We start from the raw sequence: 144,179 nt of genomic DNA on the forward strand, positions 1-144,179 counted from the left end.
TTAAGGGGAAAGCCTTTAGGCAAAAATACAACTAGAAGAAGTTTTTCAGAAATTTTCAAGTGGTATGTTGTGGTTCTTGATTAGATTTCTTTAGTGGTCAGGCTGAAGAAAATTGGCCCTTTGTTCTTAAGCTCTGAGTTTAGAATATAGGAAATTACTTGTCTTTCTAACAGGCTGTAACTGTAGGCTTTGAAACTGTAGTTAACTTGATAAGTTCTTGGCTTGCTGACTTTGCTTTATCCTCTTAACAGAATAAATGATCTCATGTAATAACAAACCTGACAGATCTTCATAATTGATCACTATTCCTCACAGATGAAGGGCACAGGATGCAAACAGAATGAAGCGGTGTAAGTATTGTGCAATGCAAGTATTGATTCTTTTAATAGCAGTACTGCTTTTCTCTGTAAGTGCCCACCTCAGCAATAAGAAATTATGGGGAAAAATAGAAGTGGGAAGTAAAATTAGACTTAAATGAAAAAAATATGTAACCGATAACTCAGTGAGAGCCTGCCAGGTAGTCTCTCATTGCCCAAGGGTTCAGCTTTACATAAAGCCCTTAACTGTATCAATAGATTCCTTTTGGAGTGTAAGTGGGGGAGGAGTAATAAATCAATGCTGCTTGTACTAGACGCGAGTTAGTAGTGTTCAAACCCCCTTTATACAATTAGAATGATTTACAGGTGAGTGATTGGCATAGGCAAAGAGGTGCTGTGGGTAATGGGTAGAGTGGTGTAGGGAGGGCTGCTCACACCTCTTACAGCAAAATTATAATCTAGCAAATTGTGCTTTCAAAGCCTGATGTCCTTGATAAACAAGGAATGGCAAGACTTATTAAAGTGTAGTCCAATCATTGTTATACCCTGATACTGGAAGAGATAGGTGTCAGGTTCTATTACTGCCGAGGTTTTCACAGCATCCAAATGATCTATTTTGAGGTGTGTGAGAAGGCACATTGGCACATAATATGTGCACACCTATTCCCAAACCTGCAAAACCACTGCAGGAACCCTTTAACCTGTTCTTTCATCTTCTCTTATACATCACCGTTGTCTCACAATCTGCTCCCACTGAGCATGCTGCAGTTGTCTAACGAATTTCACGTTCAGATGGTTGACTCACATTACACTCCACAGGGTCATATAAATGTTCTGAAACTGACAGTTGTGATTACAAGTTAGTTGGGTAAGAAGAGGACCCCTGGGCACAAATCTCTGATGTACCTGAAAATTTTTTTGGCAGCAGTGACTAAATCTATCCCAAGCCTACAAGGTCAATTTGCAGCTCAGTTGCCATCCATATTTATCTGCCTCACACATTGAAATTTTACTATGACAGTGATAGGATCTGTACAAAATACCTCAGGTAGATTGTTTCCATGGATAGTCTGTAATCCTCATTCTCTTGAAACAATCTTCCAGGATATGTCTTTCTCCTGATGATGCTATCTTATGTTAAGTTTAAAAACAAAAACCACAAACCAAAATATGTTCTTACAGTAATAGAATTCACCTTGATTTCAAGTCTCAAGGGCCTGTAACTTGGTGAGCCTTGATCATAGCGCGCATGTCTGGCACTGTTCTGATAAACAATAAAAAGGGAAGGGGTTGGCTGCTAGAAGGGACAAAGAATACAGCATAAGAACATAAAGTAACTTTAATTTCTTATGTTAATTGTGACATCTGATATTATGGAGGCACTTACAAATAGGAAAAAAATACAGAAGACAAGGAAAATACTGTTTCCATATGCAGCCTCTTTTCTCCTAAGCGCTTGCAGTATCTTTTGATTTGTCAGTCACAGTTCCTGCTGAGAACCAATATATTTAATCACAGTAATAGTATGACAAAACACCAGATAACAACAGTTACGAACAGAATCATTCCTATATGTATCGTGTGAATTTTAGAGGCAGTAGCAATTTCAGAAGCAAGTGGTGGTGGGGGAAATCAGACTGTGAAACTAGTTTTAAAGTACGTAGGATGAGGTGATATTTGAGAAGTTTTCAGCTGAGTCTCTTGAGAGAACCGCTTCTCTTCCTCCATGATCAAGGCAGTGCATGGCTTTGTGTGATATAGGGACATGCCTGAAATGGAAGAAGGTTTTAACTAGGATTTTGTAATCCACTAAATGAAATGGCTGATTGTTTTCAACTCTCAACACAATCCATTTCTGAACTGCTAAATATTGAAAAAAATAAGACAGTCATTGCTTTGAAGTAGCTGTTTGATATTGAGACAATGCAGCTGATATTTTTGTCCGATTTTTCTTTTTCCAAGAACAAAAGCATGTAAAAGCAAGGAAGGTTTCTCAGTGGCTTGGAGAAACTGGTGGTTTTTTGTGGTAGAATGTAAAATGAGCACTGAAAGAGAGGGAAAATAACTTTCTCTAGCTCTGTTTTATATGTGTTCCTTAAGTTTTGAAATATCTATGTAGCATAAGGGTTCAAGAACTTCAGCACTCAAACACTGTCACTGCAACTAGCTGCACCAAGGGCCTAATATAATGCATGTTGAAGTCAACAAGAGTCTTTCCATCAGCTGGAATGGATGTTGGATCAGGTTCAACAGAACACAGAAATGCAAACTCTGCAGCTCTTGCTCTCAGAGCAGCTCTCCACTATGTCAGCTGAATTAACTCTCTGTTAGCTGAGCTGGTATTGTCATCCGTGATATTGAACACAAGCAGTTCTGCAAAATAAGCCATATGCTAGAAGGTAGTGATAGGCACTAGATGCAGGTAAGTACATTAACTTCAGGAGCACCATCTCTGTGCTGTGTATGTGCTATGATGTGCATTATGCAAAGTTTCTGCTTAGCAGGATTAGTCTTTTTATTATTTTTAATTTTCATATTTACTCAAAAGACTGTATTTTATAGTTACTCATCAAAGAGTGTTCCTTAAGATAGGGAGCTAACATGCAGGGAGATGGACACGCACAGGTTTTTCCTGAACCTATACACTGATCTCCCTTGTGACCCAAGGCAAAGTTGCTATAGCTTTCTCTGTCATTATTCAATTGCTAAAATAGCAATAACACTTAACTTGGGGCCACAAAATGCTGCCAGTGTTCTATTGTGAATGTGCCCTCCTGACGTTCACAACCTGGAATCCTAGTCCTGCAAAATTTTGCTTTTTATTTACAGCCCTCTAAATACATTTCTAGAACTAGATAATACAGCCTTTGTCAGAGGCACAAGCAATAAAATATTACTATATAGCTGGTATCTCTGAAGCTGGAATACAACCCAATCAAACTGACATGACTGATAAAATTCAGTGCTGCAACTCTTGTGAATTCTTTGCAGCCCTCCGAAATGCTTGACTACGGAGTAGTCCCGAAATCAGTATGATTTTTGCCATAAAAACAGACTACATCAATGCCAGGGATTGGCACGTCGTTGCATTGATTTAGTGCTCCATGCCAATCCCATTCTCATCGGGAATTGGTCACCAGAGACGACTCAAAGTGTTTTACTGCTTTTAAGTAAGAAATCTAAATTAGTGGAAGCTTCTAGTGGAGATGTATGTTTTCTTTTGCTATCAGAAATCCCTCTGTCCTTTGCATCAGTAAAACCGATTGACTCTAAATTTGCTAATGCAAAATGGTTTTCTTGTACTCTCTGAGTCTAAAATGGGGATGGAAAGTGATAGTTACAGCAGGTGCAGTATGATGTAGATTGTGAGTCAGAACTCTGAAAGTCCAGCATGTTGCGGTGTTTCAGGTTTTTTTGAAGTAATCTAGGACTACATTATAAATGTACTTCAGCCCTAAGTATGCTTTATCACTTACTTCTTGAAGAACTAACTTTATATTAGGTAGCAAAGTATTTCCTGATATCACTGCACAATTGATGACAGGAGAAAATATGAATGATATGTATCTCTGAAGTAGCTGTGGTGATATGGTGCGTGGCATCACAGACGCCAATCCTCCTGTATAAAATCCATTGAAGAATTTCACTGATTCGCATAGTTTATTGAGCCTGGAAACTTGTTCAGTAACTACCTAGCTTTTAACCACTTGGGTTTTTTGTCCTCCCTTCTGCCCCACAGGAGCAACATAAATTTAAATGAAAGATGGTGTACAATGTTTTGAAATAACATGCTATATGTTAACTTCTAAGTGTCAAATATCATTAGACCTGATGGCAAGGATGAAAAAGACTGTATTCCATGCCATGCAAAAATGCACTGTTTGTAACACAAGCTTGCAGCAGAACTCCCGCCCCAGCACGTTTCCTACTGCTTCTCCATATTGCTGCAGGTGATATTAGGGAGGTAGACAAAAAGAAACAGATTTTACTTTTTCAAAGCTCCATCTTTCCTTCTTTCATCTCTTCTCTGCTTATCTCTTGCTGTTGTTCAGACCCCCCTCTAGGAGGAAGATTAAAGAACAATATGGAAAAACAAAGGAAATACAATAATGTTTTATTTTAAAGAAACCTTTCTCAAGAGTCTCTGTTCTCAAATGTTTACCTTCAGATTTTAATTTTGTTGTTTGTTTTTTTGTGTTTAAACACATTCCACTCTGTCGCAAACACTCCTTGTACCATTTCCAGTGTCAGGAAGGGATATGTGGGACTTGAACTGATTGTATAAAGGTACAGTAACAAGGAGAAGCAGATGGAAGATAAAATGTTGGGTGAGATTTTCTGTCTGTCTAGCCATCCGTTCATTTATTGTTCATTTCCATCTGTCTTTGCCTGGCTTCAAGATTGCATTGTGTATTTCTCTAAGTGCTTTTAAGTGCCAGAGATCTAACCGAGTGCCGCACTCAGGCTACATTCAAGAAGAAATAGTATTTAGTTATACTGAATTGGGTTTGTGTTCAGTGGTTTTTATAGGATTTTTTTTTTTAAATATAGTTGTTCATGGGTCTGCAGAAGGCTTTTATGACAGGTTTATTGTGTATCCCATCTTAGCCAACGATACGTTAACTACAGTGTAGGACACGAGCTTCAGGGTTTTTTTTTCTTCAGTGTTCATATCTTTATTTGTCTTGCAAGTTTTTTATCCTTATTCTTACTTTTTAGCTGGCTTGCCTCTTGATACTTTTTTATTATTTTCTTTAAGATTTATTCAGCAAAATACTTTTACGTTTTGTTAGCATCGGAAAGGATTCAGTAAGGTAGGTGGGATTGTATACAGGTTGTAAGGTGATTTTCCTGAATTCTACGCAGGTCAGATCCTAATGGTGAGTGTTACGTTAGAAAGGACATAAACTTCTTGCTTCTGTCTCCCCAGCTGGAGCATGGAGGTGCTAATGCTACTCTCTCAATTGCAAATGGCTGGTTGAAGAGGGTAGTTAAACAGTATTAACTGTTGACTGGTTTATACACCATGCTGATAGTTGTAAAGTGCTGCAGCCTCAGAAAGACTCACAAAACCTGGCGTTTTTTAAGTTCGCTTGACATTTTGTTCAGATAAACACAAGTATTTTACATGTAACCTGAAAATCCGTGTATGTGTATATATCAGAATGCAAAGTCTGTTTCTGAGATTACCAGCAGCTTTAGGTTAGAGGAGTGAAATGGACAGTGGGATTGAGTATACCCTCAGCAAGTTTGCAGATGACACCAAGCTGAGTGGTGCGGTTGACATGCCTGACGGATGGGATGCCATCCAGAGGGACCTGGACAAGCTCGAGAAGTGGGTCAGTGTGAACCTCATGAGGTTCAACAAAGCCAAGTGCGGGTCCGGCGCCTGGGTTGGGGCAGCCCCCAGTATCAATACAGGCTGGGGGATGAAGGGATTGAGAGCAGCCATGCTGAGAAGGACTTGCAGGTACTGGTGGCTGAAAAGCTGGACGTGAACTGACAATGTGCGCTCACAGCCCAGAAAGCCAACTGTATCCTGGGCTGCATCAAAAGCAGCGTGGCCAGCAGGTCAAGGGAGGTGATTCTGTCCCTCTACTCTGCTCTCATGAGACCCCACCTGGAGTACTGCATCCAGCCGTGGGGTCCTCAGTGCAGGAAAGACCTGGACCTGTTGGAGCAGGTCCAGAGGAGGGCCACAAAAATGATCCGAGGGCTGGAGCACCTCTCCTGTGAGGACAGGCTGAGAGAGTTGGGGTTGTTCAGCCTGGAGAAGAGAAGGCTCTGGGGAGACCTTATTGCGGCATTTCAGTATTTAATGGGGGCCTGCTAGAAAGATGGGGACAAACTTTTGTGCAGGGCCTGGTGCAAAAGGACAAGGGGTGATGGCTTTAAACTAAAAGAGGGTAAATTTAGACCAGATATAAGGAAGAAATCTTTTACAATTTCTTGGGTGGTGAAACACTGGCCCAGGTTTCCCAGAGAGGTGGTAGATGCCCCATCCCTGGAAACATTCCAGGTCAGACTGGATGGGGCTCTGAGCAACCTGATCTAGTTGAAGATGTCCCTGCCCATTGCAGGGGAGGTTGGACTAGATGTCCTTTAAAAAAGTCCCTTCCAACCCAAATTATTCTATGAAATGACCCAAACCAAACCTGCTAAAATGTCGTAGAAACCTGCTTAGAATAATGACGGAAACGTCCAGTGAACTGAGTGATGTGATGGTAACAATTCCTGGATATGGAAAACAAGATATGGCTACTGTAAAGTGAGACTGCCAGAGGTGCTGATGTTAGGGGCTTTTAGGGAGAGGCTGTGGGAAATGACCCAGGTCAGTTCTGTAACTGAGAGGGGATGAATGTTTTGAAGAAAAGATCGGGAGATGGAGGAAAGGGTACTTATGCTCAGGTCATCAGAGCAAGATGGTAATTTAAAAGACTTAAAATGCAAATTTTCATGACATCTTTCAACACCTAGATGTGGTTACTGCTTTGTTCTCAGTGTGGTTCTTTTTTAACTGTTCATTCAGTTGTTTGTCCTTTCTCTGATTTCTTGTCCTGCAATAACAGTTGTGTGAATTGGCTGAAAAACTTCTCAAAGTTACATTGGGTTTTAACATATTCTCAGCCTTAGGGGGAAAAAAAAAAAAATCCTTTTTCCTCTCTGTTTCCAGGATCCCTGTCCTATCTCCTCTTAAGGATAGATGCACTCATTTCCTCTGTTAGCTCTATTTGGGAGGCACTTGAACGTTGCTAGGCATTGAATATCAATGCAGAATCAGCTCAGTTATGATACGCCACACAACCCTGTCAGTAATTGCTACAATGTTGTGGAAAAAAAAAATCCATATGCAAGTTTTATCTCAAGTTTGTGTCAAGACAAACATCTTACTGTCTCAAGACAAACATCTATTTCTTCGTGAAGCTTAAATACATTACTAGTTTTTTCATTATCATTTTTCACTCGAGAATACTTTATGCAGTAGACTTCAATGAAAGACATTTGGGTAAGAATTATAGCATTAAGAAATGTAGGATTAGAAACTTTCTTCATAGAAAAAATCAGGGTTTTTCTCTCTAAGCAATTATTTTATTGGAGTACAACTGGAAGTTCCCCAAAACTTCATGCCTGAAATTCTGAAAAGAGTAATTCCATCTTGATCATTCCCATATGTTTTGTAAATAGAAATAGCTGTCTGTACTCAATTTTCTTAAACAACATATATTAAAATATTTGTTATATATTTATAGTGGACACAGATACAACATGTATCTTCATGTCTTGTAAATAAATGCTTTTCTGTTCGCTGGCCAATTTCATGCTATAAGCCTTCCTGAGATACCATCCTGTTGAAATCTTAGGTGACATAGTTTTTTTTCCTGCCTTTTTATAACACTTCAGTCGTGTGGGACCTGAATGTGTTATAATTCATAATACATTCCTCAATCTGATTTATTTTGTTATTTTATTTTTAAAGTTGCATGGTCACTGCAGTGCTGCTACGATGTTCAGGGTGAAAAGAGTTTTTCTTCCAAGCTGTTTTGCAAACTTGGCAACACCAAGTTGCAAGTTGGTGTTGGCATGTGCTGTTCTCCAAGTATTCTCATGGGAATTCCCTGGTGTGAGGAGTCTCCAGTCTGTGTAAAAATACCACAGCCAGCTCCTTTGCCATATTGCCTTAGAGAACTTGAGGAAAATTATGTCTAATGTCTGCTGAACTCTGGCCATCTGGTATGGGAGATGCCATGTTGAAAGCCACCCATTATAGAGTAGACTACTTGCTCTGGCTTCCCTGGCTATTAAGACATTGTAGTTGGGTTACTGGTTTTCCCAACACAGTCAATCACATCTGCAGAAAATGTTTTCATATAATACTTCCATCAAGCTATGCAATAGCCAACTTCATCACCTTTTTCCTTGGCACCTCTACGTGCAGATCCACAGATAAGTGCACTATCTAGGGTGTTCTTATGAGATCCTTTAGGGTAGGACTAATTCCTTAATGACTACCACAAGTTATTCCAATAGCTCATTGCCAGGTAGTGAGACACTGCTCACATTTCCTGTTGCCTTTTTCAAAGAGTATATTTCTGTTCTGAGAAATGCACTAGATTTTCCTTAAAGTGTTTATGAAAGAGGAAGAGATAGCCATTACACTGTCATGTAGGCTGCTTTTCCAACCCCACAGTTACCTGGCAATAAATAATTGTATAGGAGTAAGTTGAAGTTGTGAAATTGAGTTGTGATATCTCAACAGATGGTCATAAGCAGCCTAAATACGAGGTGAGTGCATCATGTGTTTGACGTGACTCTGAGAAGAAGATTTATACAGTTATGTTCTACCATGAAAGGAAATACCTAAATACCTTTGCTAATCTAGATCTGTACTACATTAACTTTAAAAGATATACAATATCTCCATTGCAATCTAAGGTAGATTATTAGTTCTTCTGAGCAAGGAGGCATGTAAAAAATGACAAAAGGGAATAGGCTGCTGTTGAATTTACCAGAATAAGTTGATGAATTGTATGTGAAAAGGGAGGTTGGAAGTATAAATATGTTCTACATCCTTTCCATGACAGGCTATGGAATATTTATTATAAATGGAGACATAAAGCAGGAATAATCTTCCCCATGACCTCACTGTGACAAACTGGCTTTCTAATTCTTGCAGAGTGCTGATTATTACTTGGCTAACACTCTGAACTAAAGATGAAGCATGTGCTACGTTGCAGGAATTCTTAGAAACAGGCTGAGCTATTTTCAGAAGGGCAATTTTAAGGACACATTCATGTTTTTACTTGTAGGAGTATTTTTTCTTAAAGCATATGAGTAGATCCACACGTGCAAAACCTTCAGGCAAACAATATGAATGCAATTGCTCATTGATGCATTGTGTTTAGTGCCTGGCTCAATGAAGTAGGCTTGTGAAGCAGGGTTAGAGAGCTTGGTTGCGTGCTGTGAAGGGCACTCTCATTAAACACCTTTTTGGAGGTGTATATTAAAGGAACAGGTGTAATATTAATAAACTTGCTTCAATTTTTATCAACTCGGAGAGGATGCTGCTAGCAAAGGTAGCTCAGAAATAGGTATAGCATGAGAGAGTTAAGAGGTTCCTTGTTGAGTTTTGTCACTTGCTGGAAACATTTGAACTATCTGTACAGACTTTCCTCATGGAAGTAAGTGAGGATCCTTCTTGTAGCAGTGCAGCTGGTTTGCCTTGTACTTCCATACAGTGCTTTCAGAAGGCTAGAGGGAAGAGCTACAGTGAAACCACAGAAAGAAATAGAAAGTCATTAAATTTAAGAATTTTGCTATTCTTCGTGCCACGTTTCCCCTTGTGTACCATCTTGATGATTTTACCATGATCTGAATTAAGCCCAAAGTACTTGCGGTCTGTACTTTGAAGGTGGCAATGCCCTTAAGCAGAGACCCCCCCAGATCTGTCTGACCATAGTTAGGCTGTCTCCTCTCCAGACCTGTAACTGTAGCTGTAGGGAGCCAACCCTTCTAGTGTGCTCTGAGCAAGTAACAAAAACTTTGTACTGCGTAGGTTTAACCTGGACACAGCTTAATCTAGCAAGCAGCTCAAGCCAATCAGATCTACCTGAACAGTTGTCTTGTTCCATACCTTTCCCATGTTGCATGATGTGCTCTTCCAGATCTTGCATCGACCTTTGATCAATTCTCTTATGCTTCCATAGCAATGAGCCATGGCGGGGGGACCTCTGCAAGCTCACTGTTCTCATGTTTTCAGAGCCTGTTAGTGGTAGCTTCCTTGCAGTTTTGTTCCACAGCCCTCGTGATTTGTAGATACAGGAACAAGGGGAAAAAAGGTAAAAAGCTTTCAGGTCTTACTGATACTGAACAGCCAGAATAACACACTTGTGGGGATGGTTGTGATAGTATTTCTTCTAATAATGTCCAAAATGTGTATAAAGGAAGGATTTATCATTCATTTTGTAATAATCTAAACACCTGTAACTCGCTTTCAAAGTTTTCCCATATGACATAAGAGTTTCTCTACAAGTTATTCTGCCATCTCAGCATGCAGTCTGCTTCTATGGTACAACACTTCTGTTCTGAAATTAAGACCACTAGGGGAGATCAGTGGAGGGAATTGTCTCACATGAAGAGTGTAAAACATCAAATAGAATGAGCAAACACCTCTTTTAAGTTCTAGATGAGCTGTGGGAAGTTTTTGCTTCTATGAAGTTTCACAGGCTGCCTGAATTTAAATCTCCTAAATCTGCGAAAACAGAGAGGGTGTTCTTTTTTTTTCTTTCAGATCCAAAATATGAGACTTTCTCCAAAACTAGATAGGCTCAGCACTGGGCGACACTGACAAGAGAGAAAAGCTATCTCCAAGCTCAGTAGCGTGTTTCCATTGGCTCTGTCATCTGAGCCCTGTGGTATTACCAATGCAAGCGTACTCTTAATCCGTGTAATGTTATTGAACCAGTAGGTATCTCTTAGTTCCTCAGAAGGGTCAACATTTCTTCTGTTTTACAAAAAGTGTGACAACTTTGAGTCTCTGAGGTTTTCACTAAAATGGAACAAATCAATTTATGGAAGCAGATCATCCAGCAAATGTAGGGTTTTTTCTTGTATTCTTGATATGACTTTGAAACTTTGCTACCTGCAAAGTATCTCAGGCAAGTCATGTCTGCAAAACATCTTTTGCAAGCACACGCTACATTCGTTTGGTCGATTTTAACTCAGTTGAATTTGTCAAAAAACTCGAGCAAATTTTAATAGTTAAATTTGCATTCTTGTGTATCTCACGTTCACAGGGTAACACACACTTTTACATGAAATACACTGGTGATGTAAACATATGCCTTTCTAGTACTGTGGGTTATGCTGACATATTCTGTGTCAGCATGCCAGATTTGAAAAAAGCATAGTAAAATAATATCCTGTAGATGTTTAATTTCATGTGCTTGAGAGTGTTGTGCTGGGAGTATTATGTTGATGTACAGTGTTCCTCTGGTAAAATGGCTTTACTCTGACATCAGAGGTGAATCTCTAGTAGTTCCATACTTCCAGTTCTGACCAGCTTCAGCTGTAATTTCATGTTCTTGCCTGCCTTCAAAACTTAAAAAGAAAACCTTTGGTTAGTAAATCAGGGATAGAAACAACAAAGTAATCACAAATCTGTTTTATGAAAGGTCTGCACAGTTTTACAAGGAATGTTTCTGTAGTTAAAGATCTGGGAAGCAATAAAAATCCACCAGACTGTCCTCTGCAAGAGAATTCATGGTTCTAATTTTGCCAGTCTACTTAGAGTATTTTCCAGAGGCTTTGGGGGATACCAGATTTCCATTTACGGAGTAATTCACCAGGGAGAATGATAGCATTTCTTTCTAAATTAGAAGACCCTGGAGAGATATTTTTGCCCTGAATCATTAAAGGTTAAGCCCATGATCACAAAGATATTCAGTCGAGTCCTGCCCTTATTTTCAAACCACAGAAAGATGGATGCAGCTTAATGTTCTTTGTATGAGAAGTATTTTTCCAGGGGCCACAGAAAGTTGGTCTGCTTTCAGTTCCTTGGATCCTTGACTTTTCATTTAATACAGCAGAGCAACAGTATTGAACAAATTGCTGAATGAACAGAAGTCCTAGAACAAAATTTTAGGCTACATCTGAACCTATCTGTGGGTTCAGAAGTTGTTCACATTATTGTTTTTACAAGCTTAAATTCTGCAATGCGTTATGCTATCAATCAGTACCTCATGGGGTGATTCTGATTATGAAGTTGTGTCAGAAAAAAAGGTCATGGAAAAAAAAAACCTGAATCAGGCTTCACAAGAGAGATGTTTCTCCATAGCAGATGTCTATGAACATGCAATACTCATCCACTTTGAAGAACAGAGGTCAAATACTTTCAGAAAGGGACCTCTAGATACATGATGGGAACGCCCAGTCAAACTGCTGTAGGGGAACTCAGGCATTCTGAATGACTCTTTTCGGGAGTGTCACTGAAGAGATTTTAACCACATAAGGGAGAAATCAGTGCGTTACAGGTATTACCTAAAAGAAAAACATCTAGGATAACTTTTACATGTTTAACATAAAGGAAATATATTTAATACATTCTCAAGTGTTAAGAAACAATCCTGCTGCATAGTCTATGATAGGGATGAATTTAATTGCGCTTCAGGTGAGCTGCATAAAAGCAAGAATTATACTTGTGGGTAGGAAGCTCAATATAGACATGGCTTCACAGCTAAAGAAACTGCTTCAGGTTAGAGTCCTTTTAACTATAATTGCTAGTATAACACCTTAATACAACAGCACTAAGCAGCTTTCTTTGGTCAAATTAAGTATGATTCTTAATCTAACTTTGTTGCTTCAACCTTTAACAATTAAAGAAAAAGGCTTCTAAATTTTGCTAATAAGACCTGTGCAGATATCAGTACTAAACTGCAGAAGCGCACAGAGGAATCGTGAGACTGTCCCTTTGAAGAGCTTGTGTGTGTAACTAAAAGATAACCGGAAGCAGATTGCTTGATAAAATTCCTGGATATGTTGCAGTACTAGAAGTAAGATAAAAACCAACCAAACAGGAAACCCAGCACGGAGGAATAGAACTCCTAACAGCAGAGCTGGAAACCTCAGCAGCTGCAGAAGTGTCCGGCAGAAGTTCAGACCAAAATGTCACATGCAGCACCTGCGAGTGCTGAATTCCCGCAGCAGGGGAGCGCTGGGAACCAGGGGCTGTTTGGGGAACACTTGTAGGTGACCCCAAGTGGAGGAGAAGTATGACACTGCAGTGGAGATCTTGCAGAAGGTCCGTGTTCCATGTTGTTAAGTCTTTCCACAGCTGGAATTTAATCTTGGAAGTTATAATTTGTTGAACTCCCTGATTTGGCATTTACAAACAAACAAACAAAAAACATTCAAAAGTCATTGCAAGATCTGGAATGAGCCCTTGAGCTGACAGATAAAACATTGTAGTAAACAAAAGTCATTCAGGGCCAGGATGAGGCTTATGACACTTAATTCTGGATATGTTTGAACCCATAATGCACACAAAAATAAAATCAAACCAAAAGCTGACACTTAAAAATACTCAGGACCAGGAAAGGAGAAATAGACAAGAACGAGCTGCAGGACTTTAACTATGACAACAGATATCTATTATACTGAAGTGGAGTAAGTAATTCTAGTATGTGTAAATATCTACTTAGAGCAAACTGGATATTGAGATCATTCCAATTCTCATGGTAGTACAAATTTTAGTACTTACTATTAGTAATTATGGCTGGGAAAGGGGGAGGTGGAAGACTGTGCTTTAGAGATGCCCCACTTCTTTAATGCCAAAGCCTTAAATATCTGAGTTAGAACTGGGATACTGAAAAGTGCTTATCTCGCATGTCTCGGCACGGTCACAGAACACCACAGCATCGTGGCACAAATTCCCCTGTGGGTACAAAAGAGATGGAACACAGATTTGTGGAGGGAGATGGCAGAAGTGTGAATTTTTGGGATGTCTTCTGGTGGTGGTCGTACCCACCCTCCCTCTGGTGATACCCTTCAGGGTCTGGTGAGCTGCCATCAGGATTTAACCCCTCTTGCCCTGTAAGGAAGGCAGTGCGACCAGAGTTTGTATTCCAGTTGCTGGGCTGATAGCAGATCTGCTTGTGTCTGTGGAAGGATCAAGAGGCTGTAATCTTACCTGGAATAAATAAATACTGTTTTTCCTCCTCCACAGATTTTGTGTGGAACCTTTGTGCCTATGTCCAGCTTCTATGCAGAAGCACGCCATATGTGCAGGCTAGCTCTTCCTGAGGTATAAAAAAATAAGAAATCAGCAAATGGCACCAGCCCCACATGTCTGGGGAGCTTCAGAACTGGAGCTCTGAGGGCTGGATGACAGTAAATTCTTAAGGAACAGGAAGAAATTGGGACAGAAGAGCAGCAACCAGTGTGAAAGGGAAAGGAAAGGCCTAGAGCACAGCGTGCGATCTCAGTGTGACTGAGTGTTCTGCAGTGAGCTGAGCCATGTGAGGCCAGCAAGAGTTTGAGTGAGACCTAATTAAAATCATCTGGCCCTCATGAGGGAGATTTCTTTTTCCTTGCAATTATTTTTTGTGTGTCGAGGATATTTAATTAGGCATGTAGAGCTGATGTTCCTGAGAGGAATTCAAAGCGCACTCATAGCTATTTTTAGTATATTATTGTATTGTTGGACTTGGGGATTACAAACGCTGCAAGTCTATAAGAACAAAGAAACTGTATGTCCAAGGCTGCAGCAATGGTCCAGGACTGATGTGATCTGCAGCTATGGCAGTTCTCAGTATCTGATTTTTGGGAGGCAGTAAATATCTAAGTAGAAATTCTACAGCATCCCAGAGTATCATCAGCAGAGTTTAATTGTTTATTCTTCGACCTACTCACCCCCCTGCAGCTATTCTGTGGCATATTAATATTAGATGAAACTTTGGAGAACCACGGTTTTGATAAGGTTTTCCACTACTGTCTTAATTTTTTATTTCAGCTGAACTTTTTTTTCATTTTCTTTTCAATAATCACAGTTATAAAAAGAGTCCATCTGGGAGCTTTCTTCTTGCAAGTGGTCTTCATAGCAAAAAGTAATTTAGGAAGCAGTGGTTAATAGGTAACTGCTGGACTGATGAGGTGCCAACTCCGGCTGCTTCATTATAATTCCACACATTTTGCATCTTTCTAACATGAGGATAAAGTTGCGTGTTGTGGCTCTGTGAACATCCAGAGTGCTAGCACAGAGATGAGACCGTAAGTGTGTAACATTGTCAGAGGTCTCCCTGGAATAACTTTGCAAAGGCAAACTCAGAAATCATACCTGAATGTTTTTCTGTGAACCCTTATGGTCGAGGGCTTTTTTTTTTTTTTTTCTTTCATAGAGCTAGAATTTAGCACACTCAACTAGTAAATGCAAGCGCTATTCCTGATGTGAACTGGGTTCATACGTTCTCTTTTCTCACTCAAAAGACTTCGTATTGTTTTCACAACCACATTCAAATGCAGGTTAGCAGAAATGATAGAATACTCACGGGTGAAGCAGGCTCTCTGTGCGAATTCCCAGGGGCAGTTCTAAGGATCTCCCCCTCTAGGCTTTGCCCCTTTTGTTGTATTGCATGGTACGAGGCTTTTCAGTCAACAGTAATGCTTTGATTTAGAAATGGATATGTAAGAAAAAGGTGAGGTGAATATATACACACACACATATTTGTTCCTAAACAAAATTTTGAAATTCACTTAACCCGTAGACATCTTTTTTTAATACTTGAACTCTCACCCAAACATTAATTTCTAGAATCGTAAAGTGATGAGGAATCTTGTCTCAGAACTGGTAAGTAATTCTGGAGCCCTTGCGCTCTGCTACTGCATTTCCTAGGAGGTGAAAAATGTATGGAAGGCATTGCTGACTTTAACTCTGGTTTAGCACTGTATTTGTAGTGTAACTCCAGTCTCGGTGAGGGTTCACTGAATTTTCTTCCAGTTCTTGATTCCTCACTAAACTCACTAGGTGGCTGTCTAAGAACACTCATATTCTTTAACTTGCTGAAACACAGCTCTTTTGCTGCTGTGCCGTTCTCTGATCTCGCACTGGAGAGCACCCTCTCATCAGCCACAGCAGGTCCCAGCTCCAGGGTCTGAGCGGAAAGAACCCAGCCCCACGTACTGGACACCACATCCCTTGGATTAAACCACTTTTATTCTCCAAGACAGAATTAAGTATTTACATCAACTTAGTCCAAGCCTTGCAACACCAGTTTTTTGAATACTATACGGTATAGGAGTTAGGTAAAAATGGGGAATAAGGTAGCCTGTGCCTAACTAAGGCTGGCTTGTTCTTGCTGTAAACCAGAGGAGTGAGGCAAAGCAGCTTCCAGAATCTGTAAGTTGTGGTTTGCATGTGAGGGGATAGACTGAGAAAAAAAAATATGTGCTGTTCACTTAACATCCTTCTTGTTGTTAAAGTCCTTATTACCAGATGTGGCTTGAGTTTGGCTTGTATGCACTGGTTTTGTGTGGTTATGAGTCCTTTAACTTAAGGGAAATAATTTCTGATTGAGATGAAAATTGGACCCCAAGGCTCAGGCTGGGCTGAACTTTGGGCATGTGTCTCAGTTTTCCAATGCTTTTCATTGGAAACCCTGACTTACGAAGGAAAGTATGCATGGATCTATCTCCAGTCCATGTGTCATCCTATTGTCTTCAGTACTGCAGAATATAGAGCGGGGAATAAGACCACACAGGAATGCATCTCTCTAGAGCACCTCTGAATCTTACATGGCTTGTGTTCCTCCGTACTACCCCAGCAAGATGAGGGAGGGAATAGGCAGTATCTTGTCTCCTTGCCTTAATGCAATTGCAGCAAAGCTGAATCGGCACATGGCTGGGAATGATCTAAATTGCTTAGGCATGGAGAAACAAGGGGGAGGATGGGAGAATAGTAGGAATATAAATGTTATCTGTACTTAATCAGCTTTTCCCCATCACTGTGTTTTCAACAGGATACTTATATTCCATAAAACAATAATTTTTCTTTTTGTTTAGCCTTGTTGAAAAACCTAGATTTACCTGACACTTTAAACAATTTGCAGTTGGAAACACTGAAACAAGATACTTAGTCTGAGGGCTGGGTCAACTCCATATCTTCCAGAAAATCTCAGACTGTGAAATAGTTTGTTTCCTGTCATCAGGACACAAAATGCTGATGTACAACTCTCCAGTGCCTTCTGGGAGTTGTAACTCGCCTGTTCTCTGCCCAGCTCTGGTATTTTTTGGCACCTTGCAGCTACATGATACCTTTTCCACGTGAAGATAAATGCATAGTTTTATGCCTTCATTTGCCATAAATCTTAATTTGCATATTGCAAGTTTAGCTGAAATAATAACAAATTGCCAAAGTGTTTTTGCCTGGCCGTCAGGCGAGTATGAAAGCTAGCATTCTTGGCTCAGAATCCGTGGGATTAATATGAAACGCTAAAACATGATACTGGAGCTGATCAAACCGTGCAGCCTACACCTGAGGGGAATTTTTCTCCTGGAATTCATAAAAACGTCCTTATTTTCTCTTGATTAGATGTGACTGTTAAGGTTTAAATAGAAAGCAGCAACTTTTACGTGGACAGCAGTGGGAGCTTTAGTGTTCCAAAGCCATAACTTTTAATCAGCATAGTTCCCTGTCAGAGTGGATTACCCCAAGACACTTCACAACCCACTCTGCTCCCCACCCCCTGATAGCTTCAGGGGGGAGCTTTGGAACAGGAGGAGAGAAGCAGTGAAAAAGGGGATGCAATTGTCCGAGAGAGACAGAGCTATGTGCCAAAATGTCTGAAGGTTCCAGGACTGTATGATTCTCACATTATTGGTACTTTATTTTTTAATCGACTGCTGTTTTTAAAAAGGCAAATCCACTGTTTGCCTTCCTCCTCTATATAGTTACTAGGCCACAGTAACACAATTTGGAGACTGAGGTGTAAACTCTCCTTTCAAAGAGTCCTTTGGTAGTTGAAGGATGCTGGCTGGGGTCCATCCAGTAGGCAGTGAGGTTCAGAAGGTTAATGAGAAGCTCAGGGAAGAGCATTTACAAAAACCAGCACCAAGAATAACTCAGTTCTTGAAGTACTTTGATCCTGGGCAAAGTGTGATTGTGTAATCGAGGAAGCTGGGGAACTACTTTCCTCTGGCTGTTTCCTGAATAAGAAGACATAACGTATACGAAGTAGTTTGGGGTTTTTTCCACTTTAATTAAGTTCCTTATGTAAAAAAAGAGCTAATTTAACAGCCCGAAAGAACTATACTGTATATATTGTATATACGTGGATAAGAGTTTGGGTGGCAGATGCTAAAATTGGCCTTGTTAGAGGAATCACTACTCTGACCTAAAAGAAAAATAAGACCTTTAAGCTCCCTTTAAGTCGTGATCTCTCAGCAGATCAGTGCTGTTATTGGTACCAGTCAACACGAGGGCCCCATTGCGCTTGCTTTCATGCAGAGGTGTGAGTTGTGCCTGCCCTAATTAAAATTAACCATTTAACCAAGCTAATCAAAGAGGAAACAGTGGATATAGTGAGCTAGAGAGAGGTGGTTAAAGGGTTGAAAGTGACTTGTTTTATCAAATCTAGTCTCTGACCACAACAGACTGCTATGTCAGAGGTGTAGAGTCCAGAATGAACCAAAAGACTATCTGCTTTTCTGTTCCCCTTCTCCCGAGCAAGTACAAGAAGTTGCAAAAACATTATCTATCATCTTACAGCAGACTTGATACTAAAGGTCAAAGACTCAAAACCTGGTAATTCACAGGAAGATTGTAAAAGAGGTTAAAATATGTGCAATATTACTAGGAATGTATCTGAAAATGTCCAGATGATCGTAACTGGGTGAGGAAAAACTACTCCTTCTTGACCACAGATTTAGCACTGGCTGTAAAAAAGGAGGGAGCAAATCACTCAACCAAGAGCATCAGCAAATCCCGTACAGTATCTTGTCTCTGCTTTTTGTCAGTCAGAAGACAGATTCCCTTCTATTTTGTGTTTCCAAGTTACACATTAAGATGAAAACCCCATTCTTGGTCCCTGCTCAAGACCAGTAGAGACACTGAAGAGTGGGTCAAATTCAATGCAATGCAATTACCGTGCAGCAAGCACAAGTCAGTCTGGCCTCCCTTCAACTTTGCAGTTGTTGATCACAACAGGTCAAAGCTCAGAAGCCCTGTAATCCCAAATTTTAATTTATAGCTCTGGCATCAGCCTCAGCAGGTCTGTGAACTTCTGTCTTCTCAGCTCCTTAGCCCAGATGAAGTTTTTTCACCAGTGCTCCCAACCGACCTGCAACACTGCACTGCAGCAGGGGGCATGGAGGCTTCAGCTCTACCTTACAAACAGCAGTATGACTGGTGAAAGTGAGCAGGATTCTCAAAAATGTGTAAGCTCTAGGGTAGAATCATTGTGCTACAGAATAAATAAAATGGTTGATGAGTGTGCCAGGTGTTAAATGTGTGAGTTAAGTGTTTTGTATCAGCTACCTGAGAGTTGCACTGCTACGCTCTTGAATCAACTAATGTAACATAAGTCTAGTCTAGCTAGAGATTAGTAGACTGACACTTGAGCAAGCGGTACACTTATAACGAGTTTATGATTTCATGACAAGTTCCATTCCAATTGAGGAACAAAAAAAACCAGTCAGCATTAGATGTTAACTGGCCACAAGACACAATGCCAGTTCGAGTTCGGAACATCTAATATGGTAGGTGTATATCACAGTAGCCCATATACCATCCGACGGTCTCACTCAATAGCTGAGTGCTTTTCCAATTAGATGTTCCACTTTGTTTATGTACAATTTTGGTTTTGCAACTAGTATGTTGGAAGTGGACACCAAAAACCTCAAAATTAAATTGTGGTAAATGATAGAGTTTGAAGAAGCATATACTATATTTAATGGAGAGAGCTGTGTTTATACCCTGTTATTGTCTGCGCTGGTTGACTCTTCCCCACACACCAGCAAAGACAAGAATGAGAAAGTCATGGTAGTTCTGGGCAACTTGGCATTTGCAGTGTAGTTTTACAAAGTCTGAGCTGATGACCTTTCTGATGACGGGCAATATCTCTGGCTAGAAGTGAACTGTTCTGATCCAGTTGAAATATCTGTCAATGGAGGGTGCTGAACAGTAAAGTAAATTCTTTGGAAGTTAACATTCCTTTAATGGACTTGGAAGTAGACTATCTTTTTGTGGAGGGTGAAATTACGATTTGTGTATTGAAACTTCTTGTTCAGCTCCTGAGGATAAATAGTGACATATCATGAATACAATGAATCTATGAGCACTTTCTGCAGGATTTACTTATATCATTTGGGGAAAAAAAAATCAGTGGGGTGATCTGTTTGGATATTAAAAATATACGTAGAAAGCTTGTACTGTCTTTTTCAATCAGAATTTATATATTTCAGCTATCAATCAAAAGCCCCCAAAAATGAAAGCCACAAAATATTTTGTTTAGTAGCTTATAAAAATCATTTTTTAGTGGTGCATTTTGAGGAAGTCGAGACCTCAATTACTTTTGACTTGCTCAGCAGTTACACTGAATATACAATGTGGAAACGTGAGTTCTAGTGCCCTGGGGAACATGTTGCCTCAGAATGGCAGTTCCTGTGAGACGAGTCATAACTGCATCCAGGGAAAACCTTAATGGCATTTTCTCTCATCTTTGCTTATGGAAGGAAAACGCAGCCACTTCTGTGTTCAGGTGTCCCCTCTGCTTACGCTCTGCAGTGAACCCTGGGTATCATCATGCCTGAGGTGAGGAATCGGGATGGCTGCAATACATTACCGTGCTAAAAGCACTATGACAGAGTGTCCAGAAAGGGCATTATAGATGGGATTAACTATTTTGTACAAGAAAAACTCTTGAATTCTGCAGATACCCTGAATCTCTTCAACTATAATCTAAATAGAGCTAGGAGAGGGCCCTTATTTCCAGGAGTGTTGGCAGGGGATTCCTGCTTTGGGGAGAATTCCTTCGGTTTCTCCTATTAGAGAGACCTAATTCAGATATTACAGTGATATGAGAAGGTGAAGATCTCAAAGAGGGAGTTCTTGTGTATGCTTTTCTCTGAAATGTTTGCTTCCTGTAGGTAAGAACTTCACGAGTAAACATTTCAATTATAAACCTTTTCATATTCTTTTTGAATTAACTTCTGTGTCAGCTCTCCTATGTTATTATGAAAGTATTAGTGAACATTAGCACAACAGAACATGATAAATTGGCAGCCCGAGTCACGTAAGGGATACTAAAGGTCCATCTTAAGTTGGAGTAGGTACCCAACAATTAAGGCTGAAATGTATGGTGACAACAGCTTGATTTAGCGCTTAGAAAGTAAGCCTGGAAGTCAGGGCTTACCTGAAGGTTCCTGCCTCCATTGGAGGAATCCAAAAATAAAAATGGATTCTGTTAATGACTGAACACTTCTTATTTTCGAACAGAAAGTACATAAAATATTTAGTGGTTTGAAGTATAGGTCCCATGATAGATGCTTTTCTTCAGGGAGCATGAGGAAAAGTGGTTTTGATGTTACTACGTTGCATTGTGAATTGAGAAATTCAGGTTTTGTCTCTAGTTCAGCCCAGATGGGACATTCAGGCTGTTTCTGCCCCAGTATCTCATGGAAAATGAGTACACTAGTTCCCTTAGCCCTGCCTGGTGTATGTTGGCTCTCAGAAGGCAAGCTCTTTAGGACGGAGTGTGCTTCTGGTTACCTCTGCCCAGGGCAGAGGCACTGCCTTGCCATGGGCAATGCAATTCCCATGCTGTAAATAGCAACCCACATCTCTACCGTTTGCAGCGCAAGTCTGAGAATCAATACGGCCCTGGCTACTGGTCTGTCACTGCCGCCTCTTGTGGGAAGCAACTGTTACTTGTAGGCTGCCAGGTGAAGAACTTCAGAGTGTGACATACATTGAAGGACACATTCCGGTCCAGCCCGGATTTGTTCGATGAAGAATATCTATGATAGTGGTGCACGGCGTGTAGGAAGCAGACAGGAAGGGCAGCTTTGATTTGCCTGATGTTCATACAATATTGGCTGGGGAGGAATTGAAGGTGTTTTCTAGCAGCTGCATCTCCTTATTTCACAACTTTTTTTGATGGAAAGACTTCCTGCCTTGCCAAAAACTCACATCTCTGTAGTCCCTGGTAGCTGCCAGGCTAGCAGTTTGATTCCGATGTATTGCTTTCCTCTCGTGATAGTCACTGTCTTGGTTAGGACTCAGCATTGAACTCACCTCATTCTTGCCTCGTTTCACTGTATCCCAGCTCCCCGACTGCCTTTCCCCTACTGTCCTCTCAGACCTCAGCAATGCTCAGCGTTTGCTTTCGAAACAGAGTAGAGATAAAGTTCCTCAATATTGCTCTTTCAGATCTTATCTGCATGGAGCTGCCTTTGAAGTGTTGTGCAGTGTCCAGGCAGCCACTGAACCGCAAGTAACACTTTTTCTCCTCATCACAATGAGCTCACTGTTAACATGGTCTTTTCCTGTTGTTTTTCACTGTACGCTCAGGACTGTGAGCCTTTCATGACGTGTATACAGTGCTGTACACAATGGGATCCCACTGACTCAGTAGGGCTGGACTTCTGTTACAATAGAAATAATAATGTTAATTTATTTTATTGATGCTTTTGAATAGGATTTGCTGAAAAATAAAGGAAATACGGGATGTGGATCACGTTACCATAAAACCACATGCAGTGAAACGTTCATCTGTCTCCAACATTTCATGTCTTCTGGGCATCCGAGATAGTTGTTTGATTTACACAATCAAGCCATTCATTAAATATCTGTTTGAGTTTTAGGCAGATGCATCCTTTACCTGAGTGATGAAATCTGACTACAGGAAACGGAGCTATTCCTTTGTGAAAAGACCCCATTCTGCTTTATAAAGTGAGCCTTGCAGCAATATACTTCTAGAAAACTGCCAAGCTTTGTATACCAAATATCGTTGTAAGGGCTCAGCCATAAAACAGTTGTGGACTTGGGGTTGATCCAACCACACAATAGCACATCTTTATGCAATATTTCCTCTTTCAACATCCATCTCCAACACTGTAATTCACTGACAACCGTCAGTTCATTTTAATTCCAAAATTCTAGCCCAGAACACAAAGCAGTTTAGAGTCTGAATTCTTGTGTGGGCATATTAATTATCTAAGTCACTAGTCCCAGTCATGTTCAAAAGAGTGCTTGCTGGGAATCCTTCAGGAGCAGCCTGATCTATTGCTTATTATTGCCTACTAGATTATACTGCAAGTCAGAAGCATGCTCAGTATTTCCTGTCACCAATACTCTATGTAGCATGCTGTTGTCAGAGAACCGAGTGATGGTGAACGAAGGGAAAAGCGGCAAATATATGTTAGAGAATACATATATGAAATGATCCAGTAAATCAATGTAGTCCCTACTAGGGATTGACTTGGAGACTTCTTAGCTGAGTCATTTGTAGAAAAACAAAGTATCCCCAGGCCGATGGGAGAGGCTGTAAAACCTAATGCTGTGTTGAATGAGGCTTCTTATCTTGCAAACCACCTTGCAGCTAAATACATGCAGGGAAGAATCACGCTGGTTTCCACTGTCTTTAGGGAGAGAAGTGATAGGTCAGTTTTTGTCATATACATGGCGGGGGGGAACTGTATTTTTGTGTGGTTTACCTTTTGTGTTGTTACGAAAGTAAACTCATGAAGTTATGTCCATTTTGCCTTTTTGTGCCTGAAATGGGCACAATCCAAGCCAGCTGCTTCAGTGGTAGGGTAGTCATTCAAATGAGAAACATCTTCTGCTCTTAAAGGCAACTACGATGTATTCACTCTGTTGAATAACCAGTACATTCCTCACTTGCCAGTATAATGGAACCTTCAAAAGTAGAGAAGTTTCACATGACCTTAGCACATATGCCTGACTTTGAGTGCCTGAAAGGAATGACCTCCATCCCATTCATCATAATGGCTTGTTAACACTCAAATCCACTGTTTTGAGGGTTCCCCGCCAATATTAACCCATGCAAGGCCTGAATGGTGGGGCACGGTTAGCAGAGGTCACACTTAGCTACGGTGCCGAAATTTCCACTGCCCCGAAGAACGGGCCTTTCTTGTGGGCAGCTTTTGTGACTGCCCCTCCACAGAGCTGGTGCAGGCTCGGAGCCACAGACATCCGCCAGTTATGTAGCAGAAGAAAACGGGATAAAATTTCCCTTAAAGATACTACGGGACAATCAGCAGAAATGCAAGTGAATGCATACACGGCTTATATTACTTGATATTTACTTAATAACCTCCATATTTTATTCATGAATTTTACAATCCCAAATATAATGAAACAGTTAGAGTACTTTATTACAAAGCTTATAAAATAATTAAATATTACACTTATATTTTTTGCTTTTTTTACACCATAATTCATACTTTGTGACCCTACCATTTTCTTTCCTCAGTTGTCACTTAAGGAAGTGAGCAAAGAAATATAAAGGAAAAGCTATGCATTAATAAATTAATTATTTTACATCAAATAATAAAAAGGACACAATTATAAAAACAAAACAAAAAAAACCCTTGTAGTTTTCCTAGAAAAACAGTTATAATTACACGATGTCCAATATCAAGACAGAGCGGTGTAGGTTGAGATATGTTTCTAATCATCGTTTCTTAAAGTATCATAGAATACATGTTTTTAATTTAAATTGTTGCAGAAGGAACTGCTAATTTTAAGTGACCACTGTCTGGCATTAGTGCTGAGCTGGCTAATCTTACGCTGAAACGATACTTTAAAAAAACAGTAAAACTGAACTACATTCATCAAACGAAGTTGTGGGATTGGGTGGAATTAGATAAATATGTCCCTCGCAGGCACTCCCCAGAAAATAACAGTAGAACACAGCTCTGTCTCAGAATGGGTTTGGCAAATAGGTTGGGTATTTTTTCAATGCAGAAACTTCTTAAATTGTACCATTTGATATATAGTGTCACCAAACATCTCGATACTGAGCGATTACAACTATAATGATTAAATTTCTTTTGTTTGCTGGTGGATTCTGAACTAAATAAAAGTATTAGGAGAATGTATAAAAATAGAATTGACTTTTATTTGGTTAGAGTAAATCATCCACTCATCTTTTTTCTCTTTTTTTCATATAACCTGTGTGAATAAATAACTATTTAGAGACATTTAGCATTAATTAATGGACTGTAATATTCTTGTTATTTTCTGTGGTTAACGGCTGCATCAAAATTTGCGGAGAGATTTGAGATTAAAAGGAAGACATTCTTCAGTATCTTGGCATTCAAACAAGCTAGCTTCTGAAAAAAAACTACTTTAAAATATCAAGTTTAAAGTTACATATCTAATGAGCTTAGAAAGTTGAAAACATAACCATTGAGCTCAATAAGTCTGAGTTCCTTGAGTTAGTTGAAATATGAAATTCTATTTTACTTGTAACACAGCAATATTAAAAGTCCAAATATTCTAACGCTGAATATTTCTAGGAATACATTTCAAGTTACTAGTTAACCATCTCTGAGTTTCTACACAAAGCAGAAAATGAATTCTTCAACACAATAAAAACATTAGCATGATGCAAAACTTGCTTTTCCAGCAGCAAGTCTAATAGAGAAGCACCATATATCTTTGTAGTGCACTAGTTACTTCTTGGGGCCACAGGCGTGATGCTGCGCTCTCCGGACAACGGCCATTTCAGTGTCCTTCTGTGAAAGTGGCAGTAAACAGCTGCCTTACCCTGGGACCATAGTATCATAAAAAAATATGGAAGGAAACGCTTTTGGTAGTGGGATCTGTCGTGCTGCCACACCAGAACCTTCCTCCTTGAGCTCCCAGTCTCTTTTGCTTTGCATTCTGGTAACTTAGCCAGAAAAGGCTTCCGTGCCTTAATTTCTTCCTCATAACATCTGACAGTGCAAAATTACACTTTTAAAGAAAGAAGAACTGCCCCTCGAGTCTCAGTGTTCAAGTGATCCATAGTACCCTGTACTTTAGTGAGGTCAGCAAATAAAGAAAAAAAAAAGAAAGAAACATTCCTTTTTCAATATATATCCAACAATTACTGTACCTCAGACATTCCCCTAAAAAAATGTCTCTTCTATCAGTGGTTTATGTGGCACCGTGTCTTGCCTCAAAGCAAAGTTAATTCCAACATAAATTGAAGAAGAGAATCCTGTCACTGAAGGGTTCAGATAACGTGCTGCTATCAGTTCTTCTTCGTGCATGATTTACAACATTGCTTGCCATAAAATTTGTGGTTACAGACACCATGCTGGGGAACCAGATGACACCAGGTAAAGAAATCCACACAAGAAGGATCATCTGAAGGAGAGAAATCCAAGCAATATGGTAAGACTGTGTTTTAGCAAGTCAACAAGTCAGGCAATAGTTCCGCACACTTGAGTGCATTTGGTAATATTAAAAACACAATGGGTGACTCAATTCAAAGAAGAGGAACCATGAATTAGCTTTCATCTCAAAAATACTAGTTTCTTTTTGATTTGTTAAGAAATGTTTAATTTGTTAATTTGATAGAGGTAGAGATAATATAATAGGAGGGTCAGAGGCTAAAGGAATTAAAAAATTCAGAGCACACTTTGAAGTTCAGAAAAACAGGAGGAAGTAGAGGATAAAAAAAATCATCTGTGTTTTCATCCCTGATTACAAATGTTCTAAAGCCAGGTACTGGTGGAAATGAGCCTGCCCCACACCTGATGCCGATTGCTTGTTGCCGTCAGCATCACGTGGAGTTTACCTGCAGCTCAGAGTAGCATCAGCTCTGAGCGTATGGGCCGGAACACAGAAACAGCATGGGACGCTGGGTGCAGGGACCTACTCTACACACGTGTGCCCGGAGTGCTCTGCTGTGTGATTGCGGTCCAGCACTTTCCAGAGAGACTTCTCTCCGTCTGACTGTGCAGGGAGCCTAAGAAATCTCTCTTCTTAAACACTCTAGTTAGGTGGCATGAATCAGGCTTTTAGGACTTTGCCTGTGGCATTTTGGTGAAATCTTAATTAACTGCAATGGGAAAAGAGACAGGCTGACAATGTTTAGTTCTGGAATGCCCAGCTGTTAATTACAAATAAACCATATTTTTCAATTAAGATTTTATTTCACTAAAATCGATGTACAGATCATTTATACACACAGCCCAGCCGCTTTAAAAACATTTCATAGTGCGCCTTTCTCCAGTTTTGTAGTGAATACTTTGTGTTTCTTTAAAGGAGCAGAGTGATGATTCGTATGGATGATTTATAAACAAATTTGCCATGTCTGAGAGAGCAGTAAGACATTTAAATGAGGTTTAGCAAAATTTATAGCTAAACTGAAATCTCCTGCGAGCATGGGAAAAGATTCCATTCGACTCTCAGAACTACTGTTTACATGGTCAATAAAAGGAATTTACAAGGAGACGGTGAAGAAAAATCTAGCCATCGTTGTCTGTGTTCTCAGATCGGCTCAGCTGAGTCACAGAAGAGAAATGCTCCTTCACACAGCACACACAGCTTCTTCGTACACGGTGGGGCAGGACTCAGCTCCATCTCGCTATAGGAACTTCTTTTGATTAGTCACCACTTGGCTTTTTTGGATTCCCTTTTGTATGATGGCAAAGGTGATTTTGTATACCTTTATCACCCTCTAATTTATTTGAATGAATAAGAAAATAATTTAATAATAATTTTTTTTTTAAAGATGCCATTTTATTCCTGTTTTTAAAAACATAAGCCTGTCTGTAAATGCTAATGTTATGTAGAGAAAATACTGTCCTTGAACAAACACTTGTGCAGGAACTGGGAAGCTCAGTACTGAACTCCAGCCTTCCCACTCCACAGCATGGCCTTTCTGGTCTTAGTGGCGTGGCAGCAGGGACACAGCTGGCACTTCAGCACCAGCTTTCACGTCACTTCACCTGCTGGCCACCGCGTCACTTCACCTGCTGGCCACCACGCAGAACTTGCCGCTGGGAGGACCCAAAGCAGACAACAGATGACAGGCACACGCAGCACAAAGTGAGGAAAGCTGTTCTGATTAAGTCAGGAAGAAGCCTTCCTGCCAGGAAAGGGTAAATTTTCAAAAATTATGAATTACTGTTTAGAAAATTTATAAGCACCAAGGAGGCAACGTTTATGAATCTTTATGCCCCTTTTGAAGATCGGAGTGCAGTGCTAACATTGCAGAGGTATGGTTGAAAACTGCTCTTGGGACCTAATCCAAAGACCATTGGAATGAACACAAAGAGTCCCACAAACTTCAGTGGATGTGGATCAGGCTGTCAGTTCCTTGTTTCTATTTACTCATTTCTGTGTTGTTTAAATTTTCATTCATTTTAAGCAGTTTACTAGGAGTTACGGTGACCGTAACTGCATCTAACAGAGGGATCGAAATGACCCAGTTTGTCTAGGGAAGTGTGTAAACTCTCCCTGAAACATTAATTTCTTGACTGTGATCACTGAGCTGGAGCTGCATGGCTGATAATAGAGACTGATTTGCTTCAATGTGATTCCAGCACAGCTGGTTCCCTCTCTTTTTGCTGCTTTAGACAGAAAGTTAGAGAGCAGTGAAGAGATAATTGATCTCTAGAGCCTGACGACCCAGTTATAATACAGGGGAAAGGGCTCCTGCAGATGTGAGAGAGAGAGAAACAGGCCAAGGCCAAAATTAGTACCAGACTGTACTCCAGACATGACATATAGCAGAGGAAGGCAGGGGTGAAAGAGAAGTGCTTGCTATATCGTGACAGAAAAGGATGTAATACAGAAACTCCAAAGTACAGCAGAATTTTTTAGGAAGGTTAATTTGATGTCTTAAGGACATTTACTTTTGAAAACAGCAGAACTATTTACTTATCCCTTTTAGGACCATTTCATCTATATATCCTTGTTTGGATTCAAGTCCCTTGATGTATCAGTTTGATACCCGGCATGTCCAGAGCTGATGAGTAGAATGGCCTGAAGACAGCAGTGGGTTTTACGGGGTTTCAGTGGTAGAGCTGAGGGGGGGCTTGGCTAATGTCAGTTCACAAGATGCAGGGCCAGAGCTTGACCTTTGCTCCCAGCTCCATTACCACCTCTCTCTTGCAATTCGGCCTAGGTTTTATAGAGATTACTTTCAGCTCCCAGTTTTAAAATGGTAACAAGACAGTTAATGTACGGTATTTTGAAAGTTAATGTTTAAAGGGCTTTAGCATACCTACATAACTAGTGTTAAATGAGACAAACCTGGACCTCCGTGAGCTTTTTTTCCTGCAGTTAAGGAGTCACAAACTGTAACCAGCTTGTAAGCAAATATATGGGATGGGGCTAATGCACCACTCTCTTTCTGTGGTGGTTCTGAGAGAATTCTCCTTCCTTCATTCAGAGTGACACAAAACCTCTTGCTCCTTCTGCTCCTCTAGGACCGCAAAACACACTGAAGAGGTAGAGAGGGATACAGCAGACATACAAGTGGGGACAGAACTTATTTCATGTTCCCTGACTGCACTGATCAGAAGCAGTAAGAAGAGAAGTACGTTCTAGACAAAGCATTTTTGGACTCTCAGGATATGGGTGCAATTTGAAGCTTGAGTGGACTTCAAAAGACCAAAAATAAATGGCAGATTCTTATTCCTTAGTTCAAAAGTTGCTATTTTTAATCATAAAACAGTACCAGCGTAGGACGCTCGTATGTTACTCAACAAGATAGTATAAAGATGCAGCTCAGAACCAAATGGCATAACTTTTTGATGTACTTAACATATTCCTGTTTTTAAAATCTGTCAGTTATACTCTGAAGTCCACTTTAAGGGGGGTTCACTTTGAGAAGAGAGATGCTGTGTATCAGAGAGTAACCGTAAAGCTGGAAAGCCTGGGAAAATATCATTCATGAGGCAACATGCCAAATACTAATCTTCAGTGGGCGTAACTGGAAAGGTGATTTTCGCTGGCTAGAGAGTTCTAAGCAGCCAAGGCTGCTACAGCATATAGAGCTGAGTTTTACCTCTTTTCACAGGGACTGGGCAGAAGTTCGTGTTGCAAGCCCTCAGGACGGCTGGTTTCTGATGGGGCAAGCACCCAGAAGCTGGTCTTCCTTGGCGCAGGCACTGTACGCTCCGGGTTTGCACTCCCCCTCCACATGTTACTGTACACTGTGGAGAAGAAAAAAAGTAAAAGCTGTCTTTCATTATAGAGCCTCTCTGGGAGCCCATGAAAGCCAAAGGGGTGACTTTCAAGGGCTTTGGATGAGACTTTCAAAGAGAGAGAGGTCAGGATCGGATGTGTTGCTGTTCAGCAGTCCCCATCAGGACCAACTTCTCAAAGACATGTGCATCTGTTCTCCCTCCCGAACATTTGGTTACTTAAGGACTCAGCTGAAAATTTGGTTCCTTACTTAGGCATTGAGACAGAAACTGAACATTTCAGAAAACCTGTTCCTGATTGTCTGCAGTGATTTCTTTTGAACTCTGAGCCTGTGGGCCCAATCCTGCTGTCTGAACAGAGATAAAACTCCCGCTGGAACCATAATTATGGCAGTAACTTGGGAAAAACAGTATGCGTTTGCAAGAAGATCTATGAAGTATTTTAAAATGAATAAGCCTTTTACTTGTATGTGTTTCATGAAAAGTTGTCTTTAAGATAAATGTGATCATTTTCGTCTGATTACAATTGTCAGGCATACATTGTTTCATGTAAATGTTATTAAATGAGTGTGTGTCTCATTGATATGTGACTCATAAAGTAGATAAGTTCCAGAAATACAGAAGCTTGTTTGCAAGAATGTAGAAACAAATACAGACTGATCCCGCAATTAATCATAGTATTTAGGGAATTCCAGGCAATCCGTGCAGATGCTCAAATACATTGTGCATATAGATATGTAATAGTTCAACCACAGTGCAGTTTGAAGAAAGCGTTGGAAAATGAGCGTGGAATGTAGTGCCTCTCGAGCATGAATAACATTTTTAGGTGACATTCTTCAGTTTCAGGACAAAGAAATGGGCTGCACCAAAGTACATGATGGATGTGAACCAGCTGCATCATGTTGCAGTGGCTGAGTGGTGCGACCTTCTTTAGGGAATGGCTATGTGCAGGAGACACCTGTGGACTGTTAGCACTGGTGGTATCTCCTCCATTCCAACGGACATTTGACTACAGCACAATGTAAGACTGGAGCTAGCTTTAATCTAGTAGCTTGGACTCACATTGCCATAGTCACAGTGGCGCGGTCTTCAGCATTTTATGCCCGCCAGGTGTTTGTGCCACATCCATTCTGTGACACAGGATACCGCGGCTTTTCTAGGTTTGGTGCTCTCTGAGCCCAGCATGGCAACCTCACTTTCTCTGTCCAGGAGGCTGCAGTCCCACTGCAGTTGGTTTGTTCTTTAATGCTGTGAAGTGAAAATCACTAGGGGCTGCTACTTGAGCTACTGTGTAGAGAAACTTGCTCCTTTTGTAAACTCCGTAAAAGCCAAGACATGAAATAGCGCTGGGGAAAGAGTGCTCGCCAGGAGAGGGGGAGGGAGGTGAGAAGGCGTCCCATTCCTACCTGCTGCCAGGGTGAGGAATACCAGCCAGACACCATGTTATACAACGTTTGCGATGGACAGGCTCCCTTGTTACAGGCCTCTTCCAGGTTGGTGTTTGGTTTCTTGATGTTTCTACATCTTCTCTGAGGAAAGGTGATCAATTTCCCATGGAGGCTTTTCTCACCGCATTTCAGTTCTCGCTTTTGTACACCCGGGCCACAGGAGGCTGAGCACTGCAAAGGCAAAGTACACCTTTTAAATCTATAGAAACTCATTCAGATAAAGAATGCGCTGTGTGCAAGAGACCCTGAATTACGCGGAACTACAAAAGCATTGCATAACTAAACCCACAAAGACCACGTTCCATAACGTGTAAACAGAAATACGAATTCAAGTCAGTGAAGGTCCTGAAAAACAAAGACATCAGGGTACATCTAACTACATCTGGATGTAAAGAACTGTGTTTTTGTAGTGGCTTGCATACAACACCTGATTTTCAAATGACAACTCAGCTTTCTTTCCCCCACAGGGTTTGCGTGTGTCCCTGAGTCAGCGTTTCCAAGAGCAGCGAAGGAAGGCAGGGAGCCACATAACTGCACCACTTTACCTCACTCCAGGAAGAAATCACCCACTGGAGTCGGTCATTTTTGGGGCAGCGTCCGAGCACGCAGGTCTGCTGGGATTCAGGTTTATGGTCTCTGCTGCACATACTTTCAGGCAAGATTTTAACCTTGGGAGAACCGGTGCTTTTGCAGTGGACATCCCGTTTCTTAACACCTCTCCCGCAAGTCTTGGAGCACTGTGATGGAAAGAAATGCTCATTTGAACTAGAGGAAATGAAAATTGGCATTATTTGTGTTTTACAGGAGAGCACAGAAACCATGGCTAATGTGCTGTGTAGCTGCCATTATAATGTAAGTAAACTTGAAATTCTATTGGTAATTAAGTAACAGTAACATCTGTATGTCACTTCTAAAACATTGTTCTAAGTGCTTTCTTAGTGTAAACTATGAACTCTTACAGCCCCCATGTAGAACAGATAAGTAATATCTCTCTTCCGTAGATGAGGTAAGTTGGAGTTGTGAGCAAAATGCTTTTTTTCCTGGACAGCATAGCTGAAAGCTGGTCCTAACCTCCCATCGCAGAATCTCCCACGGCAAGATGTTCTCAGCTATTTGTTATTTTGTCCTCACCTTGGCCTAGAGGGATGAGATAGAGGCAGAGAAAACTACCCAGGGAATCTATACATAACCAGATGAATCTCACTACAGGAGTCTGATGCAGACAATGGTTTGAAGATATTTTAATTGCCAAGATTACAACTGAAGCTTACGACAGGTCACCAGCGAATAAACAGGCATTTCTGAACCGTGGTTCGGTTGAAAAGACATCTATAGTTTTCATTGCCTTAGCATACAGCAAAATGCAGGAATGAGCCATTTCTGATGAAATGAAGAAATAACTGGCCCTGAAATAATCCTGCCAGCTTTCTAGCTTGGTGCATCCTCTTCTAATTGTTCTTCTTTTTGCTAATAATTAAAGGGCGCATTCCAAGGCAGAATCCTGGACTATCACTATCTGTATTAAATCAAACAAATGTTTTCAAAAGATTTCACGAAGGCAGAGTTGTACTGAGGATGCAACAGAAATATCTGCATGCTGAAATGTGTGGTTTTAATCTTTCCCCCGAACAAACAAGAAACTCCTTTCATTTAAAATTACTCAGATTTGTGTAGAGAGGCTGGGTATTTTCCATTTTTTTTCCTCTTAACTCCCTTGAGCCTGTGATATAACATCTTTCAGCTGAATCTTAAAATCTTCACTAACTTCTTCAGTAGGCCTGTTCTCTACATTTCAGCAGGACTCTGAACTTAATTTTCATAGGCTTATTTGAAAATCCCAACTTGAATTGTACACCTTCTAAAGAGTTGGAAAATGGATTTTTTTTTATTTTTTTTTTTTTAGTTTAGAGGAAGGAAATTTTGAAAGTGTGAAGACCTTGTTCTTCCTTTTCTTCCTTTTTAAGTATCTAATCATCGTACCTGGTTTTTATAGTCTCCTGACACACTAAGGTTTCCTTCACATACACTGGAAGAAAAAGTTTCTTTTTGAGTGTTAAAACTCTGTTACGATGGACTATTGAGTAGTTACTCGTCTGTCAAAGTACATTACAGGGCACTCCCCTGGAGAGCCAGTCTGTGCTTCTCAGCAGGGAATGCTTAGGTCAAGATGTTTCTGAGCACGTAAAGAGTGACAATACCAAGAAGTGTACACAGAAGTAATAGATTTTTCAGTAAATTTAAATCCACCTTGAATCTCATTAAATGAAGATGGAAAAATAAAAATAACATCGCTCCTCTTGATATAAGTGCACTGTCAGCTCGCTCTTAAATCCCAGATTTCCCCATACTTCATTTATCCTTAGACTGACAGTTCATACCAGCATCGATAGCAGTGAAAGAAAGAGCAGAGATGTGTTCTGTGTAAGCACGGCTGTGTTTTTTAGCTGGGGCTGGTTTAACGTCAGGCAGTTTGCAGGTTTGTGAAGCAGGGTGTGTACACACAGGAATCTGCCCAGGGCCCTCATGCCCCTCAGGCAATTAACTGCAGCAGTACTCTATTTGCAGTAGAATAGTTACTCTAACAAAGGCAAAAGAACAACAGTGATTAGCGAACGTGTAAATCACAAATTTATCAACCCACAATTCACATATGTGCATGCATTAATATGCAACTCTAACCCCAAATGTTTCTTCAATCCTTGACTGCCTGTCATCTCTGAGAAAAGTTAATATTGGTGGGAAGTAATCTCAGAGGGGGGTTAATGGCTTTGAAGAATTCATAGAGCCTTAAGTTATGAAACCAGAAAAAATACAAATCCATCTATTTGAATGTACCAAAAAGGACACCACGTGTCCCCTTCCAGCAAGCCCTCCTGGCCAAGCACTTAGGACAGCTAGTTAAAATATGTACATGGTTTACATATTATCTTCATGAACAGAGCCACTTGCAAAATACTGATCTTCACAAAGTTTGCACCGTTCTTCTTTTTGAGCAGAGTTTTTGGCAATATTTTCATTACGCCAGCAGACAAAAATGTAAGTTTTTCTCCAGATTACCTGAGACCATAGGCCAGGGCTCCATTCGGGTGGGCAGTCCTGACCATTGCACAGCTGCATCTGCGTCGGGGTGCTGACAGGACACAGGGAATGGGCCACTACCTCCTCTCTTTGGAAAGCCCTCTTCTGGACACACTGAATGAGACGACTTTGTTGCCCTCCTCCACAAGATTTGCTGCATGCGCTCCATTCACCTGTTGACCAGCTTAAAGGTGAAAATGTATGTTAAAAACACAGGAGTCCAATTAGCTTTATAAAACCAATACATATGAGCCATCTATCGAAAGTGCATTATTCAGGGATTCTGCTTGGCCTGCTCTCCCGATGTACTGATATCTGTTCAAGCAATCAAAAAGCTTTAGTTACATATCTGTCTTCAAAGCATGGAACGTTTTGCTAGGGATGAAATCTAAGTCACACAACTAGAAAAACTAGTATTACTTATTTACCGTTCTCATCTACCAGAACCAACTTGCCTATGAATCCAACCTGCAATCTGGAATTCCACAGGGACTGAGAGAGACGCTGCCATCGAGCCTGGTCAAGTATCTAAAAGATACAAGGGTCTGGCTAACAAATCACCATTCCTTTTTAACCACACCCACGCTTTTAATTGAAAAAATCTCTCTCAAACAGGAAAAGAAAAATCTTTTCTAAAGAAATGGGAGGATGGTCACTTTTGTCTCTCCAGCTGCTGAAGAGACCTCCAAACAGCTAAGAGACCTGAGGCCAAAGGAAGAAGATAGCTAGATGGAGAGCGTTCTGTAAATTGATAAGATTCAATTATTGGAAAGTTCTGCCCTTTGTTGGTACATTTTTTCCTTTTACATCTCTCTCAGAGACAGGGTGGAAGAGGAAGATTCACCTAAGCTGATAGGAGGGAAAAGCCGGCATGGTGGGGGAAGAATGGGGCCGGTTGAGCTGAGCGTGCACCTCCCAGTGCACTTGTGCGTAGATCCGCTCACACGGGACGACAAGTGCTGGCATGGTGCTGTCCAGTGGGATTTATGTCAAACCTTCCTGGCCTCTGCTCACAAAAAAGAACTTGCTTGCTAAAATCAGCAGTCCTGTCATTAGTGTCTGGAGGATTTACATGTCCTCAGACTAATAAATTTGGCAGACAGATGAGGTAGAATATAAATAAAACAGGAAATTTAACCAGCAAAAGCTGTTGGGCAAATCTATACCGTCACAGGCACGCTTCAGTTACACATCATGTCACCAAAGTTACATAAAGTCTGAAGAATTATTGCCAATTGCTTAGGATAAATTTAGGTCGGAAATGTCAATAGCTGCTCAGTATTTCTATTGCTGAAGCCCTGAGCGGGTCCCCAGCCTTTGTGAAACACTTTGCAAACGTACAATCAAGTGTCTTTGTCCTCGAAGGCTTACAACGTAAGACCATAAATAACAACTAGATAGGAAAACAGAAGTGAAGAAACAAAGGACATTATGAATGACTGAAGTGATCGGTCTAGTTGAGAACTCTTATTGAAAGACCCCGCACTGAATTTAAACAAAAGATTTTATAATAGCAGTTTTAAAATTTTTTAATAATTTATGCTGCAGAAAAGGTTTTTGTCTCAAATCCAACTGCATGGTCTATCCAGCTTCCATGGTTTCTCACAGCCTCAGCCCTGTGACCACTGGAATAGCAGCTTACATACAGTTTTAATGACAAGAAGGCTTTTTTTATTTCTTTTCTTACTGTGTGAAAGAAGAACAGCATCCCATTTGCCTGTCTGTTCACATCGGCCTGAAAACAAAGCTAATTTTAAGTTGTAAAAAATATATTAAAAGGCTATTTTGGAAAAATTCCTTTGGGAATAGAAGAAATCCCAACTCTCAATCTAGCATCTTCAGTAACTGCCAAAAGTAGTGGGAAATATAAAAAGCACTAATTTCAGGACAAAGAAATATTAATGTGAAAAGTCAGTACTTATGTAATTCCAGAACACGTCAGAAGTTTCCTTTTTGTCTGATTTATAAATATTTGGACTATTGCAATACAAACTTCTGGGAAAAAAAAGTTACCGTTTTAATCCCTTTTACAACTTCTAATTAGTTTGCCTTGATGTTTCTGACATCGGTGTTTGGTAGAACAACCAAAAGTGTTCATTTTAAGAGTTTATTCACCATAACTGCCCAGAAAGTTCCTCTCTTCACAGAGGAGAGGGCAATAAACCTACTTTAATGTCATCTAGTAAACTGCCATTTTCCAAGATTATCTGGGCTGTGATCCAAGAGTATCTTTCATTAGCTCAAATAACTAAATAATTATGACCAGATTTGGCAGCTCTGAAATCCACCAACAGTGTGCAGTACTGATGCCTTTCTGTGTTCTTACTGTTGGGACAGTAGTTTGTTCCTACTCAGACTAATAAGTCTTTGTTCTTATGCAGTAATTATTCCTCACTGACCTTTATAAGTCTGGAGCCTCTTTTATGTCACAAAACTGCCACGCTTGTATCTCATCTATTATTCACCTCCTCCCCTTGCCTATTGTGCCGACTATATTTGTGCTTGCTTTATTTGCTGGCTATTAAGCATTCTTTGTTTCCTCCATGGAATTTATTAATATTACATTTTTTGATGTTGGCAGTCTCGGTTTTATGGGAAATACTACATGCCGTGACTTTCTGGGCAGATTGCTCAGCAGAGATATTCTGGCATAGTTTCACTCGGCTGAATGGCAATCTGTTAATTTAAGACATGGTCCTACATGTAGATCCTCCATACATTAATATATCCTAAGGATTTTAAAAATGATTAATTCTTGAGTTGAATTGTTTTTCCCTAAAGGTGGCTTGGGGCTTTTATGGTTTTTCTTTTTGTACTCTTTTTAGGGTTCAAATCATTAATTGTGTTTTAAAATAGTAAATCTAAGAATATCAGAGCGATTTCAGCATGAAAGCATTGCACTGCATGTCAAAATAGATATTCAGCATTTTCAGCAATAGTTACATCAGTGGATGTTCAAAATTCGTCAGGATCTCTGGTTAATAGAAATGGAAATCTTGTGTGCGGTCAATAGAATTGAATATGATTTCGGTGAAGCTTTATAGCACAACAGTGCCACATCCAAACGAAGGTAAGCATAAACAGCTTAAAAAGACTCCTGGGAACATCACAGACAATACATGTCAGTGTACATGATACTGAGTTCATTGGATAAAAATAGTTCTGGCAGAAGATAAGTCGCAAATGAAAAGATTGTGTTTGGCTACAAAGATTACTTAAAATTGGTATTGAGAAAATCATGTGGCTAAACGCAATCTGAAGAAACTGCTGAAGCAAGAACATGGGGCTCTCCTGTCACATGTTACCATTATTTAAACCTTATCTCTATCGTTTTGTGGTCATAGTCTATAATTTGCTATTTGGATTTTGTGTACTCTGCTGTAATCTTTAAATTTTGCAGGAAATTCCAAACTATTACTGGACTATTTTTTAGTATGTTCAACATATTGCGAAGTATGGATTTTTAAGTAAAAACAAAGCCACTGCAGAACATATACATCTTTTTGCTTTGCCCCATCATCTTCTTCTGGACTGGCGGAGATGGGGAATGCTCACTATTAAATTCCATTAACTGTGTTATTTTATGAAGTATGGGAGTGGGCTTAGCCAGTTGCTTTTACCACCCATGGCTTTTATCACCGCAGAGTAAAACCAGCAGGTGACACCGGGTCTAGAGCTTTCCTGCATTTCTTCTGCCTTCTGCTGCCTGTGCACTTCAATGTATCTTCAACTGTCTTTATTTCCAACAGAAACACTCTTAATTTTTTAACATATTGCTTCAGAAAATCTGGAAGTCAAATGTCTTGTCCAACATACTACAGCTTTTCTGATCTTTGGTATAAAAGTAATGCGAAGGTTGCAAACTCAGGAATCCAAAAGTGAAAAAAACAGCAAAAGAAAGATGGCCAGTGTGTCCTTAAATCTACCCATTTATATTCTGAGCCACATAATACTGTGTTTAATTATACAAGCACACAACTTTTTTTTTTCCAAAGGGCCCCTACCACAGCTACCATAAATCAGTGTAACTCCCTTGTTTTTAAAGGAGTTCTGTTGATTTAGACCAGCTGGATTCTAAATGCTTATCTATATGTCAGTGTCTTCCTTTGCATCTCACCTTTCTTATGTCTTTCAGAAAACAAGATTGTTCACATAGGCGATGTCTTCATATTTATTTTTGTGGGTACCAGTAGCATTGCTGACAATTTATTTGGTTTAGAGAGTCCTATTTTCGGTATCATAGTACTCTGTGGGACGTTTTGTCCAAAAATCACTAATTACACTTCACAAGATTCTTTTAACCTAATCTAATATGTGGAATCTGAGTCACGGGGCCAAGCTTCCACACGGGGAGTAGCACTTTACTCAGGAAATAGTCTTATTGATTCAAGGTGAGTAAAGGTGGCAGAACAGGCCTCTAAGTAACTCAGATTTACTCAGTGTCACATAGCTAACCCCGGTATGGTGACAGAGCTGCGAGCAATCCTCGGGAGGTCTTCCTTAGCAACATTAGAAATACCGCCTCTATTATTATCATTGGGCAGAAGCCTACACAACTAGCATTTTTAAACAATTACTGTTTTATGTTACAGAATAAAAGTGGGTTCATCTAGCAGGCTATACAGTTCTGTCGGAGAGGACTTCTTTCTTGGCAAACTCGGTCATTAGGCATAGCAAAGAGGTACAAAAATAAAGAGAACTTACTACGCTGGGCAGGGATTAGTATTGCATAGTTTTGTTTCAGTTAAAGGCTTCATCCTTGGGCCACAAAAGGAGGAATTAACTCGTGCACGATGATCTTCTAAACAAATTGCTTTTGCTGTAATGTGTCCTATGGAAGTATTAGAAAAAAAATACAGTAAAATAAACGTTCACTCAAAATACAAGAGAAAAAGTAGTAGGGAGGAATATTAACTAAACAAGTCCAAGCTCATTCTTGGTACAATTCCACTGACTTGAACTAAATAAAATAGGGTTTAATTTGGCAATATGTTTTTAACATTAATTTCCTTCTCTGTAACACAGGTCCTATTGAAGTCAGATGAAACATTTTAGTCATAAACAGCATATTTGCAGAATCCTCCCCCAGCAAAAATTAGGAATTCTTCAAATCCTCATTCCCTGCAGAAAGCAGCAGTGCTTGCTTAGAGCTCTCCTCACACGCTTGCAAACTGCAACTAAATATTTTGCAACTTTTTACAGTCCATCTTTACAGACTTTGGAATTCTGCAGGTTCCGGAACCTAAACTCTATCTAGCGTCAGCATCAGGACAGATTACCAAGAAGACTAAAGATGCCTTACGAGATGAGGTGATTTTATAGATTTATCTTTTAATCGAGATATATCGTTCCCCTCACACACGGTTCATTGGGCACAGCAAGTCAGATTTGGAAGCACGGTTGTTTCCATTGTCTTTATGTCCATTTGTTTAATGCAACCTTCATTTGTTTTAAAGGGAAGCAAGAAAAATACAGTTGTTATATTTTCTGTCTGCAGGGCTCCCAGTGGGTCTTTCTTCCAGAAACACTCGGTTGCAAGGCTGTGAAGTCTGACAACACAGTAGCAAGATATTCCTGAATTTCACCTGGATTTTTTTGCCAATACAGGAGCATAACATGGCATTTCCTTGGTCACCTAGGCCTATTCTTTGGTATTAGAGACAACTGTTCTACATAGTCTTATTTATATGACCCAGTTCCAAATGAAAGGCCACTAAAATTTTAATTCCCAATTCTTTTTCCAGGACTTCCCACATGGCAGTTTTCTGCTTTGATTACAGCCCAGACTTACTTTCACTGACAGAATGTCCAGGATTAGAAAAACAAATAGCTGGTCCGCACAAAGGAAATACCTAGAGGAATATGGTAATAAGGAATCCTTAACTTATATAGAATTTCCGACTCCGACCTGGCAGAAATCAAATATTTGTAACTAAACAGTGAAGAAGATCAGGGTGCAACTGTCAGTAAAGGTCTTGATAATATTTTGGTCTTCGGTTACTCTCTGCAGGTAAGATAAATTGTACTCGTTATTAGGTATCTTTCTTAATTCCCACATTACTTCAACAGCAAGGTACTGTACGCACACGGATTGACCTGAAGAAAAAAGCCTGAGTCACCGTAAGTGACACGAATTGAGACTGGCATGAATTTTTTTTACTATAAAGGAAGTATGAAGGTACTTCATCTATGTTATAAGTTGTCAGATAAAAAAATAAGGACCAGGTGTTCAGTATGACCCCCTGAATGTATTGATACACATTTGCAAAATTAATGGCAGCTGAAATGTTTTATATGCTTTGAAAAAATGAAAAGGAGGAGGACTGGCAATTAGAAAGTTACCTACCACCACCACAAGTAGCTGAGCACTCTGACTGCACCGTCACCCAGGAGTAGCTGTGTTTTTTGACAGATGTCTTGTTTTCATTGTTGGTTTTGGAAAATGTATATTCCCAAGCAATCCCAGGATTTTTGCCTTGTAACAGGATCTATGGAGGGGTATTTGGGGTTTGTTTTAAAAAAAAAGGCAGGGGGAGAGGGGTAAAAAAAAAAAAGGAAAAAAGGATTCTGTCATTCTGAAGGAAGGTGAACTAAACATGATATACATATAATGTATTTATACACACCAGGTTTGTGAAAGAATTTTCAGGAGACCTAATTTTTCGATAAACTAAAAATCGTCAAAGTAATTCCTAAACAGCAAAGCATTTGCTTGGACTAACACCTGCAGGGCATATAATAGGAGAGTGCAGAAATACACGGTTCAGCATAACGCTCCTTTAAATCAGAAGGCATTTGGCTGGCTTGGTGAAGCAGAAATGGCTTCAAGTAGATGGGAAATACCGGCCACAGACTTTGGATAGTGCAGCATTCGTCACTGCTCCTGCCCCAGTTCCCAGTGCTCTGCTCCTGCCACTGGCCCTTTACAAGTGGGTCCCTGCATTCCCTGGCGGCTCACTGGCAGGTGCCTGGGCAGTGCAGGGGATGGATTTAGGATTTGGGAGAAATTTCCTCTCTTTTAGTGAGCAAAGCGCAGGCTAGCTGATCCTTCCACAGTGCCTTCTATGAATGAAGAAGCCTTTGCCCATTAAGCAAGCAGGACTCAAATGCTTTACTGGAAGCCGCTTGAGCAAAGCAGTAGTACAGCTGTGTGGGGACTGGGAACAGAGGTGGTTAGACATGGCTTCCTCCATTCTTGACGCTGAGGGTATAAAATAGGTGGGGTTTTTTTCTTGTAAAAAGCTTTTTCTATGTGGACTGGCGATAAATTTTGTTTGGAAGACTCTCGGCTGGTATTTTTCTCACAATGGTTGAAGCTGATAAAGCTTCTAGTCCAGAAAAGGACACATCCCTGAGTGTCTACAAGGGGAAGAAGGATTGGAAAAATCTTTTATTCATGATTTTAGCGTAATGTGTTAGAAAATTTACAAAACGTGTGATTACTGACTATAATAACAATCTTTGCCATTTAACTTGGGGAGCCTAGCTCTCGGGGGATGTACTATTTTAGTGGTGAATTACATTGCAGTTTTCATGTAGGCAACTTCCTAAAATTCGCTGTACTCATTTCAAGTCTGAAGTATAATCAATGCAAGATGCATGAACATCTGACACATACCTAAATTTGGGGAGAAGTTTCTATTTAACAGCATTTATTTTAGAAACTATTTTTGGCAGCAAAGTGCATTTATATTTGAACTTAATAGAAAAAGTGCAAGAGTTTACAGTTACAGAGCTCTACTAAGTTTTAATTCTTCACCAATATGGATCTGGTCATGGTAATATAAAGAGCAGGTGCAGTTAACCTCAGTTCCTAAATATGCTTTTTGATAAGGACTAGCATTTCAAGTACAATTTCAGGCTATGTTAATGACTACCATTCAGAATATTAATAAAATGTCAGTTAAGTTCACGTGATGTCTATCCTGAGTGCTTAAGCAATCCATGTAGGTAGAACTGATCTCTGTATAGATTTGTTTCATGAAATAGCAACAAACGTGCATTTATGTCATTTAAGACCTAGGAATATAATAACATTTTGAAATGTATCCAAGGGTTTTAAAGTAAAGTATTCTGAAAATGTACCTATTGAAAAACAGAAATTACCCATGACAGTGAAAATTCAGACAAAATTTACGTGACCTGCAGCTCAATAATGTTGAACACATGAAGGAGCTGGACTGCATAATGTTTACTTTTCTAGAAGAAAGAAAAACGGATGCTATATTTTCCATTCTCAGTAGACAAAGATTTTATTTCAGTCAGTGAACCTTAATAATGATCCAAACTGAGAATATAGCAATTAGGACTGTAAAAGGCAAAATACTTCCAGAAGAATTGGAGAGTATGTGCCTTCTCATCAGAAGATTCATATTAGAAGATTCTCCAAGCACAGGTCAATTAAAGTATTTCATGTGAAAGTTTTCATCTCGCCCATCCACACTTAATTCATGAGCACCTTAGAACACCTGTGAGATTATGGAAGAAATAGGTCTGAAAGTGATTACTGACCTCTCTATTTTCACTGAATATTCTTGATAGAAATACTGTTACTATATCTGTTTTAGGGGTAAGTCATGTATGTATATATGTATCACCACAATTTTACAAGAACAGGTTTGAAATCAAATACTCCGAAATTAGGAAACATTGGACTTGAGACTGCTGTGCAGCTTCATGCTGCCCTGCACACGTACACTCTGAGTCCCTGGATCTCAAACTGTCTTTCCAGAAAGCCTCTGCGCGCTCAGTGCTCACAGCACAAGCTGCTCACTGATGAGCGTGTTACGAAGTTCCCACATGATACTTTATGCTCATTCTCCAAGGTGTAGTTCTGTGCCCTCTTTGCTGTGCTCCATTCAAACCCTTACCAGTGTAACTTTTTTCAGGACCTTTCTTTTTTTCCTTGGCTATTCGTCACTATCTGATGTAAAAGTTTTATAAGATTTAACAGCCCCTTCAGATGAAGGAAAATATCTCTTCTACATAAATTTTTATTTTTAGAAAGCTGTCCGACTGCTGATAGCAAAAAGTCCAACTCTGTTAAAACAGCTGTTCCACAGTCGCTTTGGATCTTGAACCTGAAGTCCATGAGCATTAGTTTTTAGATAAAAACAGGTTGCAATAATATGTGTTCACTCTGCGGCCCTTCTCTTAAGTACAAATTGAGACAAATACCTAATGTGTAGAGTTTCAGAACATGTGCTTCAGAAAAAAATAGGGTGTGTTAACCCTAATAAGAATTGAGCCCTGGAAAACCGTTTAACTAAAACAATTCCTTTCCTGGTTCTTCTTACAGACCAGACCTCAGAATGCTTTGATTTGCTTTTACTCATTGGAAGGTCCTACGAGTCCAAGGTATTAGCACAGATCTCAGCATCTTAGGCAGCCAGAAACAATTTCAGAGCAGCTTTGTTGTCTTCTTCTGTTAGAAAAGATCCGGCTAACGTATGAACAGTCAAAACTCAGATTTCCTCTTCTGCGGTCCTATGAGGATGCACTTTCTCCCATTTCAGTGGGTGCTCTGTGTTCCTTCAAGTGCAGAGGCTGAAATTCTATTTGGCTTTTTAGTAAAAGTCACGTGTCAACAGAGGAGGAGGTTTTGTCTATACCTCAAGACCTTGTGTAAGGGTTAGCCCTTGTCTCATTTGAGTTTGACAACTGTCATAAAACTGTGCTATGTCGATGGCCAAAAAAACCAGTAAAGCTTAAAACTTTTCTAATAAAACTACCCTGAAGTATTAGACTGAACACGTGTCTTCTGAAAGTGCTCTTCACTTTGTGATAGCAGAGGCAAGAAACAGAATGAATGCACAAAAGAGGGAGGATAAGAAGATAAAAGTGGCAACGAGTTTTACTCCTGTTAGAGCAATATTCTCCTGGTGCTTCAAGAGAGTGAAGGGAATGAGAGGAAATGATCTCGGACGAGTTCGAACAAGACCTATTAGTATCTATCACTTCAGAGAACAACCCCACAATGATATAAGAAACTCGCACCCTGCAGCTGAGTGAGTGCCTGGGGGGTAAATCCTGCGCACCAGCCACACGGGACCATACACATATTAAGACCTTGGGCTACACCCCCTTCTTGGGCGTTGGAAAGCAAACGCAATTCTAACAGGCAGAAGAAGTGAACTTCCTCTCCGTGCCCTGGCTGGCAGCCAGAGCTACAGCCCTTCCAGCCAGCAGGCCACCAGAGGGAATGCTTACAAAGCAAGCGCTGCATCAGGGGCTCTTTCCTCCTGTATCATCCCAGCTACATAGGAAAAGGGCAAAATCAAACTCTGGAAAAGCATTGGAGACAAAATATTGCAGTGCACAAACCCATGTACTTTAACGTCCCTGGCAATATCAGATGAAAAATAGTATACAATGTATAATGTTCAACCAAGTTTTCATTAGGAATGCAATGCTATTGCAAAGTTGCAATTTTGCCAAAGTAATGAGCATATAAAAAATTTTCTATCGTATTTTCAAACGTTCATTATAAAGCCCTTCCTTAACAACCCAATAACTGAAGTCTGCATATACGGCCAAGTTATCAGACCTACAAATTTGGAAAGACCTCCAGTGCTAGTCTACTTAACTGGATGCATTCCAGCATCTTTTCAGCCAACTGGCATTTGCTCCCAAATTTACAGCTGGCAAAAAACCTCCTTAAACATTTCCAGTTCCTCAATAGAACTGTTTAATGTCTACCTTTAACACACCAACCACCTGACTTCAGACACAACACTCAGCAGCTCTGACCGCAGGGCGCAGAGTTATAAAATTTACAGCTTCTTGAATTCGAAAACCACAGACTCTGTGGCTGGAATCTGCCAGATCTATTCTGAAGAAAAAGAACTGTGGCTTTTGCTGAGGGCACAAAATGTTAAAACAATGGCTAAATTGAATTCTCCTGAGTAAAGAACCTTTTCCTTTTGCTGCTAATTTTTATTTCAAAGCTAAACCAATACATTTTCTAAACTAGCTGTGCATCTGCTCCTTTGTTAGAGATTTTTTTTTTTCCCCCATGGCTATCCTATGTTTCCAATACAATACTCCATTTTGCAGGTCAAATTCTTAAAGAGTCCATCAACATAGCTTTGTTAGGACTGACTCTGTGCTTTTCATGTGTTTTTTTATTGTAAAACATGTATGTGAAGTTACTTGCAACACACTGATTTAAAAGAGATTAATTTACACAAGATAAACTCCTCTCTCTTCCATAATAGCCCATCCCATGTATAGGAAAACATATTAATGCCTGGCATGTAACAAGCTGAAAAAATGACTCATTAGCTCTGGAAGGACTAACAGACATCTACGAATCACTTACAGAGGGAAGCTGAGCTTAGACAAAAAGGCAGGTAAAGGAAAAGCTACTCTTTACCCATCTGTGCTTCAGGTATTTTCATCGTTACTCATTCTGCATGCGCATAGTTTACAGAATGGGCATGAGCCCAAACTTTGAACCCCAGCATCCATGGTAGCTTTGATCCGAGTCTTCAGATTACATCTGCATTTCCTGGGTCACTCCCACGTTTGTAAGTCTTTAATAATTTCTTCAGGTGCATGTAACAGAGTTAAGCTCTCTGCAATGGGCCATCAATTACACCAGTAAGGGCAGTGGGGAAGTCTGTCTGTGTGGTAGCCTGACTGTGTTATGCCTGCAAGACCTGCAGTTTTCATCCACTCTGAATCTACCTGCTGTTTAATAAATATTGTAACGTTCAACATCCTAAGCCAGATTCTGATGTCTCTGTTCAATCAAGATTAATTCCATTGACTTCTATCAATTTATTCTGGTTTCAGTAGGATAAATCTAAGCATGCGGCATAAGACGCTGGCGGAAAGCTGTTTAAAACAAGTTTTACAACAGGACCGTTGTCTTGAATGGGCAGTTATTGGATGGGATCCTTGACAGGGGCTAACACCAGGAGCTTCAAAGGAAAGTGAGAGAACACCTGTTTGGAAAGCACCAGCACAGGAAGAATTATCCATTGCTTACTTAAGCCAAACCTTAAAACAAAAGGGGTTTTATCTCGTCAATACTTCTAAAGTCACTTTAAACACAATCTTAACTAAAAGCTTATGACAAACTATTGTTTTTCAAGAAAGTCCACTAAGGTCATTAGAAAGAAAAAAAAAAGGTATCCTTGAAAGGTCCTGTATGATCTCATTTCTACTTCAGCTGTTTCAAATTTATCTTCTGTTGTTATTGTGTCTCCATTTTTTTAGTGTTCACATGCTAAATGTACAACCTTCAGGGATACTGTCCAGCTAATCTCTCCTCACTAAAGGAGAACCCTTTTGTGCCTTGTATTGAATCCACATCTGTATCTCATAAGCACATCTTAGCTCTCTTTAGCTTACTTTCTCTTTAGGGGAAATCAGTACAAATTTATCATCTAGTAGCTAATAATAAATGTAATGCTTTATAACTGCAACTTGGCTTTCTCCCAGTGGCAGCTAGATCATCAGTAAAGTCATTCCACCTGGCCTCCTTTCTCTTTTTTTCCCTATTGATAAAGAGGAAGTGATTTACTGGTTTTAATTAGACGTATTCCTGCCTCGAAGCTCCATTCACCTTCTCTTCCTGTGAATGCCTGCCTCTTTGCAAAGCATCCTTTCCATCTGTGACTTATTGCTGTCAAAATAAGCTCTTTTTTCACAAAGATTTCACAATTTCTTGATTCAATATTTCACCAAGTTTGAGGTAAACTTCAGTGAGGACACTGATCCTATCTTGTCCTGAAAAACTTCACCGTGCTTTCGCAAATCGGCTTTGTGTTCTCAAATGAGTCAATTCTTATCCGTTTATTGATAGAACGGAAAACCAAATTATTAAACTCTCATGTTTTTACGTTAGTTTATCAATCCCTGGTCATGAAATGTTTTTCATGCTCACATAACAGTTCAGTTTCTTTTGGGGCGACTGAATATTTCAACAAATGGGCATCACGAGTGAACATTCTATGAGTTCTGTGTGGCTGGAGCCCTGTGACGGCAATGTGCCCTGTGCTCTGCCAGCCCCTTCTGGAAAGCGTTTTCAGCAGTTACTGGCACCCACTGGCGGCCCTTGTTTCCAAAGCTAGATAAATGAATGATGAATTTACTGTTTGTTTCTCCTCAAGTTAAATATTTTTCAGTTAATGGAAGAACACTGACAAGGTGTTTAAATTGAAAGTGCTGACCTTAGATTACCTATGACCAACTGACAGATAAATGAGCTGAATATATTCAACTACATTTTAAAAAAAGCAGCATGTTTTCATTTAAGATGAGACAATTATGCTACAGAAACCATATTTTAAAAACCTGGTATTAATTTCTGATCCTAGATTATCATTTAACTATCATATTTCTACCACTTTGACCTTTGTCTGTTATTTCATCTCGCCTGAGTCTGACCACTTTGGGAACTGCCTGCTGAATCCCTGAATATTTTGCATTTCAGCTTTTATTGGTTTCTACAAACCCACAATCACCAAAGTATCAATAACACTAACTGCAACTTCAGAAGGATACAGATACACAAATTCTGAAGGGCACTGGTTTATCTCCTTTGCCGTCCCTCCATCTGTGAAATTAATTCTTGAACAATCCAGAAAGGGTTCTGATGGATTCTAAAATCTCATCATGCATTTACACTTCCAGTAGTTGTGCTCAGGAAATCCTAGGCCTACACATTTAATTCCACATTCTTCTCCCAATCTCCTCCTCCTCCTCCAAAAATATTTGGCTACTATAGTTTGTATTTTTTCTCCCACAACATTGTTAAATTACAGATTCGCTGCCCTTTGTCTTCTTTGGGATGACTCGTTCCCATAATTACATACATATAATATATATAAATATATGTGTGTGTTTATTTTTTTGTGAAATTCCAGGGTAAATAAGAAAAGCACTTCATCGGTCTTTTTGTTGCCTCTTATGCATTTTTGAATAGTCTTTAGGACTGCAAAGTCTGATTAAATGACACATGCTCAGCTGAACTATCGAAAAAACCTGATAGAAACACAGATGCCTAGGAACATCCTGTACAGGAAGATATAAATGCAAAACATTTTGTAGAACCACAAGGCTGAACTTGTGATAAGCAAGACAACAGGGAATTTTAAGATTTTTTTTCTTATTTGGGTTTCATCCTTCTCTCTTAATACATGCTTCAGATGTCTCTTTCAAGAAAATATTTTGGAGGAGTGCATTTCAAAGGAAGTGATTGCCTTGAGCACAGACTTGCCAGACCTGTCTGGACCTGGAGCGCGCTGGTCCCATCCTCTCCGGTGAGCGTTGCTCAGAGGACGTGCACAACGCCGACTTTCTGGATGTGTGCAGGCTGATTTGCGTTCAGAAACCCAGTCAAAAACCTGGACCCTTTGAATCACCACAGAAATGTCTAGCAAAACTATGACTGCAAAATTACACAGGCACAAGATGTCTTAATCTGTCTTTCAGATCATAGTGGAATGGCAATAAATATGCCTACAAAACCCTATATTTTCTGCCCACCTGAATAATAAAAGTTCCTGTATTTATGCACACAATTTATTCAGTTTCTCAATACCTGCAGTGTGCATTTTTACAAGGGCTTGCAGTGAATTCTTCTGGAATAAAAAAAACCCACCTAATTTAGAAAATAAGTTTTAAATTTCTTTTGAATACAACCTAATTAAAAAATGAAGAAAAAAATTTCTAAGCATTACAGGAAGAAGTTGAGGTCCAAACCCTGAAAAGTCTTAATTTTACTGAAAATCAACTCAATCGGATAAAAAAATTTCTAGCAGGACCTTTTTTTTTTTTTATGCTTCTTTGAAAATTGCAGATGAACTAGAAATAAAAACAAAGCTACAATGTAGTATGCTTAAACATTCCTTTTTTCAGCCTTCTGTCAGTTTCTGGTATTTATAGTTGAAGTAGGATTTGTTTCATTATTACTGCTCTAAACAGATCTTCAGTAGTATGTGTATATTCTCATAAAAGCATATTTCTTTAGTTTACATTGGCATTTTTGCTGCTTAGAGTTATTGGTGAATTATAAATAATGCAGATCTCTGAACAGACAAAATTCTGCATTTTTTTCAGAATTCAGCTTGTTGAATGTTGCTTAAATCATTGAAAAGGAACAAAATCTTAGTTACAGCTCATAGATAGATGTAATTGGGGACTACGTAACTGTAACATTTTCAGTTGTTAGAATCCCTTGTTACCAACGGCAGTGGTGTAGGTATTTCAATAAAAATACAAGGGAAGTTTAAATAAGCTCTCATAGGAGCAATAGCCTCCAGTTAAATGTTAAATCTTAATAAAACTGTTTAGCATAATTTGATAGGATGAAAATAGAAGTGCTATTTAGCATTAAATTTTTTTTCTTTAATCTTTATTCTGCAGAGTATGCGCACGATATGCAGCCAAATAAGTCATCTTGCAGGCAATTTATTATTCATACTTTAGCTCTATAATAATACAGTTCAATCTACTTTGTATTAGGACAAATAAGATTCCTGAGAGTTCAGCTTAACATTTCATGGTATTTATAAGTGTGCTGGTTTCTTTGGTGTAAGGCTATTTTGGAGATGATCTGCAGACAGGGAAGCACGTCTGTAACTTGTAGACCAAACCTTTCCTTGGACTAAAGCACCCCTGTTTATGGACATACCCAAAATGAAAATTCTTCAACTGAGAAAAAATGTTTTAAAAAGGCATTGCAAATTGTGGTAGCAATTTGTGAACATACATGCCCTTAGCCTATGTCAGACTGTCCCATCTAAAACGTGTTCATCCTAAAGTACTTTGTCACGTGGTCATGGTCCATGAACTTCAGTGGATCTTAAAGATACGTGTAAGTACCTTAGTCAGTCAGTACGAATAGCAGTAAGGCTCCTCAGTACTCCAAATAAAAACTTTACTGAACAGTTGTGAAAGTTTAAATAATCCTTGAAGAATGTATTTCACGTCACAGTCTACACTTAACTGTGTTTCTTAGTGTAACAAAGCAAAGCTGTGTCAGGGAGACAGGATGCCGCATTCTCAGCTCACTGCTCCGTGCTACACAACGGGCAAAGAACCGCAGGTTGCTGCCTCGGGAGCGGGTACAGCACTCGCTCTCGTGCTCCCCAAGCGCACGTTTAAGAGAGAGCTGACTGGAGAACTGCTGGGAGGAGTGTGGAGGAACTGAATCCCTTCTGGGGAGGGCTCCTTCCTTCTCACAGGGAAGGATTCATCAACACAGGCATCACAGATGAGTTACAAAGCCAAGGATTTGCTAGAGCTTTCTAACAGAGCAGGCAAAGTAATGTAGCTAACAGGGAGTAAAGACTTTGGCGATTCATCCAGAAATTGACCCTTAGATGTTCTTATGCATTTTAAAAGAAAATCTAGTAAAGTAACCTAATGCAGAAAGAGGTTTTGCTTAGAACTGGACATATTAGTGGCCAAGTTCAAAATTGCAACACTGTAACAAACCATATAGGTACCATATTTACTTTCTATGAAATACTGTTTCGACACCAGATATCTGGCAGACAGAGTAGGTGATACGAATTTGATCGGGAGATAAACATGTATAAACTTCATTATTTTAGATGCTATCACCAATAAAAGTGAATCAACAGAAATTACACAGGAGCCTATGTATGGTGCTTGTGTCCCAAGGTAGATGTAAAAATGGGTACATGTGCCTGCACTTTGAGAAGCATTATTTGAAAGTGTTACCATTAAGCCTTGCCACAATGTTAGATTTAATTTTTACATCACTGAATTTTATTGTATACCATTTATGGGGTGTGTTTATTATCTCTATTACCATTGTGCAGCAACTGAGAAATGACGCTATGGGGTGTGTTTTATGCACCTTCCTCTGTACTGAATTTGTGACAGTTTACTAAACTTCAGACCTTGATAAACTGGTGAAAGGCCTTTCAGTCTAGCATGACCACACAATTAAGTCTGAATACTATCGTGACTCAACGCTATTCTTTAATCTCGCTGAGAGCTACAGTGCAGAGCTAAAGCTGTCGTTACTAATTCTGTAATAGACATCAAGGGAAGAATAAACAGAAGAAAGCTTACTTCAAAGACCAGCGTCTCATTAGTCGGTCCTGCTGCATATAGACTCTCGGGATGGTTAAAAGAGCGTTGATAATCAAAAACTGTTCCAGCAAAAGAGAACTTTCCTGGCCAGTCAATTGTCCAGTCTCCTGTTAGGTAATACTTTTTGCTGAGGTTGCGCACTGCAAGGTAGCTGGTGGAGATCTGCATTTCCTGGAGCTGTATACTGCGTGCTCCTGCTGGAATAGTGACCACGGCATAGTAGTCTGAAATGAAAGAAGCAATGTTTTTGCAGTTCTCGTGCAGATAGCAGTGTCTTACCATTTTTGAGCCAATTTGAAATTTTTGGAGTTTACAAGATACTGAAGACAGCTGTTCCCATCCCCCAAAGTTACTCCATTTTCCAAGGAGAAGCCACTTCTGATTTTAAACCCCCTATGCAGCCTGTAATCAGAGTAACTCAGAGGTATTTCAATTCCTGGAATTTTTCTTTGTGATTAAAGACAAGAAAAAGCAAGTTCACCTTAGAAAAATGCAGAACAGACTAATGGTGGTTTCACTGTAATTGTTTTACCATGTTTTCTCTGTAGTTCCCTACAGTAGCTGGAAGGTACTACTTCCATCATGGACAAGGTTTTTGAGGTGAGATGCCCTGGGATGCAGAGGGCTTCCACAAAGCCCTGCGTACCACTGGGATCTCCCTGCTGTGAGCTATTGCACTCGGAGCACATACAAATCTCGCCCATTCTGCAGTCAGATGAGACACCGCTGACATCTCCAACAGGAACTGCACACAGCTCATTTCGTGAGTAGTCAGTTTAGATTATTTTTCTAGCACTGTATCTCTGTATTACTATATCCTAAATAATTTCCTGGCCTACATTACTGTAGTATTGACATGTCTTATAATCAATAATAAACAGATCCACAAAATACTCCCATGGGTAAAGAAATATTACCTGCTTTTTATGCCTGAGAAACTGAGGCATAGTGAGATTACTTCACAAGAAGCCTGTGACAGTCCACTAAAGAAAAGTCCACCTCCCAGTGACTGGATCATCCATTGAATCAACTGGACAGCTTCCAGTCAACTTAATTTGAAAACGGACATGGAAATTCTGTCATTTTTGGCATTATGCTGAGTATGGCTTTTTATATCTTCTACAGTCCCATTCCAGTCAGAGCTGTTGACAGCTATTTTTTCACTTGCCTGAATCCTAAAATCTCTTTTTAGAGGAAATTCACATGTAAAGGGAAAATGTGGCTTAAGAAACAAGAGGAATGCTTGTAAATTAACTAACCAAGACTTACGCTCATAGCTTTCTTGTTACCAAGAAACAGGAGAAATGTGAACTCTCCTCTCACTCTCCCTGTGATTTTCAGTTCACATCTGGACTTCTAGCCACTGCCCTAATGAGCAAGGAGTCATATATATTACATGGGGCTACAGCAGAGCAATGAGTTGATGATCATGTGGAACAGCTTTCCTTACCATTAGCTTTGTGCTGGATCAAGTATTGGCCTTTAAAGAACTTGCACGTTGAATTATCTCCTTTACAAACTCCACAGGCATCCAGTACAGCTTTGGAACCAAGTCCACGATCACACCCTACTTGCTGCAACCAAAAGGCACAAGTGAAAGACTTAGACACAAGGGAATTTGAACAAACAGCTGGATTTTCCATAAAGGAGTCAATTGCCCACTTAAAAAAAAAATAGACATGAGGATTGTAAGAAATTTAATTTTATCTTACTTCACATATTCCATCAATGCAAACGTCATATTTATTTGGAGAACACAGGGTTCCATCCTTCACTTTGCTGGACATTGCAAAGAAAAAGTCAAAGTCTTCAGCTGTGCAGTACAACTTACATCTATCTTCCTCTGGGGGAAAAGAAAAAAACAAAACCAAAAACAAGACAAGAAAGTATTAGCAGACCTGCAGCATAGTTTAGGGAAAAAAAAAAAAAAAAGGATCCTGCTATTGTTCCTTCCTGCATCCAAGACAACAAGCTACAAAGATTAATTGTGTGTGGTGACATATTAGGACTTCAAAATAGGCAGAAATATAGCCAAATACAGTAGCTTATACTATGCTGTTTTGGAAGAACGCGTGTGTTTGTCCACACATAGAATTAAGAATTCACCAGTGCGAAAACATGCACATTGCATTAGCTCTGCTGATGCAGCCCCAATTTCAGTTCTGCTGGTTCACACTGTCAAATTTCTTTTTTTTTATTAAGAGAAATGGGAGACTGTAATAATTTTATTTAATTTTTAGTTAAAATTTGAAAATGATATAAAATGGCACAAACGATCAGTTCGGCTGAAAGCTAGGATTGGGGCCAGGTTTTACCCTAACAAAAGCGCTTTTCCTCTAACTATCCCAGTCATTGTCAATCAAATTTCTTCATACCATCATACACAGATGGCATGTTATGGTTATAAAGCATAATTAATTCTACATAAACAAAAACAGTCATGCAGTTGTAAATATTGCAACAATTGCTGAAATACACAATTTTAATACAATTAGTAATTGCAAAAAATAAAACAGCGTAACAAAATTTTGAAGAAAGAATATGAAATGGGATTCAAAATAGTATCCTTTTATTCTTAAATAAGCAGCTGGATTTTCAGTAGTACTTTCTACAGAGGCAAGGCATCTGTAACAATTTTGAAAACCAGATCGTGTTTTCAGGACTATAAATGTAGATCTTGGGGGGACCTTGAAAAGCAGCTAAGAGAGTAAGGAGAGGCATTTTCAAGCTCGGCGTCACATGGAGACGTTTTGCTTTTGAAAATTATGCCCTTTGTCCCTAATTTTAAGCTCCTATTTCTTTTACTAAACGCAGCTCCTACCTTTAAAACCAATGTAGGCTACCTTAATTTCTGTTAAAGTTGTATTTTTCTCCCTATTATACAACATCCGTTGTTACACGCTGTGAAACTATATTTCTTCTGTCCTCAGTTCACAGTGGCTGTTGGGACACAGGTTTCTAAATACTCATGAAAATGTCTGCAAAGTCCTTTGAAAAAAATATAATCAGGCTATGAATGAAAGTTACATGTATGTGTATATATATAATTATACACTTACTATCATCAAAAGTTAATCTGTACAGGTCCTAAACAAAGCAGCTACAATGTGACATAAGGCAGCCACTTTTCTTCAAGCAGTAGCAATTTCAGCTACAAACTGCTTTCGAACTGCAGAAAACATCTGCTGTATCTGATAAAAATGAATATCGATTCAAAATATTTCTGAAATTAAGATGTGTAAAGTAAAAATAAACTTTGCTTGTACAAAAGACAAGAAATAGTTATTGAGACCTGAACTTTATAAAGATCTCTTAGTGAAAGATGACTTTAAAAAAATTATGCCAGTACATTGTTTGCTTTTCCAATTCTCATGGGACTATACCAGCAGAAAAGTCAAAAGGTTGATTTATTGTTACGTTTCGAAATCTGAGAACATTCCAAAGGAAGGAAGATTCTGGTAGTGTTATTGTGGGAGCTCACATTTCCCATGCTGAAAAATCCATGGAAATTGTTTTGTTTTTACACTAGCAGGTATGTAATATAAAATGAAAGAGAGGGGTAGCAACGGCCAGGGAGTCATGCTAAGGACAAAGATTTGAATTCACAACCCAAATCAATTCTGCATGTTCATGCAGGCAGTAGTGCACGGGAGACCGGATTCAACTATGCTAGAAAGCAAACACTTCTTAAATAAGCCAACTGAATTTCTGTTTGCTTACATCAAGGTGATATTTGCCCAAAGAATATGGATGAATTACATCTTATAGCCTGCTTCCTGCAATTGCCTCTGTCCATCAGAGCTGTGGTATAATTACCTTCCACTTTAGTATATGGCTTCCATTTGTAGTACCATCCCCGGAAGGGTTTGCTGTTGTATTCTGCACACTGCTGGGCTCGGAAGTCCAAGCTATTTGCTGGACATGGCTGATTATTACAAAGTTGATAAATACGACTGGAGCCTTGGCAGAATTTGCCGCCATACTGTGGCCTAAAAAAAAAAAGAAAAAAAATTTTGCAAAAGCTGCTTTTGTGTGATTGGCATGTTACATTTGTATTAACGGAGAAAAGGAGAGGATGTATTGTCTTAGGAGATCAGTATTTCTTATACGGGCCATTGATTTTCATGGTTCCTAAAACCAAGCAAAGCAATTGCTGTGATTTATCTACTTGGATCACTGCAAACTCAGCAAAGATGCAACCATCTAGAGGTGAGTCATGTTTTCACTAATTTAAATTTATAGGGCTATTTTGTATTGGCTGGTTTCAATCTTGTTACATAGCTATTTTGACTCTGCTGTAACCCAGGAATGAACATGTGCAAAGAATTACCTATCACAATAAGAGTTAATAAAGGATAACATAATACTGATCAAACATAAACAGAATGAATAATTACATGTGGTTGTTCATTTGTTTTGTAAATTGTTTTGAAAAAATGTGCTTTTAAACAGCTAAAGGGGATGAGGACCATGCATAGTTGTCCTGCTTCAGGAGAATGCTGGAAAATCATGGATAACTTTAAACATGTCACATCCACTTCAGCAAACCTTACCTGGGCATTTCCCATAATTTTGGACGGAATGAATAGAGCCTATTCTATTACTTTGCTAGTATCTTACGTTCCCAGAGTAATACTTTCTAACTATTTGGTCTATGCAGATGATTGTAAAACAATGTAAAATGTAAGACTTGCTCTTTTTAAAGTGACTGAGAGGTCTCACGAGCTGCTGAGAAATGTGTTCACTCGCTTTTGTATTCCTTATGGATCTGCACAGGAATTCACTGATGTTATTTTTGCAGTTTCACAATGCTCAGATACACATCTGCAAGTACTGAGCCAAGCCTTCAAAACACCAAATTCTAAGAACTGCTTGTTGTATTATACCATTTCTTGCATCAAGTGAAAGGAAATGTAACAATGCTGCACTTGCATACATTCATATAATGATTTTTAAAAAATAGGGAACGTACATACTGGGAAGACAAGCCATGAACAGCTTGCCCCTATAACACACACATTAAGGAAAAAAATCAGAATAATATAAAAGATATAGAAGAATAATAATATATTAACTAGCAATAATAATAAGATAGTCGCAACAAGTATAATTGGAGTTGTTTGTTTAAATCCCTAAGCACTATGTTGTAACTCTTCCCCATAGCAAGTATCCCATGCAGCTCCTCTTTACGTGCATCTGACTGGAATAATACGGAGACAGCTTGGTGCAACATGGATGAGAAAGTCCAGGTGCTTTTCCTGTTTGCTTTATTATAAATTTTAACCCTTGTATGTCTAACCCTCTAACCAAGCTGGGGCTTGGTTTTTGTGTTTTGAATCAGCTTTGAGTGTACACAATATCTGGCCTTTCCAGAATTCTGGGCTACAAAACAGTCTTTCAGAGGAAGAGGTGGAAACCCACCTGCTGCTCTACTTTAAACTGGGATAAAACACCTGAAAAATGTGTTGTGGAAAGGGAATATGATTTCCTGTGACATTTCTTGAGGTCTCCTGCTAGCTACATTGACACTGGGTGTAACCGCGAAGGTCTTAAAGTCACATTTTCTGTCCTAGTTGGGGGCAATTCAGTCTGTGAAGGGCAGGGAGGGTATGTAACATCAGTGAAGTCAGGGAGTATTTGTGTTGATTTTGTGCATTGGTGAGAGTTTGCTTTAAGGCAGCCAAACCGTTGGGTCCTTACTCAATTCTCTGCAGACTTTCTTTACAGCTTCAGCACATGTATGATTTTTGACCTCCTTCAGCCCCAGAGAACAAATCTGCTTTAGTGTAAGGAAAAGAAGCAACCTCCTTCCAAGTAAATGCCACCAAACAAGCCATATAATAGAATTATTTATGGGTAGATCGTGATTTCTAGCCACAGTCTTGCATTTGAGGATGGTATAAAATTCCACCAAACTAAGGGAGCACTGAAGGAGGCACTCTGCTTCCCAGCTCTGTTACAGCATTTTAATATTACAGTACACTCCCATTACTGAAACTGTTGGCCAGAGAATTACGGAAACTTCTCCTCCTTTGTTTTTTACCAACAAGATGTCAGTAAGAGTTAAGTAATACACAGGAAACTATATGTACAAAACCAAATTTATGAAAAAAGACTATTACCTACACTGAAAAAATCACACTTTTATTGGTGACGTTTATACCACCAGTAGGTTTTGGGTTGAGTGCCTGCAGAAGCTCTGTTAGTACAACTGCACTTACAATGGAATGCTTTGCTCAGAGAGTCTCCCAATATTTGTGTAGTTTACACTCTTCCTAATATAGATAGAACCTACATTTTTCCTCCGTCTGTGCACCCCCCCAGCGCTGGCATGTATAGGCAAAGATACCTGCAGGAATAGGTGCTGTTAGAGCTGAGGCCTTGCTGAGGATAATTGGAGAAGGGCGACAGTTGGTAAGAAAGGCCAACAAAAAAACATCTAGAGAATAATTTGTAAAAGGAGTGTAAAAGTGCAAAGATGTAAATACTCCACTTCATGTGAGACTCCAATATTAAAATGCTGCAAAAGTAGCTTAGATTAATTCTGCAGTACCCTTTTAAGAATAGACTTCATGAACTAGAATGGACTATATGAAAAGTAAAATGGATATTCACCGCAAGGCAACACAGAGAGTGAGAAATCCTGGAATTAATCTGATCAAGGAAAGTATTTTATGCATTACAAAGGGAATTAGACTCTGAAATTCTGGATCCCTAGTTTTTCATGTTTTCTAATCATTTACATTCAAGTGAGAACATCTCTACACATATTATGACCATATTGTGATAGTGTCACAAAGCTAGACTATTTTATTCTGTATGAATTTGAAAGGTCTACAAGGTCTTTCACAGTCTTCATTTTTAATTAGTATTTTAAATGGCATCATTACTGTGCATCAGTTTACAGCTGCATTGTCCGTAATCACTGTTATAGATATTGTACACAAAAAATTAAAAAGGCGTGTTCAAGCAATTTTGATTTAGTCTTTTGATTGCATACATGCCTAAAACTCCATTCTGCTCTGCATGAACAATGCACTGTTGTGCAGTGGGTAGGATGCAGTCCCACAGATACGATTTAGGAATTAATTTAAATCTCTCGGGCACTCTTCAGGTTCTTTCCCAGCTAAACTATTAAATTAAGTAATCTATTTCGATCTTGGAAAAGTACCTCAATTGTAAATGTTGTCATGTATGAAAACCAGATCCATGAAATTACACTGTGACAATTTACAGAAACATAATGATTTTAGCAAATCTGCATAGTTCTGTGTTCTACAGATGACCTCCATAGGTGTTTGCTAGTATGAATTGGTACATAACTCCATGGTAATTCAGAAGCCATAGCTAGAGCTGTTTGGGTGTGGCCACAAGGTCTGTCTTAAAATTGTCAAGAGAGGGGGAATTGAATTGGTTGGATATTATTTGCAAGAGGAGAATTTCACATACAAACAGAGGTAACAAGATTTTCATAAGCAGCAGCCTGAATTTGTGTTCCTCACCTGTTTTTAAGCTTCTAGTAAGATGCGTCACTCTTAAAATCACTGGAAACGTAGGAGTCTCCCTTGATGTTTTGAAAAATAGACTACTTATTTAAAAACCTCATTTTAGATTCCAGTCAGTTCTTCAGAGATCCACACCCTGTGTCCTAATCTCTTACAGAAATACATTTTATTCTTTGTCATTCTTAAAATTTTGCTATACAAAATCATCTGTCAAGCTTTTGAACAAAATAAACATTAGCTCCTACACAAATCTTGATTAGGAAAAGTGAAATGAATATATTGCATATGAAATAATATACGTATATATACTGAACTCTATTAACATCTGAAATATATTTCAGGAGCTGAAAAAGAAAGGAATCATTATTCTTTGTTTATGTGTAGTTACAGAGGTGAATAATGAACAGTGACTAGGTTATAAATCGTTCCATGTGGTGTAAGACTAAAAATGGATAGTATCATTTTTCTAATGATTCCACATTTATACGAAAGTGCTGCGATGGGAAACACAGGTACCTGGATATTCGTACACCGTTGTGTGGATGGCTTATTTATAGTCCTGTCATTTCACCACTCTAACTCTGAGAGCGTTTTATAGTATCTTCTCTTTGCTTTAACTGAACTGTCACTAATATAATAAAATTAAATTTAGTATAAACATGATCTAGTTCTAGTGGCAAGTCTTACTTGGTTTCACCAAGTCTTGCATCAAGTCTTACTTTAATTAGAACAGACAGATCATTCTGAAAGCAAGTTTTAAATACATAGTGCTACAGTAACACCCGCCATGTTAAAGAGATGCTGTTTGAAGACCACTGGAAATCATTATCAGCTCTAACAGTGCACCAAACCGAAACATTTCAACTACTGGAGATTCTTCTGTCACACAGGGAGAGCAAGGGAAGGCTGATGACTAAATGCAAAGAACAATCTGCATACATGCAAATTTACTAGGCAAAACAGGGATCAGAGTAGGAAGACTAAAATATATGTATGATGTGGAATTGAGACCCTGCATTCTCTAGCTAAATAGTTTAATAAACGATCCAAGTAATTTTATTTATCAAAATACACAGGGAAACAACAGAAAAGGCTGAGAAAAAGCTCTGCTATGGATCTGCAAAAATTGGCTTGACTGCGTGAGGGTAATAAAGACTATTTTAACTAACTCACATTTTCCTATAACGTAGTATATGAAGCGTGGATATTATTACTGCAGCACTGTATAGTAGGTGTGAGGCTTCTTTACAGCCTCATATAAACTGTGTCATATTTTCTCTGTTTTTTATTACTGCAGTTTAAATGCTGTTTTTATTGTCTGCAATGAAGAATACATGTGTTTATGCCTGCTGAAGTTGTGTATGAAATAAAACAGTGAAATCCTTTTTTCTTGTAAGTTAAAGTGAATTGAGTACTTGGGAAAGATGCTGATCAGATAACATTTTACCTCTACCTTGAAATAGTATTGTAAGGAACAGTAGTATTTACAGTGATAAGACATTCACTAGAGGAAAATACCAGAAATGCTTCATGAGTTAGCATACAATCCTAGGGTTGAGCAACTTTATTCTGATCTGTGAAATGTGAATAATGCAAAGAATATGACAGACATACAAAGACATCTGTCTACAACCATTTTGATATTGACTTTAAACATTTTTGGTTTATTATCCTGGATAATATGATCTCATCGGAAGTCTTAATAGCTTTTAAGACCCTTTTCCCTTGCTCTTGGATTATCAGGGGTGAATATGTCTGTGTGGTGTTTCGTTACTTCTGCAGGTATTTGATAAACCGCAGTGAAACGAAATAAATTGATAAAGTTGGGCTGTGTAGATGTTCTCGTACTCTAGCAGTCTTCAGACAGCCACTACTTTCTAGTATCAGGACATATTTCTGTCTTTCAGCTACTGACTGGTCATATTGGACATGAAAGAAAGATCTCAGAAACATTTTCGTAAGTACTATTTCCCTACAGAAATGGACTCATTTTTTTGGTTCTAATAACATAAATAGTTAGTATAAAATTAATACCTTTTCACATCTATGTCTTACTTTGGATTATTGCAGTGTCTTTCTTGATATGTGACCCCACCTCCACAAGTGCGAGTACACTCTGACCACTCGGACCAGGCAGACCATTGGCCATTTACAGGCTTGGGTCCATGATCACCGTATTTGACACACTGACCTCTTCGACACCACTGCCAAAAGAATGCCAAAAAATATCCCATCAGAGTTAGCGGTACCTAGTAGATGCAAAAAAGAAAAAATCCACATTTAAAAGCTCCAGTGCTTAACCCTAATAAACATGAGGTTACCCACTGAACTCACGGAGATAGTTCACAGAAGGACAATGACTCTGAAGTAGGACATTGATCCACACAATGGTATAGATAATTATGTCCTAAAATTTGTCCAAGTTCTGAGTTGAAGATCTCTGGGGTACAAATTTTCAAAACTGTTCTTTGGAGAGTATCTTTTTGGCTTACTCTTCCCAAAATATCCATGTTAATTTATGGTCCTGTGCTGTCAGAATCTCAAAACTTCTAATGTAATTCAAAAATAGCCTGCTAAAATTCTGCTAAAATTTCTCTCTTTTATCATTCAATTATGAAATGCTGCACAAAGAGAAAAAGCGAAATAGAACATTTGTCAGTAACTTGAAAATCAAAACAATATTATACTGTAAGAAACATTACAGCAAAAGAAAATATTTTGGGTAACTATAGATGAGTGTGAATTAGAAGGTTCACCTAAAACAAATAACCATGCTCTTTCCGTAGTGATCACTGATGATAACATGCATGGTGGCCTGAGTCTGTCTAGCAAATATTACGCCTTAAGGGATGTTTAGATGAGCGGAATTTGAGGCCTTGATCTACTTCTGTTATAGTTAATGGATTTTCTTAGTGATTTAGATTTGCCAGATATATGTTATTCTATAGCTCGTTGGGAGAGACATCACTCCCTCCCATCAGACAGGTGCCGCTGTGAGGACCAGTCCTGACTATGTATCACAATGCAGTCTTTTACAGAGCAATCCGGAAGTCCATGATAGCAAACCTGGAGGGATGTGGATAAAACTGGTTTTGACAGGAGCTGGTATTTGACCCAGTATAGTCTAAAAACAAGTTAGAATGGCATTGTCCTATTTATAAGACAACTTACCATACTTATCCCACAAGCTGTTCCTTCTGCTGCTGGCATGAACTTTGTCTCACACCTATGACCCACTTTGTGACACCAGAGAGATTTGCATATATCCTGAAAAGAAAAAAGTACTCACTATAGTACTCATAATTGCCATTATTGCCTGGTGTTTAGAAAGAGTAACAAATGATACATGCCTTTGCTACCTTAAAAGCCATATAAATAAAAACTTTTCTGAATTTAGAAAACCCAGGTTTTAAGATTCATAGCACAGCCATATCCTGTATGGCTGGTTGTTTATGCACCATTTCCCTATATATTTTTAAAAAACATTTTGAGTGTGAGACTATAATAGAACAAAAACTGTGTTAAAAAGTTCAAGACTAAAATTTCATTGAGTTTACAGTGACTATAATAATGTGAAGAGACTAAGTTGTCTAAAACACAGGAGATATCTGGAAACAGTCTCTTCACAGTGCTGTTCACTCTCTCTTCTTTGTTTCTTAGCTGTAGAAGAAACACAGCTGCCGTAACCTGATCAATGTGGTCAGTATAAAATACATCAAAATACTCCAGGATAATAAGAGGAGTAAAAGAAATGACAATACTTCTTTTCAGAATGAGCACTCCAGATTATTTAATAAACTGTCTTCCCTGAAGAGATCGGCAAGGAGCGTAGTAGTCACTAAAATAATGGGTTAACCTAAATTAATCCTCCATCACAAAGTCAAGAGTCTAAGTTACGTTTTTATTGTTCTAAAATAACCCTATAGATCTTTTCCAGACTTTGCTGTCAATGCATGAGTAAAACTAAACACAAGAAACTTTGGCCTTCTTACCCCACACCCCATGCAAGTTTTGATCAAAACTCTACTGGCTGCTAATTTCCCTTAGCACAGTAGGCAAGGGCTCATGGGTCTTACGCATTCAACTGCACTCCTTATGACTCCTGGAAAGAGCACATTTCTTTCTGAAACTCCCCTGGGATTTTGATATTTCTCAAAACAGGCCAGTACCTTCAAAGCAAATTGCCAAGCAAGATAAGGTAAAGAAATAGCCCAGGCCTCTGAAGAACACCGTATTACTTGTACTTATTTAGTGTACTGCAGTTCTTTAATGTAATTTTAAGTTTTCAAAAGTATATCAATCGGTACCTTTACAAAGCTGAGGTTGCACAGTTTTGCTTTCATTCCAAATTGCCATTTGCACTGGGTATCAGCATCATAGATCTGCCCTGGCAGTTTGTCAGGGTATTTATACTGTCCTGTTTGCTTAGGTTCATCAATCAGGCAGGCAGCTTGAGCTGTACTATAATGAGAATGTATATTAATCATGACTATGATCTTTATATCAAAATATTTTAATTTGCTACAGACCAGCAAAAACACATAGTATGGTATACAGTACCTTTAACTAGCTTTAGAGGTATGCACTGAAATGAGAGTATCTGCCTGCAGGAGGCAAAAGATCTTGACATCTTGTTGGTAGCCTGACCTGCCAAGTTTTAAGGAAGCAGGGATTTCTAGGCTTTAGGACTGTTGTGACAACAAGAAAGAATGATGTCAAATTCTTTTCCTCCCACTATTCCTGTGTAACCAAGAGCAAGGTGGTCTAGTCTGCTTCTTTTTTCCCTTAAATGGATCCCCAAAATCAGGAATCAACAGGCATACCGCCTCATTTCAGCATTCGCTTTGTGTGGACTGGCAACCAGAAGGCTCCTCTGGGTTGGCTGTGTCCAGCTTCAGACCCAAGGTACCCTACAGTCTACTTTTTTCCTTTTTTATATGTTTCAGAACCCATGTATACAGAAGGTCGCTCTACACTGGATTTATCATCCAAATGTAAGTCTCTTGGACCACATTGCGTGCTGGAGGGCCTATGTCACCTTCGAGTTTGCATTTTGCTTGAGTACTCAGACTGTGTTGCATCACTGCAGCAGGAAAAATGTCACCACAATTCTGTCACCTCTCCTGGACACTACTCTAAAGATACTAACTTGGAATTCAAGGATCAGATACACAGAACTATCTAGGTACTTGACTCTCACTCTAAAGAATTACCATGTAAAATGGCTGTTTTGGATCTGGGTTCTTAGTACTGCTTACACATGTTTTTAGTAATGATGTGTATCCTACCCATGTATGACAAAAAAAAAATAAAAGGAAAGTTGTACAGCATTGCAATTCTGATGACATTAAACACAGACAAAAAAAAACCCATTTCATTTAAATGCATCACTGAGTAATGCCAACATGCTGGACATCTTTCTCTTTTTCCTTTTTTTTCCCCCCAGAAACAGTATATGACAAATGTAAAATGTCCTTACTCGTGACAAGAGCTAGATTAAGAGAGAAAATCCAGTGAGAAAGGCCACCAATGTTAATTTACATTTTGTAATGACTTTGGTACCACTGTGTCTGCCCTCTTTTGTGTTCACTTCCTACTAATTCTCTAATAAACTTGGCTGCTGACAGGAATGTCTGGGAAAGAATGATATGCCAGTCATTACTGCAGGATATTCATGGAGGGTGAAATTCCTTCTTTTGAAATGAGGCAGGGTAAAACCACTTCTGTGCCATACCACCTATACGCTTCATAAGTCCAAGTGTGTGGGCTCAAATAGTACATGGGTTTGAGTTCATTTTAAAAGAGGTGAATTTCACACATAAGTGATTTTTATGTCTGTTCAAGAGTTCAAGTCCAGTTACTAAAGATACATTCCCTGGCACCGGCCCAGATTTACATCTGACCTACCTGAGAAATTTGTTGAGATACTGCCTGCTGCATACTGACCAAGAAAACACTCCATTGTTTCCTGTGAGTGTGGGAGACATAATATTACCCTCAGCTTTTCTACAAGGATTTCCTTCTCCATCATGAATCATACCAAAGCTGAAAAGAGAACCAGGTGTGAGAGTGAAAATCTAGGTTAATCAGAAGCAAAAGACAATTTGGGGCAGAAGAAACACTTTCTGGGTAACAGCTCTATGCTTGAAGTCCACAGGGGATGTGGAATTCATCCCTTTCATTCCAAAGGGATGAAAACATATGCACCGTACAAATGACTATTAGTATGAAACAAGCTCCAAATAACAGCATTCAAATTTTATTGTCATCATACCCTTGTGTGATGAGAAGAAGATAGTCAAGTTTCAAGGAAGACCCACACTGGTGATGCACAGGAGCTCGGCAATGTGAGATAATGGCAAGACACTGGCACATAAGTACCAGAGCTGCAGTCTGTGTCAGAAGTTTTACAGTTAATAATTTCTCTTTCCTTACATGTTTTGTGGTGAGATGGATGGAAGTAGTGGACCTTACATTCATAGAATATGTACGGTAGAATCATAGAATAGTTTGGGTTGGAAGGCACCTTTAAAGGTCATCTAGTCCAACCTCCCCTGCAATGGGCAGGGACATCTTCAACTAGATCAGGTTGCTCAGAGCCCCATCCAGTCTGACCTGGAATGTTTCCAGGGATGGGGCATCTACCACCTCTCTGGGAAACCTGGGCCAGTGTTTCACCACCCTCACTGTAAAAAAATTCTTCCTTATATCTGGTCTAAATCTACTCTCTTTTAATTTAAAGCCATTACCCTTTGTCCTGTCGCAAGAGGCCCTGCTCAAAAGTCCCTCCCCATCTTTCCTATAGGCCCCCTTTAAGTACTGAAAGGCCACAACAAGGTCTCCCCAGAGCCTTCTCTTCTCCAGGCTGAACAACCCCAACTCTCTCAGCCTGTCCTCACAGGAGAGGTGCTCCAGCCCTCAGATCATTTATTTACTTGTACCTGCCTATAATTCTATCAGCTTAAAACACACATGCAGTATGAGCCTTTCTTTGCCTAGTGATAATGCCTGTTAAGATGAATGGTGTGGAGATCAGAATCCAGGGAAATATCAGTGTTACACAGCTGTAAGAATATGACATAACTGTTCTCCTAATAGGAGGGAAGAACAACATAGCTGCATTCAATCTGTAGCAAAAGAAGTGGCATTGAATGAATACAATACAAAGTATGAATATAAAAACATGATTCTTTTCCTAATTTTGGCCACTAACTTGCTATATTATCTCAGGCAAATCACTTTCTTTTCCTCACCTTTGTTATACACAGTCACTTATTTTGTCTAGACTGTAACCTCTTTAAGCAGAAATACTGCCTTTTTTGGGTGCTCTGCTCAGTCTGCAGCATCACGAGGCCCTGCTTTCACTAGGAGTGGTGTTAGGATAATATAAGGAATAACAAGCAATAATAAAAGCCACATTAAAAAAGATAAGTTGTATGGAGCTTATGGTTATATTAAAGCTAATTTTCAGATTTTTTCCTTTCACTGTTTTATATTTACTCATTGTAGAGGACATCTGTGAATATCAATGTGTTTTGAATAGAAATTTCACAATCTGTTACTTCAACATTGTAGTACATTGGTGACTTTATGAATGTAATCTGTGCACGTGCAGGGAATATTTGATCTACTAAACTCAATCCTCTACTGTTATAAATCATCACAGGATCATCAGAATTACTGCATATGTTGCCACCAGCTGAGGCTCCAAACGTGCTAAAATATATGGCCCTTTCTATAAATGGACAAAGAAAGTCCCAACTGAACTAGTATTTTAGAATCCTTTATAAAATACTAACTTTGTTCACATGCATTGCAGCCAAAGAATCCACATTATATATACCCACTGACACAATGGGCTCTGAACTCCCAAAGGAACTGTTAAGCTTTCAGGAGAAAACAAGAGAAAACCATAAAAAGGTATAACAAATGAAGCTACTCAGCAGATCACAGAGAGTGATCTATACAGCATAAAGTATTCTCCTACTATCAAATCCTTAGGTTAATCCTTAGCACCTCCAAGGCTCTCACAGGTTTTTCTTATTCCAGCAATCTCTGTAACACAGAGACCGCATTCTGTTGTCTTACATCATATACGAGGTAGTCTCAGGAACATGAACAAATGATAATAAAGACATTTTGTATCTGGCGCACATTTTTTCCAGGAGGTAAGATGTATTTTTATTAGACAGGAGTATGGAAGTACACCAAAGAAAGGATGAATAATATGAGAATCAACGGCAGTGGTGGAAAAGAAAAAAAAACCCCAACACTAAAAAATTTCCAAGCATAATCTCACAAAGCAAATAAAATAAACAGGAAGGAAGGACATTAAGAGACTAAAGGGGATAATTAAAAAAAAAAAAAAAGCTGTGGTCCTGATTCTCTCCTAATACCAATCAAAGGGCATCAAAAATGTACGGAGGTCAGTGAAATTGTATTGGGGTGGCAGGAGGATCAAACAATATATGTTTTACATATTTGGTCCCATTCAAAACGTTGGCACAATTCCCACGGGCTTCACTAGTAGCTGGATTATTCTTTAATTCCTTGTTTCCCTTCAGATGTACAGAAACCTCTGAGAGGGTCACTCATGTAGACATTAGGTCATAGTATATACTGTAGAGCATATTTGCACAATGAAAACTAAATAGTCCTGATTCAGTCATGCAGAATCAGAAGGATTCATGCCTTGACCAAACAGCAGAGTACAGTACCACTGCTTTTCAAAGATATTCTGTGCAGTAATGTTGCTGCATAAAATAAAGATCCTATGCCCATGTTTTATCTGACCTTCCATTTCAGGTTTGTACCACATAGAGGAACTGTGCTTTTATACTGCCAGTGGTTAGACAGACTCCAGCCTATGTTAAAACTGAAAAGCAAAACCATGCAAAAAGTTGTGAAAAGTTATTTGGGAAAACAACAGGATAGCAAAACCTAATCATCTTTAGATTTAATTCAACAATTCAGAGAATAGCTGAAGCTCTATGGAAGATTATTACTTATTTTGTTTGAAAGATGGCAGATTCTTAGGAAAATTACAGTCCCATTACCAGAGAAATCAAATGGAAATCCAATGGATATAGATACAGAAAGGCAGAAACCACCACAAAGGTTGCTTTTAGCCAAATCACACATTAAATAATAGAGAGAACAAAGGAGGACAGGTTGAATGCAATGAATGGCTCCCAGATCCTATGAAACACCAAGTCTTCTGGGAAACAGACCTGTAAGAGACTGAGAGAGATCAGTTCTCCATCCTGTAAACGGCAGTGTTCTTCCTCTTTTCGGAGCAACCACAGTGATACTAAAACCAATTTGTCTACCAGAACATGTCAGCAGCATGTGAAACTTGTAGATTATTGTTGTCAGCTTTTACTGTTTGTTCCGGTTATCACATGGAACATATAAAGTGTCAAAAAAATAAAAATAAAAGGAAAGCACCCTGGGCAGCTGATTCACCATTTCATGCTAAAGGACACACATCTGAGTGAAGAGTCTTGACTCTCTTTGGCCTTAAATTGCCTATAGTTTCCCCATGGTCAAATTAGAAACAGTTGTGAAGTACCTGTATCAGAACAAGGTCCCCTCTGCCTATGGCAGCAAAATCGATCAAAATCCCACTGTGGTTATTTTTACAATTGTTGAAGAGATGATATTTAATAAGGCAGATATATTAACTGGATGCTTTATATTGTAATCATATATAGCTCTCTATAAATGATCCCTATTTAACCTATTTATATTAACTGCTGCTATGTTTCCATTCACTTACATATTGTTGTGGGTTTATTTATAGAAGGAGCATGTAAGACTCATGAAACTTACTTGTGTCCAGATTCATGAGCAATTGTAAATGCCAGTCCAAGGCCTGTATCTTCATTAATGGTGCAACTACGGTATTTGCTGCACATGCCACTGATAGGTGCAAATCCTGCAGGAAGGAAGCAGTAGAATAGCTTGTTCCTCTACAAAATTCCAAATACATATATCATGATCCTAACGAGCCAGTCTATTGTGGTGCATGAAGATGGTTGTCTACTGCATCAGGTTTATAATGAAAGAATTACAGCAGACTTTTATTTGACAATAAAGGGACTCCTGTATAAGAAGTATATTTCAAACCTACCCTCCCAAAATACACTTTACTTGTTAAGATTATTCTTTCCCCCTTTATGCCTTTAATGCTCCCAAATTAGGGAGGAATCCCATTCTAAAAGGGCAAGTAGTCGTAAAAAGAAAAAAAAATAAATAGAGTGTCTCAGAAGTATTATCAAAGTCAAAAATATTCCTTGAAGAGGTGACAATTCAAAAGGATGCCTTCAGATATCTTATTTTCCCACTTTTTCTGGGGCAATGATACCAATAATACTCTTTTTCTTCTAAGTACCTCAAAGGCAAATATGTAAAAATAATACCGTTCTTTCCTCTTCAAGAAGGCTAACATTATATGCAAAAATGGACTTTTTTATTTTAAAACATTTCAGATGTCTATCAAGATGCTGTTTTTGACTCCCACGAGTTTCTCAGAATGTGTTTTCAAATCATACCTAAAGTATCACAGGGCTCATTTTTCCAAGAGCAGATATCAAAACCCGTAAGCAAGATGGCATGGTCATGGCGCTTCCCATTCTTCCCAACGAGGGCAGATTGCCATTGACAAAAGCTGTTCAGTGACTGGTCCGCATGGTGGTTAATCTGTAATCCACCCTGTAGATATTTCAGAGACAGAGAAATTAGGTGTTTCCATCAGTACTTGAGAAAGGTGATTGAAAGAACGAGAGTTGGTTAGGGAAAAGGGAATTACTTTTTCAGATTTTTTCTACATAAACTTATGTGTTCCCATGTTAACTCTCTGTGATGACTGATTCAGTTGATAAGTGAATCTATTACAATTGTAAAATAAAACTGCACCTCTCCCTAGGCACACAGATGTTTTCAAAGTCAGTGGTTGGAATTACAGTGTACAAATATATTTGATTCCTGATAAAGCTGAACACTAAACCATTTTCAATCTTGTGATTAAAATATTTTGAGATTTCTGTGGAGGAAAACCATTATCCAAGTAGATCAACCTATCACGAATTTCTTTTCATCAAAAGAGATTTTGTCTTCTTTTGTCTCAGCCCCTTGACAAAAGAACTGGCTCCACTCCCAGCTTTTGTTATATGCTATTTTCAGTTTGGGACTTTTGACTCCTTCCCCCTTCTGATCATCACATCCTGAAAAGCCCAGTTCAAAATCTTTTTATTTATTTAAATACTTCTTAAGTAGATTTCTTATTCCAGCCATTATTCTTCAAGCAAATGATGGAAATTCTTAAGTTTTATCTTACTGGAATCATTTCAATGTTTCTAAAGAACATTTATATGACATGAAGATTTTAGTATCAAAAATCGAGAAGCGTTGAAATGCAGAAAATGTGATTTTGGGGTGGGGGGTGGATTTTAATCTTGTTCTCATGCTTTATGTCTTAAGAAACCTCTAATGAAAGTTCATGTACGTAACATGGGCACACCCAACGCTCCCTGTGAAGTGTAACAAATGAAGTACACCACACAAAAGTTCTCACAAACTTACAGGCTCCTGTTCCAAAAGAAGAAGGCTCACAACAATAATGTTTATATCACTTCCAATCGTTCCATCTTTAAACAGACTAGAAACCTGCAATAATTATTGAAGAGCAAATATCATCTACATGTATAATAATTATTTTTTTAAAGAGACTAAATATCTGTATCGAGTTATTGCATTTGGCTTCAATTTTCAATGCAAATTAATGGAGTTATATACTTTGTAGGATTAATCCAAAAGAGCTTAAGCCAGAAGAATTATGCCCCGAACCACTACACTTATTCAAAAAACTTGGAAACCTTCTATTGATTCCAATGGGCTTTGTTCTGTCCTTGGTCTCCTGGATCAAGCGTAATCAAGTTCAAAGTTCAAGTTTTGTAGTACAAAACTAAAGAGCAAAGCCACAAAGGAAAGCATATTTCCAGTTAAATTATATTATTTTTCTCAAAATAAATTTCTGCTTTCTCAAATAAAATTTTGCTTCAAGGAGAGACATCAGACAAAACAGGCTAAGCTTCATGATAATAAATGAAATGAAAGTTTCCATTTCAGAGTACCAGCCTTTTTTGTACTACACAAGGATTTTAAAATTTAACATTTTAAATATTTTACAATTTTATTTTTTTTACCATACATTACTGTTGCCAGAGCTTTGATAATCTAGGGATATATTTTCAAAGAGCTTTTTGATGTAAGTAATACATTACATGAGGCTTGAAGAAAGCCTTGCATAAAGTGCCCCTGCTCTTTTTGATATCACTGTTTGTCTAATGAAAGATCCCTACTCTGACATAACAATATTCCACAGGGAAAACATAGTTCAGTTACACCATGTCTTACCATATTCATAACTGTTAAGATGTATGTTGTTACATTTTCCTTGCCATGTTTCTCCAACATTTTTTTATCTGCCACAACAAGAGTTTCAACATTTAGACTTCCATTTTTCTGAATTTTAGCAGATGATCTTTTGAACCTTGCAGAAGCCCCATATTCATCTGAGCGAATGTATGTCTCTTCTGTGGGTGGCTTAGGTGCATCTAAAAGGAAATATAACTCAGTTTTGGAAAGGGTTCAGATCACCCATGAACAGTTTCATCAGAAAATGAAGTATCAGAGGTTTAGAGCCTTAGATTATTTTTATAGCATGTGATTTAATACTTATGGCTAAGTTCTTGTATATTTATTAAAAAAGACCTGATTCATTCCTGAGGGAAGGATGGCTACAGGGAGAGAAGGAAATGGGAGAACCACATTCATATGCAATAAGCAGTTTAAAATAAGGAATTAATCTAATAAAATGGTAGCATCTGTTGCAAAAAATACACACAGAATTTTTAACAGAATATCTACATTTTTCCTTCCTTTTGATAACTTCCTGAGGTGTTTGGCATGTACTACTTACATAGCAGTTGGTAAAAAACTCCTTTCCACAACAGATGTCCACCGTCAGTACAGAAAGCAGACACACACCACAAGTTAAAATTCCTGCCAGCCTGCTATTGTGACTGACATTAGCTTTCTATGCAAATTTGCCACTGAGATTATTCCTGCTGGGAACACATTTATATATATATATATATAATATATATATAAAATGGGGAAATGTCAGGCAACAGCAAGGATGGCTTGACAACAGGATACATGCATTCAGCCTGCACACCCCAATGTCAGGGTGCACTTTTTCGTTCTGGGCTTGTGTAGCATGGTCAACGGCATGGTTAGAGAATGGTCTCTATCTCTTTAGAGAGACAGAAAATGGGAAAAGAAATCTATGTCCTACATCCTGTAATGCTGCTGTTATTCATAACTTCTTTTGCAGGAACCTACGCTGCCTTTGCATCAAGAATTAACTCAAAGACCACTTTAACATACTATTTGGATAACAATGGGATTTTATTTTTTTTTTGACACAGGATGTAACATGACACAAGTGAGGGAGCCTCAGGTAATTAAAAAATCCTCCCTGTGCCTCATCGGAAAGTTATTCCAACAGCAGAGCTAAAACAGACGCTACTTCCTTCCATGCCAAAGTGGGAAATCGAGAATACTGTAGAATGCACAACAGTGGTCTGCTTTCGAGAACTAAGTCACTCTGAACTATATTTAACATTACAAGTGATTGTGCTAGTAGATTTTTAAGTATATCACTCATTATAAACAATTGTCCTTTACAACCTCAAAGAACTTTTCTCTTCTGGAAGCACGTCAAAACACGAAGACATGCCTCACCCAAGAGTGAAGTGTTCAATTCAAGGCACATCAGTTTCCATGTACTATTTTGAAGGCAAGACAACTTCAAGGCATTTGACTCATAAATCCATGAGCAGTGGAGTTTTGCTCTTGAATTAACTTCATTGCTACTGATAAAACCTAAGCAGCAGCAATGTTTCAAGCATGATTTACTAACTACAGTCCAGTCAATTCTCATGATCTAAAAACATCTAGATTGTGAAGAAGAGTCTGAAAGATGATTAACTGGCTTCTCTAGTGCCAGCATATGAAATTTTAGAAGATGGTGAGTGGGACAAGCTACTTTTATGACACTGAAAGTGGCAGCATGCTCTTCCCTCTTACTTCTCAGCAAGTTAGGTTAGGATAAATGAGCCTGGACTAGGCAGCGTTAATAGCAAAGAACTGCCTTCCTAAGACTGCATTCTCCATGCCTTTGTTCATTAAGCTGAAATTTTCTATTCCAGGTGACCAGACTGGATTTTATTCATAGAAGGGGTGTTTTCTTTACCGGAGTGATATGTTTTTCTTCCACAACCGATATTTGTCTCTAGTCAATTAAGCGATGACACATGATTTTATTTGCAGGACTGCATTCATTCAGTAAACATGAGATCGTCTTGTTCTATAGATTAACCAGGGCTGGGTAGGGAAACAGGCCTCCTTCCTTTCTCTCAAAAGGTTACAGGTATTTACGACATGAAGTGAAAGACTGCAGTTTCATGGTTAAAGTAATTAAATGCAATCTTGCTTAATTGGATTCTAACAATGTGTCTGACGCTGAGTTCCTAAGCAATGATGGGTAAATCACTTACACTAAACTCATCACAGTTGGGTGCTAATTGCATGTTCTTCATGTAACAGAAACCCAGCTTGAATATGCAGCTAAGAACTCATAGTTGTAACTGAAATTATTGAATATATAGATACACATATACAATTACAGGAACATATATTCTGTTCAGTATTTTAAAGAAAAACTCAGTTTATTGATTTGGTACCCAGAAGCAATGGTTATTTTTGACCTCTCCTGTTGCTGTGAGTCCCATTTATAAGACAGAATAATGGTAATATCTTCTCACATCCCAGAAGGTTATGAAAATACACTGTTCAAAATGCACTCATTTATTATAGGGATAAGCAATGTGTAAAAGCTCAAGAGGACATGAATAATTCTGATTTTGGACAAGCAGTCACAGGGGGCACAGTAAATAAGGTGCAAGACCACAGTGGACAATGCAAATAAAATAAACCACTGCAGAGCTGATGAGCTAACTGAGCACCATTACCCTCTGCTCTGCAGCAGGAAAACCAGACAGGAGGGAAAGGGACTATGTAATGAAGTAGTTTTGAACTGCATCAGAATGCAAACATTTACAGGTTGAATCATAGGCTTGTGCATCTGGCATTTGAGGTCTAGCTTTCAAATCTAAGGAGAAGGATTTTTGAAGAGCAGTCAATTTTTAATAAGCCATTTTCAGGCCTCAAATAGGCCTCAGTCTCAGACAGCCATCTTTTCCACTACCTCCTTTCTCATTCCTTCCCTTCTATTTGTTTTTCACTTTCTTCCCTACATGACTTTTGGAAAAGGAACCTGCTCATTTTCTCAGAACTCCAGTAGGAAGTTGGAAGAATATAACTGGACTGAGACTGTTTTAATACTGTGCGCAGTCCTGGAGACCCTCATTAAGAAACTCAGCTCAGAAGCAGCTCAGCTTTCAAAAAGAATCAACTGAATGCTGTAAGTACAGATAAGGGTCCAAGGGGGCTCTAAAATGTTCTGCAATTTGAAGGCCTAATGAAGGACTTGGAATAGACCTTGGCAGGATAACGTACTCCAATATGTTTTTTAAGAGGTGACTCCAAAATCTTATTTAAACAATTTACATGGGAGGTTGCTTTTGAAAACCTCAGTTGCTGAAAATTTCATTATCAAATGGTGAGTTCTGAAAGATTTACTCTCTGTCCTCTCAGAAAAAAATTATTTGGAAGACTTCTTCTTCATCTTCAAGCCTGATTAGTTATATATCCCCAAACTAACAGAGGGCGGTTCAGGAACTTGGCATCCACCACTGTGTAAAAGCGGAATCTAAACCAGAATTGCTTACTGAAAACTATGTCAATGTCAAAAAAATCAGGCAAGGGATCTTTTAATCTAGGTAGAGAATAAGAAAACTAAACAGTGATTCCGATGGCTTAATAAAACAGATGATGACATCAATTTAAAGGAATAATCATGTTTCTCATATACATTAGAAATGTATAATTTTAAAAGGTGACTATGAACCACACCTCAGAATCACCATACAGTCTCTAAGAGCCACTATCTCAAACAAGGAGAGAAAGTTTCCTTACATACATTTCTTGCGACGTCCACAAAAATGTTGCTTTTGAAACCTTCCATGATGGTAACCATTCGCTTGAGCATGATACTTGTGGGAAGTGTGAATTCTGTGATGACCAAAAGAAAAGTATTTGGGATTGGACTCTACTGTGTACCGGTGCACCTTCTCTTCTGCAGTTCGTTTATATAATACATGAGGATGGTGTCCAGCAGGTGATGTGTAGTTGTGCTCCTGCGCTAGCTGCTGAGGTAATGGAGATATAAGGAACTCGATTTTCCGCGTCCTTATCAAACCTGACTAAAAAAAGAAACACCACCAGAAATTAGAGAAAAAACTGTCAAGGTTCACAGCTGGAACATGCTAGCACTTACAGTGATCTCCCTTCAAAACCCAGAGTAAGATTATATTTTACTCAAGATATAATCTAGACAGTCTTCCCAATTAAAGTATGCATTGTTGCACTTTGGAGATGACCAGATTTCACATTTGGTAACAAACAAAACAAGAATGTTGTGGGACTGGCAGGATAGCACCTTCACACAGTACCATGACTAATTTCTTATGCAGTACTAATCTGTTCTTCACAGTATAGATTTTTTGTATGTGTGTTTGTGTACAGGATATACAGTCTCACATAAGAAAAATGTTTTTGGAAAATGCAACTTCTAATAAATGCATACATTAGTAAAACAAAACATATGAATTAAGAGTCAGGTTTTTTTCAGAACAAGGTATTACCAGGTGTGAATCCCAGACTTAAAGTTACTCTAAGTAGAAACGTAAGCACATTATGATACAGCAGCACCAAGTTGCAGCCTTTGAACATTTTAGTGGTATCATTCAGTAATCAACTCCCTGCAATTTAATCCTCATAAAGGCAGTTTAAGATTTATGCCCTCCTACAAGAGCAAACTGATCAGTGAAAGCAAGTATCTGATTGTTTTCCTTCTTGGATCCCTGAAAGACAGAAGTAAGTATGGGAAAACTACACTGTATTTTTCACATAGTATCTGTGCATAAAACTGCACATGTGATGAAGTGTTTCCAGGATCAGGGCCAGGGAAATGTGGGTGGCACTGAGGAAGTATTTCCATGCAGCTCATTAATCAGTTATGATTTTATTTTATTTCTTGGTTTTGTGAAACATGTTGTAATAAACACTCTTTTTTACCAAGTCAAAAACCAAGAAGAAGTTTCATCAGGTAATTCTATTACATTATATACATAATAGTAGATACAGATTTTTGTTTTGGATCAGCGAGGCTTCACCATGTGCCAACACCTTCCTGCCAAAATTGACATCCCACGAGGACTACATATCTCTTATGCTTCAGAAAAATATGTGCAGACAAACAAATGTCAATTGCAAACCATCTTGCCTGACATCTTAAGTCCTCCCTGATCATGATTCCATCTCCTTCCTCAAAAAGTATTCTTTGAAAATGCACTTATTAGACATGTACAACCTATTTCCTTATGAAATGGATGCCCTTCTTTAACCTAACTCCCTAGGACCAGAATGCCAAGGGAGGAGAGCAGTCTGAATGCCGAGTGTAAGCATTGTATTTCTTAAGGATTTGTGGAATTTTCTGCACTTTCAGAACTGTTTCCCATGAGGAAAACTCATCAGAAAATGAAAAGCAAGTAAAAATAGAAACTTACATATGAAATCTTCACAGCTTTAACTATTTACGAAGCTAATGCTAAAATTGACTTTAAGTCTATTCCAGCTGAAAAGATTTATTAGAGCTATACAGGTTCTCAACAGTCTATAGTCATACATTATGCCCTTTTCACGGAAATTCACTTCCATCTTCCAAATCAAAGGTATCTTCACAGTACTCCCCACTATAAACATCTTTCACAGGGGTCTAATAAATAGCACTCATAAAGTCATACTGTGATCTTAATTTTGACAATAGAAGAGATTCCATATTATGAACTGTGAGGGTCTAATTGCCTCCTGAAAAATAATATGAAAACAAACACAGATGATATTTGGATTAACAATCTGCCCCCTCTCATTTCTTCAACATGAATTCATAATTACATATCTCGTCCTATATCTACCTAACATTCTAAATGAATGTTAAAATTGCCTCTGTCAGTAAGAAACAGGCTTTAAATAATTGACAAGAATTTAAGTTGCCTGCTCACCGCAATGAATTGGCATATTTCAAATGTCAGATCACATTTGGTCATGACAAAGTACTTTCCTGTAGGGAAGACTAATATTTTAATCATTATGATATGTGTCATCACACAATTTAAAAGTGGTTTTGAGAGGCAATCTTTATCTACTAGGAGTTCACTGATAACTGGGCATTGCTAAACAATTTTTTTTTCAGCTGGAAAATAGAAATGTAGTGAATCTGGTTTTTATTTCCCCATTTTAAAAGTTTCCACATCTGAAATTATTCCTGTAGGATTCATTTTGTAAATGATTCAAACCATATGGAACAAAGGGGTTCCTACTTTTTCCTGTAAGAAACTGTCCCTGATGTACACAAAGTTTCAGCCCCAAATGTAATTTCTATATTTAACATTATAATGGTGGATTGAGAATTCTGGGCCGGGGGGGGGAAGAAGCGAATTGAATTCTGGGCCCTGTACGGCACATACACTGCTGCACCTTTGCAGCAGCTGGAGCTGACTGAGTGCCTTACAAATGTAGTCACCTTTTTTCCAGCATAAACGACCCTAAATCTCCAGTAAGACTTCTTTCCTTTGGGTTTTACATCAGACACATCCTGCAAATTGAAAAATGTTGTGTGAACGAAAGATACCTTCTTTTTTGATAACATCTAGTTTTATGAAGTTGTCAAGAAGAAAGGGGAAGTAGCCACAGAGCAGTCTGGACACTCATTCAATCACAGAGCATTTTCCATTTCTCCCAGGTATGGGATGGTTTCAAGGATTCATATGAAAATAATCTCTTTGGTAATTCCAAAGTAATGCTGAGAATGCCGACCCGGCTTCTGACAGAGATGCAATCCTCTGGATGGCTGCAAAGGGGGCAATTGGCAATGACTGCCAGACACTTTTCTTGCAGGTTCTTGAATTTTAGCCCTAGATAAAGCAAAGTGGCCTGTGGCTATGGTCATGTTGGCTGTAAAGTATGCCAGCTGAGAAACACCAGAGCACAGAGGCAGGATACTAGCACAGAATCATCTTTTCTATCTTTACACTGCCAAGGAATTCTAGTTTCTTGAAGGCCAGATTTTGGCTAGTTTGTACTCCTGGGCAGTGTAAGTGTTAAAAGAAAAAGTGCTTCTGGGAATTTTTTTCTACAAATACATGAAACATGTCTCTAACTGTAAGTTAGATGCAGTATGTTTATCCAGCTCAAATACTTCAGTAGATGAACAAATACTGTGAAAACTGTCACGGAAATTTACGCATTAGATTTCCTTTTGCCAGCATAGCTTTAAGTATACATGTGATTTTCCTTGAATCTGAACTCAATGGTATCTTTCCATTAACTTTGATGGGTTTGGGACCCAACAAGGAGAGGGTCAGATAGGTCAAAACTCCATTTTAATTTCAGATTCTCTGCAATTAGAACACCATGAGAGGAAGGAGAACGACAAAATCTAACATTTTTACTAAGTCTAGACAACACAGCATGAAAAAGACCAGGGACTCCTCTCTATTCCCTCTCTCTCCCACTGTGGCTATCACTAATAATAGCAGTACTTGTGAGAATATGGTGGGAAGGAAAACCCAAGAGATTGCTCAGTTGGAATTTGCTGTTCTCTTGTTCTTCCCTCACAACACAGATTTGCTGTCTTTCTGTAAGGGATATTCCATGTAAACGGAAAGACATAAGTTGATCTGTGTGGGTAGCAAATAGTTCCGAATCAGTAAATTGGAAGAACTTGCAGTTTGTTTGCAGTAAAGTTGAAAAGAGATGAGAAAGCAACATTCCTCCCACTTGTTATTTCTTATGAAATGTTTGCTTAGCTCTGGGCTAAAGGAATTTTCAGATCCAATACGTCTTTGTGAAATTCCTCAGTATCAGGGGGTTATCACCAAGGTAAGGCACTTGTTCTGTTTTCTTGGTGTGCTCCAAAAGGGGGAAGAATCTCAAAATGAAATTTGGACAAGGGAAATGATAATAAAATATCTGCTTCATTATTTTTTTAAATTGAAATTAAATTATAAACTGAAAAATAAGAAGAAATGTTTAAACCACTGAAAGTTCATCTTAGCTCTACAAAACCAGGTAAATTTTCCACTGATTTTAGACCCACATGGAATGGTTTTCATACAGGTCTCATTGGCCTCTTACTGGAAGACCACAAAGGCTGCTCCCATTTATCTCCCCCTGTGTCCTTAGGCTCTGAGTGAAGCCTTTGGCAGCTTACCAGCCTGTAAACCTAATTCATTTTGAGGTTTCAGCATCTCCAACAGACAGACCCTCCATAAGAAACACAGCAGTGACAGCGAGTGAAGGATTTTCAGAACTTACATTTCTTGCCTATAATTTAACAAAGCTAAGTTCTGAGACAGTAGACAAACCCTTGCTCTAAACTAGAAGAGCCTCAGGGGTGTGGGTTCCCTGTTTGCATACAAGGCATTTTCATGCTAATTAAAGTAAAGGCAACAGCTTGGCCATATTCATATTAAAGTTACAGGAGTTTCATAAACCAGATGCAAATAAGGAGGTAAGAAGCATAATGAAATGAAACTGAGAATTACAACATATGAATAAATGAACTGCAATGTCTCTGCTAAACATAACTACTTAATACTGACTGACGCAAAGTTAAATTACAGTTTGTACGAAGACAGGAGTATCTCAACTAAATAAAGTGCTGCAAAGTTTGCATGTGTTGTCTAAGGAATACTACTTATGTCCAGAATGCTTTATTCAGTGTTACAAGTATATACATAAAATTAGGTGTTAAAAAACCACTGTCTTAACTTTTAGCAGCTAAAACCATGGCCACAGAAATCAATGAAATCTGCATGATTAGATGGGTGTGCATGTACTCAAGATGAAAAATCTCTCAAAAGGAAGAGTTAAATGTAGTTTCACACCCATTAAAATAGTTCCAAATATTCATGCAAAGTTTTAAAAGACTTGACAAAAGGCCAACTGAAATTGGCATAAAGCTTCCCACAGATTTCAGTGGACATTGATCCAAGACTTCTGTTGTGTTATTTCCCAACTGTCCAGCTCCTAAAAAAAACAAATCACTGATTCAAACACATCTTAACGAGGGTTACAGCACGTAAAGTACAGAGACATAAAGTACAGTTGTTAGTTCTACTTAAAACAAATAAAGACATAAATTAAGAACTTCCTTGAAATATAAAGAACAAGAAGAACAGATGACCTAAGAACTATAGTTGCTGGTTATTTAAAATTATCTGAGGTCAAAGATGCCTATGTATCTAGTACTCACATCACAATATTACTGGGATCATCTCATGTCACAGCATATTCAAGTCTTTTCTCATTCACTTTGCAGTGAAATCTCATGAAATTATCTTAGCTACAGTTCATTTTAATCAAAGTCAAACTCTTATTTTCTGCCCTGATGCTCTGCTAAGTCTCTGGCACTTTGGCATTACAAAGGAAACAAAAAAGACCTGTCTCTACCACCAAGGAATTCCATTGCCATTGTGGAAATGGCAGTCACCTGGGCATATACCAACAGCCTGACACAAAATCCCTGTAAAGACAGCAGGAAAAGTGCCGGCTATTTAGAATGGGTTTTGGGTCAAGCCTGAAAATGGGGTAAAGATACAGTTTTTTCACACATGCCAAGGAATCCCAGGAAGACTAAAGTCCTGTCAAGTTCGCCAACATTAATCTTACGGAGTCCTCTCTCCTCCAAAGCAAGGATATTCAATCATTATTAGTACAAGGCTGTTCAAAGCAGTCCTGCATCATCAGCAATTTAAATAAATTATTGTTTCTTTAGAGAATGTGTAATGAAGTAGACTCACCTCTAGGGATGAGTTAAGTTGGTAGTCTGAAAAACATGCTAGACTATAACCTTACTACACTCATAAGCAAAACTACTCCAAGAATTATAGCCAGCAGTATAGTGCAGCCTGACCTGGAATTGTAGATACCCGATATCACTAACTGACTTTTTGAGAGATGGGTTATTGAGCAACTCTCAGGTTAGGGTCAAAATGTCAACGCTCTGGAAAATATAATCAAAATGAGCAAATTAAGATGTGAAATTAGGTAGAAAAACTGACAAGTAACATAACTGGCAAAGCAGAAAGAAGGAGCCGAATTGCAGAAAGACTTGCTGAAGTGAAAGATATCTTTACCCTTGGGAAGCATCATGAGCAAACAGCCAAACCAATGGCAGTAAATCATGGTAATTAAAGAAGTTCATTCCCTCTCTGCTATGACCTACAGCCCCTTTTCTGGGTGGTAACTGCAAGGGGGACAGCAGCAACTAACAGAGCTGAGGCGTATTTTGCCTTGCTATGCTGTTTCTGCCCCCTCGGAAGGGCACTTCACACAGGTGCGCCTACGTCACTGAAGCACTGGGTAAATTAAACAAGTTTCTGAGACATAGCGACAGAGACATGATCCATGATTCTCCAACAAAAAGTGAAAGGTCTGGACCCTAAATCCATAGACAGGTTGTTAAATAAATCACAGACTTTTAAAGAGTGTTAAGCATCCAGGAGCTCCCATTAAGCTGAACATTGTCTCTGCAAGCATTTCCAGAACGCATTTATACCAATTTGGGAAATAAAATGTTCTGGGAAAACAGTGAGAATGGACTCTCATGAGGTTTCCAATAATACACATGTATTATTGAAGTCAGAATCCCATGAGTAAAACTCAGGGCATGTTCATTTTTGATCCTATCCCAAACCAGGCAGCACAAAGGCATGTGAACACATTAAATGAAAGAGAGAATTTAAGTTAACGAAACTTTTCCCTAGCTTTTATGTTTGCCAAACAAATTCAGCCATCCTTCAGAAAAGTATCAAGTCTGTCCATGGGCAGTTACTGACGACTACGCCAGAGTTAGGGAAGTACAAATGTAATGTTTTATTGCACTGGCTCCTTGGCTGATAAGAATAACCTCAGCAGACTTTTACTGATTTTTCACCAGATTGGAATATCTGGCTCTGTACCACAGCAAATGTTTAGGTTAATTTAACGGCCTTTATACACACTAAAATATTTTTATCGTGAAAGAAGCACTACAATCACTGGTTGCCTATTCTGACTTGAGGATTGTACAGCAGATCACATGATTCTTTAGAATCTAGGTGACTCACAAAACCAACTCAATTTATTCTGTTTTCTAACATAATACAGATTTCTTGCAAATGTAAAACATTAAGCGTTGTTAACAATATAGCATTTTATTATCTGAGGATCTGACAGAAGGAGAGTACGATGTTTAAATTGCCCGTCTGAGTAAGTCATGAAAGACTACTCTGTTTGGTTGCTCAAAAGAAGTGCTATGCAGAACATTCAGCAATTATTAAAACAAGGTAACAAAATTGCATGTCTTTAATTATTCCTATATGAACAAAGAGAGTGTTATCTCTGAATAGTGCCTTTGTATTTCTGCAGTTGACTGAACTTGTTTAAAACATCTTTATGCAACCCCCTGTCAACATATGGCAAATAAGGAAATATTCTTATTTGTTCCTCCACTTAAGGTAATTTAACCAGTCACATTGGTATTTAAATGTATTAAATTGGTATTTATTGCAGGGTAATGAGATATTCTAGAACTAACACAAACTTGATTGCTTTGCCACAGATTAAATACTTGCTTGTCAGTATGTGACCTCCCTCGTTTCTCATGTTTTGGGTTTTTTTTTTTTTGAAAAACAGAAATAGGCATGATAAATGATAATGTAAACTACAGCATCATGACACTAACTATACACTAATAATATTTAAGTGCCAAAGGTTTACCAAGTTGCACTCAAGATCACTTCATTAATGATTCCATCAGTGTGGCTCTCTGGCTTGCTATAATGGTTCTGGAAAGCAATTAGCTAAACCCAACAGCTCAAATTTAGGCCTGGTAGCTGTACAAGCACTTGGGTATGGCCTGTTTAAGCAAATCCCTGCAACTGTAAGATAAAATCTAGATATTTTATTAGTTGTGACAGTTCTGAAATCCATCACAAAGCAAACAGGAAGCGGCAGAATCGCTTTATGAATGCATTTATGCTTCACTTTTCCTAAAAAGAGGCAGCCCACTATTTGTCATGTACTGTCTTACAGTTGATTAGTTACTTACATCAAGAATAACAGAACTGACTTCAGAAGATAGTTTAGTCCCCTAATCTAGCATCCCATGTAACTGAGAGCACAGTTTAAGAGAATCCTTAGAGCATGAGAAGAGGTGTACCTTTTCCAAATTTTAAAGTGTAGAAAATGCAGCCCTCCCTGTCCTCTCATTCTGAGTAATCGCACCAAAAAAAGCACCATGTATGTTCCTCTTAAATCTCTGAAATGTGACTTCAAGGTGCCTAGATCTTTAACAGACCTTTGGACAGGGCAGAATTTCACCCTAAGGATGGTTTGCTATGAATTACTCGAAGGATTAGGTGCAATTAAAATGTCCTGGCAAGATTCTCCTCCTCCTTTGTGTACAGCTAATCGATGTTATGTGGATGGAATTCAAATGTACTAGTATTCTACAGAAAGCGCATGCCTTCTTAATGAATCTTATGCTCCTGTAGTTGTGACAAAGGCAGAAACAATAAGAGTAGGGCATGGTGACACAGAAAATAAACAGCTTAAAAAAAAGTACTAATGACAGATAACTAAAATCAGTACTTATAAAATTCTTTTCCATAGGTACTTAGCATTAACAGATCCTTGCTTGAGTGTTTCCAATCAGGAACATTCCTCCCTATCAAACATGCAACTCCAAACATTAAAAGTCATTAATCAGACCTTGCAGAAAACACCACCATAAATTATGAGATTTTTTAAAATAATGCTGAAGGGCTTTAGTGTTTTATTTTCTTTCTAATTTCTTGAACCATTTTAAATTGAGTTTTCAAGACATTTTTTACCCTTTGTGATCATGTGTACTAGAATAAAACTTGGGTGGGTTTTTTCCAGTGAAAATAGAGCTTTCCCTGTGATGATGAGACTTTGCCAGCTGGATCCTTCCGAAGAACATTTCATATCATGAGTGAGGGTGGCAGACAGGCCTAAAGACTCCCTCTCCCTTACAAGACACCCTGTTGAAGTTGCAGCCAATAAAGACACCCAATGCACTCGGACACCACTTAGGGCTAGCTAATGGTAGACCCTTCACTATGTCCAGAGGTCCTGGCTTCAGAGTGACTTAACACTGACGTCATCAAAGCACCAAGGCAAATGCTCTAGACGTTGGCGGTTCACTGCCCATAGCCACTTTTCCCCAGCGAAGATCCTCCAGATAAAAGCTTCAGCCTGGCAGAGCTGATGCAAATGAATTCGAGGGGGCAGAAGATCTGAGTCTGTCTGACCTGGGATAATTTGCATTCAAACAAAATAAATCCAGCTCAATTCCCACAGCAATTTTACTTTGCTATGAATAGCTCAGGCAGCTCCAATAATGAGGAGCTCGGGTTACATCTGATTGCCAGCTGTATTGCTTACTAAGAAGTTAGGTCAGTGGTTCCCAACCTTTTAATTTTCCTTGTTGGAGTATACATTGCTATGGATTAGTTACATGAGAGAGTGGTCACAAGGAACTCTGTAGGGAGCAAAGTATCAGCTTTGCTGATATTCCACATACACAGACATATACATATGCTGAAATATCTTTGTGGGAAGGAGAAAGGGAGGGGAACAAAAGAGCTTAGGCCATTAAGGGGATGGAAAACAAGAAGCAAAGATGGTCCAAGAGTGAGAATGTCAGGCTGGCGCCTGGGTTATCTGGATTAAACTCCCAGTTCTTCAGCAACTCAGCTTCTCTGTTCCTCGTTTCTCAGTTTTGAAGGCAGGGTTTTGTAATCAAGCCAGTAAATGCGCAAGAGACACTTGTGAGGGCTCACATTTGACCCCAGTTGGTTTGTCCTATTAAAATGCCTTCATCTTCCTCACTTTGAGGTGCAGGCCCAGTCTTCAGGATGTGACTCCTTGAACTCCAGTGACCAGTTGCACTAAGCACAGGGTGTCACAGCACTAGGTATGTGCCACCTAGCAGGTTTCCATGCTGGTGAGCACCCTGTTCAAAGACACATTCCTCAAACATGGCTCTGCCCATGATCTGTCCCTCATCACATCCCTGGATGGGCTTCTGCCACATGACCCCACTCAAGGAAGAACAATGCTACATGGTAAGTGGCCCAGAAATATGCAGTCACATTCACTGGAGTCTGAGAAGGCTGATAGGTTTGCTCCTAACTAGGCACTCCCTTGCTATGCTTCCGGCTTTACACATTCCTATATGTCGGTAAAGCCTTGAGTGCAGTTCATACTATTAAACCTGAAATATAGGGCAGCATCACCCCAAACGTGCACCGATTTAAAATAAGATCATACCATTTTCTCAGTTTTTCACAACACTAAGAAACATGTACGATGGCAACTCCGTGTAACTTTAGATAACCATAAAAACCATACAAACACCCTTAGCATCCGGATCTTAGTTTACAGTGGGCATTTGAATAGGAAGTGAGTTATTTGCTGAGATAAATGTAGTAACTTACACCTATATTCCAAGTCATGAAAAAGCCTCATATTTGTAGGCACCATTTACAGCAACAGAACCTGCCATCACAATGTTATATTGCCAAGTATACCATGGGTCCAAAGATTCTTTGTTTGCCTACCTGTAGCCAAATGCTACCAATCAGCAGTGCTCAGACATACTGCACTAATTCCTGTCCCGCTTCAGAACCGTGCACGCTCATTCCCACTCCTCTCTCCCACAAATTAGCCTATGTTTCCATTTTAAGAGAACGATGCACAGAGGTGAGCATGCTTTAACTGCTCTGCTGGTGTAACTGTATTGAAATTAAAAGCAGAAAACCTGGGTGGATTTGTCCCAAACTAGAAAAATTTTATATACTATTATAAATGAAAGTTTGATGAGAAACATTTTTCATTATAATTTTCGAACTACAGAAATCTCTGTTCTCTAGTAGAAATAACTGTGATCACATGCGAAAACTGCCACAAAGAGGTCCTGGTTTGGTATGAAATAAAACATCATGCCATAACTGTCTTCTTAAAATAGAAACAGTAATGCTACCTTAATATTTGTCCAGAATTTCAGCATAAAATGAGGTAAACCCATTCTTCAACCCAATCCATCAGTTTATCTCTCCTGACATCCTGTCTACTGACAGGGTCAGAGTACAATGTACAAGTCTAAACCAGTATTCAGAGTGTTAACACAACAGTTTCCAGTTATTCAGATCCGTGTTTGACTTGTACTTACCGAATAGGCCTGCAGAACTAAACTGGTCGTGAAAGGTTACACTGATTTTACCATAAGCAGTATAAGCCTGTGATTTATGTAACTGTTTAGCAGGGATGAGTCTTAAGTATGAAAGATGGTGTGGCAGCATTTACTTATGTCTTTTCATTGAAGAAATCGGTTCTATTATGCACCTCTGAGAATCAGAACTGAGAACAGAGGACAAAGAAGCAGCTGAGGAGAGGACCCAAAAGTCCCCATTTCTAGAGTCTCACAGAAACTGATCTGAGAAGGGAAACCTTTGATTCCTGTGTCAATAAGCACCATATGATTTTCAAGCAAGTGAACAGCATTTCCTCATGAAAGCATTTGGACAGTAGGGTGTTTTCAGCACTACCTTACATATTAGGCTCTCAAAATATAGTCTGTGGAGCACGTATGTAGATATGTAGCCTATGTAACCTGTGTAAAGACCTGTGTAACTCTGTGATGATCTCTGAGATCTCAGGACATAGAAAAGATAAAGTGACAAAGGGAAGGTTGTGTCTGAAAGCAACTTTTTCTTCCATGAGATATTCTTTATATTAAATTGGTCCAAGAAATCTAGAAATCTATTGCCATGGATATTGCCACTACGTTAAACACTATAGGCCTTCTTATTGAAATAAAATTGCATTAAAGTCATGGGAGATACAATTACATGGAATTTGTTGCCAGCTCAACACGCTGCAAAGTTATAAAAGGATGGTAAGAAAAAAAAAAATCAGCAGAAGATTTAGGAGGCAAAATTTCCTAAGCAGCCTGACCTTCTTTCTGCAATGAATCTACTGAACAGTAGGTTAAGCAAAGGTCAGGTTAAGCACAGGTTAAGAAAAAAGCTCCAAGAAGAGGAATGTGCTGTCAGGGTCACAGAGGCTCTGGGACACCAGGGAAGTGTGTGAGAGTTACAGACGCTTCAGTCTCCTATGTAGTCCCTAGTCCCAGGACCCGACTGTGCTCTCTGCTCTGTCCTGACACCACGGAAGACATGACCTGAGTTCACACCATGCCACACCGCAGCCAGTGGTTGCTCTCTGGGGACTTCAGGCATTACTTGAGAGAAGTGCTGCACAGCTTAGCTGCTGTTGTATCTTCAGCCTTTACTTACAAATCAGGATACACTTGATGGGCTGAGAAGTGCTGCATGAGTCAAATAAGTAGTGTGTCAAAGCACACCAACTCCCACAAACAAGAGATAATTTGTTTATTTTCATTGGCAAGAATTAGAAAATTGAACATGAAAAGTGAAAAATATGGTCCTCCTATTCTGAGTCTTTCCGAAGCTCCACGTCACTTTCACAGACACTGATTTATCATTCTCAGATTTTAACTGCTCTGCTAGACCTTGTCCCTCACATTAGTGTATCCCTGACTTCCCCCCAAAATAATCTGGCTGCTCAGTGGCCACTAAAGGAGCATTGCCCGCCAAAAGACTACTGGCATGAAGGTAGTCAAGCCCTATTTGTGCCTACATATTTTCTTACATAAGATTATATGGTGCTTCCAGGACTTAAAGTGCAATCCTGCCGCTTCTCAGTGAGAATTTGCCCAGCTTAATGTGTCATGACTAAAGACGTGACTGCTCATGCAATCCATCTGGATCACCAGTCATTTACTCCACCTTTTCTTCTTTCCAGGTGGTAATGTAAACAGAGGAAAAGCCAGAAGGACCTCTTGTTGTGAAACATTTCCTCTCTTCACAGCATGTTACACTATACACTCCTCCCACAGCATAAACCCAGCAGTGTTAATGTGCTATGGAAGTAAATTAGTCACAAATAGCACCATAGGGAACTTAAATATTTTGAATGTATACCATATAATCAGGAAATGCCCACCCTCTTTATCTGTCAGGAACAAGGAAATTGAAAGCTTTGTAATTTTAAACTGCCCATCAGTTGCTATGAATCAATCAAACAATTTGCTGGGGAGAGCTAGCAGGCACAAGAACACTGGTAAAATAGAGAGGGTTTCAACTACGCTCCCCATCCTGTTGGAATAGTTTCAGCCCAAGATTCCACATTTCATCACCCCTGTCCAGGGCTTCTCTTTACAAACCTCCACTGAACTCCCTGAAAGAACTAGAATAGGGCACTAAACTTTCATATTTTTTCAAATAATTTATACTATGACCAATTCTCACATATTTCAGCAGTCTGAAATAAATTTGATGTTTTTTTCAAGAGTAAATAAATCCTATAATTTATATACTTACAGTGACTTATTCCTTTAACATATATTAATATATAACGATAGAAGTCATGCAAGACTGATATACATCTTCTACATTATCATTTTTTGCAATAACCCTACCTCTGTCCACTTACTGCAAAAAACAGAGACAAATCACATCAACCTTCTCTTTAAAATCTAAGTCCCTTCCTGGAAGTAACATGAAGGTGTGGATTTAAATGGTAATTACTATTTTGCTAGCACATAATATAGTTATTGAACGGCAGAAGAGACAACAGCTGTAAAAAGCATTGCCTTGTGCAACTTTATGGAAATACAAATATATTAATCTTTCACAGACAATGGACACTGAACTGCACTGCTCTTTGTAAAAGCAAGATTAAAGAACTGGCACCAATTCAAGGCATTGGTATAGATACGTACGTATACAAAAATTAATCTTCCTTTTCATTGGCAAGTAAAATGCAAAAAGTCAGGTCCAGAGAGGCTGAGCTGTCCTTAAGGGCACGTGGCATGCCTGTGGAGGTATTTTGGAGCACGTGGGCACCATTCAGAGCAGGCGGATGGTTAGCAGGAAACACAGACTCATGGGGAAGCGCTCCACATCTTCTTCTGTTAAACCTAACACAGAAGTATGGGTGTGGAGGCACAGATGCTAGTTTGCAGAAGACAGACCTTCATTCTGGGTGAACAACATTTTCCTTCTGTTTTGTTTCTCACATTAGAGCGTGTTCCTGACTTTCCCAAACCGTAATCTTTAAAATGATTAAATAAATCATGTGAAGAGCCACAACAAAAAAAATATACTATTCCCTCAGCCCTCAAGCTATTTCCAACTAATTTAGTGTTGTGGTGCTACTCTGCGCACCAGAAAGCTAGTTTTCAAGAAATGCTTCAAAAATTACAACAAAAATAAACTTCTCATGGCACTATAACCCAAAAGCTGAGAACCTGTAAGTAGAACCGGTGCAATATTGATAGGCCAAGACCAAAGGCTGGCATATTTTTGACCCCAGCTTCAACTGTCTATGGTAATCTACCAGCCTCTGCTTCTGATTCTGATTCCAAATTGTCCTTTTGTTGGTATTTCATCTGCCACACAGGCTGATGGAGAAAGCAAGCCGTTGTCACCATACCATTAGTCTGATGTTCAATGACACATGGCACCAACTGTATGCTGTTCTGTCATGGCTCCCACTCTGTATTTGGGTTCACGCATGATCTTCATTAGGCGAGACCTGCAGGACTCTCTGTGCCTCAGGCAGTTAAAATGACCACCCAGGTCTCTCTGGTAGGTGGAGGAATCACAGGAACCAGAGGAATCAATTAACAATTTCGTATTTTTGTAACAGACTATGTGTTCTCCTCTGTGAAATTACTTATCTCTCCTACCAAGAGAAGAAGGTGAATGAGGTCTTGCCTCCTACAGGTGCTCCCAGGATGACAAGTGACAATATCATTGCACATTTTGGTAGAACAAAAACTGTGAAGTCCATCTCCTGTCTAATAAGGGAAACAAGCCTCAAAAGCTACTTTCTTACTCCCAATGCCAGATTTGACTTTATCAGGACTTGATCGGGATTAGATCACATAACCTCTTTATATTTACTCCTGACTGCGTATTTTTTGGTGGCTTTGTGCTTCTTTTACTCCTTCATTGTCATAATACTCTGGCAGCATAGCAGAATGAAAACAATTAGTACACTGAAACATAGCTGGCAGCTGCAGGCACCAGATGTGAAGCACTTCAGTGTATTTTCTAGCAGGAGTAGCAGCAGCTGGTTCTCTGGGAAACTGCCTGAACTCCTGCCTTATTTCACTCCTGGCTGTTACCAGTCCGAGTGGTCCATGAGAACCGCGTAGGGTCAGTCTGCAGATGGGTTTCTTTGCCCTTCAAATAGGCCGTTTTCCTCCCTCTCACTTCTGATTCAGTGAAATCTGATTATACAGCACCACCTTGGATTATTTACAAGATATGTTTTGGGGTCTGCCAGAAGAAATGGACATGCTTCACTTTCTTGATGAGTCAGTGGTCATTTTCCATTTGCAAAACGTCTTTCTAAACCAGGTAGTAATTGTAGTAATGTTTCCCACAGAAATGGTGTGCCCTCTTGACTCAAGGGCCAAGGTGATGTAGGTAGGAAGAAGACTCTCCTGAAGCCAGGTTCTGATCCAAAGCAGTCAGCATAAAACTTTTTACTTGCTTTAGATGATGCCCATAAACCAGCAAATACCTGTCAATGAGAGTGGAAGATCTTGTGCTGCAGGAATCAGCAGACATCAGCTGCTCACTTATGTCTCAGCCTGGAAACTGTCCTTTCTCTGCACCCTTGCTTAAGCTTTTACTGCTAGAAGCAGGATAACAATCTGATCATCAGTATATGATGTTGGGTGTGTAAAAAATATCCATATGGCCTTCAGCGTGGCTTCCAGCGTGAAGAGAAGCCAGCACACAGAGGAAAAAAACCTGGGGGCTGGGAACACTGATGTGGTAGGCTGGTCTCTACAGTGATTTCACAGACATCCATTGCATAAAACATAACGTAGAGCGGACTATAGGGAATGATACTTTGTCAGAAAAAGTAGCAAAAAAGTGCAAAAGTGACAGAAGCGTTTTTCTTGTCCGTACTGTAATCATCCATAGTAGGCTGCCAAAAATTCATCTTGGACCTAGCCCAAGATTGGTATTTTAACCTTTAATTTATACTTGCATCTAACAAAACAAATGGCATAACTTTCCATCAAGTGTTAACAAGAAATGAAAGTGGGTAGCCACATTTTTAGAAAAGTTGAAACTTTCTTCTCCAACACTGTGTTACAGCATTTATACCTGTCCCTTACCATGACCAGCTTATACTTTAATTACAATATTGACTTGAAATATTTCTTGAGGTTTAGTGTAGCCTAATTTTAAGACATACTGTTTTGATGACTTCTTCCTAAAAAAAGAATGAGTGTGTGGCATAAGACAAGCCTGCTCAAGGTACGGTTATTTTTAAATGTTCACTCTCTCTGCTGAAGTGCAATAATCTGCATGAAGAAAAAGCAAATCTGTTTTTAATTTCATGATTTAAAATAAACTAATTATATTCTGGTGTTACATAAATTTTATATCTCATGGCAAAGAAACTGCAGATCTGAAGAGTAATCCATGTTTCATTAGTTTGTGTATTCTGCCACAGAATATAATATTACGTTCTTAAATTAGTTGGAAGCCACACTGTGCTGCAGAGTATAAAAACAAAAGTGAGGGCTCAAGCTAGGTCAAGCATATTTTGTATAGGTCCATTAAAAATCTCATTCCATTAATATTAATAAAGATGTTGAGACACAAAAGTCCTTCAATTAACATATATTAGGCAGGCAGGCACAAGCATTCAAGTGATCCCACTGTGAACAGCAAGAATCCAGTCCTCAAAGAATAAAGCCGTGAGTGTGCTGTGTACATAGTGGGGCACCTAGAAATGCTAATGCCACAGAAGAGTGAGAAGGCAACGCCCTATTGTCTGTGCAAGTAAATATCACTTTATTGCCTCAGCTTCCTCTTCTATTAAGTCGGTTTGAGCTGGGCCTTGTTATTCCAGTAAGAATAACTTCAAGACCTATTATCTTTGCCATCAAGCTTTTTTCTTTTCCTATTTTTTGGCAGGAACTAGCTGGGCAGCCACATATGAGATTTAGGCAAAGGATTTTCATCTGACTATACAACTTGTTTGTAGATTTCCCTAGCTTATGAACTAACATTGTAAAAAAGAAATTAACTTGCATGTTCCAGAAATTACTCTGGACAATAATGGTTCCCACGGTACTGAGCTTCGACCATCAAGACTCATTCACTTGCATATGACCTGATTATTTGACATTTCTTCACCCTCATTCTTAGTGACTTCCGAGCATGATAAACAACAAAAGGTTACTGATGTCAACCTATTATGAGCCAGGATGCTGTTCTCCTCTAACACACAGTAAAGCCAGTACTGAAGCTTAATTAATACATGCTTGTAAATGTGCTGAGTTGCAAGGCATTATGATTTCAGGTTTCTTCTGTAAATGTTTACCTCGAAGCTTTGGTCTATGCTCTACTGTCTCAACCAAAGATAAATTCTGCTTCCATCAGCTATTCACATAGCTGGTCAAATCACTGTCAGAGCAAATCAATAGCAAATTCCTTTAGCATACTGTAATTTATGGTAGACCTGCAGCAACAGAATTGGGATTAAAACAGGATAAGAAAAGGCAAGAAAAAACCAACATTTCTGCTCCCAGTGACATGATCAAAAAGACAGAGGAAAGCCTTGTTTGTAATGTAATTATCCATTAAAGTTCAATTCAGATACCATTTAAGAGCTAGTCGGAGCCTTCCTAACCCAAAATGAGTGGTTTTTAGAAAAAAGATACTGAAGTCTGAGTTTCAGCTGATAAAACTCACTGTAGGTTCACTGCTAGCTCTCACTGCAGAGATAACTAAGTTTAACCCCTCTCCTGCCAGCTCACCGAGAGAAGACCATTACACAGTGAAGCACCCGGAGCTAACAGCTTCTCTATGTCATCAGGAGTCAAGTCAAAGGGAACGCTTCTGATGACTAAAAAGGCTGCTGACTTTAATGGGGCTGCTGTCAGGTTATCACTGGACACTGCAACTTCCAAAAGGAGAAAGCAGGTATTTTCTAGAAAATCCCTAGAGAGCTATATATCTGTAAGACAACAACATTACTCGTGTTCGGGAGAGAATGAAATCAGATGCAAACAGCTCTGAAATTGTCTTAAAGAATCGAACAATACTTTATTGGGCATCACAGCTTTGGATGCCTTTGTCTAGCATGGCCCCTGCTTTTAGCTTGCCCCGCTCCATGGACAGCAAATTTCAAAACCACAGACATTGAAAACAGTCTTTAGACCTCCATCCTTCTCTCGCTGTTTGCAGTACTGGACAGCAGTCCCAGTGAGCAATCTACCATCTCTTTCAAATAGTACAGGACATGCTCTACATCAGAAACACAAACCCTGCCATAAAAAGTTGCAAATTAGAAAACATTATCTTAAATACCTTGTAGACTTAAACATAACTATGACAAAAAAACCCCATAGGTGCCAAAATGACTGAGGGACTAATAGAGTTGGTAACAAACTCCCAGTGACCATCCAGACTGGTTATGACTGGGCAGCCTACATTGAATCAAAGTCAAGTTCCCAACTGAGTCCAAGCGTGCAAATCACAAAGCTGTCATCACAATCAGGGCACTGGTTTTGCCAAGAGGCTGGGTAGGGAGTAAGCTTGGGAAAAAACTGTTTAAAAACCAGTTTTGATACCATTGTTTGCTCAAATTAAGTGGTCTCTGCAGCAGGGCCAGGGCACAACCAAGGTACTCCTGTGCTTTCCACTCACTCTACTGCTGCGTGTCAGGTACACAGATCTAGGAGTGGGCTGCTTGAGTTGGGTTGGAACTACAGCTTCACAGACTGTCATTGTGTTTTGGGTAAACAAAAGCCTTTACAGTCCGGGTCTGCAAACCTGGTATCTTCCTCAAACACTTCTGAAGTGCAGGAAGAAGGGGGAAAAGACAGAAATAAAACCTTGTTTAGGTTAATTATTAGTGACCGAAAGCTGCTATTAGCTATTTGAATCTGCCTCTAAAAAGAGAAACATTTTAGATGTTCAGCAGTTCACAGCTGTGCAGAAGAGAATATGTTGCATCTCAGCAGCAGAGATGGCATGGTCAAATGAAAATAGTGGCGCTTAAAATAAAAATCCTCATTTACATCAAAGACATCCTGTTATGAAGAGGTCAAGTCTGTGCAGACAGGTCATCCTTTCCTGACCCGCATGAGGGCATTTGACTATAAGCTTCTCTCTAATGGACTAGGGAAAGTGTGGGAACTAAGCTTTTTGGAAAGACTTTGCTGCAGCAAGAAAAATGCTGATGTTTCAAGTATAGACAGAGTCTACTAATTCCTTTAGAAATTATGATAAGACTGCTGCTCAACAAGAAAGGCCAGGATGAAGTATCTATGTACAAATGGTTGGCTGCCTGTTTCTGGAACTGCTTTAAGGGTGCAAGCAGCGGTGCTTGTAACAGCCTGAAGTTTGGTCTGAAATACACTGACAAACAATACTTTTAAAATATAGTTTTTAATATAAAACCTGGAAGAAATGCAACCTCTCTTACTTTTCCAGTCCAGCGGAAGCAGATTATTTCTCTATCATTAATCCTCTTTAATTCCATTTCTTAAGCATCAGGAATCAGTTGGGTAAAAATGCCTGGAATAATACTGGTTTTGTCTTGCAGAGATAAAGCCAGAGTTAAACAGAAAGCTTATCAGACAGATATGGAGAAGGGCAATCAATAATCTAATCACACAATTCATTCCCCATCAGCAGTCAATTCAAGGCTGAGACCAGAAACAGTGTATTGTATCTGTCTAGCATAATTTAAAATGTCTTCAAGAGTATGGCTTCTTCTTGTTGTCACCTCATTTTTCTGTAAAGGTTTTTCTTATTTTTATCTTTACCTTATCATGGACTGAATAATGGCAAAGCGTCCGTCAAAATGGTGGACTAAATGATGATCCTGTAAAACACGGTTTGCATTTTATAAAGGATGGAGATGTAACAGTGTGTGAATATAATGAAAGTCAAACAACTTGTATGCCAGATGCTGATCATGTTGTGCTGGTATAATGGCAGAAAATATAGGATTTGTATATTGACTTGTGGATCGACTAAGAATAGTTTTGAGAATGAGTCAAATCATCGATTCTCTACTTAGTTCCTCTTCAAGGTCCCACTGGGACAAATTTTGTCCTATTTTTACAGCTGTAGGTTTCTAAAGGAACCTCATTGCGAACAGCAATTATTTTGTACTTTTACCAGCAGTCTGGCTCACTGATTTTGATGGGAGTTTGTCTGCATAAGAACCTTGGGATTTGTCTCAACATATTTAATTGGACTTAAAGTGTGAGCTCTAGGAATAAGAGGCTGTTGTTAGCATGAACTTAAATAATGCTAATACAGGGTGCAATTAAACGACTACAAAGAATGGGTACATGAGTTGCCTTGCCTGCCTGCCTCTTAGGTGGCCAGACTGCATTAAGCAGCTTTAATTTTGTGGCTTCTTTGATACTTTGAGCAAAGTCCTGCCCTCAGACATGCACACACAACTTCCATTGAATTAATACACCTCCTGTTTATCTCTCAGTGCTACATCTAACCCTTTCTCCAGTCGTAGACTCCTCTGACAGCTCGGTGAGTGTAACATGATTCATCCTCCCCTCCTCTTTCTCTTCCCTTGACTAGACACTAACAAACATAGCAGAACTTGAGACAAGCGAAAGAGGCCCCTTATAATGAAAGATTCAATCACGTCTTACCAAAAACAAAGGAGGGCACTAGCTAGTGCATGAAGCTGACTCCACTCTTCTAATTGAGGTACATAAATAGAAGGGAGAGAATGGCCCACATTCACCTCTAGTGTAAGCAGGTGCAGCATCCTAGGCCTCCATGCTAGTGCATCTGCTTAGGGCTGAATTTGGCCCAAACAGTAAAACTGCATATCATACAGTTTTAAAGGACCTGATCTATTCCACTGAATTGCACTGATTTTCTCTCTGACCCAAAATACACACGCATGTTTCCTCTGCGATGTAACGGTAGGAGAGTTCCTGTATGTTGTACGTATGTTTCTTTCCTCTGGGTGCATGTTTTGTACTCGCTATATACTCTCACTTGTCTCCTCCACCAAATAGCAGCAAATGCCATATAATAAACTACTCATTCATTACATTCATTATTTTCTATGTTGTGTATTGGACTGTAGCGTAAACTTGTTTGACTTTGTAAGAGAGAGTTCGTGTTCACAAGGGAAACATGACTTCTGTCCAGTTCTGTAGAACACAACTGGACTACTGACAACACTGGGGTTCTCTTGTATCCTGCCCTGATTTACTGTGTGACTGCAAACAACTCACTTTATACAAGAGATTATGTATACACAGTCCTAACATAAACAGCCCATAAGGAGACAGAAAGGAGACAAAACCTAGCATATAAAGAGAGACAAACAACACCCAGTTTACACATCGACTAGGTATACAGTAGTAAGGCTTTTAAGAGATAATGTCATCATGAAAGGGGAGTTAAAGATTGTGACCCTACAAGAGATATGTTTTTTAATGCAGATGAGATAGCAAAACATGTGGATGAGGCAAGAGGAATGAGGTAGGAATCCAGATACAGCCACAGTCCTAAAAAACAGTTTCTTATTCTAACAGTGGCCAGCACCATCTCCTTCAGAAAAACTGAAAGCCCCTGCATTCTGTGGATTTGGCATAGTCTGCCTCCAATTCAATAGCCAAAGGCAATTATAAGTAATAAAATATTACTAAATAATAATAGTAATAAAAACATAGTTTAGAAAAAAATTTAATTTGGGAAGAATGAACAGCTTGAATTGGAGAACATAAACAGAGGATGAAGCTGCAAGACAAACCAATGGCCTGGATATATCAATTGGGAGAGCACAAGGGATTGAAGGAAACTCCAAGAAGTCATGCTGGAATAACAGAAGAGTTTTATTAGAAGTAATAATGAATATCAGAGGAGAAAGGAGTTCAAAATTTTGCATTCATTTCTATTTGGGCCACATGAAGATGATGTCAAAGAGAGAAACTAGCTTTGTATTTGCTAACATTAATGAACTCATTGACCCAAAGTTGTAAGAGTTTAAAAAAATACCTCTGAGAGTGAGAATGTGTTAACAAAATACATGAAAATGAAAAAAAAAAAAAAATGATCACAACTTCTTTGGAGGGAATGTATCATATTCTCCACAGATAGTCCAGAACACATTTTTCTGAACATAAACAAAGTACATCCACCTTTTGAGCATTTGTGATAAAATGACTGAGCAAATCCATGTGATGTAAGCCTGAATTTTAATAAATATGTCATACTCTTTTATCGTTAAGTAAGTATGATGCTGGTACTCAATGCCTGGTGGTGAAATAGACAGTTAGGAAGATCTAAACAAGATTTCTTGCATACACGTTAATTTCATTTAAAAAAAAAAATAAAAATCATAGCTTTCTTGCTGCATAACAGATGCTCCAGCAAGTAAAGGATGCCGACTGAAGCAGGAAAGGGCAGAAGAGAGAAGAAAACAAGTTTCCTGTTAAAAATCAAAGCACCTAAACACTTTGGTGGTGAAAAGGCAAGAAACAGTACTGACAGTAAACCTGCACACATTCTCCTAAAATGCCAGGATCATAAAAAGATCATAGATCCAGTTTTGCCTTGCGACACATCAAGAAAATTGTGTTGACTGATGGAAACGCTTGGTCTCAAAACAACAAATCAGCATAAAGAAGTGGGGCCTTACTGTTAACTAAGCTATTAAAACTTGACTAAGATACACACATCCCTTAATAGATCTATACCAAAGCAACAAACTCTTGCTCCTTTCCAGTGTTAAGTTAAGGTCATCCTGCCTAACAAACCATTTCATATAGACCCTCTCAAAAGTCTACTCTGCAGGCAACGGCAGATAACAGACAGCTGAATGACTGAATACTCTAGGTCATCCAAAAAATTAGATCAAAGAGTCCCCGTAGTCTATTGAAATGCAATTGCTTCCAAATCACATTGTGGTGTTCCAGGCTTGAAAGAATGGGTCACTGCAGTTTTATTGTAGAGAAGCTATTGCTAATGAAAGGAACAATGGAAAGATTAGTGCTACCAACCATATAGAAGAAACAACACTTTCGGTTTAATTGCAGTGAACAAAGCAAATAGGAAAGAAGGGCAACCAAGTGACAAAAGTAGTTGGCGCAAAGGGGATATAGAAGCTATTCACAAGGTTCTCTTGATCAGGGCACAGCGTCCAGACTTAACATATGATTACTGAATTTGGATCACAGTAAAAATGACGTGGTTGTCATTACAGACAGCTGACGACACATTTTGAAGATGTCAGACTGAGAGACTAAGAATCCTGTTGATAATTTGCCTGGGACACATTAGATGCGCTGAAATTAATAAATGGATAGAAAGGAACAATTACACTTTATTTGTGATAGCTACTCTGCAGGAGATTATTATTCGTAAAGATCTACTTCATTTACCAGGTTAAAGTAACAATTTAAGGTGAAATCTATTGAACCTTGGAACTGATTAAGGAAAGAGAGAGATTCTAATTGGTGATAATCTCGGTACTGAAAAAGGTTCTGCCATAATAAATTTGTTCATGCCACAATATTTATTCTCTTTTGATCAGTTTCTGGATCTTGTCTAAGTGAAGCTTACCAGTCATAACAATCTCTATGTCGAGACAGTGGTAAAAGATCCATTTCAGTCTCAGTTAAGATCACCACATTCTGTTTCTCTGTGACCTAAGGCAGACTTGAACCTTCCTTCTCCAGACAAGACTTGACAAGCCCAGCTTCACTTAGCTCATAAAGCATGTTAAAAAACAAAACGTGACCAAACAGGGGCGATCACCCAAAGTGTAACTGTTGTGTGTAGGTAGAGCATTTCTCTTAGAGGAAACGACAAACTGCAATAAGTGAAAACAGGGCTTTTTTCTGAATAAATATGGTAAAAGCTAGCAGTTGTGAAAACGGAGCTTCCACAGAAAAAACTAAGCACATTCAGCACTCCAAACACAACTTAAAACACAAAGGAAAACTTCATTCCAGTTCCTGGCACCTGCTCCAAAGTCGCATTTGCAACTGTTCAAATGAACTATAAGATACTAATTCCTCTAATTTGCTGAGAAAAAAAGTAGGGCATTCAAAATATAATCCAGACTACTTCAATCAGTTATCAGTATTCATCAGCCCTTCCTAATGAACAGTCTTCTTAAATCACTGATTACTGTTTCAAAGGAAACACTGGGTGTCTCAAGTGCTCCTTTTTTAGTCCCATCACAGAGTTTAATAGCCCTTATGGACAAGTACCTTTGCAAAACAGATTTCTAGAGGGTGACCCAACATATCCTCTGGACCTCAGTCGACCACAAAGCATACAGAAAGCTTCATATACCTAACACTATTAAATGTCACTGCTTTAATCTGCATCCATAGGAGATTGCTTTGCAAGTGCAAGGGCTTAAACCTAAAAAAACATAAATAACTATTAATTCTGTAGATTATTCTTCTGAATTGCATCAGTAAAGACTTCTCTGCAGGCAATGTGCACTGTCAAACTTATTTGGAAAAAAAATCATTTACGAGTAATAATTTTTCATTATCTTGGAGGACAGCCATAAATGGAAAATATGCAATGATAATATTTAACACATTCATAAGAGATAAACTAATCAAGACTTATAAATGCGAATAAGGCTGGAATTGTCAAAGGAAACAAAGGGAAATTGGTTCATAACTCCTGCTGAGCTAGGAAATTCACCCTTCCTTAAAGCAATTGACAAACCTAGGTATAATATTTTTTTTCTCACAAGCTTATGGATTGATTTTGGGTTTTACTTATAGTAGTTCACAAAGGCAGGAAGAGTATTTACTTAAGATCAAGCAAAAATGTACAAACTATCACAAACTACAAAAAATGAAAAGTGCTACGGGATAATTACTACGACTACCAGCCAGGCTTCTGGTTTTTTTTCCTGAAAGACTGTGATCAAAAAATACAAAGGGTCTGATGCAGTGCATTGGCCATAGCTAAACTTCTTCCGTTAAATGCAATAGCAACTAGTGGTATTAGGAAAATCACCAAATGGTGTATGGTATCCTGAATATTATATGAATTACATACCTTTAGCTACTATTCCACATATGACAATACTTTTAATGCTGATTTGTTTTAAATAAGCACTTACCAAGCCTACACATGTAGATATGGCTACCGAAGAGGTGCTATCATTCCTTATAAATCCCTGGTAGAAGCACTGCTCAATGTCATGTTCCTGAGAATTTGAGACTCCATCTTTCCCAAGTACCTGGACAATGAAACTGTTGCTTAAAATGGTCGAGGGTTTAAGTTCTAAGTGAAGTTCCTGTCCAAATGCTGAAAATTTGTAGTGCAAGGAACTCTTTGAACTCTGAGTTGATCTCTTTCTCCTAGTACTGTGCAAAACATCATGTGAAATGTACGATCCACTGGAATCCACTTTGACAGGTGTCACAAATACATAATCTGTAACAATAGAAAGTTAGCCATCAGCTTTTGTATCCAACAAATAGGGTAAGTGTCATTCTAACACGGTAAGCATCAGGCTTTCCCTATGGCACGAAGCATTCCCCCATTCAGGGAACGGCCCGAAAGCTCTGCAGGCTATGTGTGTATAGGCTTGACTGCATAAACTGCCCCCTGTAAATCACACAGGCTCTCAAACAGTGTTTGTTTCCTTTCTGCCCCACTGAGAGGTACAGAGTAACTAGCATAGCTGTGAACATTCCCACAATCACTCTTCTGAAGACATTTGTCATCACCAGCAGATCTGTAGACTTTCCCCTCCCCCTGTATTAATTGCTGTCAAATGGGAAGGCCGCTCTGGTTTGAGAGGTTTTTTCCTTCCCTAAGAATGCAGCAAATATTATATCACTGTAGGGGCAACCATGACTGAGACTTTGTAGAACTGTACCACTTGTTCAAATGGATTAAAGGATTAATTTATTAATGCCTTAACTGAGTGAGACCTCATCTCTTTGTAGTGACTTGATTAGACTGGGTTTCAAATTGTAACTGACCTTCAGCAGAAAGAGATTACATCCTACCTAATAACCTTTAGTCAGCCATTGCTAATTGCATGTCAAAGAAGTTTACTGTTTTGGATAAAATATGTGAAAAATTATGAAACCATTTGTGAGGAGACAACTAGGATCTACTCACAGCCACCTAAGAAGTGAAAAAATAGAGGCCAAGATTCAGCTAGCTGCCTAGGCAGGTGACCAGCTTGAAGTACATCACCATTGCTCTTGATGTAGCCAAACAGGGATCACGTGTATCCTGGAAGCTGGGTCTGAATTTTAGTTTGCTGAACTAGGACCTCTGTAGCTATTCCTGGTTATATGAGTAATTATGCTGAATAGATTGCTTCCCAATCCCCTTGCATTTTTGAGCTGTATTTCTCTGTGAATACTTTAAAATGTCCATGCACTTGACAGTAAAACAAGCCGCTTCTCTTCCTAAATTGAAATAACACCATTAAAAAGTAGAAAACACCCTCCTGCTTGTGTTGTAACAGATGTTGCAAAAACTATCAGTCTCTTTGCCTGAATAGACTTTATTGGACACACATTAAGCTGAAAACATAACCACCATTAGGTTGTTTTTCCTTAGACAGTGGAAACAATACATCAAGAACTTTCACTTTCCTTGAGTGGTGTTAATCAACGGCAGAAGTTGAGGACACTAAGCAGGCTGGTAGCCAAAAAATGCATGCAGCTGCTGGAAGAGGGAATCCCCCAGTGATCAGAGGATAGGGTGCAAGAGGGCTTTCCTTTCCGCACCCTGGTGTGGTTCTCTATTGTACTTTGTTCCCACTCACACCCAATAAAAAGCATATACTGCACTTCAAACTTCCCAAAGTCATCAGCATCTAAGTGTTAGTCTCTGCAACCTGGGAACAAAAAGCTCCTGAGCTCTCACTCACCAAGTCCTTTCTTTCCAAGTTTGTTTTCCCTTATCCTGCATTGCACAGCTTCTTCCACTCTCCCACCCAAATCTTTTCATTACTTTTGTCTCATTGCTTCCATAACAGACACCGGAGGTTTTGTTGTTGTGGCTACGTACACATTCATCTTTCTAATTGCACATGTAAATGTGGATGTATTTACCATCTCATTCATTTGCTTCTCTGTTACATGTTGTTCCTTTTAGCTTTTGCACACAGGGCTTAACAAATTAATCTCTGCCCATGGTTAGCTATCTCATAGCAGCCAACTCGCTTTCACTTTATGTTCCCCGAACACTGTGGCTTCTTCCCTTTAAATGCTCAGTCCACCAAGAAAAAAAAAAAAGCATCCATGCAAATGTTCATATACACAGACACAGAAAGAGCTATACAAACCATGATTCAATTCACTGATGCTGTCGCTGGTTAAAGCTGCTGCATGAGACATGCAACAGAGGCAGCACAGCTGAAGGGTCTGCAAGAGAACAAAAAAAAAAAAAAAAAAAAAAAAAAAGAGAGAGAGAAAAGGAGTATTGGGCGAGATTTACTTGACAAGGGGAGGCAGAAAGACAAGGCACCAGAAACTGCAGTAACCTGGTATGAAAGCACACTAGGCGACTGCAAAAGAAAGTGCTCTCGACCTGCCTTTACAGTGCTTCCAAGCCACGGGAGAGCCGGGAATTGCATGGAGCTGCCGCCGAGAATCGCAACAGGTACAGTCCAGACGACAAGCAGGAGACAGTCCATGTTCCGCCGCGCACCTGGCCGTGCTACCTGCTCCCCGGAGCGTGCGGCGGCCGAGCCCGGATCCCCCGCATGGTCACCTGGGCTCTGCCCCGCAGCAGCGGCCGCGCCGGCCTGCCCGCAACACCGCGCCCCCGCCCTGCGCGGCGGCGGAGCCCATGGAGCGACGCCCAGGTGAGCGCGCCCTCGCCTCCGCCGCGCACGCTTTAAGCCGCCGCCGCCGCCGCGGGGCAGCGCTGCCTCCGGCGCCGCGTCTCGGCGCGGCCGCCGCCCGGGGGGCGACGCGGAGCGGAGCGGGCGGGACCAATGGGGAGGCGGCGGCGGGGCCGGGCCGGGCCGGGGCCGGGGCTGGCGGGGAGGCACCTGGGAAAGGGGGTGGTGTGCGGCCCCCCCCGGAGCTCGGGGGAAGCGAGGAAGCGGCAGCGCCGGGGCACCCGGCACACCTGTGGCCATCTGCAGAGATGGGGGGGCTCCAGTGGGGCAGGAGGGGGGCCGAGATGGGGGGCCGACACACGGGGCTTCATCAAAAGGACCAGAGCTCTCGTGATGATGCCGGGAGAAGCGGAGTCAGGTATCAGCCATTCAGCTTCCAAAGGACCATTCACTTGGACAGAATATGTTGTTATTTTCTATTATTTTTAAAGGTATCTTCATGGGAAAACAAACAAACAAACAAAAGAATCAAACAAAGATTATGTTGCCTGGGAAGAAGATACAGCTTTGATAGCCAAGACCAGTTACACTGATGTCCATAAAGGAGCTGACGTTCACACCATGGTTTACATGCATTGAGCCAAATGCAGCACCAGGTTCTGGTCTGGACTAATCTAGTCCATGCTATTTGGGTTACACTTTCCCTTCTACAGAAAACTTCAGTAAAGGACCAAAGACCTAAATAACCTGAAAGGAAATTGAAGTATTGAAGTGAATGGGACTAGTCCAGGCTGGAAATCAATGCAGAACTTGTTTCTGACGGTTTCAGCTGCACTTGGAGAAATGTCCCTCACCTGATGATCTCCCTTTTGTGCTAGGGAGTTTTACACTATGAGTCTCAGTCCAATCTGACTCAAAATCTCCCTTGTCCCAGGGTCACACCATGAAAATGAACGGTAGCTGTGTCAATTTAAGGTGCCTGGCTGCCCCAGTTGTCACACAAGCTGGAGAGCACAATGGAAGCCGAGGTGAGCTGGAGGTCATCTCCTCTATCTACCTCCTTTACCAGGGGGGTTGTGGTAACCAGTTTGGGGCAGTGGATTAGACAGATCAGAGATATTTTTCCTTCTAAAGCATTCCCTGTCTTTAAACAATAAATAAGTTCCCAGCTATGGAATTTCTCCTTCTCCTCTCTCTATTTCCCAGTGGGTTTTACATTATCACCTTGCTGAATATATTATAATAAAGTTTCAAGACCTTTTTGTACTAGTGCACCTGTCACCTCCCACTGAGTATATTCAAACAAAATAGCTGGCTACAGGTTTACGATGGTCCCAGTGGAGCAAAACACATAAAACGTGCTGTGCATGGCAGATAATATGAGAAAAATATAAAATCATTGGGCTGTAATTTTATTATCAGACCTCAACACCCTGAACAGACAGACTTGACTGTTTTCAGTACACTACCTGACTGTGAAGACCAACATTTTATTTGCTGGGAGGGGAAGGAAATAAATACAGTTCTATAGCAATTACAAGAACTGTTTAAGAAAGAAAAAGCCAATTTTCAGCATAAACTTAGCACCACTGAAGGGAGTTTTGCTCTCGATTTCTGTGGAGTTAAGATTTCACCCTGGGGATTTATAGTTTCTGAGTATGATCAAAAAAGAAGAAAAAAAACGTGACATTGCTTTGCGTGACTATAAATGACGTGTCCAAATTTGAGTTGGCATTAGGCAGGGGACTCCAACATTTCTTGGCCTGTAGGCAGCAACATTGACCAGTTAACGTGCTCAGACAGCATCATGCTTTGCTCCCCAGGTCAATCAAGATCCCAGCAGTGATGGTCATAAACATCAGAGAATCCTGCAGGCAGCTCGTTACCATGTGCAAACATCGTTATCATGCAAAACATTAGAGAAATAAAGCTCCACAGTCAGCAGTGTAGTAAACAATGCGGTCAGATGGGGTTTTTCCTGTCCCCACTCCCTGGCAATTCCCACCTCAGATGACCAGCAAGCATATATACCGTCAGAGACAATCCTTACCATACTACACTCTGTTACTGGAATCTATTCTCCCTACGCTGTCAGGTGGGATGCTATTACTTTTTTATGCTGACCAGTTTTGTCATGTTTTCACCCAGCCTTTTTCTTCCCTCCCTTGTTTGTATCCACCTGTTGTAACTGTGTTCCACCTACATGAGAAACTCCTCTGTTACCTGTCCACAGAAAGCGTGGAGACCCAGTAGAAGCTTATCACCCTTAAGCAGCATTGCACTGCAGATAATAATGCCCTTTTGGGGGAGGGAGCTCCAGTGTAAAGAGATAATCTCTGTGCCGTGACTCAGGAAGTCAGGATTTCTCTTGTATCTGCAAGAGAAAGTAGGCAGTTTGCTGCTCTCTACCAGCAGTGAGTTACTGCTTCACTTTCCTCACCACGTGGCCATATTGTCCTGATGTCTAGAGGCAGAGAAGCTGGATGTTCTTGTTTCCCCTTGCTAGCTTACCAGAGAAAATGGACTGATATTTTTAATAACTCTATTCTTTCTAATTCTGAATCCCTCTTTTCTCATGAATTTTTCTAGACTCTTTTTCCCCAAGAACTATGCTGTCATGGCCATGGAGTCTAGCCCCACACAGAACTCACATCGGTAACATGACTGACAGGCACGCAGAAGAAATATGCCCTGAATAAAAATGCCATCGTGTTTGTTTTGCTGTCATTGTTAGAGCAAATTCTTTATCATGTGAGACAGTTGTGACCACTGAGATGAGTGAATGGTTCACAGAAGTCTGCTGTCTTGTAGCTGTCACCTCTTCCTCTATCAACCTAGATTGTTTTTCCAGATATATTTGTATTAGAAATTAATATGAATAAGTTATACCATATTTAAATCATACATGATGGGATGACTAGAAGCAGAGTACTTCCAATGGGAAAATGGTGTGGCGAGGGCTTGTTTCAATCAGGCAGTCACACCATATTGAGTGAATATGCATAGTACAAATGGAGCAGATACGTATTTTGCTAACTCAACATTCAGTTTCTGCAACTGTCCATTCCTACTTGACCATTTCTGTGACTATTTCTTACCAAACAACATACTTGTTGGGTTATTCAGGGTATGTGTAAGCACCCCGCAGGATTCTTCCTGCTCAGTCTTTATGCTCTCTTTGTGTTTATCCTCATGAAGATGTTTCACTTGTTCGAAGCACAGAAGCCCTTTGCCTTCATTTATAGTAAGTGGTGATTAACCACATGCTGGGTGAAACTCCTTGTGGAGAAGTCTTCATGGAAACCCCTTTACAAATGAAAATGACCCTCTTTAGTATGAGCTGGTAGTTTTCAAAACCCATCAAGTTCATCTTTGTCCCGAGTTGAAGAGGCTCCAAGTTATACTCCAAAGTTGGTTTTCTCCATGCATACCGCAACTGCTAAGGGGGCTTTTCTTTCCCATTATATTACTCCTTCAATGATCTCAAGGCATTTTGTGCATTTATATAATTTGTCTAAAAACTTCAGCAACTGTTACTCGGTTATAGCAGGACAAAACTTCTAGCTGAATAAAATACGAGCAACTCAAAAGAGAACTTGTAGAAGGGTTCATATAGATTAAGCGTAGTTGCAGGGATGTAGTCATCTGGTATAAAATTACATTTGCGCGGCTATCTGTATGTTATCTAAACCCACTCAATACCATACAGTTTAGGAAGAGGCCAAATCCTTTCAGCTGGCATAAATGATCACAGCTCCTCTATCTGGCAGAGTTACAGAACCTAAGAAGATAGTTTACTGTGTCCCTCCTGCCAGAAGGATGCCTTGTGCAAAAAGGACATTGTAAACAATGAGAATTCGTGGCCTAACTCCCTGCCATTGGGAGCACCTCATGTATGGAACGGGGGCACAGCTGGAACATGACACATTCTAATGGATGGATGGTCTGAGGACGCTGGTCAGCTTCCCCTCCAGCTGGAATGGCATTAGGACTTGCTCTTAATTCCACGGATTATAAAGTACTAGACAATATTGTACTGCCTGCTAACAGCAGATCCACTCCTACACCCTATCCTTTCCCCCCTCCCCAAATTTTAAAAGGCTATTCTCATAAAAAGAAATTATGGGGACTTCTTTGTTTACTTCCGTGAAAGCTGAAGCTGACTGCAGTATTCTCAGGAATGGAAAATGCTAGTCTAGCGCGTTCCCAAATGCATATTTCTGCATTTCTAACCAGTGTTCAGTTTATAATATGAGCTACTGTAATAAAGTTGCTTTTGCACGATGGCTAATTGCATTCTTCAGTGACACATGGCATGGGCTACGCCATGTCACTGGTTTTTCTGTTTATGGGTAACTATATTTCAGCTGACATGGAAACTGTATAAGTAACAAAAACATCTACTGGTTGACTTAGTGTGGTTCCTCCATTAATTCCCGTTCCTTAAGGGCCTGAGAGTTCACAGAATAAAATTCCACTGTCTCACCAGTTTCTGTATTAAATTTTGCTTTCTGCAGAAGCCTCAAAACGTGGTGTTAGGACTGAAGTTATTTCCTCAAATGGTCTCTAAACCCACAGTTTTCAGATTGCATCCTATAAATTCTGGCAAACACCATGTAATAAAGAGCACTATCTGTGGAATAGGTTTTCACCACCATTTACAGTAATATTTTCTGTCAATAAGCCCCTAAATTCATTTCACATAGCTTTTTAATCACAGCCACTGGAAAAGGAGCTTGATCCAGCATTCCTGCTGTACCCTAACTCCCAACAAAATCAAAGAAACAATGTTTACATTTTTTCCTCAACCAATTTGCACATAGCACTGGGCTGTTATAGTCCCAAATAAATGCTTTTGATTATAAATATTAAACACAATTTTCTGCTTACATGCATTTCTCTGTATTGCACAGCATGTCCATCCTAATTTGATTAGTTCTACACATTTATTTGTGCTAGCTGGACATCCTACTTTCTGGCATGGAGTATGAAGTTCCAGCTATCCTGCTGACTTGTTACCATTGTACTTGCTCTGTCCTGCTACACAAGAGATTTGGGCTCAGGAGCGGAACTAAATCCACCTCCATGCTGGGTGCTTACGGCTGACACACAGAAACTTCACAGAGCAATGTTCTGCATTTCTCTTGCAGCCAGTGCTGTAGGCTAATGCTTAGATTTTAGCAGAGATTAACTTGCAATTCTAGTGTCACCAGCAATTTTTAAAAGGGGGAGGGGAGACCAAGGAAGCAAGAAAGACAACCTAAAAACTCCGCAAATAGCATTCATTTGGCCCGTATCCAAATGTCACAAGTTGCTGCCACAGTGTCCCGACACACTCTGTGGCTGAAAAGTGAACAGGGGGAGGCTACAGCTCAGTACATGGGGGCTCTGTCACACACCCAGACCAAAATTAAATGAAAATGTCCATCACTAATAGAAGAAAAATAAAAGCTGTCATTGTGGGTGGCCCGACTAAGGCTTTGCAAGCACTACATTTTAGAAGAGTTTTCCTGGAAACTTGCCAAGTGTAATTAAAGCACAGGTACCTCCAAACTCACAGAACTCTAATAAAAACAATTATGCAGTTTATAATGTTGTGCATGTGCCAGAATTTGTATTTATACAATGGATCAAAAATGGCATGGGAGAAACCGTGCAGTCCAGCAGGTTCAAAGATCCACTTTGAAAATGCTTTTTATAAATACTGATTTGCACTATACCCGGAAGGCTGTGCAGCCTATGGAGTCACAAAGATATATTTAAAACCCCTGCAAATTACTTCTAAGACACTAGTATCGGTTTCAGACATACTTTGGCATCACTTGCAGGAAGGAAAGCCCAGTCTCTGTTACAGTTAGCCAGCATCTGCACCCCAGAAAAGGATAAACCAGGCCAGGAAAGAAAATCCATATGGAAGTTTCAACCTCTGTCTTCCATGATAGGAATGTATGAGGTTACTCCACCCCCCAAAACAAATGGCATTGGGATGAAATGGTACCTCATACATTTCTGATTGGTTCTTCTTTTCAGCTCTGAAAACAAAACATACTTGTTTCATCCAATAGACACTAAAAGTTGTTTTTTTCTCCCCTGCTTCTGGTAGCGTTGCTTCATCTCACCCAACGTGACATATTATCTCGCTTTTTCATTTTATTTCTGGACTGGAAAGGTAACTTCTGCTGATGTGACTTGTTCCCACAAGCACTAGTGTCAGTTAATGTTGCTTTGTGAGATAAGATCTCTGATGACAATTTTCCTGCTTGCATCCAGTTAGTTTCAGGGTGGAAGTCTGAGTTCTGGGATGAAAATTTCAAGTGTGCTCTGGGGACTTATTTTTCCAAAGTACCAAGAATTCACAGCTCCAGCTGAGATGGAGAGAAACTGAACCTGCTCAGCACTTCTGAATGCGAACCCCTGTACTCTTTTGAAAAATATACCCTGAGAAGAATGTTGCTGGGAAGATTTAGTCTCCAGTCATTTTTACATGTGTTTCTTCTTTTATTTGCTACTAATTTCATGGGCCAAGCAAAGAAGAAAATTGGCTTCTCTCTCCTCTGAATTTCATTATTTGCAGATTTTTTTAATACAAGATAATGCTTCTTTGGCTGGCTCCTGGGATTCCTCTATTAAAAACTTCCCCCCCTTTTCACATCAATGAGCCTTTGTTACTTCAGCCTTCTTGCTGGGAACATAGATTGCAAAGAAGTTCAGGAGCCTTTTCAGTCGCTTCTGTGTAACAGTTGCAGTGTACCCACAAATACTTTGTTTTACCATTTTCAATTAAGTATGAGCCCATTTCCTATGAAAATTAGGTGCTTTTACTTCTGGTTCAGTATGCGTTCATCTTCCCTTTGTAGCTGTCTGCCCAGACCCACCACCTTCATCCCTTTCTTACTCAAAATGGACCTCTTGATGGGAATTTGAACTACAGCCTGGTAAATCAGACAGGAAAGTGTCTCACACAGAATTATGGAACTGTTCCATATTTGCTTCTATAAGAAAGGGCTTACAGCACCATGCAATACTATACAAAGAAGGCGTTGTCTAATAAATCTGCATAGATATTCTATTTGCTGTTTACTACAAGATTTCAAACTCTTGTACCATAACAAGAATGGGGGTTTGTGTTAGACATTGGAAAGCTCTGGTTTTTGACGACCAGATTCTCATTTCTTGTAGGCTATTTTGCAACACAATGGCAGCGAGCAATCACTTCACAGCTTTGTATAAGGGTATGAACTCTAAATATTTAACTTGCTTTATACTCATTCACCAGGAAAACAAGACCTTCATGACTTACCTTTCATTTTCTGCAAAGGAGGATATTTTACCACTATTTTTCTAGACAAAAGATGACGATAACAATGGAAGAATATGGTAGCAGTAGTTGTACAGGACCCCTTGAGCTAGGTGCTGAACACACGCAGAACAGAAAATTGGTCCCCATCCCAAGAGCTCAGCTTACAGTTTTTAATTTACCACAGCCTTCTTTGCATTCCTAATTTGCAAACAAAACTATTCCCTCACTGTGGTGTTGATTTCTAAAGTGATTTCAGCATGTTGAGGAGTCAAACAGTTGTTTTACAAACTCAGTGTTGCACTGGTTGCTGTGACAACATTTAATAATATCTTACTCTGTGTGTGTACTGAGTGGAAAGTGTTTGATTTTTGTCTATTTTCAATAGAGCTGGATGTTGGGAAGAAAAAGGAATGAAATCATTTTAGGCTGTACGCCTATAACATTGAAATTACAGGCTCCTCTTCAGCTAATTCAATAAGGGTAGAGTTGGACCTTTATGGTGGCAATTCTGAACTTACATATTAAGACAAGCGCCCCAGTGGGGCAAGAATGTAAAGGTAGCTGGGAGAGTTAAAGAAGAAGTGATTTTTAGGCATATTACAATAGAGAAATGTAGAATAGTATAGTCATGAAAATCAGAATCACACATGTTGAAGCTTTACTCAGCAAACCCTTATGCACAAGTCTAACACTAGGTATGTTCATGGTTGCTTGAAAGTGCCTTATAATCAAAATCCTTCCCTTCCTCTCCTTTAAGAGAGGAATAAGAGACAAATACTGTGAAAGTGCTATTGTTTTGCTCCATGGACGAACTCTTTAAGAGTGTAACATTAATAAAAGTGATTTCATGGCCTTTTCAATCATTTTCCTTTTAATGAGAGCAGGGTTTTTTTAGCTTGAATTTAAATGAGACTTAAACCTTCTTGGCAACGCAGACACTGCAACATTGTGCTAGAGCTTCATAACCAGAAACTGAAACTGATTAGTCTATTTAAGAGTAACCTGATTATTTTTTACCCATGCTTGCAGGATAATTTTACTGAGTTGCATCTATCAGGAAGAAATGTGCTGACTCCAGCTCTGCCAGGCCAGCTAGCAGTGCCTGCTGCCCTCGTGGTATGAAACTGGAGTTGCACACTGCCTGATGTGTACTGGGATATGCACAGGATCTTTCAGAGGACTACGGAAGGCATTGCATGTCTAGGCCTTAGCCACGGTCAAGCAAAAAGTATTTGCAGTCAAAAGTCTACACACTGAAGTCTGCAACTTGAGTTACCTTGGCCTATTTTCATGATCCAGAATAAAATGGAATTAATAGTAAACAAAAAAATGTGACAGGTAAAATATGAATTAGATTGACAAAGTACTTTTGTTTTTTACGACCTATAATAGTCTAAGCTGCAAGACTGTGTTTTTTTTCAGGCTCTACCTTTTGTGTCCCTTTGATTATATATATACACTTGTGTCTTGCTCATTTGCAGTCACACACTAAGGGTGTCAAGAGTAACAAGACATAAATGCTGTTCTCTTGAGTGAAATTTTCTCATTGCTAACTGAGGAAAATAAGCAGTTCATTAAGTCTCTGTTTTCCAGATACATTTTTTCTGAAACCTGCCTCATCACAGTATGGAGACAATGCAATCTGAAAGCATATTGTTTTGGACGAGGGCCAGCCATCTGGGAATCCTTCACAAGTACCTGAAATAGAAGTAAGGTAGGGCATATTGAGGTGAGCGGCTTCCAGATTTTACCTGAAAGCTCTGTAGGTGGCCTAAGGCCACTTGAATCTAATCCAAAACAGGCACCTGGCTCTGGCCTGGATGCCTGCCAGTTTCATAGCATATTCTATCCCTGAATTATGGTGTCTGGACTTATTTCATGGCTTATTGTTGTATGTCTTTTAAAACTAATTCCTCACTGAAAGATGTTTGAAATTCAAAGCTTTCTTCAGTTTCCCACTTTATTCTGGAGCTGCAGACACTTGCCTTATTAGGTCCAGGAAAAACCTGCTCTAACAATTCACTAAATAGAGCTTAACGCTTTGGTAGCGTGCAGGTTGTTGTTCTTGGGAAGAGGAAGAAAAGGGAGAAGGGAGGCTTGTGCTATGGCTTTACCTTGTTGATAAACATGAGGAGGTATAACTTTTGTAATGTCAGACTTCTCACTAAATGCCTGTGCCGCTTAACTTTGAAAGCACTTTTTTATAGGTGTAAAGGGAGCAATCTACTTGCAGTGATTAAAGCTTGGTTGTTTAGTAACTACAAATGCGGCTTGTATATGCTAGCCCTGAATTATCATGGTGCTTTTATTATAGCTCAGTCTTTCGTATTTCAGCGAGATTATTCTAACTTCTTCCTTATGAGCTGCCCAGAAGCAACTTTACCATGGAGCTTCATGACTACTGGACTTTTTTGGAATATCAAGTCAGACTTAACGCATACTCCAAAACTCTGAATGGAGAAAAGAAATCTAACATCCAAATGTGAGCAGTATAGTCAATATCTCCTCCACAGAGGAACAAAATACTTAAAAACACTTAAGGGAGAATTTAGCAATGGGTGATGCATGTGAATATGAGAACTTTTCTCTGAGAGCCAAATGTTTAGCTTTTGATGTTGAAATATTTTAAGTGGAAAACACTACAGAATTTCTCAGTGCTACACAAGCAGCTTAAATGGTGATGTATTCATCTTTCTTCTCCCTATCAGATCTGTCAAAATGGTTTGTATCTTCATGATTTTGTATAACCAGCAAATCTAATCCTTACCAGATGCCTGGACTTTATATTGCAGTGTTGTGTTTTCTTAATTATGCTGCTATCTGCCCATCTTAATACTTGATTATCATTATCGCACTAAGCAGTCTACTTAGCTAAACTTTTAAAGAAACAGAAAGGCAGACTTCAGCAAACTTTCCGAAGTTGGGTAGCCCCGCTGTTACAGAAAACATGTTGCTATTTAAACAGCCCAGAAAGGAATTACCTGACCAGAATAAATAACAACTGCCTTAGGGCATGTTCCCTCTCAAATGTCGATTTGAAATTGCTGATCAAGTGTTAGATTAACTGAATTACTTACAACTCTCAATTAATAAATACCAAAGCAACTTGGCTAAGAAAACAGCAGAGAACATTAAACAAAGAGAACAATGCTCATGGCTGCAAAAATCACTGGGAGTGGTTTGTCAGATACCAGGGCATTACACAGAGAAGAGATTTCTACCGAATCACCCTCAGAGCTAAATCAAGGGGCATCTGTTATTTCCCACCTAAAAGTCTAATAAGAGACTCAGAAGGATTTAAAGACTGTTGGGCCTATAGGAAAATCGCAAACAACTGCAAAGTCAGGAGAACACTTAACCTGAGATTTATGTGTTGTATCAACAATAATGGAAAGCCCAAGAGAGACTAAGGGTTCAAGACATGAACCTATTACATGTGTGTGTGGAGTGTGGAATGTGGGAAGCTTAGGGCTACCATATTTCTGTCCAGGTTTTCCCAGACGAAATGAAATGCAGTGAGACTAATGTGTCTGGGATGCGTCCTTGATTTATACACATACAGTAAGTTCAGAGTGAATTGGATTTACTGTGCTTACACAGATCACCTATTCAGTGCACACACATTAGATCCCAAGCATCCCGAATGCATGGGATCCTTTGTTCATATATTGTAGAGTAGATCTGACCATATGCAATAGTTATGTCTCCAAATGCCTCGATCAGCTCATCAGAGTCCTAAACAGGCATCACATTACCTTAATTTTTCCTGGACAAAATATCTAGGTAGAAAAAGGGGACATACCCGGAAAAAGTCAGATGCAGTCCTAGGTAAACTGCGTAAGTACAAATTTCATTTGGTATGCTTAATGATATCATTATAAAAACAGCTGAAGATATCATTCATATCAGGTAAAAAAAAAAAAGGAACCAAATAGATACTTGAAATGGAGAATTCCATTTTATTGTCCTGAGTGCTCAGTGGAGAGAGATTAGAAAAATATGTCATTGTCCACTCTTGTCTACAGAGGTACAGAAATGAGTGCTGGTGTTCAAGACAGAGAGATACTCCTTGAAACTTTAAAAATCCAATAAGCCATTTTTTTCCAGCCTAATAGATGTGTTTGATTCATATGCATTAAAAATCTTGACCTTAACTGTAGATTTTAAGCACTTTCGGAAATGCACTTCAATGTATTTGTAGTTTGAACAGGCTCTGCAGTCCTCAGATGGGAAAGACAGTCCTTCATATTCAGAGTGACTGAAATGTTTAGAACTCCGGAATGTACACTTACTGTACATCCACGCATTCCCTGCCTGGACTATAAAACTGGAAAGTCAAATGATGAAGGAATTTTATCCTCAGCAATGTACCATTAATATATTAGTACACTACAGGAAATACCTGGATTTGGAATGGTTAGTGCAACATGCTACTCTAGTGTGGCTGAACGAGTGCACGTCAAAAAGCTACACTGTCTGTATGCCTACTTCGCTGAGCCCTGTCTAATGGCATTGTACCATGACCCAAGTTCTGCACATACTTATTGACTGGCATTTACAGGAACACTTTAAGACAAAATATGACCTTATTTGGCAATGTACATTGATGGTTATCAAGCTATGATATCTGACTCCTATTTCTTTGGATAACAAAAACCAAAACAGAGCTACTTTTTCCTAAAGTCTGTCTCATTACAGCACACAATGCCAGAGGGACACTCCATGTTCAACTCCAAGCTTATCTGCCTAAGTAACCTAACTCAAAGCATACCCACAAATATTTTTGAAAATAGTATGAAAATAACGCTAAGCAATTTTTCTAAATTCAAAGGGTAGGATTCAGGCAATCACAAAACCAGAAGCACTTATTTGCTGACTTTTGCATCCAGTCCCTCTGCACGCTCTAGCCTGAAAAGCAGTCAGCGTGGAAATGGTGGAACTCGCTAAACACATCAGAAGGATATGCTAGACCCAATATGCGCACAAAGAATTCTGTTCTACACCACCGTAACATTTTATATCCTGGCTCCACTGCAGCCAAGAAGCAAGTCAAGACAAATTCCTTTTGCCAGTAAACCTGAAATTCCATCCAGCAGATGTCAGCAGCGAGCCTTGCACACCGTCTTCAGGTTACACACTCTTCTGTAGTTCCTCCCAGGGCATTTACTGAATTCGATTTATACAAAAAGTAGAAGACAAATTCATCGAGATTCATCGACAATCAAGAAGGAAACAGATGTATTTAAAAAAAATCAATCAATATTTCCATTGCAGCGGTGATTATGTGGGTGGCCTTTTGTCTTTTTAAGAGTCTCTGGCTTCCACCTTTTGACTCTCAAGCTGAATGATGTTACTTAAAACTACTGTTTCAGCATATAACTTCAATTTCTTTAGGCCTTGTTTTCTTAGATCTGATGCTATCTTTTATAGCTAAGCTTTTAAGATTTTTCATGCTGCTATATAACTCTGAAATGTGGAAATTCTGTAATACCAAGTGTTACATCACTGACGTGTGGCATTATAGGCCCATCATTACCAAGTCATGATGGGCTCAGTTTTGTACATGCTCCAGATCCTTCACTCTGTTGAAACCTAAGTGACAGTTTGTAAATTATAAAAAATTCCTACAGTACCTTTCTCATTCAGAAGAGAATCTTCCTGACTCATGTTCTGTTAATCCACATAATTGACAACTCTTACACAGTGCTCTGAATTTCACACCGCTTCTCAGCAAACGTATTTGTAGTAAAGCTGACTATCAGTTTACTTAAAAGCATCAGTGAGACTTCACAGACAGGCTCCTTGCTGGTGTGAACTGGTATAGCTCAACTGAAGTCATGTTTTGCTGAAACCTATTGCTAGACAGAATTTCAGGCCAGATCAGAGTGTACCAAATCAACAGAACTGGAGCAATGTGCATCAATAGCAATTTTTTTCTAGGGAATAAACCAAGAGGCTTTTTAATCCAATCTGGATGTCTCATATTGTCTATACCCATAAAGAAACTGTAATACCCAGTAAATCCTCCAGCCAGAGTTTCTTGAGGGAAAGAGCTTGCTCCCTTTCTGTTGAAGGAGAGGGGAGAGGGCTCTCACAGAAAGCTTTGTACAGCCTACGTATACAGAATTATTCCAATGGTTCCTGGGGAATCACTGTGCAGGTACATCGATACTTTTGGGGACAGCTTCCGGAAAGGCTCCTAACTAGAAATGAAGGCAGTTACTCTTAGTGAGTAAGAGTTAGTATCCAAGTAGCTAACACTTTTGCTATGGCAGCCTAAACGCACTTTTCTATCTTCATGGGAAGACTTTGCTGAAAAAATAGTTTACTGAGGACTTTTTTGTGGAAGACTACTCAAAAATGCCCCATAAGATTGAAGACTACTCTAGAATGCCACCTATCACAGCCTAAAGAGCTCATCCTATCAGCCTATCTATAGTTCCTGGAAAGGAAGATGGCCGTCCAGAGAATGCTTCAGAGGAGGTCTAACTTGGACAGTGTTCCAGAAGAGCCTCCAGCAATGGCAAAGTGGTTTTGTACCCCAGTAGTAAATATACACACACAGGTTTAGGTCTAGCAGTGGCCTCAAAATCAGCTACACAAGGTCTATTGAAACCTTTAAATAGCATCAAGTCCACACGTTCAATGCATGGGTTGGTGACATTCATTATACAAAAGGGGTAGAAGTTGTGTAGTGCCCTTAACTTCAAAGAATACTGGTAGTTCATTTTGTTTAAAAAATTCTCATTCCAAATTTTAATCTGTAATTAGCTGTTGTAACTCTTCAGGTTAAACTTATAATTTAAATTCAAGAGACTTTAAAACTGTCTGGACAAATTAGATATGTACTTAGAATGCTGGCACTTCTCCAAGACAAACAGTGTCTGTTATTATCAACAGTGCTAATGTTACCAGAATAACTAGGAAGCTTTACAAATCAGCATGACAAATTAAAAAGAGGAAAAAACAAAAATCTCCGAAGGCAAGGAGTTTTTAGCACTCATTTAAATTTAATCTTCATGGCTAGATTTGTTTCCATAAACATACGTTTGTTGTAATTAGCTACTGAGACTGGAGCTTAATGAGTTTAATAAATATTTCAGGCTGTTAAGAGATGGAAGTGGCACTGTGATGACTGGAGATTTTCTGCAGTTCAATGAAATATAAATGCACAGTAGAAATTAATAATTAAAAGAGAATTGGAATGACTGAATCACACATTTCCTAAGGGCACCATCCAACTCTCTGTGGAGTGGAAAAAGTTATTAGGAACTGGGCATGGACCATAAGCTTCTAAACAACTGTCCAGCTCAAGAATAGCAGATCAGTCCGCTGGAGGCAGCCATTAAGGAAACCTGAACAATTATGCACAATGCAGAGAGAATATTTTCCCCAAACAGGAGATTGAAAAGTGCAGTGGAGGTATTGCTATTTATTTGCTTCAAAACTATTTTCACTGCAACTCCTGTGAATATCACAGAGTTTGATGATTCCCTATGAGGAAACAAGTAACAGGAGCCACACGCAGGATTACAGGGTTCATAAATCTTCAGACAACACCTCTCTTCATTTAAACTTCTGGCTGATAAAATATCTTCTTTTTTGGTTTTTTTTGCTCCTTTATTTTAGAATATTTGTTTTTTGAGATGTTATCTTTCACTTGTATGTAATCCTGGGGCTACTTATGAACAGATTTAGACCACCTCTCACTATCCAGTTGTCCATGTTACCAGAATGCAGAGACGGCCAAGGCACCATTCCAGTCCTAACTCTAGCATTTCACATCAAATCAGATGTACGAGAGATGTCTTAAAAATCCTGAGAGAAAAGTACAAGTCATTAAATCATTATGTACTCATGTTTTCACAAGGGTATATGTGCCAGAAGTCAGTTCTGCACAGGTTATTTGCTTTCTTTTACAACTACAAGATGGAAACTTCCTTTTTTAGATGAAAGGTAATGTCCTTAAATGACCATGTGATTTCATGTGGATTTCACGGAACTTGGGACATTACCTCCTCCTTAAATACCAGCACTTAAGTTGATACCAAGCACCAAATCTTGGGCCTTAAAAGCAAAATTTTGGAATTTGGAACTTCCTTTTGGTACTGACTGACTACTCTTACAGCAGGGACAATTTTTGCTTTTAGATGATGAAATCACTCTTCAGAGAAAACAAATTAAATGCTGCTTGTTGTGAAGATTCTAGCTCATGTGCTGTCTTCAGGTGCCTGTGGCTAGAGATACTTCTTAAAACCGGCCAAGGAAAATTCACTTCCATAATCTTGGAGCAAGTACTAAACCAGACCTTGCAGCTTGATGTAAAGTGTTTGATCAGGCTCTCAAGAATCTCATGATTTGTGTTGCATGGAAGATAATCTATGGATACTCTAGTCCATACTGTGTAATAATTCACTACTTCAAAGAAAACAGAGAACTGTGCATTTATCAGATAACTGTAATGTCATGAAAGGCCGAAGGATATAAGAATAAGATTAAACTACAGAGATAGAAAGTTAGGTATTTAAATGTTAATGTGGAAACACTTGCTACATACCATAAAATACATAAAAAATCTTTAAATATAAGAACGTGCTAAAAATGGAGAACTGACCTCAGGCCCATTCTCAACTGTTATTTCAGTATTTGATCACAGGTTATAATTCAATAATAAGGTGCAATCTAGTAAGCAGACAGCATTTTGAAATGAGGCTATGGAGAACTGCCCCTTATTTTGGTTACCAACAAATACTAAAGCTGTTACTTTAATGTGGAGTGCAAATGTCGTGTCAAAGGACACTAGTTAGGCTCCTCCTTTTCTTCCTCTCTGGCTTTTTAAATTACAATGTTAAATTAGCCTGAGTCAAAGACCAGACAACACAGGTAAACAACCTAAACTTTTGTTTGTAGCTGAGTTTTTTCCCTATTTCACTCCATCTTCATTTTATTTAGTGGGCCTGCAAATGGAGCATTGTCAAACTTGTTTTCCAGGGTTGACTCATGGCTCATTCCTTATGCAGATGCAGAAGGGGGGGAAGGGGAGTTTCTACACGGGTTCAGCATGTCCTAAATTATCCTTATTTTATTTAGTTCAGACAGGCACTTCCACTGGTTAAAATACTTTGCAGAGTACATATGTCTCAAGAAATATAGCAACATGTTAACTATGAATATACCAACCACAAAAATCAGCTTATCTCAAGCTGTTCATAAAGACAAGAAATAAAATGAATGACGAAATTAAGAATCAGCTGTCATCGCTCTGTAATACTCTCACCCCATATATTTTCATAATTTCACATGGTTATGTCACAGAACTCTTTAATGATTGTACAAGTTCTGTGTCACGAGGGGGAAAGATTTAAAATTGCGGAAAATAAATTGGTATGTTTCTTCTTTCTTTTTTCCCCAAGAATTTGACAAGTTTCTCATCGTGATATTAACAGAGGGGCTCAATAGTTGAAAGCTGTAAAACAATATATTCCAATGAATATGAACATGGTTCAACTAACACAGATTAATAAAAAAGAAATCATAACTGCAAATAAAGCAAGCTAAACAGAAACATGTTTGACATTTTGCAAATAAATCTTCAAAAATCAAGCCCCATGAAAGTATATTCTCATGCACTCAAGTGGAAAAATATGATCTCAAACCAAATGTTTATTTTTCAAACAAAGGAAGAAGTAACCAGTCCATTTTATTCCAATGTCTTCATTGTGGTCTAATTAATCAAATCAAAATGAAAAAAAAAAAAAGGCAACAATTTGCCAAACACATAAAAGAGATGTCTGATGCTGATGATTAAACAAACAACTCTCCCAAACAGTCTGAATTGTTTCTAGAGGAAAGAATTTTAGGGGCTTTTGAGCTTTCTGAACTTTTTCTCATAAGTTGTTTTCAAAAGATCAAATACAAATTTACCATTTATCAATCATATTGCATACAAGAATTGGGGGCGTCTTTGAAATTCTCTTCAGTTGAATTTCTGCATCTACTTTAATAAAAAAGGTCTCTGGAATTTTTTTCTTCTAGAAAAGGCCCCATTTATGAATAGCTCCACTAAAATACATATGACTACAAAAATGAGCACAGATGCAGGTGTTTGGTACATCATTTATAACATGCATTCCTGATGAACTCAAGCAAGTAATTTCTATTCATCTCTCAAGTAAAAAGCAAATACCAATACTTTTATGAAGTACCTTCATTATAAGGATTCAGAGTTTGATAGATGCGTATTTCCAGCAGCTTGCCAGGGGCAGCCTTGGTGCCTGGTGCACAATTTACTTACATTATTTTACACCTACAATAACTGTTGTTTCCAGAGAAACTCACTATATTCATATTCATGCCATGTTTGCGCTCCTACATCCTACAGACCTGTGGCTCAGAGGCATCACTGAACAGGTTTCCTAGAGCTGAAAACTAAATCTATCAGTTACCGAATATAAAATACCCCTGAGGCAAAAATGAATGTCAATAAATAATGAAGACAATATAAATCACTGTTATTTCGCTAAATGGAAAAGGGGTTTAGCTTATTCACACCAAGGAGAGATACCGAGGGAAATCATATCAAGCACAAGCAAACCGGAGACTGTACGTCGGAATAATAAACGGAATGTGCAGGCAAAACTTCTTGAACACTACGGCCACATGTTCCCACTCAGAGACATTATGTGAACCAACACACTGGGAATTTTAACCACAGCCTCCTTGTGCCCCATACACAATATTTTAAGGCCAATTAATCTGTGTGTTCACACACCCTATGTGTGGTCTCCTCTCCAGTCCAACCACAATGCTGATTGCTGGTGCCATGAATACCTTTTCTCTGCTGGGCCAAAATAATATACTGACCCTCTTGTAAAGCTGTTACACTGGTGCTTTCCACACAGAATCAGTTCATGTAGAGAAACATGAGTTTCATTGCCTCCTGCACCAGAGTGGACTTCACCTGTTTTCAAAACTGGTAATAGCAAAGGTCAGAGAAAATAATTTCAACATGCTGTGGCTGCTGCTCTGTAACTGTAGCTGCTGTGTTTCAACCAGAGAAGGGTGTAAAATGTTTTTCTATTGCTTTATTTGATTTCAGCCTCTATATAAAATAGGTCGGAGCTCTAAGCCATCTTTGTGCTTTTTTTAATAACTAAAATCAAATGGAAATTTGCACACTTACAGACAAAACAGTCCCAATGTCAAAAGAAATTTTCATCAAGAACTGTCAGTCAACTCAAAGGACTAATACAGGAAGAGGATATAGAGGTGTATTGGGGGGCACGTGCATATATATATATATAAACAGTAGCATATACTGAAAAATGAGATATGTATGTTTGAAGTACTGATTATTGTTATTGTACAGGGAAAATACATTTCTGATAACATAGCTCTCTCACTTTCTTACCTACATCAACACAATGAGTTTGCTTGGTGATAAATATCAACTCTGTTTTACAGAGAACCCGACACAGAATTATTCCTATTTATGGTCTGCTTACTAGTAATTGTGAATGTCACCTTTTGCAGAGTAAATTGAGTATGCCCCATATTTCCAGCCTAGCAGAGGATGCTTTACTAATCTGATTAATGTTGCCATCTATTCCAGTGTATGATCACAATACCCCCATGTGCATCCTGCAGGATCCAGAAGACAGTCCATTCCCAAAGGACATGTCACAGAAGAGTCCTTTTCAAGATTAGGATAGCAAACAGATCAGTTGAGAGAGACTTGATTTCTTAAGTAATTAGTTGTTCATCTCAGCACACTACAATCTTTAAGGATCTAAAGAGCTGATTAAGTTCTTAAATCAAAATCCCCATTAAACTCCAAGAGCTTTGCCCAGGCTACTTGCAGCTTTAGGTTTTGCATACAAGGTTTTGAAAATTTCACTTTTTGAGTAAAAAAAGAAAAAAAGGCTTTTGAAAACCGACTTCCTACGCAGCTGTCTGACACAGCCTGAAATCCACCTGCCCACAAAGGATTTTCAAAAAACACTGGAGGCAAGGAATGGTGCTGAGTGGATCTATTGTTGCAACCTACAAGCATACAAAATATTTTAACAGTCTATTTGTGAAGTCCTTACTGTAAAATAGGGTTGTCCTTAACCGGCATGGAAAGAAAAGCTCCCTGACTAAGGGAACTGTTGTCAATATTACATCATTCCCTTCACCGAGGCTACAGCCTTCTGTTGCTTTTACTCTGTTTTAAAGGGCATTGATCCCTTACTAAGTTACCAGAGGCCACTGAAATCAGTAGGGGTCTTTTCCGTTCGCTCACATGTTTGTTAGATTAGGCTTGTACATAATCCCTTGCTGTAACGCAGTACCCTGATAATATCCAGAGAATCGAGTCTCCCTCTTTCCAAGCCAAGCCTGCTGAACTACCTGTCAGAGAAGCCACTCCGTGTTAGCAGTGGGAGGAGGACTCAGACCAGGCACTCTAGCGTTGTTCTGTCTCACCCTGCAGCTGGGTGGCACGGCCTGCTGACCGTGGGTGGGGATCAGCACATTGCATCGCCCCAAAGAAAGAACAAACGTTTTACTGTTCTTGCAGTTACAGCTATGGAGTTTTACCAAGAAATAAATTTTCATGTCACTAAGGTCTTCAGTTCTATTATTATTATTGCTTTTGAACTAAAAATGTCTGCTTTAATCAATATGGTTATAGTTTTCTTTCTGCCGTCCATTGAAGTCAGTAAAGTATCTCCAATACAGCCCAAACCAAAGGGACATTTCCTCTCAAAAAAGGAGAGTTGCATGTTTCATGAAACAATTTATTTAAATAACATCTGCTTGAGTTTTCAGAATGTTGCTGTAGGATATGGTTACACTGAACTGTAAGACAAAAATGTCTGGTTTTACTGTGTTCTGTATCTCAGTTATTAAGTCAATTTTACAGGACCACTTACGTAGGTTGAAAGTTTTCCTAATAAATCATTAGAGGATATTTAGTCCCCTCTCTCGGTTTGTGGTCTTTGTTTGTTTTCCAGTAACCACAAAACATCTGAATTAAATTATCTAGCAAATTTGATTACTTGTATTCCAGAAGTTGTACATCTTCAAGATATGCGAATGACATTGCTACATCAGCAACCTCACGTTCTGACTGCATTTAAATCACTCGGTTCCTCTTTCATTGCATTGCTATCACAGAGGTGTTAAATCATACACAAGCAATGTTATACAGCTTCAACCTTTTCTAAAGTTGAATATAAAAATTTTTCAAAATATTTATGCTTAGATCACATCACATGCCCTGTTTAACCTTTTTTAGCCATGACCTACTGCCCCTGCAGCTGATGAAGAAATAAGCTGGCATTTTGCATAACGGTATAGGCTGTATGGTTTTAGGACATAGGACCCTGGAAGAGGGTTTGTAATTATATCTACGTGACTATTTTGTCCTTTTCAACAAATTATTTAATGAAATAGAAACAACTGAGTTTGAAAGTGTCTGATTGGATTGGAAAGTATCCATTTGGATATGCCTCACCTTAGAAAGATTTGATTTTGTTTAACAGTTTGAAACAACTTTTGGAGAAAACTCAGTGTTTTTTTCAGAATTTAGTTTCTTCAAAATAATTACCAGCCCATGCTTCCATCTTGATCCAAAGTGTTTCTTTTCTACACAAGCTCAATATTTTTACAAGATAAGGCATTGATGTTCCAATCAGCTGTGTGTGTTTGCTTTGTCACAGTCATGGCGTAAATGAATTTAGCACAGCAGAGATGGCAGACACCTCAGTATGGGACTGCAGACAGCAAGAAATAGTCCCCCTTTACTAGAATTATGATGCCTTCATTTACACAATACACTTTTATTTTTGACAAAAGAAAGCAAAAGTAAAACCTAAACAAATCCCAAAGATGATACAGTAACTCTTAATTTTCTTAACAATATGAGAGACCACTATTTTTTTTTATTTGCTTTTGCTGCATCAAGGTGAACTCCAATTGTATGTAAATGCTCTTAAATCCAAACCCAAAATAATAATTTAAAAACAGCTTAAGCCACTGGAGAGAAAGAGTAACCCATGAAATGCATTGGCTATAACCTGGGAGATGTCTTTCCACATTAGCGTTCTTCAGCACAGGGAATCCAAAAGTTAATTAAATTAGATATTAAATTAAGTATAGTTTTGACACAATACAGTTCATTGGAATTTTATACAATAAGTTCCTGGAACTACTCAGGGTCAATAAAGAATTACCTCAGCAACCCCCCATGGCACAGACATTGTCCCATCAGGCAAGAAAAGAATGTACCACACATTCCACTATTCAAACTGGGCTTTTAAATGTTTAGATTTTTTGGGTGGGCGACGGAGAGAAAGAAAAGGAAAATGAACAGTCTTTCAGCAAACAGTTTGATATAACATAATAGGAGTAAAGAATCTTTCTACTCTGCATTGCTCCCCTGGTCTGCATGAGCAGACAAGGAGGCTTTCAGGAACTCTGTTTTTGTCACACTCCAAGCTACATTCCACATTTCCTCGTTTTGGGCACCATCTGTAGTTTGCATATTCCTTCAGGACGCCAAACATCCCTGGGAAAACAACAGCAAAAACCCAAACATACACAATACGCAGCCCATTCTCACACAGCAGAAGCCTCAGTTGGAAAATCTAGACAATAAAAGCTTTAAATAAAAAATATTATCGCTAGGCAGAACTGTATTTTCCTGGTCCCCTAGAGATTTTTTCTTGTTTCTGGCTTTGTTTTTTGCCAGTGGGTACCCTGCTTCCCTGTTGTTTGAGGTAAAGAAATCTATAATGATGTCTCTTTCTCCATTAAAATGTCCCTGCAAATGACTAGAGATAAATTCACAAGATTTTTAAGACCCTCAGTAGATGCTAAGTTGGAAAACTGAAGTGTTTTACTGCCACACTAAGAATATTACACAATGTCAGTAAACCTAATGAATCTTAGTACAAAGCACACAGGTTGGTTCATTGCAACACAGCTTGCCTGCAAGCAATAACTTTGTCTTTACTGATCTCCTGCCCACGCAGACAGAGGTGCGGGGGGGCAGGGGGGGAAGGAGGTGTTACTTCCCACATCTCCAGTGTTTGCAGAAGCTTCAGTAGCGGCGTGTTGCTTTTCCACACATATTTGCCAGCTGTTTTATCTTACAGATCACTCAGGGCTTTCAGGATAAGGGAATGTTCATACAGAGGAAGACGGTGAAAGAAAGCAGTGTAACACCCTTCCTTAACGTACTTCCATTTGCAAGCTGTTCCAGAGGTGAACTGCTGAGCATTAAATACATTAGTCACCACAACCACATCCAGGGGCTTGCTATTACTAAGCCTCAAGCAATGCGCCACTCTGTGAGGAGTGAAATTCCTGCATTTTACATGCATTCGGTTTTGTTATTATTTAATGTTCACAGTGTACAAATTGTCTAACCTGTGCCTTGTGGCAAGTCTGCTGCAGGTCTGAGCTTCCATAGGTCACCGTAAGGTGCTACTATGGCCTAAAAGGACTTTTCTTCAGAATGACACCAGACTGTGGGATGGCTTAAAAGTGGAGTTTTGAGAGTGGCAGGAGAATATTGCATGAGGCCTCAGTTATTCTGTGCTATCAGGGAAGCAACAGCAAAGCATGTTGATCTCCTCTAGCAGATCCATGAGAATCTGGAGATAATCAACCTGACTCCTCCTAAGCCATACTCTTTAAGTATGTCCCTCTTTCTAAGGATCTTCATTAAGGCTCCATCTCATTAGTTGTCTTGTAGAAGAACATGATCAGGATCTCAGTTCCTTCATTTGCTCCCGTGAGGTGTCATTTATATCAGATCTTTCCATCCAAAGGTATCTCACAAAACAGTACAAGATAACAAGACCTCAGCAAGAGAGTATGTATTTCATCCAAGAGGAATGGACAGTTTACAGATGAGTATATTTTTAAGACCCAGGATCTGTGTGGTTTTGCTCTTCTCTTTTTACAGGTGCACATTTTAAATCTTGCTTTAAAAGACTGACCTTTTGCTGAAGAGACATAAAGCTGGGGTGAGAAGGATTAGGGGAAAAGGAGTAATGAAAATCTTTATTAATTTTTACTTCTTCAGTTGCTAACAAAGGTAAGTATGATGAGAAAGCAGCCTGCATGTTCTGTCCATCAACTCCCTGAAGCTGAGCTTCATGTTGCACTTAATTCTGAAAGCAGTAAGGCCGAGGAAAGACAAAGATATGTTTTACTTTGTTGCATGTGGTCTGGCTAAAGCAATAACAGCCCCAGACAAGAAACCCAGTCCAGTTGCTGCAGACGTGGCGCTCTGTTTACATGCCCTATATGAACGTTAGGGGGTTGCTTTGTTAGATTTTCACAGAATTCACAATAGTCCAGTGCTGAAGCCCACCAACATTGGAATTTTTGTTTTTCAACTTGTACCAGGTTTTCCTGCAGCTCTTTGACTTGTACAGACTTGTACTTTGTTGTTTTCGTTGGTCAAGAAAAGCACAACTGGATTTCATAGGGAAACTTAAGAAGGTCTCAAGAATCTTTGGTTTCAAAGTTATTAGTAGGACAGTTGTATTGAATTTTTGGGTGGCTCCAGGCTCAGAGCCCTCCCGTAGTAGGCACCCTATGGTACATTACTGCCTGCTTCCAGTGAACTAGTAGGAGTTTATTTGTTTTTTTTTTAATATGATACAAATAGTTTTTATTAAAGAAAGTATGACTGTAGAAAGGGATGCTGTGTCATGATGATTAAAGGATCTTTAACCTGTTCAGTGTCAGTGCAATACTGGGGCTGAACAATGTATGAACATCTTCTACCACTATTAATTAATTACTGCATTTTAGGTTTGATATGGGACAGGAGAGATCACTATAATTTATCTCAGAGACACATTTTTCTTTCAGCACCTCTCACATGCTTTTTATGTCCACCCAACAGGTACTTTTCTATATTTAAATTATTAACTCTGGTCTGGGACCATCCCGTTTTATAGGTTTGCACAGTGCCCAATGTAACAAGCTCCTACTGTTTGTGAGTTCTGCAGTGCAAACCAATGATGTCAAGTCTCCCAAAACCTATATACAAAAGGAACATTAAGTTTGTGTAGAAAGGATTCAACAACCAGGACGTACCAGAATTAAGGTTTCCTCTGTAAATGCCTATGTATTTTTAATTTGGCATGCATGCATATATATATTATGGTACAGGTTCTCATTATACAGCCATATGCCTTGTACTGGAACAGGCAATGCTCACTGCCGCCATTGAGTAATTTATTTTGTTCCCCTCCTTCGCTGCATAACCTCCTACATTCCCTGCTGCACCTCATCAGACGCATGAGTCTTCCATAACTGCTAAATGTGCTATCTTGGTTTGGTTGTCTGGTTTAAGAAGCATAGGGTTTGACTTTTTAGAGCAATTACAATGTATAGCACATTTCCACTCAGAACACATGTGAGTGCAATAGAGATTTTGCCACATGTGCAAACCAGAAACATTAGCTTAGATGTCTCAAGTTGGATCCCCAGAAAATAAGGAACACAGCATTACCACCTCCAAAACCTTGGTTTAAATTACTCTCGTGAACTCCATAGAAGTATCTGCCAAACATGTAGTTCACCAGACATATATTGCACTACACAAGCACTGATTTGTCTCAATACTTGAATTCTCTGCCCTTTTTACTGTAGGCATGACATGTCTACTCAGAGATCTTTTTGAGCTGTCAGTTATTTAGCAACTTGTTCTCCGGGCTAGAAGCTTATTTTAGTCTGTGTAAACTAAGCACCTGAAGATAGGTACAGTTCTCATTAGATTTGTGTCTGGGAGGAGAATCTGGCACACATTTACTGCCTTGCCAAGGTCTTCAAAGAGAGTCCCTGTGTGATCCTGCCAGGTTTCTAATCCAAATAGTTTGGAAAATCATGGCCATAGAGCAGGCTTTGTCATACACCTGTGGTGGGGTCCAGCTACAGCCTCAGTAATAAAGTTCACTGCAGCACCCAAGGAGATTAATTTCTCATAAATGTCTACCATGCAAAATGCAAAGGAGTCCCCTTTAGTTCACCAGAGACTGATCTTCTATAAATCTGCATTGATCTAGGACATTGTACTGCTGACTTCTTTGACCTGAATTTGCCTACTTGCCTCCTTGCTGGTTTAGGCTGTGAAGGGCGCCTAATGGTCATGTCATTATCTTACAGCAAGATCCACAGAGCAGTGATTCCTCCATTTCTTCTCTAATCAGCTTCAAGACATAATTAACAGTTCCCTTCCCCCCAGTGAATGTACCATGTAAAAGCAGCATGACACCTAGCTGGTCCACTCTAGAGTAACACCCTCACAAACCTTTTTCTTTGCTCAGATACTCTTTTTGTCCTTGAGCTCTATTGTATCCAAATCTGTGAAGCTCACTGCAACCTTTGAGGATAAGGAGCAAAGAACACCAGTAACAAACTACCTAGACTGCCTACACTTGCAAAAATAATACATACAGACCAAACACTTTTACTGATGTTGGGATGAAGATTCACTCTCCCCTTAAGGAGACAGAGATAAGAGTGTCTTCCCCTGAAATTCCTGTATTAATTAAAGAGAAAATAGTGCTTCACTGGAACAAATCCCTTGTGTTACTTCCTAATCATCAATTTACAAGTAGAGATTCTAAAGCAAAACAACCCGTGGGTGGTTCTGGTATCATTAACAAGATACAAATCTTTTAATAAATAATCTCATGGGTATGGCATCTTAAGAAGACTGGTACCAATTTCTGCACTATTTTAAAGCCTGCTGTGCAGTTTGGCTGGATGCCAGCGCTGAAAAAGAACAGCCTGAATCTTGGCATGGCAAACCTCCAGTGGGCAGCTTTAGTCTGTGAGTGGTCATATTGTGTTCTTCCAGGGCACTGTTCTGCAGAAGCTATCAGAGGAAGAGGCCCATATACTGTGGTGGAGCATTGGTGATGTGTAAATCCAAGTGTTTTCATGCTGTCAACTGAAGCCTACTTAACACACACAGTGTGCGCAGCATGTAAAATAACTGGGTGAGCACTTCCCTTCCCAGTGTGCTATGGCCACCCTTATAGCAAGGACTGTGAAAAAAAAAATAGCTGCCTTGTCAATTTTCATTTAACTCTTTCAATAAAAATATGTCACACACAGTCTATAAGGTGTGTATGTCTGTGGTGACAGCAACAGGAGGAAGAACTTGCAGGGGGACCATAACTCTGGATGTATGCTCCCTGCTAGCATGGCTTTAAGTGATGGGTGATCTCAGAGGTGGCTGAATTTGGTGGCTTTCTGACTGGAATGATAATGCCATCAGGAAGATAACAAACGAGATGAAGCATCCAAAATGCCTTACTAGCCTTTGATGAGATGTGAGGAGCTGCCAGAAGAAGCAAAATATATACGATCCGCATTTCATCTGCTTTGTGTATGTAAGTGCAGTGCTGGAGCAACGTGGAGGTTGTGCGTACATTAATTCTAATTCTCCTTCCATGTGGCAGAGTAGGTGGAAGAAAAGCCAGGAGGAAGAATTATAGTAGTCTCTCTTTTATTGTTGTGATTTTATTTGTAGTCAGCTTTGTCCTTTCAGTCAGTTATTTACAATCTGTTATTTGCTCTATTTATTGTTACAGGATCTTACACTTGGCCCACAAAGTCAGCGTATTTTGCATGGGGACTGTATCATTTTGATGTTTCTTTTAGCAGTCTTTTTTCTATTCTAAACTGCTTGGTCTGGCTATCTGGTTTGAATAGCTAATACAGAGTTAGTCTATTCTGTTGGACAGCAGCACAAGGTCTAGGACAGCTTATTACAATGAAAAAGACCTTAAACAACTTAAGAAAGAGGCTTTGTGTATTCCCTGCCCCAGCTGACTTGACTGTTGGTTAGGACAGCAGCACAGCATGTGGTCAGACTCCTTCTCTGCCTCTCATTGTCTTCTCGGAGACTACGCTAACTCTATACTGCTAAGCACAAGCCTGCATTTGTTTATGCTCTCCTCCTCGCCTCCACCCTGGGAATATATATAATGGAAGAGAAGTACTTTGACCTGTTCTTACACTTCACAGTATTCTGGCATCCATCAGCCAACCTTCCACGTGTAGCTGCTATGGTTAAAATAATACTGTTATACTAGCACCACCCCCGCAAAAAGATATAACAAAGTGCTGGTACTGTAAAGTACGCAGTCCCCATGCTGATGCCTCTGCCAACCCCAGCTATTAAAGCCATCAGGAGCCAAACACAAGACGATCAGATTCTTTTTTTAAAGACGATACATGGAGCTCTCTGTGTCCTCTGAGTTTTGAACTTCACAATTTTGCCTGCTACGGAAGGTAGAAATCCAATCTGTTACACTCTCTGTTATTCTATTAACACTGATTGGAGATTCTTCACTCACACTATTACAAAAACTTTCTTCAAGGCAAACACTAATTCTGTGGTTTAGCTCACATGCTGTAAGACTCAGAAATAGATGTGAGGCTTTAAAACTAAAGGAACTTAAGTTTCAAGGGACTTGTGACACAGAATCATATGACCTGCAGCAGTGGTACATACTATAAATAGAGGGACCTCATTTTATCAATGGGAATCTAAGGCTTAAACTATTTGTGTGCTCTCTTATTTTCTCAGCAGCTAGCAAGTATCTTAAAAATATTATTTTTATTATTTTGTGTTATTTAGGGCTATTTGCATTTTTATATCTGTTATGTTTGATGGATCAAAAAAGGGTGGACCTGAACCCATTCTAATTAGCGCGTGAGCTGGTGAAACTGCCCAGAAATAAACGGGCTGCTCAACTGTCTTGGCTCCCTAAACATTGCACTAGAAGTGTATTTCCTCACACTAATCTCATTGGCCATATGTCTCCTGTCCTATAACACTATGTAACTGTTCAGTCCTTGGAAAGTCAGTCATTTCTTATAGTGAGTAATTTAACCATTTTAGCCGCATGCCCTCAAAATAATCTCTTGAACGGGATGTGCAACTGACTTAGTTTAACAATAAAGTATTATAAGGAAGTATTCAGTAGTAAGGCATTACAGGAGTTGTCAGAGCAGGATAAAAGAAAGGAATAAATGCAACTCTGCTTATAAATGTGTAGCTGAGTGAGTTAGTTCAGTGTATTCTATATCTATAGAGAATGTCTCAAATTAGATTCTTTTCACAGACCACACTGATGGTTCTGCTATGTCCATTTTTCATCACTGCAGCACCTGCCAGGTCAGCACCTGGTAGGACTTTGTCTTAAAACTGATGTTTATCTATCTCAGGTAATTTACATCCCTCCTTTGCAAATATCCTACTAGTTTGAGAGAGGACCAAAATAAAAATAATCTTGCATTTTGGACAAGGAAGCCTTAAAAGAAGAGTTTGAGGCAAGCATGACAGAAACCCACTCGAAAACATCTTATACTGCAGATATTGCCATCCCATGGGAAGGAAAGCATGTCAGGAATTCTTTTACCATCCCATGTGATTATGTGACAAGCTTCTAAATGCATCTCACAGTCAACCCACAACTGCTGAAGCATGAGATAAGAAAGATTAGTTTAGCTGGGAGCAGACCTAACTTGAGGGTCTGCCTGTAAACTACATTCATTAATTCTGCCAAACGTGTAGCATCAAAACAGTCCTGCCACATTACCCAACATTTTCTACATTCACTGCATCGCACATGACAGCATATTGCTTTCCATTGTAGAATTTCAGCAAAACAAACCAAATAGCTTCAGAAAAATTTTAATTGTTCAGCAAAACAATTCAAATAATAAGAATTACACTGTTAGCCCAGTGGCAATAAGGATTTACAGGGAAGTAAACTTGAAGGTCTAATGCAAGTAAGCAACAGCTGCTTACTCTGTCTTACACAACTCTCTGCCTGGCACCCAGGTTGGGTCTACACAGTATCTTCTTTGCTGAGAACAGAAGCAAAATATAGACCTATACCCTTATCACACGGTGAGATGCACTAGGTAAAGATTCAAGAGAATCAGGAGATTCTGACATTTAATGCAAACTAACTTGACAAAAATGCAAATGATATTGTTTAAGTTCAAGGGATTCAGACTGTGGTCCATCTGATGAGAGCCCATGTAAAAAGAGATCTCTCAGTGGCATGTGGGTAGTAAGGGTGGATATGCACATTGCGGGTTTTGGTCAAGCAGCCATAAGTTAATCAGCAAACCTGAACATGATTACTGGAGTGTAAAAGCTAGTGTAACCATTTTCAATGAGCTGTCACCAGCCTTTTCTTCTTTGCATTAGTATCTGATATTCCCAAATCTTAACCTGGCCAATACAGCCAAGACCCATCTGCCTTCTGCTTGGAAAGTGCCTGAATCTGACCCTGCAGGTTCCTAGCTCCCTCCCTTCTCCGTCAGTCAGGCTTTCTGGCTCATTTACCCTTTTCATCAGGAAAGCAGGATTGCTTTTCTGAGATCCCATGGCCATCAGACAAAGCAATCGTGAACCTTGATGACTGCCAGAACAGAAAGAGACCTGTTTCTACCCACAGCTGCAGAAGATGAACAGTGCTCGAAGACAAATCATGGCACTTGGTGACAAATGCTTCAATACCCAGCAGGAGGTTTTCCCACTGGCCATCCCAGTCCCCAGTGCTACCAGAGGAGCATGTCTTCCTTATCATTAAATCAATCTTCAATTTTGCATTAATTATAAATTATAGGGTCCTTATAATTGAATTACGCATTATTTTATAGACATAGAAACTGAGATGATCTGTGAAATACATATATTTTTTAATGCCAAATGCTATAATACATATGGGAACGCCTTCTTTGATGAAAGATTTTAGCTATATGATCTCTACTGAAACATTTGAAGCAGCAGCTCCCGGCAACAGTAATTGACAGGGCTTGTTATGAGGAATTTTAACTAAGTAGAATAAGAGATAATGATATGTGGTTAAGTAATTTAGGCAGAGTATCAGAAGAAAATTCAGAGTAAGATCTGTTAGACAATGAAAATATTGTCCAAAGGAAGTGACAAAAGCCACATCACTTAAAATATTTAAATCTGGTTTGTTTAAAGCTCTAGAGAGGATAATTACGTTGAATCAATCTCCGTTCACAGAGAATGAAATCAGCTTCTATTCAGGAACATGAAATAAATTACTCAACTGCCCATTGTAGTCTCTAAGTGAGGTAACTCCATGGTTTTCGTTTTCTTCAGGGGATGACGCTTCACTCTATATGTTTGTTTTCAGAGACAAAAACACTTCTAAAAAGGAATTAATCTGGAAGACTAGTTTAGATAGCTTCCCCAAACCACTGCTGTACTCCATGGTACAGTATATGCAATGGTGTAGTAAGGCTGTAAAATTTTTAGCTTATCTTCTGTTTTTACTGGAACACAAACAGTTCTTGCACATGTTGGCTTGTAAAACACCATTCTGCAATATTTGACAGATTGTCTATGGTATATTTTCCTTCAGCACATTTAATCAACTCATCTTAAAGTGCTTTTTTGCTTTTCCATAATGTTGAGTCTCAGTTCTACTGTATGGACGATTACAAATTAGGATCCCTGTGTCATTATAGCACTAGGTCATATCATAAATCAACCACTGATGGAAAATGTTGACAAGAGTGATTTATAAGTTTTCAACTATGAGCCCCATCTAGATGTGCTCTGATTGTTTTGCAATTATTCCTTGGAGGAAATATGTAAGAACATTCATAAGTGGGGCACTGGTGGGTTCCTGTCTGAGAACAATGAAAATTATGATTGCAGCACAGAAGCTGTTCTTATTCTGTAATAAGACTTTGCGTTGAGGGCTGGTATCCAAATGGAAGTTTTTGATGCAGACATCTGTTAATAAAATATTTACTACTTAACTTTGATATGGAAATAAACCAGTAAGTCTGATTAAGTCCTAGACAATCCTTAGGGCAAAAAGCAAAACAAAACAACCCTCCTAGCCCTCAGTTTTAACTAAAAGGAACAATTATACGATACATTAGAGTTACATCAGGGTTTCAACGATAAGGCTGTTTTCCAATGGATTTAAATGCCACATAGAAAAAGGATCAAAATTTGCTACAGTGTGAACAAATGCTCTCAGTTTGAGTGCATCCATTCAAATACATGTCTATTCTTTATAAATTAATTAATATATATTCCTAATTCGAGAAAGATTTAGGTTCATATTTAACTAAATCCTGGTAGCAATCCACTGATCCTAATGAGATTATCCAGAGTTTATTGACTTAAACCTATGCATAAATCTCTACAGCAATGGAAAATTATTTTTTGCACAAATGTATTTATGTAATACAAAAGTATTTAGGACAGCAGTCTAATTTTCTACAGTTCATTTTTAAAATGATGCTACCTCATTTGCACAGTTCTTAGTGTTTGTGCGTACACAAACATATGTCTCGATACATTCTCTTTTTAAGGAAAGATGTGTACACAAAATGCAAAAACTATATAAGTATGTATCCAGCTACTTTTGAGTTAACCACACAGCAATTAAACACGTACATACATAGACAGACATATTTATACGTATATATACAGAATAACATATTTATGTATTCATAAATATTTCTTATATACCTGTATGTGTATATATACATATACATACATACATGTAAAAATAAAAATAATAAGAAGCAGAGTAAGTGAAGAGACAGAGCTACGTAACATCTCAGAATCCATGTTTCAAATACATAAGTACATGGTATTAATGCAGATTAACATTAGAAGGGATTAGGAAGGAAAGGAAACAGTGGATTATTATGAATGAGTTGAGACTAATAAGGAAGAATAAGTAGATGAAAATTGGAATACTTCCCCAGCAATTATGGGATCTTACTTAGCTGCAGTATCTTATCCATGTCAATGACTGTAAATTTTGAAATTCATGTACAAACATTGCCATCAGTCAGTATTTCATTTTTGCAGAATAATCTAATTCTCCTGTGCACAGATTTGTACTTCATGCTTTACTACTTCATGTCTTTGTAGTATCACAACACAGTCCACTTCCTAACAAAATGAGATAGTTAATCTATGCTATATGTCAGTTATATGAAAATAATGTAGCAATTCCAGCTGTTTCACAAGCCCATAATAGACAAGTGTATACTTCCACCTGCCCCATAGCATTTTATTCAGCAAAGGTTGGGATTAGCTATTTGGACAGCATGCGCTGCCCAGCAGCCAGCCAGCTTCTCCTGTGTCCACGGAGGAGCAGGCGGTCAGTCTGCAACAGGAACAAGGGGCTACGCAAAGTAAGACATCGCCTAACTCTGTGCCAGAGGCAGAACACACAAAGAGCAATCTTTCTGACAGTGCTCAAGAACTGACCCCAAACCTTGGATTATTCTTCTCTGCACTATTAAAATGAACTCTCTCCAACACTTTTCTGTAATGTCAGCGTGGTTGTGACACACCTAAGCATGGATACAATCAAATGATACACCTGGTATCAGCTATCTGCATGGTCTTTCAGACATCAATTTGTTCTGGAAATGATATATTACCAATCTGCCTGGAATGCAGCCTGTGCAACTCTATTGACTCCAGAAAAATTCCAAATATACATTTCTTTCATAGCTAATACATTTCTTCTGTAGTTAATAATGCCCCAAATTTCCTTACCTAATCTAAACTAGTAATGGTAGTGAAATAATTTACACTAGGTCTCTATATGACTCTTACTGCTAATATAATCATACTCCTATATCTCCTCTGAGATACAAAAATGCCATGTACTTTAACACTATACAATTTTTCTGTACTGACACAGGATGTTTCACCAGAAATCTAACTCAAAACCCTTCAATGGGCACTAGGTCTTAAACCATCATAATTATTTTTTTTTCTTGTAATATCCTCTGGAACAGTAATTATCTGACCTGTTTCGAGGATTTTTAAAATATTATTTTGAGGGCAATCATAAGAAATAATATGTGGTTCATAAAGCATTATATAGGTTCAATTTTCTTCTCATATATGCCATTAGAATCCGCAGTAAAAACACTTAAGTGTGGGCATTACCTCTGCATGCAACATGAATATTACAGTGTTCTTTCTAGCAGTGTTGATTCCAGAAGAGTACCTCTTCTCTTAAATTAGACAGCAGTATAGGCATATCATGAGTTAAGTCCCCAAAATGAAGGAGTTAGTTAACTTTAAGCATCACAGTTTTACAACAGTACTATGAAATTTGCTTTCAACTTTTTTAGCCTTACGGGTTCACATTTACATTTTTCTTTCCACAGTTAAAAGGACAAGGAAGTTACCTTCAAAAAATAAAATAAGAACTAGGAATCTATTGTAATTCCTGCTCTAGGAGCTGGAACTATTTTTAAAAATCCCAATATCGTGAGAACTGGCAGCTCTGAGGCTGGATGAAGACTGTCCAGCATTTCCTCCAATAATTGTCTGATTTTTTAAAAAAACCTAATTTATTTCCACAGAGTTTGGGGAAGTACAAAAACCCCTAACATTCTAGCCTAAGAACTTGAGCGTGCTGTTTGAAGTATGACTATTTAAGAAGCTGTCTTAAACCATTTTTAGATTTTGGCATACGGTATTGGGCTGAACTAGAAATGTTCCTTTCCCTTACTTTTCTTTTGAGCTGCAATTTGTGTCAATATAAAGCCACATGGGTCTGTAAAAGCCATAACTTCAAGCATGGCCATGTGTGTTAATTGGAGAAGTCAAGGAAGATAAACAAAATAATATGCAATAGGGACAGGATACTTGCTCTTGAATTCTAGAAATGACCAGAAATCCATTAAAATATATATGACTCCCATTGGTCTCTGCACATCAGTGTGGCAAATGCAGAATTCCAACACCCTCTGTGTTAACGGGCACTTGCTGGTTTTTATTTGTATAAATCTTACCCTTGATTTACACTTTCAAAACACAGAGAAAGGGAACTACTGCATGAATTATGGTTCAGTTTTTCCCCTTCGTACTTAAAGAAGTTAGATATAAAATCTTATATGAAACAGCTTTAAAAACAAGACTTCCTATAGAACTGATTTTCACTGCTCCTTAAAAGTCACAACTGAGTTAGCTGTATTCACTAAGGAGTGTGGTGTTACTAAATATGAGAAAGTGGGTTGAAGGGGGAGGCAGAATCTAAACTAGAGTAAATATCTGCCATTCAGAAAAAGCAGTGCTATATGCCATAGAATATGGCAGTTAGGTTGTATACAATGAAGTACAGTCTTTGTAAGATATACACAGCTTATCCACAGGATTCTCTCCCGGCATCCTTTCAAGAGATCCGTTAACTAGCCTCAGTGTTGCTGTCATATTCTCATATTCAATCAGGTGGACCCTCTCACCATGTGAGAAACCTGATGGATGCCTACAACAGTTCCCATTGCAGAGTAAGGATCATTACCTGGCTGATAGTCAGACCTCTGCTGTGGTTACCGACACTTCATTTTTCTGTGAAATCATAATTGCTGTTTCCTGTGGCACTTTGACTCAAATACCTATCATCAGCCAGGTAATTATATTTGTTTTTGGAGATTGCTAGGCTTTTCATTGGCCAAGATTCACCATGTCACTCACTCTAACTGCCAGCCCCTGTGGAAGATCAGGGTCATGAGAAATCTAAGCAGGGAGAAATAGCTGAATTCACTCTTTACAATGGTCTTTAACAGTTGGCTTTGGCTGTGGCCCGAAACGGGCAGCCAAGTGCAGCTCCAGGACAACCCTTTATAAAGCTTCCCCCATTGCAGACAGGTGGCAGCTGCAATGCAAAGGCCCCTTTTTGGGCTGAGAAATAGACCACATGGGAGCATACGTTTAAAAATTTTAAATGTCCTTTTTTCTGCTTTGCTGTTTCTGAAGTAACAGCTGCTTCAGCTGAGCTGCTGTGTTCAAAACTCCCAACATCCTTCTCATAATAACAGATGCATTATTGAGCATTATGAAAGAGTCTCTCCAGGGGAACGGGGCCTGCTCTTGGGGTGCCAAAAAACACAGACATTAGTAAAAAGACAGATGATTTGTGAATTTGAAACTGTTTGGTTCTGTCTCTCACTGTGTTAATAATGAATTCATTACAGAAGAGCTGTAATGAATTCCCCACCATCTGAGTGAATCACCTTTTTTTTTCTGGCAACCCAGAACTTACGAATAAAAGCAGTTCTGATCTGAAATTATACAGATCTTGGAGACACTCTTGGTTTCTGTAGGCAGCCATTAGACTTCTGTGCAAGCCAAAAGTTTGCACTATGGCTTCTGTGCTACCGACTTCAGGTGGTTTCAGACTGTTCCACCTGAGCTGAGGAAAAAAAAAATGCTTGTATAGTCTGAACAGTTTGCCATCGACCAGCCCAAATTATGAACAAGGATGGTCAGGTAGAAGAGAGAAAGCTGAAGAATTGCATTTTTTTTGATCAAGTGTATTAAAATACTTGCTGGCTTACTGGGAGGCTGCAAGGCATAACTATGGCAGGCCTTTAGCATCCTTCTAGCCTTTGAACCCCATGGAGTGACAACATATGAACTAGACAGTAGTTTAGCACAGGAGATACAGAACCACCTACTACTGAAGATGCTGTCTGCAGCGGTCACTGTACGGCAGTATCAGGTAATAAGGCAGAGTCCAGATTATTAGGAGATCATGAAGTTCTCTGCTCCCAACCTGCCATTGGAAGTTTTTGTAATACTCCTCCCATGGGGATGAAGAAGCACAAAGGTGTCTGAAGTTTAATAAATAACTAGAGAGGGATTGGCTGAAGTTGTACAGAAGATGGGCACTGCTGTCACATCACTGGTGAGCCCCCAGAAATAGAGGGGCAACAGTCTGGAAAGAGCCACCAGGACACCTAGTTTATGCTGACTGTGATAAATGAGAGGGACACTGCATGGAAACAAGAGTGTAGATGAAAGATGATTGCAGGAATATTTTTGAGAGGAATGGACTATGGAAAAAACTATTATTTGTGTACATTTTCATAACATGAAGTTTATACTATTTGCAGAACTCCAGTTATGAAAAACAATAGCACCATTCCCTTGTAGAGCGATCAATGAAAAAGTACAAACTTTACCCAGCAAGTGATACTGCTCTTTAGCTACTGAGTAAAAAACTGCTTTATACAATTTTAACTTAGCTTGCCATTCTGTTGGAATGAGACATTCCTAATATTTCTTTAGTGAACTGACTTTGTCAATTCCCTATTATAAGCAGAAAACAGCAGCCAAAATAATAAAAGGTACTACAAAACAAAATGGTCCAACATCAGGAAAGGGGGTTGGCAGGGATGCATTATGTCATTCACTCAGCTGTTCAGATGCTATAGCAAAATGATAATGTACGTTGATCTTGATCATGAGATTATGGAGTATGAATCTGAGGAAACAGATGGTGTGGTCTTGGGTACAGCATGATGATGATGATGTTGATGATGATATCCTTCCTTATTGCTTACTTGGAGGAATTGGTTGGGGCCCTGGTCACAAAAGTGTCTAAGTTTGTGTTGTTTCTGGACTACACATGTAATGTGGTCTTTTGTTATTTTCCTTCTTCAGAACTGGTAAAGTCCAAGAAGAATGGACACTAGTAGTGAAGTGTCTGGGAAGGAATTTCCATACCCCATTTTTCCAGCATATAAAGATAAGAGCTGTACAAAAATATCTGTGAAAGATAGTAACAACCCATGAAAACTAGGAGACTGTGAAAAGTAAGTGGGACAATTACAGTGCTTGTTCTAGCCTTTCAGTGGCTTCCTTGATTCTCTGAAGAAACAAACAGGTATAGGCATGGCAGATGGGAATTATATTAATCAGGAGGTAGCACATTAGGTAAGATTAGGAACTACATAAAGAGTGCTCAGTGGAAAAGAATAGTCACTTTAAAGCTTAGGTAAAATACTAAAAAACATATAACATAAAGAAGCAATCCCAAACTATGCTGTTATTCCTGAGGATAATTATAAACAGTCTACAGCTGACCAGCAGATCACGCGCCTTCCACGCACAGAGCACTTCATCTATGGTGTAGCATCACGGCATCTGCAGACATGTAGACTTGTAGACAAGTAATTGACCATATGACATACCCTACACACTGTGACACCACGTGACACAGACCACACGCTGCCATATATGAGAAGCATTTTTGGGAACTGCCAAAACATTTAATGCAGCAGCCCTATTCCTTCTCTCCAGTATGTCTGGAACAAGACACTGGCAATCATCAATTAGATGTCTATTTTTAAGCATATTTGCCAACAATGCTCACTGATAGATCATCCTACTCATTTAATGAGATTAAATCATTTACCCTCTCAGCAAAAATTCTACAGACAACCTATGTAACTTGTCAAAATATATAGCCACTTATTTAATGAATATGCTACTCAAAACTATACATTTGTGTAATTTTTGCGCATTTCTTCTGTAAATTGCACATTAGTGAAACGGTTGACTTTGACCAAGTTAAATCGAACTAAGTTGAGCATGGGCAGGAAGTTCACTCAGAACCATTTCAGACTGGCAAATTTGTCTAGATATTATTCTTGGCTGACCTGGGGACCTGCAGGGACAATTCTGCGACATAAAGCCATATTAATCCTTTGAACATGATCAGTGTGGATTATATGTCTTTAAAAACTGATCAAAGTTCTTGTCTGACCAATAAAAATGTTTTACTTTTTCTTAAGACCATTCAGATCATTATTGCCATTCTGATCCCTAAGTACTATTTAGATATAGAGGAAAAAAAAACATTTGGATTAGTTAGGGTATTAGTAACATAGAGCCAGATACAATAAAAAATGCACTGTGTTATAGTAATATGGCTGCAATGACACTTGCTTCTCATTACGTTTTTAAGAAAGAAGAATTTATTACTGCATAATTTCCAACTATAAAACAAAAGTATGCTTTTAGGATCCTGATGTAGTCAGATGATATTGCTAATATTAGAAAAAAGCTATGTTAAGATCAAAATGATAACATGTATTACACTTGATATTTTGCGTGCAGCAATGAAAAGTTTTGATTCACATTTTTAGGCAGAATTCTCTTCTCCTCAAGTGATTTTTCTAACTTCTTTTGAAGGTCATACCAGCATGGAAGCAAGTTGGCCTGAGTCAGCACAGATAGTAGCTGTATCATTCTTCATACGTTAAAGCCTAACTCATGTATTTTTTCAATTACAGAAAAAGAGTTCACAACTGCTTTTTGAACATATTGCATTTCAGCTTTAAAAATAAGCCTTCAGATATATGCCCTTTTAAAAACACAAAAAGGAGATTTCTGTTCAAAATGAAAAACCCATCATTCCAGTTAATAAAAAACACTTGTTGAAGCAAAGATGAGCCTTGGTGGAAATGTAAGTTTAAAATTATTTGGACTAAATGTATGTGTAATAAAAAACCTCCCAACAGAGAGGATACATTTTTACAACATATTCTTGTCATTTCTTGTTTTCTAGAGTACAGAAGCACTACAGAAGCACTTGTAGTACAACTGTACGTAGAGCAAATCTCCTGGCAAACTACTATATGCAATCCTTCACAAAGCTAATGTAGCAACACAAAGTTTGCTCAAAGATGAGAAAAAAACCACACTTCCAGCCACTAACCTAATATGCAAATTTGTTTACTTTTATTGCCATTTTGCTAATTAGAAATATTTGTATTTCTAAGATGACTAATGCAAATGTGGTTTCAAAAAGCCATAATTGCTATTAAGAATAACTGGGTTAATTTTTGAAGGGGATTTCTAACAACTTCAGTTCAAATGCAATGCTATTGTAATAACTCACAGTGATTTACTTAAATGTTTGTGCTGGCATAAACATATCTATTAATGTGTTTTTTCAGGATTTGACCCATGACAGTCACAAAAATTGTTTATTTAATTAACTCAATTTGCTAGGATGCTTGAATGTAGTTGCTAGCTCCTCTACATACCATCAGTACTTATGTTCAATATTAACTCTTTTTTTTCCTTTCCATTTTTCTTTTCTTGTCCCCATGAAATCAAACTAAAGCAGCACAATATAGCACAAGGTCATTGATGGTTCTTCACCCAAAGAGTAAGACCTACTCTCTTCCGGCAGTATTGGCAGCTAGGGACCCTTCTCAGATAGTGAGAATGTTCTAGGAATCTCTCATTCTTTCGATTCCAAAAGTGGAAAAAAGGACCAATTGCCCTTGAAGCAGCAGGAAGCTCCTTCCCAACTGCTAAGACAGACAGAGATAGCAGCAGGGGACCCTACTTGCTCCACCAGCTGGGAAATATCCATTTGGGTGTGTGGGTTGGCCTTTTGTGACTATTTGTGGAATCTGTCTATGTGCAGCTGATGAATTCTGCATTGATATTTTGAAGCTGTTGTAAAAATTCTTGAAAACTGGAACGCCATGGTGGCCTGCATCCAGATCTTCGGTGGGCTGACTTGACCTCTGAAAATGTCTTTGCATTATTCATATAAGCAGCCTATGTACATGCTACAGACCTAACTCATACATATGAGGTGGTTGCCTCATGTTGAGTGTGAAAAATTGGGACCTGGGTGTTCTCTTTTGTTGCCAAAATCTCTACCAGGTGCTCACAAGACCAGGGCCAAGGACAAGTGACTTTCCTGTATTTTGACTGAACAATTAGCGTGTTAAGCAGCTAAGGTAAAAAATTATGGTGTTCAGAGGAGACAGCTGAATACAGACTTTTTTTTTTTACTAGAATCTTGCACTGGGAATAATGGTATCTCTTGGAAGTTAGGTACACACACACGCTCTAGAGTATATGCCTCAGAGAAGAGATGATGTAATGTATTTCTCATTCATGAAAGGATTATATGAAGTAGAGTCATATTAGAAAGAATGGCTTTACTGTGTGGTGAGTCTCCCAAAACATACATTCACCAGAAGGGAATTCATAGCACTCGGGTACTGACATGAAGATGAGAGAAGGCAAACGTACATGAGGGGATGCTACGACTCGTAAATTAAAACACACATTTTGACCTTGAATCTTTTGAAGGATTCTTCTTTTATCAAAATCTCCATTGCTTCCTTCAATCTCCATATTAATCCACTTCCACCTTTGTTAGGTTCAGCACTTTGTTGATCAGAAGAGAATGACAACCCAGGAATTCTACCTCTTGTCTGGTCACTCTAGATTGTTGCAGTCTGAAGCTGCTGATTTATTCAAATCCACTTGGCTTTGTAGTTTTCTTTGTATGGGTCTTTCTATCTCCTGTCTTTCAAACCCCAGTTATCTATTTATCACTCTGTCTCAGGTCCCATCCTTTCAGTAAGATCTCTGTTGGGCAGAAACTCTTTTACTCTAGAAAGTGCTGAACACTCTAAAGGTGCTTAACACAATGAATCTTTGATCCTTTGGGCATTGCATTGTTATGAAAATATTATTATTTATCAAAATAGGAGACTAAAATTTCAATTCATCAAAAAAATACAGCACAGATGTCCAGTTGTATGAAATCTTACAAACTACTTACAGATTACTTACAGGAATCTTTATTCACCTGTCTGAATAACATTACATTTAAGATGATGAACACAG

General features: G+C 39.1%; 1 protein-coding gene across 3 annotated transcripts; it reads right to left on the reverse strand.

Annotated features, from left to right (window-relative positions):
- Positions 1–24,131: 24,131 nt before the first annotated feature.
- ADAMTS18 (ADAM metallopeptidase with thrombospondin type 1 motif 18) lies at positions 24,132–103,422 on the reverse strand. 3 transcript variants are annotated; one of them, XM_054200867.1, is made up of 23 exons: positions 103,114–103,422; positions 102,865–102,943; positions 100,672–100,988; positions 75,251–75,533; positions 71,500–71,699; positions 70,666–70,749; positions 69,636–69,795; positions 68,914–69,019; positions 64,990–65,127; positions 63,390–63,543; positions 62,254–62,349; positions 61,138–61,286; positions 55,394–55,566; positions 53,290–53,420; positions 53,028–53,151; positions 51,557–51,801; positions 40,848–40,989; positions 39,206–39,332; positions 34,481–34,685; positions 31,969–32,160; positions 31,382–31,594; positions 29,837–29,984; positions 24,132–26,181 (listed from the first exon to the last, which is right to left on the reverse strand). In XM_054200867.1, exons 1-23 carry the CDS (start codon positions 103,213–103,215, stop codon positions 26,066–26,068), a joined length of 3,684 nt encoding a protein of 1,227 aa, XP_054056842.1. In that variant the 5' UTR covers positions 103,216–103,422; the 3' UTR covers positions 24,132–26,065. The 3 variants fall into 3 exon arrangements, with proteins under 3 accessions (XP_054056842.1, XP_054056843.1, XP_054056844.1); XM_054200868.1 differs by lacking the exons at positions 100,672–100,988; positions 102,865–102,943 and having other exon boundaries at positions 75,251–75,529; positions 103,110–103,422; XM_054200869.1 differs by lacking the exons at positions 100,672–100,988; positions 102,865–102,943; positions 103,114–103,422 and having other exon boundaries at positions 75,247–75,377.
- Positions 103,423–144,179: the final 40,757 nt, after the last annotated feature.

Source organism: Rissa tridactyla, chromosome 4 (genome assembly GCF_028500815.1).
Source record: "Rissa tridactyla isolate bRisTri1 chromosome 4, bRisTri1.patW.cur.20221130, whole genome shotgun sequence".
NCBI classification, from domain to species: Eukaryota; Metazoa; Chordata; class Aves; order Charadriiformes; family Laridae; genus Rissa; species Rissa tridactyla.

Coding starts and splice junctions, on each gene's coding strand:
- ADAMTS18 (XM_054200867.1), bottom strand. CDS start 103,215: ATGGACTGTCTCCTGCTTGTCGTCTGGACTGTACCTGTTGCGATTCTC. Junction 102,944..103,113: donor GGCTTGGAAGCACTGTAAAG/GCAGGTCGAGAG, acceptor GTTCTCTTGCAG/ACCCTTCAGCTGTGCTGCCT. Junction 65,128..68,913: donor GCTCATGAATCTGGACACAA/GTAAGTTTCATG, acceptor TTCTCTTTTCAG/CTTTGGTATGATTCATGATG.